This window comes from Trachemys scripta, chromosome 6, assembly GCF_013100865.1.
Source record: "Trachemys scripta elegans isolate TJP31775 chromosome 6, CAS_Tse_1.0, whole genome shotgun sequence".
Lineage (NCBI taxonomy): Eukaryota > Metazoa > Chordata > Testudines > Emydidae > Trachemys > Trachemys scripta.
Window position 1 is genome coordinate 97,657,275 of NC_048303.1, and position 134,010 is coordinate 97,791,284.

At 40.8% G+C, this 134,010-nt stretch overlaps 1 protein-coding gene across 4 annotated transcripts; it reads right to left on the reverse strand.

Moving 5' to 3' along the window:
• Positions 1-14,486: 14,486 nt before the first annotated feature.
• TLE1 (TLE family member 1, transcriptional corepressor) lies at positions 14,487-120,774 on the reverse strand. Of its 4 annotated transcripts, none has more exons than XM_034773100.1 (20): positions 120,025-120,774; positions 118,953-119,053; positions 116,991-117,054; positions 116,841-116,885; positions 99,038-99,100; positions 98,003-98,077; positions 75,848-76,049; positions 75,044-75,060; positions 63,982-64,098; positions 58,044-58,097; positions 56,127-56,279; positions 55,089-55,233; positions 54,179-54,369; positions 52,842-52,918; positions 26,667-26,916; positions 24,651-24,898; positions 22,141-22,288; positions 21,599-21,749; positions 21,048-21,124; positions 14,487-15,116 (listed from the first exon to the last, which is right to left on the reverse strand). In XM_034773100.1, the coding sequence occupies exons 1-20, from the start codon at positions 120,046-120,048 to the stop codon at positions 15,009-15,011; spliced, it is 2,310 nt and encodes a 769-aa protein (XP_034628991.1). In that variant the 5' UTR covers positions 120,049-120,774; the 3' UTR covers positions 14,487-15,008. The 4 variants fall into 4 exon arrangements, with proteins under 4 accessions (XP_034628991.1, XP_034628990.1, XP_034628989.1 ...); XM_034773099.1 differs by having other exon boundaries at positions 75,848-76,052; XM_034773098.1 differs by having other exon boundaries at positions 97,973-98,077.
• Positions 120,775-134,010: the final 13,236 nt, after the last annotated feature.

Consider the following 134,010-nt stretch of genomic DNA (forward strand, 5'->3'; position numbering starts at 1 on the left):
TTAACTTCTATAGGACTTTTCCATAGGGGAGAGTTCTCGGGGGTGAAAGAAGGAAATAGGCACCTGTTTTTCTCATCTCGCGAGAGAGACAGTATGCGAGAGTAACTAATAAAGGACAGTTTGGCAGAGTACAGAAACAGTCTGACCAAGTATTTCATAAAATTAAAGACACATTGGGACTCATTTATAGTGAGTGTGGCAAGTCCTCAATTGTTTCAATGGATTACAATATGCACAATTATGAATACAATGCATTTCTCCATATAGTTAAAATTTTGCTGTGGGGATAAAGCAATTACACTGGCATAGAGCTGGGTGACATGTTCACGGTATACTGGCGCAAATGAAATCAGTTTTATGAAACGTGGCATACCGGAAACTTGGGCAAACCTTGGTTTTCTGATAGGATGACCCAAAATTCTGCAGCAAACATCCGTATTACTTGTTAACATTTTTCAGACTCATGGGTTACATAAGTCACATGGTATCTCTTCTGGTTCCCTTATTGGCTGAGCTTTCCCAATGTGGTCAGGAGCCCTTACTCAGAGCAAGGATCTGTATTTGCACTGAAATCCTTCTGAACCAATTATAGAAAAAAAAAATCACCACTTATAGTTCATGCCTTTTCCCCAGAAGCATGTATGCTACTCCCTGCTTCACTAAGGACCCAAAGGTTAGTTCAGCCCTTTCCTCACACCCTGCCAAAGACTCTGGGCTGGAGCCTATGAAGGGAAAGTAACAGGTCTTCAGGCCTGCCACAAAATGCACTTCAGGATTGTCTTATCTCCTCATGTTAGGTGGAATAATAAAGCTTGACCTCATTAAAGACAATACAATTGTGCAGGTAGAAGTTCTCACAATCTCATCAGCCAGGAGAATCCAATTTCTGGACGTACCAATTGTACAGCAAAGGGCAATCAGATTGATCAAAGGTGTATCATCATCTGGGGAGCAGGCAAAAAAACATTCACCCATTTGATGATTCAGCAGCAATCCCTTACGGTTCAGTGGAACTATTAACATCTGCAATAAGGTTTATAAACTCACTTCTGCACCCTTTCCTACTACTAACTCTTGGTGCCATGTTTTCCTGCCACAGGATAGAAGTATTAGTTACAAAGTGTTGCTATGCAGGTCTGCCAGACTCAGGGGTAACCGCTTTTCTTTTCTGATGATTGTTTCCTTAATGCTTAGGACAAAGAAGCCTGATTCATCCCTCCACTTTATTGTGCCTCATAATGTAAAAACAAAGCATCACTCAATGAAATTAATGCCTCGCAAATAAAAGAAAATACATCAGATGGGATGGTGATCTCAAACTTTATAACAACAACACTGGTTTACAATTTTTGAAAAGTCGTCTGCTTCAGAGATAAAATGTGCTATTTATTATGTATTTTGATGTGCTGAATTCAAATATGACAATTAAAACAAGTGATTGGCTACTGTTTCTAAGATATTTAAGTTTACACATTTTATGTCTATGTATATTGTCTAGATAGTGGAGTTTTAATCATAAATTGTAAACCTAGGTCTTTTCATGTGTTTATGGTTGCTTTACATGATAATATTTCACCTGTCCTGTTTATGTAACACTTTAAAAATCAGCAAAAGGGTTATATAAATAAAATGTATTATGAAACAAAAGGCAAAAAAGTATTATGTACATAGTTTAGTCCTATTCAGTGTCTACTCAGCGCTTCTTGGCTTGTCTCTTGTATTCATTAAATGGAGCATCTCTTGTCACTGTCCAGCAACAGTCTGCAAGCATGGGGCTCCATTTGCCCTGATAGCGTTTCTCCATTGTTGCAATGTCCTGGTGAAATCGCTCGCCGTGCTCGTCGCTCACTGCTCCGCAGTTCGGTGGAAAAAAATCTAGATGAGAGTGCAAAAAATGTATCTTTATTGACATGTTGCAACCAAGGCTTTTGTATGCCTTGAGGAGGTTTTCCACCACCAACAACCTGTAGTTGTCTGCCTTGTTGTTTCCGAGAAAATTTATTGCCACTAACTGGAAGGCTTTCCATGCCGTCTTTTCCTTGCCACGCAGTGCATGGTCAAATGCATCATCTCGAAGAAGTTGATGAATCTGAGGACCAACAAAGACACCTTCCTTTATCTTAGCTTCACTTAACCTTGGAAATTTTCCACGGAGGTACTTGAAACCTGCTTGTGTTTTGTCAATGGCCTTGACCAAGTTCTTCATCAGACCCAGCTTGATGTGTAAGTGTGGTAACAAACTCTTCCTTGATTCAACATGTGGTGGATGCTGAACACTTTTCCTCCCAGGCTCCAATGACTGTTGAAGTGGCCAATCTTTCTTGATGTAGTGGGAATTTCTTGCACGACTATCCCATTCGCAGAGAAAACAGCAGTACTTTGTGTATCCAGTCTGCAGACCAAGCAAGAGAGCAACAACCTTCAAATCGCCACAAAGCTGCCACTGATGTTGGTCATAGTTTACGCACCTCAAAAGTTGTTTCATGTTGTCATAGGTTTCCTTCATATGGACTGCATGACCAACTGGAATTGATGGCAAAACATTGCCATTATTCCGTTAAAACAGCTTTAAGACTCGTCTTGGATGAATCAATGAACAGTCTCCACTCATCTGGATCATGAACGATGTTGAGGGCTGCCATCACACCATGGATGTTGTTGCAGGCTACAAGATCACCTTCCATGAAGAAGAATGGGACAAGATCCTTTTGACGGTCACGGAACATGGAAACCCTAACATCACCTCCAGGAGATTCCACCGATGTAGTCTGGAGCCCAACAGCTCTGCCTTACTCTTGGGTAGTTCCAAATCCCTGACAAGGTCATTCAGTTCCCCTTGTGTTATGAGCTGTGTTTCAGAGGAGAAGGATGGGAGAAAATGTGGGTCCTGTGACATTGATGGTTCAGGACCAGAAGTTTCATCCTCTTCTTCTTCTGACTCAAGTGAGAATGATTCTGGTGCATCAGGAACCGGCAGTCCTTCTCCTTGGGGTACTGGGCATATAGCTGATGGAATGTTTGGATAATGCACAGTCCACTTTTTCTTCTTTGACACACCTTTCCCAACTGGAGGCACCATGCAGAAGTAACAATTGCTGGTATGATCTGTTGGCTCTCTCCAAATCATTGGCACTGCAAAAGGCATAGATTTCCTTTTCCTGTTCAACCACTGGCGAAGATTTGTTGCACAAGTGTTGCAGTATATGTGTGGGGCCCACCTCTTGTCCTGATCTCCAATTTTGCAGCCAAAATAAAGGTGATAGGCTTTCTTAACCATAGTAGTTATACTGCGCTTTTGTGATGCAAAAGTCACTTCACCACAAACATAGCAGAAGTTATCTGCACTGTTCACACAAGTACAAGGCATCTCTGCTCACTCTGGCTAAACAGAAATGTGTCCCTTTGCAAAATCAAACACTGACAAATAAGAGAGCACGACACTGTATGATTTCTAGAGCTGATATAGGGCAATTTGTTCAGCAGAGTGATGTAAGCTTCATTACGATTGCATCATCCATGACTTCTAGGAATAACATGATGCCATTCATATCATGTATGACGCAATACCAGCTTCAGATTGCATCATTCATTGTTTTGCCTAAGAAGCAAGTACTGTCCAAACCCAGTCATAGATTTATTCATAGATCCAGTCAAAGATGTATTTTAGTCATTTCTGGTTTAAATTGAGATCCCTTCCCTTTATAACTCACTTATCCTCCGCCATTCCCAAGTCAAGGGTCGTATATACCGACCCAATAGTATATCTTGAAAACTAGAGCCAATCAACAGTTTTAAGCATCATTTTCGTTCTCAGTGACCCAGAATTAGTAAAGTTTGACTACATTTATTTCAGAAGCATTTTGGCTGTAGAACAGCGTAATAAATGGAGATATACCTATCTCCTAGAACTGGAAGGGACCGTAAAAGATCATCAAGTCCAGCTCCCTGCCTTCACTAGCAGGACCAAGTACTGATTTTTGCTCCAGATCCCTAAGTGGCCCCCTCAAGGTTTGAACTCACAACCTGGTTTAGCAGGCCAATGCTCAAACCACTGAGCTATCCCTCCCCCACTTTACTAGGGATCAGAGTCAGATACTCTGGATTTTTCAAAAGTCTTGATAATGTGGTGTATGTAAGGAGAACGGTTAGAAGTGAATGTCTTTTAGGTGAGGCATTAAAAAGAGAGAGCAGATGTGCTGTATATAGTCATTAAAGATATCATGCTATCTTATATGCTTAGGCAGTTTGCAGCAGGAATATTATGTTTAATGTTCAGGAAACACAGACATCAACTTGATTTGTAAAAATCTCATCTGAAAGTCCTCTCTTCACCCCCTCACATACCCACTACCTTGTGTGGAACTTCCCCGCGACCTCTTAACACCCTTTGGGATTTGGAGCTGTGGTGGTAGTCTTGATACGCTATACCTGGAGTCAGGCATATTAAAACAAACGTAATAAGATCTCATATTGTTGGCTAGGTACATTATAGGAACTGTCACCCATTGGCCACAACTGAAGGCAGGATTGTAGACTTGGACCCATGGTCTGATTATGCATGGCAGATCTTTTGTTCCTACTCTGGTATTTTAAAGGGAAAAAACGCACAATGTCTGATCGCTGCCCTGCATAGCTCCTGTTAAAGTCACTTACTCATAGATGAAATCTCTGCTATCTTTAATGCAGAAAGAAAACTCCTCAGCAAGAGTTTAGCACTTCTGATCACTATACATGTGCATGCATTTGTATGATCATTTAGAGCCTATAAAAGGTGTCCAACTGACAGCCCTTCAGTGTGAAATCCTATTTAGCCTCCCAATAGCAATATTATACACTAGCAGCAGTGCATGCTTCCCCACACTGCTCTGTCACCATGCCTCAACCCTGACCTCAAAGAATTACCTATAAGGGGATAATTTGGTTTCCATGGCCCAGTCAATTCTGTGACTGTCAGTAAAGGTGCCAATTGTGGTGGTTTGTGTGAGGTGGACACTTCTCCAATGGGGAATGAAACACATTTATTTCACACGGGTCACTGGACAGCCATCAGATAACAATGGAGCTCATCTGTGTTTGAGCCAGCAGCTGACATAGATGTGAAAGACTTTATATCCCCTACTACTTACCCTTGAACCTTCCAGCTCCCCCGTTCAATAGGGCATTGCAGGTTTACATTATTATCCTAACAAAACAAAGCTTCTTCAGCAGCAAGTTTTGAAGTGGCTTTGTATAAAAGCAAGGCCATGAAGTCAACACAACAGCTGGATTTATTTATTTAAGTACTCAAAATTAATGCTAAAATGTGCACAATACACAGTCCCTGGGGTATGGTCTATCTACTAGGCAGTTACAGCTGTGCTGTGAAAATGGCCTAAACACAAGTTAGCACGTCTAGAAATAGGCTGTGGGGAAAGGGTTCATTGCATGTTGCGTTGTAAGAGAATGTGAAATGAATTTTAAAATTATCACCTAGATTCTGGTTGTAAATGTCTGGTGGAGGATTTCCTGGCAGAGATGAACTCCGCACTAATTAAAGCTGGCAGTGTTGGCTCCTGTGCCAGCCACCTCCACCCCCAATATAGGGGGAAGAGTGTGGGCTTTATTCTGCTACAGTGATCCTCCACTAGCGTATGTCCCATTAAAAATCTAATGCCAGTAGTGTAAAGCAAAGCATCAACGAGGCTGATTTTACTCTTGCCAAGGCTGGGCTAGTGCAGGGGATTATCAAATTCTGCTGGTTTGAGATTAGCTTGAGAAATTTCTTTTGAACATTTTCTTTAAGACATTTTGCATTTGATTTTTTAAAAATGCTGCTGAAATGCTGAAAGGTTGCTTCTGGACATTCCTACATATAGTTTTATCTACAAGTGCCCCAACAACTCCTTTCTATCCTCCAAAGGTAAAAGAAAAAACTATCAGTAATATTTAAGCTTCCTCAGGCAGGTTGGCTACAAGCCTGGCTAGGATAATAATTTGTTCCCTCCTTCAACCACACATAATACAGTCTTTATTCAGAAAATAGCAAAGTCGTTTCACACCAAGCCAAAGGTCAGTTTTTGCTGTATTAATAGCTGCTCTGGGAGGGTCAGTGTCGTGCTATCCTACATTTTTTCCAGGGCCTGGAGATGCAATTTCCTACAATCTGCAGGCAATTTCCCACCAATTTTCTTGGGGAGCTAATAGGCTGTGACAGGAGATGGAGCTAGCAAGCAGCAGGCGGCTACAGAAAAGACAAATTGCATCTCTGCCACCTAACTGGGCAATCTAAATCGACAGAGTTTATAGCTTTGTAGTGTTATTGGGCCCCATGCTAACAGCAAATCATTCAAGCTGCTATCTGAATTTCATATTCTTTTCCTTCTGAATTTGTTATCACCACATATCACTTTGTAGCACTTTTGCTGGAAACCACAGTTAAAAATGGATCACGTATGATTAGTAGTTTAACTGACTTAAATAGCTTACTCGAGATTGTTCGCTTTTAAAAGAGGAATGTACAGTTTCATTGCTAAATGTGCAGTGATGTTTTCTCTTTATTTTCATACTGTCGGGGGTCTTTGCCCAAGGCATGTCTACAAAAAGGGATTAATTTGTTGGCTAAATTCAAATGTATTGCATTAACAAACTAAGGACACAAAACAACAAAGCCCTTGAGGGCCTCACATTTTGGGTGTTTAAAAAACACCTCATTTGAATATACATTTTCATGAAACAAGACTCTAAAATAATAATCAAATGTTGCCAACACAATCTCTGAAGACCAAAAGTACTTGAGAACTCTAATGTGAAACTGACCACTGTAGTTTCACTTCATCAATTTACTGACACACAACTAAAAACAAACTGAACTAAACCAAAAGTAAATATTTTAAATCACCACATTAACATGATCTTTAAAAATATTATCTTAATATCTTTTTGATTACAGATAGGGATATTGGTAGCTTTAAGCAGCTCAACCCAGACAAAACCAATTTACACTGAAGGAGCCATTAAAAATTATCCTCAGCTACTTTTACTACTGTTTTTCCCATTTCAAGAATAGTGAAAATTGTGGGACCAGGATAAATATTGTAAACATTTTTTTAATGGCACTTTAAAAAGTTTCTAAATGATATTTAGAAAAAGAGTGAAAAAGTTTCTAAATGATATTTTTGTCATTTAAAATAACTTTAATACTCAGGAAATTATAGTCATTAGAAGTTGCAAGGTTAAAAAAAAATTCCTCAACATGAATAAACTAGGTAGAATAAAAAAACAAAATCCCATTTAAGTTGCAGCTGTCTGTTGGCAGAGAAAATTAGTTTGTACTTAGTACTGGGATTTATAAACTTTTACTATAATTCAGCCTTAAGGATTTTTTGAATTATCTCAGTAATGAAAAATATAAAGTGACTGAACAAATGTTGAAATATTCTAACATCCATTCTGAAATCCTCAATTTTAAACCACTTGCCATTTCATATTTGAGTTTTTAATGAGCTATTTAAAAACACTGCAGGAGTAGGGAAATTATAAATACAGTATCAAGACAATGACATGCACGTAACAAAAAATAGCAGATAAATGATAATGTTAATCAAAACTATTTGAAAGCAAGCTGATCATTGCTAAATTAGCTGGACTGGCAACATGCACTGGTATTGTAGCTACTATGATTGAGTTGAGTTTAACAAATCAAAAATAATGCTGGATAAATGTATATGGACTTATATAGAGTGAAGTACATATTTCAAAACTCAATCATCTTCCAGATCACTCAACTGATGTCAGCAGCACACATATTCCACACTGTATTAAATTATTACACTCTTCTTTGATTAGGTTTACTTCACAGGAAGCGCTTTGTATAATGGATTAGAACATCTCAGGAGAATTGATACGAACTCAAATGGACGCAGAGTGAGGCATGGTACTGCACTGGGTCATTGCATGGAAAGTGAAAGCACTCTGTCCCAGGAAGAAACAAGTGTCATTTTAATTTCATATGAGCTTGAAATAAGGAATTTGAATAATTCGAGCCCAAAGTCCTAGAAATGTATGCTGTGTGCTAGGATACTAACATTATGAACAGAAGTACATAGCTGAATCATCATCCGCATTGAAAACATTTTATTAAATGCCAGTGTTCTTTTAGAATTCGCCAACAATAAAATGGTGCATTTATTTTAAACCCAATTAAAAAAAATTCTTGGGTTGGACTGTAAAAAAAAAAAAAAAAAAAAAAAAAAAAAAAAAAAATTATTGGGATCGTTCAGAAGAACAAAGGGAAGCTTGGGCATTTTCCAAAATATCCTGACGCAGTTAACCACGAAATAAGAATTATTAGTTTATCATAATTTCATCCAATTTTTAAAGTAATGGAGTAATCCACTGTGGATTGCTGCAAGGAAGTGGAACAAAGAGTGTGAAACGAACAGATGGATTTTATTTTAAACAAATTAGGCCCACTACCAAGGATGTAACAAATGATTTCTTAGTTTTCCATGATATATGTTAACTTCCCTTTGTGACCTTTTCAGTCTGCTTGCTAATTTTATCCTGCCATTAAATGTTGTTCTTGAAGAAACATGAATGTTTATTTTCAGTTGCAAGCTACCATCTCCATTTTTTATGCTCATAACAGAGTGCATCAAAAGGCTAAGCATAGCAGTATGTGTGATTACTTAATCTCCCAACTATTTGTGATCTTAGGGTACGTCTTCACTACCTGCCGTATCGGCGGGTAGCAATCGATTTATCCGGGATCGATATATTGCGTCGATCCCCGAACGCGCTCACCGTCAACTCTGGAACTCCACCAGAGCGAGCGGCGGTAGCGCAGTCGACAGGGGAGCCGCGGCCATCGATCCCGCGCCGTCTGGATCCCAGGTAATTCGATCCAAGATACTTCGACTTCAGCTATGCTATTCACGTAGCTGAAGTTGCGTATCTTGGATCGATCCCGCCCCTTAGTGTAGACCAGCCCTTAATCTCCTACTCATTCCTGGAAGAATTCACAGATATAAAAGTTGTTCAGGAAATATAATGCCTTTGTTCTGGGGACACAGCAAAAAGGCAGCCCTCGACAAGCTATGTACAGTATCAATTTCATAGTACTGATTCCAGCATTTTGATATGAATTAGTGTGGCCTTAAAACGGGCAAAATTTGCATGGAAAATTACAAAAAAGGATGAGTGTCTCTATCCAAAACTTATAAGGGGTGAATATAGGTAGCAGACCCTATCACCCACAAACTTAGTAGATAGCCCAAAACGAAACAGATTGCCAGAATGCACAGACTAGTTCAAGAGATGACTGCACCTGCATTTGTGCTCCTTGCTTTCAGAAGAGATGAGAGATGCACCACACCTACAAAGTTTATAATATTCTGTATAATGTTGAGAACTAACTCCCCCCCCCCCCCCCCCCCCCCCCCCCCCCAAAAAAATGAAAGTAATGACTAAGTTACTGTTACAGACCATCAAACACGTCTCACCATTTCTGGTTGGAAGAGTTCATTGCAGATTATTATTTTACATTTACCCCATAGAAACCACCAAACAATTTTACAAGGCATGATTTAACTGTACTGATTACCTGGGATTTGAAAAATACATTTTAAAAGTGTGGTTGTTCTTATATGTATGAAACAGTGACACTTATTACTCCAGGCTTTTCCCTGAGCAGTTTTCAAATCCTTTCTGCTTACTTCAATGAGAAAAGTAAGATACTATAGTTTATTCCTGTTAGTGCTGCAGAGCCAACACACAAGTGGGAGAATAAAGCAGATTCTTTTTTGGCCCACGCATCACCAACAGATCTGCTAACTAAGGTGCAATGCCAGAATCTGTATTGCTGCTGATCCATGAACCTGAAAGAACAGCTTGTTTTTCTTATTTTAGGAGGAACCTGTGGTGCTGACAATTAGAAATATAAGAAAGCCGCCATCTTATTTGTAAACTCTTTGATGAGGATGTCACTGAAATAACAAACATGGAACCCCACAAAGTCAATTTTACAGTCACTTTTCAAAGCAGAATTGCACTTTTAACCCCAACCCAAGGAAATATAAATCCAGCTTTGTGAAGAACTAGTGTCACACACACACACACACACACACACACACAGTGTCTCAAGGAAAATGTCTCTAGCAATACTGGGTCCTCTGAACACAAACTGCTTCTCATTAATTTTTCTCATATCCTTTGTGTGTTTTCATTATTTGTTATGTTCATAATTTATAAAGTGGGCTTTTTAAAAGTATTTTTATTTTACATATGTATTTGGTTATACATTTGCAAAACCGAATTTGCCAACACAATAAATACAAACATATGAAAGCAAAACACAGAACAAAATGTTGTATTCAATATTTTTCTAGTCCTATTACTGGACTAGATCTTGAAGATATTTAGATATTTGAATAACTTTACCCATGTGAGTAGTCTCATGGAGTTCAGTAGGACAACTGGGTAAAATTTGCAAGAGCATCTAAGTGACTTAGGTGCTTTTGAAAATTTTACCCACTTACACAAATGTTGCTGCTAACCTAGTGAAGTGATTTCAATGACGGCCCATATTTTGTATATAAATGTGTTTGTTAGATTGCATGATAGACAGAGAATCAGTTTTGACATTTATACTATGGCAAAATGTAATTTTACCATTTTAAATGTCTATGCACTTAATATTCCATTTGCTACACATACTTCTTTAAAATAAGAGTTCTTGAAATATTAAAGCCTCTTAAAAGAATCCATCACAAGTATTCAGACATATTCCGGGTCTTTTATTGAGGGCTGGAGGCTTTTGGGTTGATGTGGGGAAAGTTCTTTGCTTTGAATGATATAAATAGGATTTTATATAAATAGGATACATTACTGGGAAATATATCAATGTCATATTGTAATTCATAATGTAAACAGACAAAATAGATGTGTGAATTAGTACGATAACTGTTCAGATGACTTGATATTTCCACATATCTTTTCTCCATCAGTCTTTGTTTGCATTGACAACCAATATATAATTTATAAGGCTTCCCTGCTTCTGTCTGACATTAAAGTGCTCTTGTGTGCTGTTTAGGCAATACAAAGTACTGAAGGCCACACAGCAAGTCAAGGTAGATATTTCCAGAAAGGGGCTAAAAAGGAGACTCCTTTATAACTGAAGGGCAAGAAGAAAAATAGAGACACAAGGTGAATGAGGTAATTATCTGTTGGTGCAAGAGAAGCTTTTGAGCTCCACAGAGCTCTTCTTTAGGTCTGGAAAAGGTAATCAGTGTCACAGCTAAATACAAGAAAGAACAGATTGCTAAGCATAAGGCGTTAACACATGTTGGAAGAAACCTAGCTGTGACACTCCAATTACTTTCTCAGACCTGAAGAAGAGCTCTGTGGAGTTCAAAGGCTTGTTTCTTTCAGCAACAGACGTTTGTCCAATAAAAGATATTATGTCACCCACTTTGCCTCTCATATCCTGGGACTAACATAAGAACATAAGAATGGCCATACTGGGTCAGACCAAAGGTCCATCTAGCCCAGTATCCTGTCTTCCGACAGTGGCCAATGCCAGGTGCCCCAGAGGGAATTAACAGAACAGGTAATCATCAAGTGATCCATCCTCTGTCATCCATTCCCAGCGTCTGGCAAACAGAGGCTAGCGACACCATCCTTGCCCAACATAGCTACAACAACACTGCAAACAAGATAAATATTTTAAATCACTTTGCAGTTATTGCTAGAATATCCAGAATGCTCATGTCTCTGTGTGCATCTTTCAGTGCCATTTCTGCTACTGCAGGAGCACACAACAGAGGAAAAGAATTTTGGCCTGTTTCTCTCCCAACGCACATCCCTACTCCACCCATTATTTTACAAAAAGTTACAGGTTCTACAGCTGCTGGCTCTTGTTGAGAAGTTTGCAGAAGTGTTCCAAGATTTTACTGAGTGAGGGAGCATCTCTTTATGAAAAGAAAAAAAAAAATTGGAAACATTTAGAAAGTTGATGTGTCCTTTGCAGTGTTTCGTGGGAAAAGCTTGACAGCTTGATAGTCATGTTGAAATATAGCTGCAAAACTTACAAAAATGTGCAGAAAAGTGAAATGACTGAGACCAAAGGGCAAGAATACAGATTCAATATTAAGGCCCTGATCCATCAACTTATGTGTGAGAGGCCTGTTGCACCCACAATGAACCCCACTGGACTTCAGTGGGGATAGTTGTAGATACAGCAGTCTCCCAAAACGCACCAAAAAATTGCTGGGTCAGAACCTGAAATAGATGTGATCAGGGATCTATTAGTTCTCATTCAGAAACTGGATTTAAAAGTTCCCCAAATCACCTATATAACATAAGCTTATCTTCACAAATAACATTCCAACTCTGTGGGTGCACAGCCTAACCACACAAATCAGGGGTTGTTAGTGAATTGCCATTGGATTAAATATTATTCATAAAAGATGGTGGTGGGGGACCATCTTAGGTGTAGTTATGTTTTTCTATCACTCTTGGGTTTTTTTTATGCAAAGTGGCATTTGAAAAGATTACAAAGAGCATCCCAGACTATCGAAAGCAAGCATTCCAGTACCCTTTCCTGGAAAATATGCATGAAATAAAAAATATAAAAGGAAACTTTTTAAATAAAGTAAACGTATTAAAACTTTAGCCCTATTTGTCCATCTAGCATTAGTCTCCCTGGAAACAATAAAAAGAGCACCTGTCAGCTAAGATCAAGATCCCTCATGTGTAAAACTTCAGCTGATGAGCTGTGTTTTGGGATCTGCAATTACTGGTTAGCAAAGTGAGATACAGAGAATAGGCTCCCAATAACTAAAATTTTTGAATTTTAAAATAGTAGAGATATTTTTAAAAGAGTAATTTTTAGTAAGCTTGTACATTTTTTAAACTTTTTTTTTAAATGATTTAATATTTTTAAAAATCGATTGTGCAGTTATACCAAACACCATGCTCCTGGATGGTCAAAACCAGAGTGCTTTAGCCTCACACCTCACAATGCACCAAAGGAGCATGAAAATTCGTAACCAAACCTGGTCGGTCTAATTTTCATACAGATGTACAGCACTAGGCACATGTATGGATATGTACAGATAAAGCATCAATTTTAAACGGCAACAAAACTAGACCATCAAGAATGGTTAACATTTTACATTCGAAATGCAAAAGTTATATATTACAGCCATTACAATTCCACAGTGCTATGAAATGGTTTCAGTAGAATGGTCACATAAATTGAAAAGAAAACTAATGTCTCTGCAGGCACTGGAAACCAGAGAGGAAATTTTCTCCCACATGGGACACTCTGCAGCCAGCTAATGAATCTCTCAACCACAGCCTTTTCTTCCTGGTTTCTTTTTTTGTAAGAGCAGAGATGTGGGCCACTTCATGAAACATCAAGAAGAAAATCAGAGAGGGCAGTTCTTTGCAAATAAACCTTAGTTTGTCTGCCATTTATATAACTTCCCACCTGTTCCTCTGTACGCTCCATATATAACTTGCTTATTCAGCTTATTATCTAGGACCAAGGTACATATGTGACCCTCTTTAGCATAGTATCTGAGCTTATCATGCAAACTGTTAGACAAAATCCTATTAATTAGGACTATCATAACCGAATAGCAGATGTAGTTTTCCAACATATACACAATTTAAGTGCATCAGAAGTAGTCGTTCTCACAAACTCTCTTCCCAGCTCTATTTTTAAAGTACATAATGCCTAGTCAGATAATTTAGGGGCTTCTAGCTTTGGTAATTGGCATCAAAGCATGGTTCTTCAAAACTGCCATAACAGTGGCCCAGTCAATGGCAGGAGTACGATCCAATTTAACTCAAGGAGCCCTCACTAAGATTTCACAGAGCCTTAGGGCACGTCTTCGCGTAGCTGAAGTTGCGTATCTTAGGTCGACCTCCCTGTAGTGTAGACCTAGCCAAAGAGAAACTAGAATCTGAAGTGGTATAATTTGTCCAACAACATTTATTCACTTTAATCTCCCTTTAATCCACCAGAGATTTGATGTAGTAATTTAAAATGTAGTTCTGGGTGAACTTGATTAATTAGGTTTGTGAGAAAAGTCACCTCTTACTGTATGTGTTTTGGAGCAAACTCAATGGGTTATAATTAGGCACAAATATGTATATTACATCTGCCAAATCAAATATATATTGGAGATTTGAGAAAAATTATAATTAAATGCACATCTTTATGAATTGTTCTTCAATTTTTATATTGGCACTAATTGATCAGTTACAAAAAAAAATTTCTTTTCAGTTTTCTGTAGCATAAAACAGTTCCTACTGAATTTTATAAACTGGTATGTGAAACTACAGTTTTCAGGTATGATAATGAACTTTAGGGATGGTTAGTAAAGGAAGTATAGGACATCGTTCTCAAACTTTACATAGTTTTTGTATTTTCCTACAAAAGGTACTCGTATCCCAAAAAGTCTTTAAACAGATTGCTTAATAAGTGAGAGCAAAAAACACTGTTGGTACTAAAGCCTTTACTGTAATAAACCAAATATATTTACAATTTATACAAACATTTGACCTTCAACAAAAATACAAAAACATATCACAAGATGCAAAACCAGAAAACAAGTTTGTCTCAGACACCACCGCTCTACACAGGACAGAATGCAAGTTGAACTGCAAGGAAAAGAAAGGTAATCCCACATATTCAGGCAATGAGAAAGATCTGCATGAGGTCACAAAGAAAGAAAGAAAAATAAAAGGCTTCAACATTCATCAGCAGACTCAGTTTTTTTAAATCCACAAAACCTAGGCGACATCTGTCCATCTTGCCTTTGTGTTTCATTTGGTTCAGGTAGCGGATACCTAGTTGCTGGACGTTGCCTTCTATTTTATTTTGTATACTTGGAGTTGTTTCACGTCAAGGTCTGGAAACTGATATTTTGTTCCTTTTTTAAAAAGGTAAAACCTCTCTACTTCTACAAATTAAGAACATTTGGCCCAGTTCAACTCTATAAGTTATGTCCCCATCACATTTTTCAGTAGATGACTTCATAGACTGTAGCTTTCTTGTCTCCAGAGCCAGTGACTATATATTTATCATCCACAGAGATGTCACAACTAAGCACTGATGAGGACTCTTTGGACTAGAAGGGGGGGGAAAAAAAAAACAAAAAACACAAAAATTGTTATTAATTTGTTCAGTAACTGCTGTTCAAGAGGTATTGCACTTGTCCATACACTTCAGGTACGTGTGTGTGCCCAGTGAACGAGAGATTTTTCCTTTAGCGGTACCCTTTGGGGAGGCGAATGCACCATCAGCCACCTGGTGCTGCTGCATGATGGTATAAAAAACAGAGCCACCCCAGACCCTCTATTCCTTCCAGCCAGATGAACTCTGATAGAGGGTGCATCATGGAATGGACATGTGCAACATATCTCAAAGAACAACAGTTACAGAACAAGTTAGTAACCGTTTTTAATTCTTCAAGCGACTGCACATGTCCATTCCACTTCAGGTGACGCACAAGAAGTACAATCCAAAGGTAGGTTTTGGAGTCTACCTGAACAAGGATTGAAGAACTATTTGTCCAAAAGCGGCATTATCTTTGGAATGCTGAGATATAGCACAGGGGTAGGCAACCTATGGCACGAGTGCCGAAGGCGGCGCGCAAGCTGATTTTCAGTGGCACTCACCCTGCCTGGGTCCTGGCCACCGCTCCAGGGGCTCTGCATTTTATTTTAATTTTCAATGAAGTTTCTTAAACATTTTTAAAAACCTTATTTACTTTACATACAACAATAGTTTAGTTATATATTATAGACTTATAGAAAGAGATCTTCTAAAAACGTTAAAATGTATTACTGGCACGCGAAACCTTAAATTAGAGTGAATAAATGAAGACTCGGCACACCGCTTCTGAAAGGTTGCCGATCCCTGATATAGCATAACTCGTAATAAAGGTACACTGATGACCAAGTTGCTCTATAAATGTCTGTTATAAGTATATGAGCCAAAAAAGCTGCTGAAGCTGCCTGAGATCTTGTAGAGTGTGCTACCACCCTGTTTGGAGCGGGGTACATAGGCAACATCATAGCACAGATGTATGCAAGATGAAATCCTCTGAGTTGAGACTGGAAGTCCTTTCATTTTGACTGTAACTGACACAAACAGCTGGGACAATGATCTATAAAACCTAATTCTGTCCAAGTACTCTTCTAACATCCAAGATATGGAACCTCTCCTCATCCTTAGGAGAACAGGGCTTAGGAAAGAAAGTCAGTAAATATATGGCCTGATTAAAGTATTGGAGTTCCACCTCAGTCAGGAATTTCAGATGTGGGCACAAGTATACCTTGTTCTCATAAAAAACTGAGTAAGGAGGGTCAGCTACCAGAACTCGTAACTCCACCACCCTTCTCATGAAGGTAATAGCCACCAAAAACACTGCTTTCATAGATAGATGAGGTAAAGAGCAGGTAGCCACTGGTTCAAAGGGCAGACCAATCAAACTTGTTATCACCAGATTTTGGTCCCAGGGAGGAATGGGATCCATGACATGGGGATATAGCCTGTCCAGACCTTTTAAGACTCTGACTGTTATAGGATTAGAAAACTCTGAGTGGCCTGCAATTGGTGGGTGGAGAATGGAGGTAGCTGTCAGGTGAACTCTGATGTAAGTAATCTATAGGCCTTCTTGTTCAGATGGAACAAACAGTCCAAAACATGTTGGATAATGGCCATGACTGCAAAAACACCTCTCTGCTTTGATCAGAAGGAGAACTGTTTCCTCTTCAACAGGGAAGCATATCTAGTAAATGGCTTCCTGCTATTCATGAGAACATAATACTCCTGCTCTAGAGATGTTAACTATGGAGCACCCAGGCAGTAAGATGGAGAGTGGCCATGTTGGGATGTAGCAGGCAACCGTGGTCCTGGGAAATAAAATTGGGTTCTGTAGATAGTGTCAAAGGAAACCTGGCAGAAAGGCTAAGCAGATTGGAGAACTAACGCTGGCTAGGCCAACTTGGTGCTATGTGGGCCATACAAACATGACCCTTCTTGGGCTTGAGAAATAGCGGAATAGGAGGGAAGGCATCCAGCAGTTTGTCTTTCCAAGAAAGTAGGAAAGCATCTGTCAGCAATCCCTGACTGTGACCAAAAGAGCTGACACTTTGTGAGTAGTTAACAGGTCTATGTGAGGGATCTGGTTTGAAAAATGATCCTCACAAGTTTTGGCCTGACAGACCACTCATGATCTATGCTGAACAAACTGCTCAGGCAATCTTCCAAGCTGCTCTGAAGACCAGGAAGGTGACAGGCTTTGAGATGAATTGCAAAACTCCCAAAGATGTATCGCCTCTTGACAGAGATTGTCTGACCTGGCCTCTGTCTTTTCATGTAGAACATCACTGCAGTGTTGTACATGAGGACTTGAGTGTTTCCCCTGATGTGAGGGAGAAAAGCCTGACAGACCAGATGAATAGCCCTGAACTCCCATATGTTCATGTGGCGAGCTAAATCTTGATGAGATCTCAGGTCCTGCGTTTGTAGGTTTCCTAGGTGAGCTCTCCAACCTAGAGAAGTAGTACCTGTAATCAAAAAGTCAGTGTGGGTAAAGGAGGGGCAATGGAAACTTCCACACACACATTGGCTGGATCCATCCACTAGACCAGTGCTTCTCAAAGTGGTGGTCTGTAGACCGTGCCAGTCCGCAAGCCATCGGCTACCGGTCCACGACGAGTTTCCTCATAAGAGCGTCAAATAGGATAATAATATGGCACCGGTCACTGGCACATTGGAAAAAAAAATTGCCGGTTCCCCACATCAGACAGCTTGAGAAGCACTGCACTAGACCAAGGAGGCTATCACTCATGCCCAAGTACTCAAATCAACATGTCCAATGGGTGATGAGCCAGGAAGTACATTGACCTTAACCAGCTCTGCAACATTTGGAGACAAATTCTGGCATGCCAAACCACATATGTGCAGGAGGCCATGTGCCCCAGTAATCTGAGGCAGTATCTTACTGTTGTAGGTGGATGGTCTTTGAGATCTATGGAAATGTTTAACACTGTCTGGAATCAGACTTGAGGTAGGAACACGGGCTACTGGAGCATTCAGGATCGTTTTATACATTGTGTTCTCTGAACTGGGAAGAAGATTGACTTGTGCTCATTGTTCAACATAACCAGAACACTGAAGACAGATTGGATCCAGGATAGACCGACTTCCACTTGTAGTTTGGATTGATCCCATACCAGCCAGTCATCCAGGTTAGGAAAGACTTGGACTCCTGCTCTCCTTAAGAATGCAACTACGCCTGCCATGCATTTTATAAATATACAGACTTAGGGCAACAGACAGGCAGAAGGGTCAGATTGCAAATTGATAATGGATATTGTTGACCAGAAATCTTAGGAATCTCCTGTAGTTTTATGGGGCAGCCACATGAAAATGTGCATCCTTCAAGCTGAGGGCAGCATACCAGTCGTTGGGATCCAGGGAGGGGGATGATGGAGACTAGGGTTATCATGCAAAACCTTACTTTCTTTAACATTTTACAAGTCCAGGATGAGTCTGAGACCTCCTTTTGACTCTGGAATCAGGAAATAACATGAATAGAAACCTCAATAAAGAGGGGAACCTCTTCTATAGCTCCCAAATGGAGATGAAACTGCACTTGTCAGGAGAACAACCTTATGAGAGTGTTCTCTGAAGAGAAAGTGGGGAAGGAAGTTGGGTGGGGAGAGTGGAAATAAACAGCAATTTCACAGTACCTAGGACCCCCTGATCTGTGGTAATATGGGACCAAGGATATAGGAACCGGGATAACAAGTCAGAAAAAATATGGGAGGGATATTGCAGATTCCATGGTGTTGGCTGCTCAATCTACCCCATCTAAGGATGCTTGCAGAGTGGTCTGAGAACTACAGAATATTGTCACAGAGGGAGAAGTCGTATCTGGCCAATTAGGCTTGTTGGCTAAAGATATGAAATTGCAGCCCAGATGTGGAATAAATTTTCCTATCAAAAAGGTCTAATTTCTTCATATCTTTGTCCTTTGGTGTAGAAGATGGTCAATCCTGACACAAGCTCATTCACCTCCAAGACAACTAAGGAACCTGGCAAAGTATGGGTATAAAAATGTTCATAGCCTTGAGAAGGGACATGGCACCCTCTGTCAGTTCTCTTAGCTGTGAAAGGCAGAGGATAGCATTTGCCACAAGGATTTTGTAGGTGTTGATGGGCAAAGCCACTCTAGAAGGCCCTGCTGAACCCATAATGTTGAACTCAAAAGCCTGTGGGAACTCTCCTGGAACCACTTCAGCAGGAATATCAAAAGAGGTAGCTACTCTCGATAAACCCTGATGTAAACCCTCCAGACAGGTGAGGAATCCTGGGGGACTATAGTCTCATCAGATGAGAGGAGGAAAAATACAGAGGAGGCCGAGGCTAATCCTCCTGTGGTGCAGTGGGTCAATGTTTGGAAGCATGAGTCTGGTCTTGAAAGTCTTCTTGGTACAGACCTTGTGATCTGTCATCTGCTAGAAGATCTATAAGGCTAGGAAACCAGGGAGGATCTGGAAGTGGGAGGCATGCCCCACAGGTTCCAGTAAGGAATAGATATGGCATAGGATCCCAGCCACAACGGCTCCGAAGATCCACATCTCTGCACATGTAATAGGTAAGAGGAACGGAATTCCTGCAATGAAGGTGAGTGTTGTCATCTAACCCAGGAGTGAGGGACATAGGAGCCTACCTCACAATCCGAGGAAGACCCTGATTCGCATGACCATGGTGGTATGGTGCCAAGCAGCGCCAGAGCCTGGGGGTCTCTCTCCAGAGATATCGGAACTGTGGACAGCATGCTGTTTACCTCTGGATGGAACTGAGCGAGAAAGCACTGGACACTCCAAAGAGCTAGCCCCAAACAGTATTGAGGGATGAACTTGTCTCTGAGGTAGGTCCATAGCCAGGGCCTTTCACTAGCACGTCTCCTGGACCATCAGAGAATCTGGCACCATGAAACAGAGTAGAATCTGTGCTGCCACATAGGTCTCCAGTGTCATCAGTACCAAGAGATTTTCCTGGTGCTATTATTTTTGCACTGAAGGAGTCAGCGCTGTAGTAGAGGTCCTTCTCAATGGCCCAGGCATGGGTGCTGAAGTTGATAACCCTTGATGAGAAGAGGTTGGTAACAGGGAGCATCTCTTCCCAGAGGATACCCTATCTTGTCCTCCAGATTGTTTACTGATGGATGTTCCCAGGGACCTTGATCTTTGAATGATCCAAGACTCGGCTCCTCTGATGAATGGTCTGGTCTTCCATGCTTCTTTCTCACCACTAGAAAAGGGGATTGGTGCTGACTTTCAGAAGCAGTGTCCCAAGGAACAGTCTTCACCAATGCTAAAGTACTTGATGCCCTCCTTGACAGGAAGGTATAGAAGGTGGATGCAGAGCAGCCTGCAGGAGGATATGGCAGTCTCACCTACCTGTCTTTTTTCGTCTGGGATTTGAAGTTCCTGCAATCTGGCAGGGATTTCGAACATGACCCACAACAAGGTACTTCGGGCAGGTGAAATAAGAATCATTCTTTGGCATAGATTTCTTGTAACCAGCACAAGACTTAAAACCTGAAGACCAACGCATACCTCAGTACTGGGTGTCAGTAACCCACGAATAAGAGGGAACCAATGCTCCAAGAAAAACAACCAATAAAACCTACAATCATCTACCACCAACGAATATCATTAACTTAACTATTTACATAAAGGAAGATAATTTCCGTGTAAAGGGAGAAACTTGCAACAGCATGCCCATGCACTCTGACTACTGATCCCAGGCGGTGCGAAGGAACTGAGGGAGGTCTGGGGCAGTGGCATGAGGGGGCTGAGGGCGCATATGACACCCCAATGGGTACCACTAAGGGTAAAATTTCCAACTTTGGTGCATTGGGCACAGACACACCTGAAATGGAATGGGCATGTGCAATCACTCAAAGAAAAATATAACATTAAAAAAAAATTATATATATTTTTTAAAGAAACTAGGGGTGGGGGGCTATTACTCTTACCTGGAATATACTGGCTCCATACGGGGTCCGCCAGGCATTAAGAAGGTTATCTTTTCCAGTACTCACAAACCATTTACCTAGAAGTGTAACAGAAAGGCAATGAGAACGTATAATAAAACATCCAACAACTGACAGATTTTACATTTTCAACTCACATTTATGAAGTTTAACTCAATAGGCATATTAACCTCAGGGGTTATTAGCTGGCTGATTAGCACTATTCAAAGCTCTTGGTACTAATCAACATGGTTTTTGCTTACATCTGTGTGGGGAGGGGAAGGGGGGATATGAAACGCATCACAGAGGAATGCTGTTGCTGCTTGTAATAGTAATACTTTTAAAAAAATAACCACTTAGTAAGTAGAAAGCGCTTTACAAACATGAACTAATTCTCACAACAGCCATAGGAGGAAGGTAGATGGGTATTACCATCATTTTACAGATGGTGAATAAGAGGCAGAAAGGTGAAGTGACTTCCCCAAGTCATACAGTAAGTAACTGGCAGAGCAAGGATTAGAACATAGGAACCCCTGGCTTCCAGGCCAACTTACCACAGTAAGCAAACTTAAGTGACAACACACAGCTCTCATGAAGATGTAATTGATACTTGTCTGGTTTATTTACATGTAGTACTTCCACATTGCTGCTCTCCATCCCCACAGCTAGCCATTCACCAGTAGGGCAATATCCAAGGGAAAAGATCTGGGGAAATTAAACAAGGAAAATCTTTATCTTTTTGCAAAGTTAATGAATGAAATATCACAGTGGAGGAAAGAGACTAAAACCAAAACCAAACTGTTCACCAGCAAGAATATCGTTCCAATTCTGACAAGAAAATAGAGGAATATTTAGTTATCTATTCATGTAATTCAAACTATGTTTTGGGGGGAACGGGAAGTGAGATGTCATTTAGGCTATCATTGCATTTTTGTGAGCCAATAATCTATAGGAATTCCAAAACATAATGCATGTTTTGGTTTCTAACAGCAAAATAAAAATTTCCCACTTGCACTGGGTTTAGTTCTTGAGTATCATCCTAAATAAACTGGCAAATTAAAAAAAAAAAAAAAAAAAAGTAGGAAAACCTAGTCACCTGTGATGTGAAGTCATGCTGTTGTAGCTGTCTCCCTTCTCTCAAGTCCCAGGATCTGACAGTATTGTCCAAACCTCCCGTCCAGAGCTTGGTACCATCATTAGAAATGTCAATACAGCTGGCTCCATCTGTGTGGCCCTGGAATTGCCTGATAAAACAAACCAGATTGAATAATGATTTCCTGCCAGAGCTCAAGGTAAACACTGTTGTGTTGTTAGTTTTGGATTCTGTATGTGTGTGTCATCTCTTCTGAGTCTGCTGATGTGCAAGAGCCAGCCCCTCCCACTGGCTGAACATGAAATGTACACATTACAAAAACCACTTTGCAGGTGTTAGGGAAATGATCTGTAATACAGCTAGCTAAACAAAAGCAGTCAAATATTTCCTATCAAATTTTGGGAGGAAGGAAAGCTATTTAAAACACAAAGTACAAGTATGTTAGCCATCACACCTGGAAAAAATGAATGAATCACCAAGATTAAAAAACAGACTATCCAGGGGACAAACTAGTTATTTCTGCATTTTTATTTATCTGTGAATCAAGAAGATAAATACATAGCAGATTTGGTTACATAAATATTAGTAGGAAGGAATCCAGAAAACTAAAAACAACACCGCCACCATGACTGAATCAGCAAAATTATGCCCTCAGTGGTAGTAGGTCATGAGATCCCATAGTCACTAAACAGTATGTTTTGTTTTAAAGCTTTGCCTTAGGAACTCCCAGCTCTCAGCAACACAGGGTCAACAAGTTTTCCTTGATCCTTAGACTGACATCCTCTGAGATGCTTGCATTTTTCACTAGCGATTGACTTTGGGGAAGTCCTCTGCCTTAGTGTCAAAGGTTGGGGCGGGCGGGGGGGGGGGGGGAAGACTCTTTTGGGAGTCAACTATAAATCATTTACAACTGCCACAATAAAGGTCATGTGGCACGTTTTGTTTTGAGTCACTGATCTGAAAACACAAGGAGTTATCAATTAGTAAAGTAGCAGGCAATGGAAGAATAGAAGCAAACATATAGAGGAAAAAAGTGCATCACAGCACTATGGCAGCTAGTCCTGGTCATTCATGAGAGTGTCATAAAATTTAGAAAGATTTTATTTGTATTCAGACATAATTTAAATACGTAGCAAGGGTCATCCACGTTTTAGGACATGCCAAAATCAAATTTGTGGATCTAAACACACAAAGGGCTTTATACTTGGTGCAAATATGTGGGCCTAAATCCTAAAGAGTGACTAGGATTTGGGTACCTCAGTTTTTTTGGTGCCCACTCAGAAACACTTTAAATAGGCCCAGAGTGTGTACTCAACACTTACTGAAAATCAGGGCCATTCCTAATTTAAGCTCCATTTCCTTACAGTACCATGAATATCTACAAATTTAGTAGCAATGGACCAAAAGTTAGCTTTTCAGTGAACCACAGCATGATTATACTATAAGCTATCCCAGGCAATTCCAGATCCAGCCTCTGCATAATGGCAGAAAGGGATAACATTACCATGCCAGGCACTCACATTTAGAAATGGATTCTGCCTCTAGCACATTTACTGTTTTGTCTTGAAGTCTTAAAGGAAAGTCAGTTACGGAAATGACTTATCTGGGCATTAAGTTAATCATACTGCCTGCCAACCAATCCTAAAAGAATTAGAGATTGGCTGCAAAGAGTATCACTTATTAGCCTCCAAAAAAACGGACCAACAACCAAAAATAGTATCTTAAAAATATGAGAGGCGAAAACTGGGGAGGAATGGCAGAAAAAAACCGAATGCATGAAATTGTTTCAACTTTAATTTAACATTATTTATACTATGGTTAAATTAAACAAAATTTAAGAGCTGCTCCAAGCCTCGTTTAACACCTTGGGTGCATCCCAAAGCCAGTATAATCAACTGTATGCTAAAAAAAATCTCAACAGAAAAGCCCAAGATGTTACAGCACAGGAAGTTTCCCAAAGAACACATGGTCAAAAGTATAATGTCTTGTCAACACCCATTTCTCATGCACAATGGACTATTGGTATTTCATGCCTTATTGATACAGTTGGCAGCATCCACACTCTTCTAAATCACTTTTGGATAGTCCAATTTTGTTGCCATTTATAAGCAGGTGATTTTCAATACTTATGTAACAAGGGTCAAGATAAGACAAAGAAATACACCTCAATACTACCCCAAAGTTTGCATTCATTCTTCATCAACCATGAAGATTAAAGTGATATATATCGGTCTGCGGTGATTTGGGGCTGATCCAAAATTCACTTAAGTCCATGGGAATTTTTATATTGACTTTAGTGGGCTTTGGATCAGGTCCTTTATGAACTGTGAGAATGTTTTCCAGGACTAGGCTGAGATCATCACTAAACTAGGATTCACTCTGTTCTCTAGACAACAGGGACTACCTACGTAACACTTTTATCATGAAACATTATGTAGGAACAATAAATATTTAGCTAATTATCTAAAGAGTAACTTTAGTAAAAATCCTTTTGTAAAGTAAGAATAACTCACCTGACCAACGTCTGATTGTGCAGATCCCACACTGCAATGTTCCCATCACTACAGCAGGAAAAGCAGACCTTGGAATCGGGGCTGATAGCCAGAGCGTAGCAGGCTGGAGCAGATGATGTCAGCTCTGCTTTTATACGAGGAGTTGGTGCTGCCAGGTCCCATATGGATAATGTGCTGGCTTCCCCACCAACTATGAGGGTGCATCCATCAGGCAGCAATTTACAGGAGCGGATGTAGTTATCTCTGTTCTGTATAATACAAGCCACCTCAGTTACATTAATAAATTCCTACTGATAATAACCAATGACATGATCCATGCTGCATCCAAGTTTTAAACAGTAGGCTGTATTTTCCTGCTGCCAAAGTACACAAAATTCACCAGCAGATTCTAAATGGCTTCCATCTCCTACCTCTCACCACTGAGCAGAGAGTACAGCTGTAGAAATTAAGCTACAATTTTCATATTGCAAGTACGGAAGCCTACTGTGTTTTGAATCTGATGGGTAGCAATTCTTACATCTCATTACAAACTGACAGAGCTAAGCTAACAGAGCCAAGAGCTTGCTTGCTGTACAAGTGCACTCCTTCTGCTATGACTGCCAACACTGCAGGAATATTTCTGAAAGAGCAAATGACCTCTTACTTTGGCAGTGTGAAGAAACCATCTATGAAAAACAGGTTGTAAGACCAATGCCATCCTAGAGTTTTTTTCCTTAATCTCTATTTTGTGCTTACTATTTATACACAAACGCTGCACCTTTTATGTCCTGACTGCTTTTAACCTGTTTCTTGGGACTTAAACTGGGTCTTCGTTTGTCAGCAGGGCTCTTACGCATAACTGGTTTCACATTTGTGATAATGTTGCTGACTAAAAAGTACTAAGGGGAAACAGTCCTGGCTTCAGCCATTACAAGTTTTACTCCATAAATTATTGGCTGTCATGATTTCCTCACTTTAAATAGCAAAATTATTGTGATGAGAACCAAAAGGATAAAGCCTACAACTCCAAACATATAAGAAAGCAATATTGCTATTTGTTTGCGTTACACTTTCCTTAGTACAGCAGGACAATCATTTTTTGTGGTAGCAGACCTTGTTGGCCCTGTTGTAAGCAGCAATAAGACTACATAACCTACACATAGATAACTATGAATACTGCTTCCAGGACTGCATCCTCCACATAGCACATCATATATATTCAGCAATGATATTTGATGGCTAACACTGGGATAGTAATGAAGGTCACAGCAAAGCCTGACTGTATACCTTCGCTTGTACCAACACCATTGAATATTGAAAGCAAACATGCTGTTTTAAATAGGTACTTTAGGGATTTATAGCTTATACCCTTAGTAGAGCACTTGCCTTCACAGTTCACATTTTACTGGTTGCCTTTCTTTCCAACCTTTTTCAGCTGATTTTATTGGTTGTGGAGCAGAGCATGGTGTATGAAGCTTCCTGAACTAGTTGAGCAGGCACACCCTGCCTGCTCCATGTTGAATACAGCACTGAAATCATTGTCAGCTCTCAACAGATGTACGTTTATGTTCCGAACAAGAGCAAATACATATTAACTTTGAGACCACGCCCTGTACTGTAATCAAGCACTGTAACTACCTTCTATTTAAATGAACTGTAGCAAAAGAGAAATATTTATGGAATGTTCTAGGCATCACAGAGCAAGAATGACTGCATTCACTTTCTGTCACTTTCATCTCAACTAACGGGGAAACCCCCATTATCTGCAAGAGGGAGAACTGGGGACAATTTCCATTTAAAAGTCATCTGTCTAGTGCAGCATTTGATTGTTACTGATCATATTTGTGATGAATAAACTACGATTCTTCCTCACCACTGCCACCATTTTATTTTAAAAAATAGTTATATACCTAATGCAGGAAACAGAACTGCCTGATATTTCCTTATAATATGAATAAAATCCAGGCCTGGAGAGCTATTTCCTTATTGAGTCTCCAAGGAGAAGTTAACCTTATGCACAAGTTACTGTTTGCTTACCAGGCAGTCCAGCTGAGAGACAGGGCTCTTGTTGCCAGGTTGGCTAATATCCCAGACTTTGACACATCCCTTTCCCCCAGTGTACACGTGTCTTGTGGGGTTGCTGATGGTAACTGCACACACTACTTCCCCATGATTCAGGGTATTGATCTGACGAGCATGGCGAGGGATTCCTGGTCCAATGAGGGCATCAGGAGGGAAAGGTACAGGCTGCATCTGACCATCTGCAGTAACGTGAAAGGAGTATGCTCTTTTTGGGAAAGAGGGAAGAGAAGAGAAAAAGACAGAGAATTAGGTCAACCATTACATTGCTGAGTTGTGAGAAATAAGAGCAACCTTTCAGCAGTTCCTTTGCTTGGCTAATTTTATTTTTCATATTATATCAATTTAAGCTGCAGTGCCAAATGCTATAGGCACAGAAAATTTGGGATGGGACGAGACCACTCACAACAGACAGTTCCATCTCCTCTTGCATGAGAAGTAATTAGAGCAAAAAATAAAAGTGCATTAAGTGGTACGATTAACAAATCCCCTTTAAAAAAAAAGTCTATGAGGTCATAGCAACTACTTAATCATCTTTTAGCCTCAGGGAATTTAACCAAACACCTAGACTGCAAGTATGAACTAAATATGAGTCAACAGTGTAACACTGTTGCAAAAAAAAGCGATCATAATTCTGGCATTAGCAGCAGTGTTGTAAGCAAGACACAACAAGTAATTCTTCTGCTCTACTCTGTGCTGATTAGGCCTCAGCTGGAGTACTGTGTCCAGTTGTGTGCGCCACATTTCAAGAAAGATGTGGACAAATTGGAGAAAGTCCAGAGAAGAGCAATAAAAATTATTAAAGGTCTAGAAAACATGACCTATGAGGGAAGATTGAAAAAATTGGGTTTGTTTAGTCTGGAAAAGAGAAGACAGAGGGGACATAACAGTTTTCAAGTACATAAAAGGTTGTTACAAGGAGGAGGGAAAAGAATTATTCTCCTTAACCTCTGAGGATAGGACAAGAAGCAATGGGCTTAAATTGCAGCAAGGGAGGTTTAGGTTGGACATTAGGAAAAACTTCCTAACTGTCCGGGTGGTTAAGCACTGGAATAAGTTGCCTAAGGAGGTTGTGGAATCTCCATCACTGGAGATTATTAAGAGCAGGTTAGACAAACATCTATCAGGGATGATCTAGATCAAGGGTCTCAAACACGCGGCCTGCGGGATTTTTTCATGCGGCCCACCAAGCTCCCCGTGCCCCCCCTGCCCATGGACCCCCCGCCCCTCTGCCTACCTCGTGGCACCACGAGCCCCGTGCAGCTCCCTGAAGCGGCTGGAACTATGGCCCTGCAGATCCGGGCAGGGCGGGGGGGAGGGGAGTAGAGGGCTCTGTGCTCTCAATTCCAGGCACTGCCCCCCGCAGCTCCCATTGGCCAGGAATAGGGAACCGCGGCCAATGGGAGCTTTGGGGGAGGTACCTGGAAGAGCAGCACATGGCGCCGTTTTTCCCTGCCCCCGAGACTCCGGCTGCATCCTGGAGCAGAGCACAGCGGGGCGAGGGCAGGCAAGGAGCCTGCCCTAGCCACGGTGCGCAGCGCTGCCACCCCGGATCCGCTCTAGGTAAGTGGCTCCGGGCCAGAAGCCACACCCCAACACCCTGTCCAGAGTGCCCCTGCCACATCCCTCACCCCAACTCCCTGCCCTGAGCCCCCGCCGCACCTTGCACCCCTCACCCTCCTGCACTCCACACCTCAACTCCCTGCCCTGAGCCCCTGCCGTACCCTGAACCTCAACTCCGTCCCCTGAGCCCCGCCATGCCCCGCACCCTCCTGCACACCATCTGAGAATGAGTGAATTGAAACTGATGGCTGTGATGTGGAGAACAGTAGCTAAATAAAGATTATACTTTTTTCAAGGAAAAACGTATATAGGCAGATGCCCCACATGTATTACTTTCACAATACTCCACTAATAGAAGTTAGGGCCTAGCGTTTCTGTTATAGCTCAAAACCATTATAGGACAAAACCTTTTCACTAACTTAACACATTTTATTGCCTTGGTGAGATCCCAAATTTTGTCCTAATGTTTTTAATATATATCTGATTCACATCACAAAGACCAATACTACCATCAATGCTGACGCCACATTTATGACAGTCTCAAAAAGGCCAAAAACTGAATGAACATGGAGAGGAGAATGAACTACCTGCTCACTAATACAAATTGGGCAGTTTGAGTCACATTGTTTGGTGCTCTCCCTTGTTATCCCTTTTATTTTTTCCTTAAAATATCCTTTTCATAAAAGGATGATCAAAGGGTCTACTCTATACTCCAAATGCAGCCTTCCTACAGATTCTCAGTCAGTATAAATCAGATGAAATTCAGTATTACATGCATTATTTAATTCGCATTCTATCCTAAAACTATTACTCTCGGATTTTTCCAATTTGTGTTTTCTGTAGTATGTGCTATAACCAGGAATTGAAAAACCTACTAAAATGGGGCGAGAACGCTGACTAGGGGTGGGGAGAGAATAGATAGAACAGCTGGCTCCTACCCTTGAAGGAAAGAATTAAGCCTGAGAGCAGAGCAGCCCAGATATCACTAATGATCTTTCAGTATGGAAGGAAGGAATGGAAGAAGAGCAGCCCACGTGCTATTATTGTTTTCTGAAAAGAGTAGAGGGAAGCAAGCTGCATTTATGTTAAGGCATGGATGTTTCTTATAGCTGACCACATGTGGTGGAATTCATACTTGAGTGAATGCACACAGGTGAATGGGTACGTACGGATGAGCGTGAGCAAGAAACAGAATGAGGGGGCTATACTAGCCAAGAAGTGAAGGAGAGAAAGATCTTCAGGAAGATGTGTGCAAGAGAAAAATGTAGAACTGGAGGTAAAGAACAGAAGATAACATTAGGAAAGAATAAGAAAAGGTTACAAGGGCATGGAGAGAAAAAGAATGGAAGGATACTCACTCCACAACACAATGTATATAATAGGATGGAAAATTTGAGTAAAGGGGAAACAAGATACAAGAAAAAGCACAAGAGACAAAGTTATATTGTTGCAAGACTTATTAAATGGGAAGTAGATTGATAATGCAAAACATAATCACAGTATTCTTTTAAATTGTCTAGGGCCTGGCTTTTGGGGCTGTGACAGCACAAGTGTTTGTCACATGCTAACAGTAGATGTTGAGAAAACTTCTGAAGCCCCCTAGTAAAATAATTTGAATATAAAATGTTCAAGTTTTATCACGGTACATTCCTTGCATAGAACTGAATATACCATTTATCTTCATGATGCTGATAGACAATAAAAAAGAGAGAGGGCAATATGAGTCTGGCTGTCTCAGGTTTGTAGCACTTCCTTTTAGTTCATTTCCTCCTTCAGGGCACAGGAACAAAGTGAACACTAGCCCTCAACAGTTAATATCGTGTAGGTGACTTCACTGGTTATAACTCCTTTCATCCAATGAGTAGTTTCCATTTATAAATACCATTAGTATTTGATTTAGAGGGCAGTTCTTTACTCACTCAAAAAGCCCACTGTTCTAAATACCATAATTACTGCCAACGTTGTTACCCTAAAAAACAAACAAAAACAAAGGGATGAACAAAATGAGGTCCTGTGATAAAAATACTATGTGATTATGTAATTAATGACTGTCCCATAATGCATGTGCATGGGAGCAAAATTAAGGTTGCACAGCTAACCATAATTCTGGCATTTCCTAACTTTTGACTTTGCAAGCCTAATAGTGGTTTTTTTTTTTTTTGTTTTTTTTTTTTACACATTGCTTTTTTAGATGTAATTTCCCAGGTTTTTTAAAGTAATAAACTGAAAAGGTTGAAATTCCACATCAGGCTGACACCACCAGGTGTCATCAGCAGGTTTGGAATCTTTATATCTACCACACTCCACATCACTGTGCCACTTGAGCTCAGGGAGAAACGGATAGAAGGCTGTCATCCTCTATGTGGACCATCCCTTCAGTGGATTTCACAGACATTTATTGAGAGCAGAAGAATTGGAATCTTGAGTTCCATTCCAGGCTCTTGAGGGGAGTGTGATCTAGTGGATACAGACACTTCTGTCTGTTTCCCCCAAGACTGACCCCTTCTGCTGTTCCCCCCAGCCCATCCCCGTCCTCTTTTCCCCACCTCAGCTCCTCATTCAGTCCCATTCTTCTCAGCTAGCCAGTCCCCACTCATCAGGCTTCTCATCCCAATCCTTGTGCCCTTGCCCAGCAAATCCTAGTCTCAACTCCTTCAGACTCCCCATTCCAGCCTCAGTCTCTATCCCTTTTCCAGTCCCAGTCTGCTTATCCAGCCAGTCCAAGCCCCCATCACGCACTGGCTCCTTATCTGATTTGTCTCCCTGGTCTTCATGCATACCCATGATCCCTTCCCCAGTGGCTCCAGTCCAATGCTTCTCCCCAGGCTCCTTATCCAATCTCACTGTCCCCCTACCACCTGACTCCTTGTCTCAAGCTCTTTGCCGAGCCAGTCCCTGCAATTTAGTTGCTAATATCAAGCAAGTCTTTATTGACCGGGTGTGATTTTTCAAAGGTTTGTAATCCCAATTTGGGCAGATTTTCCCAAGGGTGGCAAAAGGCATAGTCCTGACATAAAGGTCACCCCTTGTCAAATTTCATGTCACCACTCCAAAGCATGGAGGTCCTTGTGTTTTTCAAAGAAAATGTCACCAGAATTTTTCCACATGTGCAAAACAATAAATTTTTCCCTACCCTCATTCTCGGAAGTGACTTAATAGTTTTTCCCGAAACTTCTTTTTTTTTAAATTCAGCCTGAGGCAGACATCAGGCATGGTAAATTTCAGCCCAATCGTCTGAAGTTTGACAAAGTTAGAAGCAATTGAAACCAGGGTCTTATAAGCAGACATGTCAGGCAATCTTAATAATAGACAGTGCTACCAGTCCCAGCTATAATAAAAGCACATACAAACTAAACGAACACCACTGAAAAAGGCATTTCTCTAGGAAGAGATGCATTCCCCACACATTTCCCTTTTTGGTTAATTTTTACTCTTCAAGTCTCCTCATACACAAGAGCAAAGATTAACCCACAAGGATGCTGGAAACTTCTATTTGTGTTTAATGGACAAGTAACAGATAGTCTGTAAGTAATTACATTAAAACGTATGACAAACAACCCCTTCCTGCCCTGAAAAAAACCCTAAACATTATTCAGGTTACAAAGTCAAGCTCTTTAAAGTTAGGAAATGCCAAAACTGAGGTTGCCTATGAACTATGATAAAGTCTTTAATTACATGATCACATATTTCCTGCCTCATTAAACACACAGGATTGTATTACAGTAGTGGTTAGAGACTCCAACAGAGATCAAGGCCTCATTGTGCAAGGTACAAACACATAAGAAAGACATTGCCTGTCCCAAAAAATGTATAAGCTACATAGACCAGGCAGACAAAGGGTGGGAGAAGAAACAAAGGCATAGAGCAGTGAAGTGACTTGCCCAAGGTCACAACAGGTCAGATCTAGGAAGAGAATCCAGGTATAGAATCATGACAGCTGTGAGAGGCTGCAGTTGGGCTTATATTTTCTCTCTCTCTCTCTCTCTCTCTCTCTCTCTCTCACACACACACACACACACACACGTTTAAGTTCCAGTTGCAAAATTTTTATTACTGGTGAAAATACACAGGCATAAAGATACACAAGTAAAACACAACTTGACATTTAGATCTCATGCTGGTTTTGCAGGGCTGGCAGTTATGAAGACATTTTTTTTTAACTTGTAAATTGACCAGATTTGTTCTGGCTGTGACAGAGATAAGAAACATGAAGTTCCCCACCCAAGCCATTTTTCCCCAGTCACCTTTCAGAGTAATAATCATACTTGTGCACATTATTTTTTTCCCCCAATATATGAAATCTTGCTTTTGAAGATTACTGCTTAACTCCCAATATTTCCAAAACATCAGATTTTCTAATATTTCAGTTTATTTATAAATTAATATGCACAAAGTTTGTTAGTCCTGGGGAAGAGGAGGGGCAGAGACAATATCTTCCTGTATGTGTAAAGTGCTGGACACATCATCATCATCATTCAATGTATCACAATGATTATTCCTAGAATGCAAAATCTTGAACCTAATTTAAGGCTTGTACATTCATACCTGTGTATGTTCATTCTCTTTTAATGCAAGTAATTCAATTAATAAGTAATATCAAACCAACAATATGCAGTGTTGTTGTAGCCATGTTGGCCCAGCATACTAGAGAGACGTAGGTGAGGTAATATCTTTAATTTTAACATTTCCCAGACCTGAGGAAGAGCTCTGTGTAAATTTGAAAACTTGTCTCTCTCACCCACAGAAACTGGACCAATAAAAGATATGACCTCACTCATGTTGTCTCTTTAAACCAACAACATCTTATTGCTTCTTCCTTTTTCTTTGAAATTTTTTTAACGCTTGTGAAAATGAAGTGATCCTTCCTCAGAACAAGTATGGCACTGCCAATGGAGGGGCAAATGGCTTGATTTATTCCTCAAACACTCCTTGCAGATTTCCAAGCTACCGCTTATCTTAGTCACTGTATAAATAAAGATGACCTCTTCTGCTGCTTCTACAGAAGAACTGTATTTCCAACCTCAGGCCTACAGCCCTGGTGTGTGTACACACACAAAAGCAAAACAAAGATGATATGAAAACAAAAACACACAAACATACAGCATTAGGAGTTCAGGCTCATCTTCCCAAAACATCTTTTCTAAATAAACCAGACACTTTGTCACTTATGACTATACACTATCTCTGCCTGAATAAGTGGTAGAAGGAGAACATATTTCTTTCAATGAAGCCCAGCTTAGATAAAAATTAGGGCTGTAGTTAACTCACGTGATTAACTCAAAAAAATAATTGAGATTAATCGCACTGTTAAACAATTAAATACCAATTTAAATTTATTAAATATTTTGGATGTTTTTCTACATTTTCATATATATTTGATTTCAATTATAACAGAGAATACAAGTGTATATTATTTTTATTACAAATATTTGCACTGCAAAAAGGATAAACAAAAGAAATAGTATTTTTCAATTTACCTGACAAAAAATACTGTAGTGCAATCTCGGTCATGAAAGTGCGTCTTACAAATGTAGATTTTTTTGGCTACATAACTGTACTCAAAAACAAAACAATGCAAAATTTCAGAGCCTCAGAGTCCACTCAGTCCTACTTTTTGTTCAGCCAGTCGCTAAGACAACAAGTTTGTTTACATTTACAGGAGATAATGCTGCCCTCTTCTTATTTACGTCACCAGAAAGTGAGAACAGGCATTTATACAGCACTTTTGTAGCTGGCATTGCAAGGTATTTACATGCCAGATATGCTAAACATTTTTATGCCCCTTCATGCCCTGGCCACCATTCTCGAGGACATGCTTCCATGCTGATGACGCTTGTTAAAAAAATATTGTGTTAATTAAATTTGTGACTGAACTCCTTGGGGGAGAATTGTTATGTCCCCTGCTCTGTTTTACCCACGTTCTGCCACACATTTCATGTTATAGTAGTCTCAGATGATGACCCAGCACATGTTCATTTTAAGAACACTTTCACTGCAGATTTGACAAAACGCAATGAAGGAACCAATGTGAGATTTCTAAAGATAGCCACACCACTCGATCCAAGGTTTAAGAATCTGAAGTGCCTTCCAAAATCTGAGAGGGACGAGGTGTGGAGCATGCTTTCAGAAGTCTTAAAAGAGCAATACTCCAATACGGAAACTACAGAACCCGAACCACCAAAAAAGAAAATCAACCTTCTGATGGTGGCATCTGACTTAGATAATGAAAATGAGCACGCGTGAGTTCGGACTGCTTTGGATTGTTATAAAGCAGAACCTGTCATCAGCATGGACGCATGTCCCCTGGAATGGTGGTTCAAGCATGAAGGGACATATGAATCTTTAGCACATCTGACACGTAAAAATCTTGCGATGCCAGCTACAACCATGCCACAAAAAACACCTTCTCACTTTCAGAGGACGTAAACAAAAAGCGGGCAGCATTATCTCCTGCAAATGTAAACAAACTTGTTTGTCTGAGTGACTGACTGAACAAGAAGTAGGACTGAGTGGACTTGCAGGCTCTAAAATTTTACATTGTTTTATTTTTAAATGAACTTGTATTAGGTTAATTGAAAACTACTATTTATTTTGCTTTTTTACAGTGCAAATACTTGTAATCAAAAATAAATATAAAGTAAGCACTGTACACTTGTGTTGTATTTGAAATCAATATATTTAAAAATGTAGAAAACATCCAAAAAAATTTAAATAAATGGTAGTCTATTGTTTAACAGTGTGATTAATTGCGATTAATTTTTTTTAATTGCTTGACAGCCCTACTAAAAATGGATGATTAAAACAAAAGAAAAACCATCAGATATTGTTATTTAAATCAAATACATGTAAAAATTAAGTATCTGAATAAACGTATGTTAAGCTACGCAAATGTTTAAATAAATGTGTATTTTATATAATTTAGAGATTAAATAAATTTTATATATTATATATAATAAATATTAAATAATTCTTCCAGATTAGCAAAAAGATGCATCAAATTTAGTGTAAAGGCTATATTTCGTTGCAAATAAACGTGTTTTAATGGTTTCCAACCAATAAGAATCAACCTCTCTTTAGGAAAATAAAGTACAAACGCGAAACAAGATTAAAATCAATTATCTGAAAAAACGGTTACTCAGCTTCTCGTAACTGTTCTTCGAGATGTGTTGTTCATCTCCATTCCAATCAGGTGTGTGCGTGCGCATGTGCATGGTGGCTGGAAAATTTTTCCCATAGCAGCATCTGTTGGGTCGGTCTGGGCACCCCCTGGAGTCGTGCCTTCATGGCGCTCAATATAGAGCCCTGCTGACTCGCCACCCCTTCAGTTCCTTCTTGCCGGCTACTCTGACAGAGGGGAAGGAAGGTGGGTATTGGAATGGACATGAACATCATATCTCAAAGAACAACAGTTATGAGAAGGTTAGTAACCATTTTTTTCTTCTTTGAGTGCTTGTTCATGTCCATTCCAATCAGGTGACTCAAGCCCAAATTCAGGAGGCGAGGTCGGAGTTGTCCACTGATTGGAGTACTGCTCGTCCGAAGGCCACATCATTTCTGGCCTGCTGGGTAATCGCATAGTGCGTGGTGAAAATGTGTATGGAGGTCCACGTCACTGCTCTGCAGATTTCTTGAGTGGGAACCTGAGCCAGGAATGCTGTTGATGAAGCCTGCGCCCTGGTGGAGTGATCGGAGGTGCAGGAACACCTGCCAGGTTATAGCACTCATGAATACAGGACGCCCTGAGCTCAGACACCCTCCTGGCCAAGGTTATCGCTACCAGGAACACCACCTTCTAAGAGAGGTAGAGCACGGAGCATGTTGCTAATGGTTCAAAGGGGGGCTCCCATGAGCCTAGAAAGGACCAAGTTGAGGTCCCAGGCAAGGATAGGCTGATAGATGTTAGGGTATAGCCTGTCGAGGCCTTTTAGGCATTGTCTGACCCTGGGGTTAGCAAACACAGAGCGGCCCTGCACACCCAGGTGGAAGGCCGAGATGGCGGCTAAGTGCACCCCTAACAAAGACAACGAGAGTCCCTCCTGCTTCAGATGGAGGAGGTAGCCCAGAATGAGCGGCACTGAGGCTAACGTCGGGGGCAAGTGGCACTGTGCCAACCAGACTGAAAATCTCTTCCACTTGGCAAGGTATGTGGCTCTTGTACAGTGTTTCCTACTGCCAAGGAGGACCGGTCTAACTTGGTCTGAACAAGAAAGCGCCAATGATTTAACCATGGAGCTTCCACACCATGAGATGAAATAACTGGAGGTTTGGGTGTTGGAGACGCCTGTCATATTGTGTGAGAAGGTCCAAGAAGAGCGGCAGGGTAATCGGGGTTCCCATGGACATGTCTAGGAAAGACGTGTACCAGTGCTGATGGGGCCAGGCCAGTGCTATCAGTATGATCTGAGCTCGATCTCTGCAGGTCTTGAGGAGCACCTTGTGAACGAGCGGTAGGGGTGGAAAGGTGTATAGGAGAGAACCTCCCCAGTGGAGGAGGAACGCATCTGTGCTGGAGCCCGGGCTGTGATTCCGGTAGGAGCAGAACTGCTGGGACTTCCTGTTGCGTTGCGTGGCAAATAGGTCTACCTGGGGAAAACCCTACCTCTGGAAGATTGAAATTGCGATGTCCGGGCGAAGGGAAAACTCATGGCTGTGAAACAACCTGCTGAGGTGGTCCACCAGCCCATTCTGTACCCTGTGGAGGTATGACGCCTGCAGGTGTATTGAATGTTCTACACAAGTCCCAAAGCACGAGGGCTTCCTGGCACAGGGGAGAGGAGTGTGCACCCCCGTTTGTTGCTATAGAACATTGCTGTTGTATTGTCCATCATGACTGATGCACATTGTCCGGTTAGGTAAGGAGAGAAGGTTTAGCATGCTAGGTGCACTGCTCTGAGCTCTCTGATATTGATATGAAGACCCTGATCTGCTTGAGACCAGAGGCCTTGAGTCCTGCGGTGTCTCAGATGAGCTCCCCAGCCCAAGACTGATGTGTCCATCACCAGTGACAGAGACGGTTCTGGGGCAGCAAAGGGAACCCCTGAGCGTCGATCCACCACAGGAGGGAGTTGGGGACCAGGCAAGGCAGGGTCACGATCCTGTCCAAGCTGTCCTGGGCTAAGTGATACACTGACGCAAGCCATGACTGAAGCGGTCGAAGCCTGAGTCTGGCATGCTGCACCACATAGGTACAGGCAGCGATGTGTCCGAGAAGTTTCAGGCAGTTTCTCGCTGTAGTGGTGGGGAACTGTCTGAAGCCTTGAATCACATCGTTCAGGGCCTGAAACTTTGCCTCCGGCAGGTATGCCCTTGCTTGGGTAAAGTCCAGTACTGCCCCGATGAACTCTATCCTCTGGATGGAGGACAGATTCGATTTTGCTTCATTTAGAAGTAGACCCAGGCTGTCGAAGGTGGCTCTGATGAATCTGACCTGAGCTTCCACTTGGGTCCTGGAGTGGCCTCTGATCAGCCAGTTGTCGAGGTACAGAAACACCTGTACCTGGTGCCTTTGCAAGAATGCGGCGACGACTGCCATGCACTTGGTGAAGACTCAAGGTGCTGCTGACAGGCTGAACGGGAGGACTGTAAATTGGTAGTGGGTACTGTTGACCACAAACTTGAGGTACTTCCTGTGGGGCTGAGTGATTGCGATATGAAAATATGCATCCTTCAAGTCAAGAGCGGCATACCAGTCTGCTAGATCCAGCGAGGAGATGATGGAGGCCAAGACGACCATGTGGAACCTGAGTTTCTTCACAAACTTGTTGAATTCTCACGAGTCCAGGATAGGCCTGAGGCCGCCTTTGGCTTTCGGTATTAGGAAATACCGTGAATAAAAGCTCTCGCCCCTGTGTTCCTGAGGAACTTCCTCCACTGCCCCGAGCGATAGAAGCAACTGCATCTCTTGGATAAGGAGCTGCTTATGAGAAGGGTCCTTGAAGAGGGACAGGGAAGGAGGGTGAAAGGGCACAGAATTGGATGAAATATCCCCTCTCTACCATGCGGAGCACCCAGCGGTCTGACGTGATATAGGACCATGCACAGTAGAAAGGAGACAGGAGGAAAAGGTACACTGGGGTAGATCCAGTCTCTGATCCTGTGCGTCATCCTCAACCACACCTTCAAAAGACCAGTTTAGGGCCAGAAGCCAGTTTGGGTTGGCCAGAGCCCTGGCCTGAAGACAGGTGTTGTCTCCTCCTGCCACTCCTGTTCCTCCTCTGACAGCCGTCCTGTCGGTTCTGCTGATGGAATCTCAGAGGAGGTTGCGGCTGGAAGTGTCTCCGCTCTGTGGCTGGAGTATGCAGACCCAATGACTTGAGGCTGGCTCATGAGTCTTTCAGGCTGTGCAGCCTCTTGTCTGTCTTTTCAGAAAAGAGAGTCTCACCCTCAAACTGGAGGTCCTGAATACTCTGCTGGACTTCATAAGGGAGCCCTGAGACTTGGAGCCAGTAGCCATGAGCCTAGAGGCAACATCTGCACCGTCCAACATGGCCGGGAGGGAAGCCCAGGAGACTAGCTTCCCTTCTTCCACGAAGGCTGAGAACTCTGCTCGGGAGTCTGAAGGGAGGAGCTCCGTAAATTTGACCATCCCTGCAGAGGTGTTATAAGAGTACCTGCTGGTGATGGCCTGCTGGTTCAAAATACGGAGCTGCAGACACCTTATAGAACAGGACTTTCGCCCAACAAGGTCTAGTTGCTTAGCCTCCCTGTTTTTTGGAGAGGGCCCTTGGAAACTCTGCCTCTCACGCTGGTTAGCAGTGTCCACAACAAGAGAGTCAGGAGGTGGGTGGGAATACAAATGTTGTACCCTTTGGAGGACACGAAAAAACGCCTCTCATTGCGCTTGGCAGTGGGCGGCAAGGAAGATGGGGTCTGCCACAGGGTCTTGATGGGGTCCACAATAGTATTAGTAAGTGGCAGGGCAATACGAGAAGATCCGGAGGGTGCTAGGATGTCCGCCATGGGATCCTCCTCCTCCTGCTCCTTCGCAACGATGGAAGCTGTAGCACCTTGTTGTCCTCAGGCGCTAGGGTTATGGCTGTGCCTGCCAATTCCATGTCTGGCGACGATGAGGAGGAAGCACCTATAAGAAGAGGATGCTCCCTGCCATCTGCTCCCAAGGGGTCCCACAACTCTCGGTGCTGATGCAGCGCTCGCCGGTGCCGGAGTTGTCGACACTGAACCTGGTGTTGGCTCAGTCATCCGCAATACTGGTGGAACCATCGATGGAGCCGGTGCCAACCGCCCTGTCTGCGCTGATGAAGGTGGCGGGCCCATCACTGGCATCGTTGTCAGGGTCGTCGGTGCCCGTGCCGTAGTCGGCATCGAGATCGGTGCTGGTGCCAAAGTCAGACGAGTCACTGGTGCAGAGGTCAGTGCCGAGGCTTTTGGTGTTGGCGTGTGGGCAGGAGCCAAGGCAAGCTGCGCGGTTGATGGAGGGACGAAGGTGGCTGAGGCCACAGAAGCGGAGCAGTGCCTTTGAATCCCTCCCTGGCTTTGGTGAAAGGCCCAGTGGTGGATTCTGCCACTGCAGTGGCCATGCTTGGGGCTCTCTCCTGTCTCTCCCTGACCTCGATCTTCTGCTCCTACTCCTCCTAGACTGGTAGGAATCAGACTCTTACTCCAAGGTCTCTGAGACTGAAGACCACAGAGGAGCTGAGCTTCGATGCCTCAAGCATCAAGAGCTCGGGGAGCGAGTAGGTTCTCTATCTGAGTGGGCCAGTGAAGAAGGACATGGAGAGGGGAGTGCCTGGACATCATTGTTGGCTTTCCTCTTGACTGCACCTGGAGGCAGGGTAGGACCGCCAGTGCTGGTGGCTCCCTCCTTGGGAGCGAGAATGGTGCCATAAGGTGCAGCAGGTCTCAAGCAGCTTTGAAAGCTCCTGTGTTGAAGGGAGCTGTAGCTACTGGCCCGTAGGGACGGGTGACTGGGGGGGTTCCAGACTCAACTGCCTCGTCTGGGCAGGAGTTGACGCAGCCCCAGTAGGGGATCCGGAACTGTGGCCCGACTGGGGTCTCACTTCTCTGGATTTAGCCGGAGGTGACGAACTGTCTGGCTTCTTTTTCTTCTGAGGCACCGGTGAGTGGGACTGGTGCCTGCTCTCCGCCAGGCCTTGGGAGGTGCCGTACCGAGTGTCTTGGGACGGATCTTTTCTTGGTGCCAAGCTTGATGACAATGCCAGGGTGCTCTTTGTCGAGGACGATGTGTTAGGAGCCAGGTCCCGAGCCCAGGTCCGAATGGGGGTGTAGAGCTGCCTCCAGGAGGATTACTTTAAGCTGCTGTTCTCTTTCTTTAAGATTTCTAGGGTGGAACTCATGGCAGATCTTACAGCGATCCTTTTGGTGATCCTCCCCTAGACACTGTAAGCACGAGGAGCATGGATCACTCTTTGGCATGCACCCCGGACCGCGACATACCACGGCTCCAAGGAATCGAAATGGGGAGCGACCCCCAACAATTCTAATTACAAATTAGTCCAATACTAATAACTAAGGTAAATTAGATATAAAGAACTGTAGAATGCGCTTGCTAAGCAAAGGCTACGGAAAATTCCAGTCAACCGTCACTAGCGGTAAGAAGGAACTGAAGGCGTGGCGAGTCGGCGGGGCTCTATATTGAGCGCCATGAAGACATGACTCTAGGGTGCGCCCAGGCCAACCTGACAGATGCTGCTATGGGAAAAATCTTCCAGCCTCCATGCACATGTGCGCGCACACACACCTGATTGGAATGGACATGAACACATCATCTCGAAGAAGAATCAAGGTTTCCTGCTTGCTGGTTTAAATCCTGAATACATTTTAATTCATTTTAATTTAAATCAATCCACCCTGAAGCAGTCTCTCTGATCTTGGTTTACTGAGTCAGTAAGTTGCTTTTCAATTTGTACCCAGGACTTTGGATTGGTACCAGGAACACACTGTTGCTCCTATGCACTACCACAATACAAATAATAGTAATGTATTCATTTGTCTCACATTAATTTGGTACAAATTTAAATTTGGCACTTTTAGCTCTCCATTTTCCAAATAGGATAATTTTGTTTTATGTTTATCACCCTCCCAGGAGAGGTCCAGAATTGTTCTTTCCATTTCAGAGAAATATCCAGAAATAGCGTTTTCATAATAAAATTGAACTACAGAACTTTAATCATATTTATCATGCTAATTCTTCCTTGAAGTCAAGAAACTGATTTGACCAGCTATCCAACTCTAGATGTTCAATATAATTGCTAAAATGCAGCAGTTTTGGGTTCTGCAGAAAGTGTCCCAGACAGCTTATAACTAGGACTTGCATGGTAAACATTTAAACAAATAAAATGCCACTTCCTTATTAAAATTAATGACATTATTTTAAAAAGTAGTTATATTTTGCCTCCATCTCAATCTGGTCTATAACATTTATATGCTCCGAACTAGAATTGAAAAGTACAAATGGAGCACCGATAAAAAACACACATCCTTAATACAATTATTCAGGGTGGATAAAAATCAATGATTTTAAAAAAAAAAAATCAGATTTTTTTATTTCAATTGGATTTTTTTAATAAAATGGTTTTTGAGGAAAAAACCTATCTAAAGATAGTTTTAATTAAGATACATTAGAGCTCAAAAATAACTCATCATGGAATAGGGATTATAAATTCTAATTCCATAGTAAGCGACAATATAGTCATGTAATGTTTAAGAAAAGTTTTGTAAATTATGAGTTCCAATAGTTCATGGATTAGGGTCCCAATCTTATGCAGTTCCAGAGGCTTCTGTATAGATTATTTAGATTAATCTTTTTATCTACCCAATGGGACTCAGTGCTCAGTCTAGAAGATACCATCAGGGATGCTTAGTTTTGCAGTTCTCAAACTGTGGATTTGTCTCTTCAGAGAACATGCTTGTTAAGAGCAAAATGTTTTTAAATAAATAAATAATATAGAGAGGTGAGAAATAACAGCCCTCAACCCTAGGGTTACCATACGTCCGTATTTTCCCAGACATGTCCAGCTTTTTAGTTGTTAAATTGCCGTCCGGGAGGAATTCTTAAATATCTAAAAACATCCGGGAAAATACGGACGGATGGTAACTACTGTGAAAGTGATGCGGGGATGAACGGAGGCCGCTGAGGGGAGCTGGGCAGGGGCAGCAGGGGGCACTGGCCAGGGGCTGGGTTCGCTCTTGCCTGGCGTTGCAGTGATGAGCAGGAAGCCGCAGCCCAGCTCTTATCAGCAGGCGGGGCTGTGCCCCAGGCCCTGCGCTCCAGTTCCAAGGGCGGTGGGGGGCCAGCAGCTGTAGTCGCCTCCTTCTCCTGCGCCGTGTGGCAGGGCTCGGAAACAGCAACAGCAGCGCAGCCTCTCCTGCCCCATGTCAGGCTACGCTCCCAGCCTGCCCCTGCTGCTGTGGAGGCTGCCGCCGCCCTGGGCTTGGGCTGCCCGGATCCCCCCGAGTGGCGTCCGGTTCCTGCTGCTCTCGGCCAGCAGGTGTGGGGCCCCAGCCGAGCCCGGCCCCTTGCATCTCCTCCGCGGTGGCGCCCCCAACTGCGTGTCCTCCCGGGCAGCCGTGGTAGTAGCGGCCGGGGAGCCCAAGAGGAGCAGCTGCCCCCAGGCAAGCAGGGGAGACTCCGCGGTGAAGAGGCTGCTGGCCCTGGCACGGCACAAGCGCTAGAGACTGACCGGTACCTGCCCTTGCCCCATCCGGGCACCATCTGACCCCCAGCTGAGTGAGTTTTACCTGCCCCACCAGCCTCAGCGCCCTGCCCCATACGGTCAGCCACCCCAATTTCACTGGGACACCAGCACCGCTTGGCAACGGGCTCCCTGATCTTCACAAACAGATGTCACCGCAGGCCTGACAAACTCACTGCACCCTACACGTGTCTTACTGGGCACTTACCCACAAAGAGGAATGCGGAAGGGATCTACACAAGGCTGGTAACTTGTTAAGAGTGAGAATCTTTGTGAGATGTGTGCATGGGTAATATTGAAGGAATAATGTATTTACCTTAAAAGTCTGTGTTATAGACTTGGAGTAGAAATTAGTCACCAGGGGATAATGGCCCTTTGGGGCAAGGGGGATTTGTCACCCTGCCTAACCTGGCTGGTGATGCAATGCAAGGCTCAATTGTTTAGCTTTGCACAATAGTAAGACTTTGAATGGGACACCATCAGAGGCAATGGCAAACAACTGGAACGTCTTAAAGGTAAAAAAGAAACATTACAACAGGATTGGGGTTTGCCCTGTGTGCAAATAGAAACAAAGGCTGTTTTCAGTATAACACATAGGAGAGAGTAGCACTCTGTATCCTTTCACAGAGGAAACCCCTTGTAAAACAGGGCTGCTTTCATGAACGTTTGGATCCTGGTGTTTGGGAAACCAGCCAACTCTGCAAACAGACTGACCTTCATGGGAAGAGGAGGAACCTACTTTGAGATAAGAAAGATCACTCTTGATAAGTGTAGGCCCAGGTTCGTGTTTTATGATTTTGTTTTATATTGCAATCATTTGTTTCTATCACTCTTGTTTCTAGTTAAATCCTCATTCTTAAATAAACTGTCTTTTGTTCGGGTGGTGAGACAGTGGCATGCGGGGGGGGGGGGGGGGGTTGAAAAGGCGAGCGGGAGGCAGCGGGGGTTGAAGAGGCAAGTGGCGAGGGAGCCAGCGGCAGGTGGGTGGGCGGGGGTGAGGAAGCAAGAAGCGACAAGCCAGCAGCAGGAGGGGGTTCTCGGGGCGGGCATGGGGGTTTCTGGCAGTGGAGTGAGGAAGTGAATGGCAGGTGGAAGGAGGTGAGCAATGGGTGTGGGACTGCGGAGGGAGGCAGCAAGCCAGCGGCGGGCCAGGGGGTGAGGAGGGGTGCGGTGGCAGGGCCGAGCGGGGAGGGGATGGGACCTGAGGCAGAGTGGGGGTGGAGCGGGGTTGGACTGTGGGCGGGGCCGACACCCCCGTGGAGTGTCCTCTGTTTTTGCATGTTCAAATATGGTAACCCTACTCAACCCTATTGTCCCTCTGCAAATTTGTGTACACAGAGTCAATCCCTTACACCTCTCTCTAAAAGTGTAATGTTTCAAAAAATTCAATGAATAGAAGATTGTTGGAGGTGGAATAGATCTGGACAAGGAGAAGTCTGGAGATAAATGTGAAAAGGGAGGAACAGGCAGTAGAAACAAAAGTGAAACTGTTTGAGCAGCATATTCCAGAAGTCTTTCTGAGAGTAGCCTTCATTGATTTGAGATCTACCATACCATTCTCTCACTAAAAGGGAAAAAACTTTTATGGCCTACTGCCATTATAGGACAGCCAGTTTGGGAATATTTTAATGAAGTTCCTCTACCTGTGGGTAAGACAGGCATGCGTGCAAAATGCAAACAGCGCAACAAAGAAATGCAAGGCCTGGTTGCCCGAATGAAACAACATCATGAGAAGTGTTCCTTCTCAGGATGAAGCTGTGTTGAAGAGGATGAAAGGAACATGTCTGAACATGCAGGATCTTCAGATTGGTAAACTTTTTTATTTCATACTTCTTTCTTAAGGACTGCCTGTCTTCCTTCTGGACTATTCTTGAATTCTCATGTTTGAGAAAAAAATATAGCTGTTACTCTATGGTACTATCATTTTAGATGCAGTTGTGGTAAAAAAAATAAGTAGCTGAAATAGGCAGATCATCTTTTTACAATTTCACCTTTAAAGTAGTACTGAGTGTCAGTGAATGCAATGAGTAATACTAAATGAGCAGTATGGTGGTAATAATTAAATAACTGCATTGACTTATTTTGTTTAGTAGAATCCATACTAAACATACAGGATTCTGAAGACTATCCACCTTCACCATCATTTTCTATAGTTTCAGAGTTATCTGCCAGTGATAGTGTTCCAGTCACATCATGTATGTCACAGCCACAGTATATCATGTGTAGCAAAAAGAAAAAAAAAAAAAATCTCCATCATCCAGAAACAACCATAGATAAGTTTGTGGTAAGAACCAGCAGATTGCAAAAAGAGGTAATTGATGAAAAAACTGCCCGGTTTGTTTATGTAACAAACTCTCCTTTCTGTATGATTGAGAACCCACACTTCATTAACATGGTTCAGTCATTAAGACCAGGATACAGTCCACCCAATAGAGCAACTGTCGCAGGCAAATTGCTGGATAAAGTGTATGAAAGAGAAATTGAGCAGTGTGCAAAAGGTCTAGAGGGTAAAATTGTTAACCTGAGTCTTGATGGGTGGAGCAATGTCCACAATGATCCTGTTGTATGTGCTTGTGTGACAACAGAAGAAGGGAACGTCTTCCTTACAGAAACAATGGATACATCAGGAAATGCACACACAGCAGAATACTTACAAGTAGTAGCAGTAAAAGCTATAACAAACTAAAAAAAAATTCAAATGTCTAGTATGCAGCTTGGTCACAGACAGTGCTGCAAATGTTTCCAAGATGAGAAGAAATTATTTAGAAGAGAGTCCCAAGCGAATAACATACAGTTGCAGTGCTCATTTGATGCACCTCCTAGCCAAAGACTTCAGTGTTCCAGAAATAAAAGCTAATGATGTTGAAATTGCAAAATACTTCCATAACAACCACTTTGCAGCAGCTGCTCTGAAAAAAAGTGGGAGGAACCAAGCTAACTCTCCCACAAGACGTACCATGGAATTCAGTAGTGGACTGTTTCAAGCACTATATCAAGAACTGGCCTAATCTGACAACAGTTTGTGAACAAAATCGTGAAAAAATAGATGGTACTGTCATAGCCAAAGTTCTCAACATTGGGCTTAAGAGAAATGTTGAACACATGCTGAGTACCCTGAAGCCTATTTCTGTAGCCTTGAACAAAATGCAGGGAAATAGCTGTTTTATTGCTGATGCTGTTGAAATTTGGAAGGAACAGAGTGAGATCTTCAAAAGAGAAATATGCAATGAGAGTTAAATTACAAGCATTAAAAAAAAAATAAAAACCCGAATGGGATAAGCACTATCTCCAGCTCATTTTCTTGCAAATATTCTCAATACTCGGTACCACGGTGAAACCTTAACTGCTGAAGAAGAGGAGTTGGCTATGACATGGACATCCAGCAATCATCCCTCCATAATGCCCACTATAATAAACTTCAGTGCTAAGGGTGAACCATTCAAGAAATATATGTTTGCTGATGTTTTAAAAAAAGTCACACCAGTGAACAGGTGGAAGTCACTTAAGCACTTGGATTCAGAGACTGTTGAAGTGATCATCTCATTTCTAACAGCAGTAGCTTCTTCTGCCAGTGCAGATAGAATATTTTCTTCCTTTAGACCAGGGGTCGGCAACCTTTCAGAAGTGGTGTGCCGAGTCTTCATTTATACACTCTAATTTAAGGTTTCACATTTTAACGTTTTTAGAAAGTCTCTTTCTATAAGTCTATTATATATAACTAAACTATTGTTGTATGTAAAGTAAATAAGGTTTTTAAAATGTTTAAGAAGCTTCATTTAAAATTAAATTAAAATGCAGAGCCCCCGGACCAGTGGCCAGGACCCAGGCAGTGAGAGTGCCACTGAAAATCAGCTCGCATTCCGCCTTCAGCATGTGTACCATAGGTTGCCTACCCCTGCTTTAGACTAATTCATTACCAATTGAGAAATCGTTTGGGACCTGAAAAATCAGGAAAGCTTGTTTTTCTTTTCCAGATTATGAACAAACTGGAAAATGAAGGAGAAGATGACTGAGTTAGCTGCAGAAGCCAATATTTTAAGTTTCTCATGTTGATCTGGCTGACATAGTTGATTTAATTTTTGTGGTTTTTAAAAATATATATATATTTCATTTAAACTATTTTAGTTAAAAACAATTTTAACAAAAACAAACCTGATTAAAAAAACTTGAAGGTTTAACTAAATTCAAAAATTCATATGCTTGTTTTGTTAAAGTATTATATGTTTGCTTTGGAGAAAAAAATCCAGAATACACAACGTTGTTGTTTTAGTTAAATAAAACAAAAATGTCTGTCTGGTGATGTTCTCTTCCTAATACAGCATGGCAAGAAAATCCTCCAAATATTAATGATTAACCTATCAAATTGGAGATATTTATGGAGATATTTATGGAAGGTGAACTATCTGCTTCAATTACCTTTGGTAAATGAAATCACCAATCCTTCATTTTCTGATATAGCTGTAAAACTCATCTGAAAAGTTTTCAAAATAAATCACTTTAAAAATGTAGTGTGTACGTTCTAAAAATGAAACCTACATCTCTGATTTGTGAAGAATATGTATTAAGGTTATAACAACCAACAAGAATGCACTTTTATGTAGAAATCCATGATTAAATCAAGTCTTCCTGACTAGTGATTTAAATCAATTTGATTTAAATCAAATCCACCCTACAATCATTTCAATTCTATTTTAAGACAGCATGTTCTTTAATTGTCAGGTTTGTGACCACGATGTTGCTATCATTTAACTCTAGTATCAATGCTGAGTGCAGCAATGTAGTGCTAGAAGAAGTCAGAACTCATACCCTGGGAAAACCTGTCAGAATGTTAACACAATAGCCATAGGGGAGGACTGTAAAGAAAACTAAAAACTCCACTGGAATGACTAATCAAATGAGCAAATATGAATACAGCACTAAGCCAAAGAGAGTATAAAATACTGCGTGTTGCTCACTGTACAGTAGGGAGAGAAAGGACAAGGTGCACGATTTGTCACACACCAGATGGTCATCTCTGAAAATAGTACTGATTTGGAGACCACACCAGAAGAAAAAGAAAAAACAACAGAACAAGTGCTGCCAGGAAAATCTAAAGAAATTCACTCTTGTGCAACATGATGAATATACCACAAGATAAATTAATAATTGGCCAATAGCTAAAGAAACTGAAGTAGTTTTAGATCATCTGACCTCTTCCAAACATTACTGAGCATGAGATTTTAAAGTATGAGCTTGAATCATTCGTTATGAGGATGGAAGCGTAAAACTGAACAACAAGAAGTAAAAAGTAGCAAGTCATAACAGCAGTTAAAGGCAGACAAAAGAAAAATATAGAGAAATATTAGTTCCACAGTAATGGAAAAAATTAGCAGTGGGCTTCAGCAATGGAGGGAATATAGAAAGATAATACAGGAGAAAAGGAAAACACCACAAAACTACAGAAAGAAGGCAGGAAAACTGAAGAATAAATACTAAATACAGCTTGACAGCAGGATGAAGAGAAAATGGAAGGAATGGTTCTCAGGGAGAAACACAGGAAAATAAAATAAAAGAGTGTCTAAGGGGCACTGTTATCAACTGCCAAGACCACCTAATTTGTGGCGATGGGAACTGAGAGTTGAAACACCCTACAGCTTTCTAGGTCAGCATGCAATGGCCCAGAGTCACTAGCATCACTGGTAACAGGATTAGGCTCTGAAGAGAACAAACTTGCCAGTGGCAGATTAAAAAAAACAAAATCAGAAAAGGTTGGGAGTAAGGGACTTAAACTTAGTGACACAGCAGAAGGTGAAGCAGTAGAAAATAAGGTGTTTTCTAGAGGGAATTCTTGCAACAGCAGGCAACTGGAAAACAAGAGCAGGTTCCTAAGAGGCAGCTTATTTTTCTAACAGCAATCTATTCTATTAATAAGATCTCACTGTGTACAGTGGTCAAAGAAGAACAAGTGCTCACAGAAATGCTGGTCCTTTGGAAAGAGAGAGAACTGAGTCAATGGTACTTAGAACAACAACAAAAAAACAAAAGCCCAGAGTATCTACAGATAGTTATAGTAGCCAGCAGACACAGATGGCAGGGGATTCAGTATTTCTAACTGAAAAACTTCCTCCCCCCTCCCACCTGCAACAGGATACACAACTAAAATGTCATATCTCATTTACTACACAAACACAATGTGGCATCTCAATTTGTGTGTCTGGAAGAAAGTAGGTTTCAAATATAAACTGAGAATTCCCCTGCAGTCTGTGAAATTCTGTGACAGATGCCACATTACACCCATATTTTGTACCAGAAAATTTCAATAGACTTATCTAACACAGATAAAAGATGCTATCATAAAGTTACTCTGGACAATGGAAGACATCCTACTAGTTGTGGATGGACGGGGCTAAAATAAGTCTAAATCCTAACGCAGTCAATTGAAGACTACTGGGATTTTAAAAGTTTATCATGTTTATTTATAGTAAGAACAGGCAAAGGAGGCAGCAATTATCAGCAAAGGAGGCAAGACAGTATCCAAGTAGTATGACCAGGAGTATGACTGAGTATGTAACCTTTAAACTGCAAGTGAGGGTTCTCAGAAGCAGTTTCAATAACTAAGCTTTAAACTCTCGGTCAAAATCTAAGTGACCAGAAGGAAAACACCATAAAGAACACAATATTTTTCTTTCAAATAATACTTTTTAAGCAATAGGAAACAGACATGGCTGATGTGCCTTGAACATTGCAACAATGATATCTAGATTTGAGCCCCCTTCCCCAGTACACTTTTGATTAAATATTTCTGGAAGTCATGAAATGGAAATAGTGAAATGATTTAATAAATGAAGTCCAAGAATTAAAATCACCCATATCTATTGGCCTATGAATGATCCCACAATATTTTATTTATAAAACTGTGGGCCACATTTCACTGAAGTCACTAGGAATGTATTTGGCCCCTTAAAACAGAAAAATCAATTTTAGGAACTAGTATGCTCTTCAATATTTAACTTAACAGCCAATGTTTGATGCATAATACCATCCTTAGACCCCTCTTAGTAATGCAGTACATTCACTATCTCTTCTCTAATCTTTTCCTCAGGTGAGGATGTCATACATGAAATTCGGTCCAAGAAGGAGCTTGAGTGTGCCAATCTATTCGTGGAGTCTGCATGTAAAAGTGCAGTAAGTAGCAAAGAAAACACATTTAGGAGGAGCAGTTCGCATTAAAGCCTATGAAAGAGGAAAAGTAGGAGAAGAAACATGCACTACACAAAGCACTATATTCACTGCACAATTTAATCAGTCAGGATGACAGGTACAGCGGTACATAAGGCTGAAAAGCATGGTGGAAGCAAATCAAGGTGTGTTTGTAAAGGTTCAGCTTGTAAGGTTCAACACAGTAAATGTTTCTTATAACTTACAATTCAGACTAAAAATTAAGTGACTGCATGCTTTTGAAAGCTGTGCAGGACAAGTGAATCTAGGGTTACCATCCGTCCGGGTTTCCCCAGACATGTCCGAGTTTTTCAGCTTTAAATGGCTGTCCGGGGGGAGATTTCTAATCAAGAAGAAATGTCCGGGATTTCCCCCTTCCCCTCACGCAGAGTGCGGCGCGGCTGATTGGACGCCTGGCCTGATTGAAAGCCGCTTGCAGCCACTGGGGCCTCTAGCAGCCAGAGTCCCTCCCCCTCCCCCACAGAGCAGCGCGGCAGTGTTTGAGTCCACGTGGAGCCCGCAGTTCTCCCTCTGCCGGGTGAGTGGGGGGAGCAGGGCAGGCGGCGGGGGGGGGGTGTAGAGGCTGCAGGGTGAGTGGGGAGCAGGGGGCACAGAGGCTGCAAGGGCAGGGCAGGCGGGGGGTGCAGAGGCTGCAGGGTGAGTGGGGAGCAGGGGGCACAGAGGCTGCAGGGGCTGGGGGGCGCAGAGGCTGCAGGGGCAGGGCAGGCAGGGGGCACAGAGGCTGCAGGGCGAGGAGGAGCAGGGCAGGCAGGGGGCGCAGAGGCTGCAGGGCGAGTGGGGAGCAGGGAGCACAGGCGGGAGGACGCAGAGGCTGCAGGGGCAGGGCAGGCAGGGGGCGCAGAGGCTGCAGGGGTGGGGGGGTGCAGAGGCCGCAGGGTGAGGAGGAACAGGGCAGGCAGGGGCATAGAGGCTGCAGGGCGAGTGGGGAGCAGGGAAGCACTTAGCAATGCCCAACCAAGATCAGAGCGGGAGAGAGGAGGGGGAATGCGGGGTGCTCAGAGGAGGGGGCAGAGTTGGGGCAGGGACTTTGGGGAAGGGATTGGAATGGGGGCGGAGAAGGGGTGGGGTGGGGGGGGGGGCGGAGAAGGGGCCCCGTGGAGTGTCCTCTTTTTTAAATGTTTGAATATGGTAACCCTAATGAATCTGCATATGAACCTGTGTAAGCACAAAGCTTCATAATAAAGTCATGAAGCAATCGGGAGGCATATGATGCATCTGTGAGGAAGACGTGAGTGAAGAGGGGAAAATTTAAATCAGTTTCACTACTAAATCAGGCAGATAGTTTAATGGAAACTAGAACCATATTGCAGAATATTTGTAATCAACAGGAAGGATTTCCCATATGCAAATTAGGCAGGCATTTTAGATAAACACTGCCAGGAGACAGAGCAGGTTGAGAGGGAAACTATATACCTGTTACAAAGGAAATACCACCAGAAAATTCAGTTTTATCAATATATTCTTTGGAAATTATGCTCCGTTTAAAACTGTATAAAATTATTTTCTAAAAATCTTTAAGAAAACTGTTAAAATAAGAAGTTTTTAGAGGGTTGGTTTTTTTTGTTTTGTTTTTTTAAAAAAGAGGCTGTATGTGTCCATGATTCTACCCTAAATGTGGAACCTAACCAGGTTTAATTAAGGCTACTTAAACCTTTACAACCTACTTAAAATCAAACTGCTGCAAATGCTGAAGGTTCAACAAAATGCTCACCCACCAAACTGAAACACAGATTTTAGTGGCATAATTTAAAAATGTTGCTTAATATGCCAACAAAGCACTACACTGTGAAAATACAGAAAGCCAGACATCTTTAAGAGAATTTCAAAATTCATCTGACAGAATAGAATACTAGCTAACTACAAGACTGCTTTAATTTTATTACCTTTACTTCCTCAGTAAAAAATAAAATTACTCTAAAAATCCAAAATACACTTATCTGTGAATCCAAAACGGCATGGTCACCATTAACAAACTAAAAAACTTTAAGTGCTCTTTTCTTTACATAGTGAGTTCAGTATTAATACAAGGATCTAATTTCAAGCACTGCTGTGAAAATAAACCCTCCTACTTTTATATGTCGACTGTACATCTTTGTCTGTCTAACCTGCTGCTCTACAGCTGCATATCTCTGAGGTAGTTTTCAGAAGCGCCTGCTTCATTATGCACCTTTTGCCAAAGTAAGTACTTATGATCCCCATTAAGTGGCACCTAAATTTCTGAAGCTTGAGACACAGTGATTTCATCAGACCTTCACTCCTGCTATAATATCTACTAATATAAGGGGGATGTGATTTGCACCAACTATTTGTAGCAGCTGAAAGGCAGCTTCACATGTTTCAATATAAAGGTGAAAACATCTTATTTCTTCTGCTGAGCACTACTAATTTCCAACTCCCCTAGCTACCTCTAGTTCAATAGCAAAGCTTGAGAGAAAGGAAACTCAGGGATGTATCCCACCATCAGCTTCTCTCCAGAAATAACTAAATGTTCACAAATGTGATTAAGAAGACAGCTGCCAGTTGAGAATTTATAAGATATACTCCTTATCAGGAGAGGACAACAGCAATCTCTTTCAAAACACCCAAGATATCATTCCATTTGGAAGTCTTGTTTGCTGACATAAGACAACTAAGTGCTCTCACTGTTTCAGATGTTACTAAGGTGTTAAAAGTTACTTACGGTTTCCCCCCAGGGATTCCTGCTAGATTTGGAGGGATTCCAGGTACTCTCATGTGAGGAGGAGGATCAAATCCAACCTGATAGTGAAAAATGAATAAATCTCAAGCCTGTTGAATGAGAAAACAACTCCCCTTTCTTCACCCCCAACTCATTTTATGTATTAAAAAAGTGGTGTAGAGCATTTTAGAAATGCAAATGTTTCTTATTGGAATGCATTAAAGGGACGTTCTTAAGAGATTTATTTTTATGTTTTCCAGTGTTCACATTCAAAAACTGAACCAATAGATGTACACGATCGTAACAGCTTAAATATGACAGTAATTATATGCTTAATACATTATGTGCTACTTTAGGATTTCCTAGCATTTTAAATCTTATTATATTAATTCATCTAGCATAAATACATACTTCAAGCAATCCCTACAACAAATAAGGACCAAAGTACATTCAAGTTCATCCTTTGAAACGGTATCCATAACTTGAAACCATAATGCATGTAGTTTTAAAGACATGTATATGCCACTTACAATTTCCATCCTTCCTGCTCAAGAAAACTGTTTTCCAGTTAAAAAGATTAGCCTCATTCTAGAATTTAGAGAATACAGAACCAAGCTTCACATATCCTGCAAATACTCTCGCACATAACTTTACTTAGAAATAATCCCAATTAATTCACTGGGACTACTTGTGTGCTTAAAGTTACACATATGCTTAAATGTTTGCAAAACTGGGCCCCTGCTTAGTTCTACGTTATGGTAGTGGTGACTAAAGAGCACCTTATTTGCACTGTTGCTAGGCATAAGGAATTTTCTAACTTTCCAGGCCACAGAGCAATAAAAAAAAAAAAAAAAAAAAAAAAAAGGACATCAACCAACTTCAAATTTTTATTTTCATAAAAAATAAAAACTACAAGCACAGAAAAGTGGATAAAAAGCCTTCTATGTGCTGCAGGATTAATTTAGGATGTCTATAAAATGTACAAATCTGCTCCAGTAGGAGAAAAACAGATGTCCAGAGAACCAATGAAGTGCTTTGTAGCTTCCAACACTACCTTTTTATTCACAAAAAAATAAATAAATAGTTTGGCATTTCTTAATGAACCAAAGAACTAATGAAGGCAAACAAAAACTGAAACATACATAAATACACTGTGATTCTTTGTTTTCAAGGAACAAGATTGTTTCTGTAGCCACAGAGCAAAGTGAAACATACAGTGAAGTAGTCAAACCTCTGGCGTTGTGATGGCCTGGAAGTTAGACAATGTTAAATGATGCATATAGCCTTTCCCAGTGAACCAAAACTCATCCTATTGAGATGGCAAGCAATGTGTTTCCTACCATAGGAGATCGTCCATAGGCAACCACGGCGGCTGCAGCTGCAGCAGCACTCATCTGCGGGGACATATTGTGCAGACTGGCATAAGCTGCCCCTGGACTGGTCAACTCTCCATTCATGCCAGCATGAGGTACCATTCCAAATGGAGTAGGGTATGGTCCTGATACTGCCAAGGGTGTCCTCAAACCAGCAGCTGCAGTTTAATGAAATAATGCGCTCATTTTGAATTCAATTAATTTTCTATTTCTCTGCACACAGGGAAGAAAACACTGTCATTCCAGATGGATACTTCTTTTGCAACACCCCGTCTTTCCCTCTGTCCACAGTCCCTTTTAATGTTGCTAGGTACATTCTGAACTAAGTTCATCACCACCACACATCCTGGCTCTGTGTAAATGAGAGCTCATATATGCCTAGCTATTCTGATTACTTTTAATAATCCCTTCACATACTGCCCATTCCTTCCTTCATATTTTCCTTCTCTCCACTGTTCATGTTATTTGGTGTCTCTCTATTTACTGCAATAAGGCCGAGAGGTATAGTTTAGAAAACTGATGTCTGAAGACTGAATAGCAAAGCAAAGCATTGCTCTGAATTTGTCATGATTTACATTTCAGTAAATATTAGCTGCTTCAAATACAGGATAATGGCTAGGAAGGAGCTTGCATTCAGAATAATTATCAGAAACTTTAAAGAAGTCATTACATAGTTTAGATTATTTGGAAAGAAGATAAATGTAAACAGTCAGTCTGAAAGAGGTACAAGCTGCTGAAAACTAAGTTTGAACATCTGTTTCTTATCAAACCTCTTCAATATAAAGAATGAAGCAATACATTTATTTAGTATTCACAAATTACATAAATAAAAGATTAATGAAAGACTTAGAAAAGCACATGAAAAGCAATGCATTACCAGCTTGGTTAACTAGAGGGTCCATTGTTGGAGGTTTGCCAAGGCCTGGACGAAGTCCTGGAGTAGCACTAGTGCCCGGAGTTGGCACATCACTTCGAGGAGTCGGTGTGCTGGATTTCAGAACAGGCGTGCTGGCTTTTTCATGCTGGTATCATTAAACAAATTAAATGAGTATTATTTTTAATCCAGGCCATATTACACAATTTATCACAACAGCAGCTGGGACACTGGGCACCTACTACCTACTCCCTCAGCCAATTTTCATAAATCCACACAATGTTGATAGCATTGACTTGTGAGCGAGAAATGTTGACCTTTCCTATTCCTGCCAAAATCAAACAAGCAAAAAATGCAGGTCATTTTTTCCTTCCTACACAGGCATTAAAATGTCTGAGATAATTTTAATTCAGGACAATATTCTACGTATCACCAAATTCTTTCAGTCTAAAATTGGCATCTCAAATATTACAGATAAAATTTGTCTAATGTCCCCAATTAAAGTCCAAAAAAAGAGTGATGCCTAATTGATAATACCCTAAAATAAAACAATTTAACAAAATGTGCCAGTATAACAGCCAAAGATCTTATGATCAAATAATTTAATGACATTTTACCAAAAGAGAGAATAAAACAGCCTATTTAGAAGAAGGCAATCGTGATTCTGTAGGACTTTTAAAAGATCTGTGTGTGTGTGTATGTTTTGTCTGCAGTGAAGAATAAGCGTAAGCTATTTCCAACTCCAAAAAGAAAACACTGTTTAAAGTGAACCGTTTGCATTATACAGTAAACTTGGAAATCATTAGTTATAAGTGCATAGGAAAGATCAGTGTGAAGTAGAAGTTTTTATCAGCAAAGAAGAGGGTTGTATAGTATTATAAAGGTCTAGGGGAACAAGAACATGCTTCAACTTCAAGTGTATAAAATCAGACATCCGCTGCCAACAAGCAAGCCACTATGAACAGTAATTAGTAGTTAGACCATACATGTGAGAAATAGATAGGTATTTCCTCTGGGCTACAGACTGCTTTTAATACTCACCAAACTCATTTCTTTGGATTTCAAGGAAGTGGAACTTCCTGAGGAGGCTGTGGATGCTGGACTGCTAGAGGCATCTTTTTTCAGCAGGCGGTTTTTATCTATGCCATTCTCACGTGGTGAGTGTGCCGGACTTGCCCGTGGCGATGAAGGATCCTAAAATAATAATACTACTAATAAAACAAAAAACAAATACAAATGGGGGGAATGGACAGCAGAAAACTACTTTATGGCCACGGGCTTGTACAAAGCACTGCCACGGAATTATCACCATGGAAAAACTGGAAGGTTTTAAAGAGATAAGTTTAAATACATAATTTTTTTTAAAATACTAGTTTTTGTTTGTTTCTCTGTGACAATGTCTCCTCATCATCTGGTCAGTGGGGGCAGTTAGCCCACTGATTAAAACAAACCCAGTTAGTTTTGCATGTGAGTTTTAAATAATAACATGGTAATTTTTTCTTAAATATATAAAGAGGAGATTACAATCTACGATAACCCACTTTGTTTAACCCCACCCTCAAAGAAAATGACCCTGAGCTCCTGGCCCATAGAGTATGTATTATCTATTGTTTTCTTTCCTCTATACAGACTGTCCATATTACCCCTCTATGTAGCAAACCTCCCCCCCACTCCTCCTCTCGCCCCCTGCTCCCACCCCCGCCAAGTGCCTGCCTTGGGCAGAGGTTGCAAAGCCACCAGGACTCCAATGGCTCCTCTACACACTCTGCTGCTTGCCCAGGGGTCGGGTGGACCCCTGCAGGTGGTATCAGGTGCAGGAGAGCAGAAAGTCTATTAATCAATTCTGTATCATTTGCTCAGATATTGCTGTGGTCTGGGCTTCTGAGGATGTTGCTAGTTACCTAGCTCCCTGCTCCGACACCCACTTTCCACCATCCAATGCTACGAAACTGACGGCTGACAGAGCGGACCTCCTCTGTACACCATGGCTTGGTAAAGGCCCTGCCTCCCAGTGCTGCTAGAAGGCAGATCGGAGTAAGAGAAGAGGACTGATGGCATCCTATGCTCCCAAAGTCTTGTATCTGCAGGACATAAGAGGGGGAGGAGGGAGTTGGACTAGCCCCCTTCACCTTGGTGCTGCTGGCAGGAACTGTAGCTACCATAGACTGTCTTTCCTGAAGAATGGTAGGGTCTTCTTAAAGGGCCACTTGCCCTAGGAAATTCTGTGGACATCTCTAGTTGCTTCTCAACTCTCAGTTCGCTTTAACTTTGTGTTCCAACCCCACCCCTGCCAAAGACACTTTGATTTAAAAACACTGCCTCATCAACCCCAGTCCTGTACATACATCCCCATCTTAACTCTTCCCCACCACACAGAGGCAGTCATGACAGCAGCTGTGAAATGTTGAAATACAACTTATGGGAAAGCTGAAATGTATATGAACCAGTGCAAGAGGGAGCAGATAAGACAGCCCAATTTGCTCTGTCCTGTTATATGGCAGCCAGCGGGCATTAAATTTTAAGGTTTTTCAGGTTAATTACTAATATTAGTAAAAAGAAAATACCCAAGCATTATTTTTATATACATTTAGACCAGGGGTCGGCAACCTATGGCATGCATGCCGAAGGCGGCACGTGAGCTGATTTTCAGTGGCACTCACGCTGCCCGGGTCCTGGCATTTTAATTTAATTTTAAATGAAGCTTCTTAAACATTTTTAAAACCTTATTTACTTTACATACAACAATAGTTTAGTTATATATTATAGACTTATAGAAAGAGATCTTCTAAAAATGTTAAAATGTATTACTGGCACGCAAAACCTTAAATTAGAGTGAATAAATGAAGACTTGGCAACACCACTGCTGAAAGGTTGCTGACCCCTGATTTAGACGATAGTGAATTTTTCCTTCAATGCTTGGGCAAATGTTAAAAATGCAAAAAATGAAAACTAAGTTACCTCATTGGATACATCCACAACCAAGTTATCGTCACTCTTGTCCCCATCGCTGTCCTAGAAAAAAATTGTTTATTCCATTTAATACACTTGAAAAGCATGGGAAAAGACTAAGCATCTGCTGTATTCACAACCTGAATATTCAAACATCACTGTCCTACCCGAATTAGACAGACAGAAAGAGGAGAGCCACACCATTAGCAGCAGAGAGCCCTTCACCACTTTTATAAATGATAGGGAAAATATACAAATTTGATGAAAATAGGAGCACAGCTTTTTTGCCTTTTAGCTTTACATTAGATTTGTGATAGTGGAAAGAATATTTGTATTTAACTATAAAATATAAATGATGTATGGCTAGTCCAGTGACTGTTTACACTCTGAGGAAAAAAAGACATCCTTAACTGCTCTCATTGTTAACCTGTATATTTCAGTCCTATCAACTGTAAAAGGAGAGTTGCAGAATTAGTTACAGTTTGCACAGTGCTTTGAACGTGAAAAGCACAATGGCGAGGATTTTGAAAGAAATATCCTATGTGTACTACTTTTTTCAGAAGATTCTCCTAAATCCAAGGTAATTTTCCTGGGTAAGTCCAGAGTCCAGTTTGAGACCATCCCAATTTCCATTTTAAAACGTCATATCATCAAAAGTTTTGAGCAGAAATTAAATGGAAAGATCTTGAATTTACTGTCCTATTTCCAATCCCACAATTCTCTTTAGCCAACTTATTTCTGCTTTCTAGACACAAATGCCTCCTTGTCATTAAAACTGCTGCTTTTAGGAAAGCAGTAAAACAGCAACCATGTGAGTGCAATTGGAAATCTAGTAAATCTTTAAATATTAAGCCTGTTCCAAGTGGAATTATTTTAAACTCTTTGTTTTAAGAATTAAGTATTTATCTTATCTACTTATAATCCAATTCCATTCCTACTGCTTCTACCAAAAAGAGAAGTTGTCTTATTTTCCATAAAATCAACAGTTTCACATTGTATATGATTCCCAAGGAAACAGACAATGGTTTAAAAGCATGCTCTCCTTTGAATAAATGAGGTTATTAATACTCCCAAATCTGCTAGCATCTGGACATAGTGAGTTGAAAGATTTTAGTACGTAGGAAAGTTTGTCGAAAGTTCCCAGCATTGATACAAGATGGTGGAAGAAATCACAGATCTTGGTTTCAAAGGGTACGTCTACACTTACCTCCGGGTCCGGGCGGCAGGCAATCGATGTTCTGGGATCGATTTATCACGTCTGGTTTAGACGCGATAAATCGATCCCGGAAGTGCTCGCCGTCGACGCCAGTACTCCAGCTCGGCGAGAGAAGTACGCGGCATCGACGGGGCAGCCTCCCTGCCGCGTCTGGACCCGCGGTAAGTTCGGACTAAGGTACTTCGAATTCAGCTACGTTATTACTGAGGTCGGTGCCAGTCAGGGTGCACCTCCTAAGGGATAAAAGGTAGTCTAAGATGAACTGGAGTGGTGCAGTGGAGGGGGAAACTCCCCGCTCGCTCGCCCACCTGGCAAACCTGGACCACTTCGCCATATACGTCCGACGCATGGACAGCTTCCTGCTTTCCAGGAGGACTCTCCTTACCTGCTCCGAACACATGTTCTCCTCCTCGTTTAGCCACGCTGTCAGGTGGAGCGCGGCCAGATTGGGATGGAGGAGGCATCACCCGGGTTGGGGGGGGGAGGCCAGGGGGGGGGGGGAGCCCCCGGGGGGGGGGGGGGGGGAGGGCCGCCAAGAGGCATAGGAGGGGCCCGCACCAGTGCTGGCGGGGCCACACCGGGGCTATAAGCATGTCCTACCTCGCCTTGTCCACTTTCACCTTCTGAAGGACCTTGGCGATGAGGAGGAATGGGGGGGGGGGGGGATAGAGGAGCTGGCCAGACCAGCTCAGGAGGAACGTGTCTGGAAAAGAATTGTGAGCAATGCAGGTTCTGGCAGGTTGCAAACAGGTCGATCTGGGGACCCCACTCTAGGAAGATTTGGTGGGCAACCACCAAGTGAGTGCCCACTCATACTGGGGGGAGAAGACACTGCTGAGGCGATCCGCTTGCATACTGCGGATGCCTGGGAGGTGAGCCGCTCTCAGCCGCTATACAGAACTCCCAGAAGGCCAGGGCTTCCCGGCAGAGGGCTAGGGAATGAGTCCCGCCTTTCTTGTTGATATAGTACATGACGGCGGTGTTGTCCATGAGGACTCTGACCCTGCCACGGAGGTGTGTGAGAAAAGCCACGCACGCCAGACGTATCGCCCCAAGTTCCTTGACATTTATGTGCAGGGACAAGTCCGGGGTCGACCTCGTACCCTGGGTCTGTACGTCTCCCACGTGAGCTCCCCAGCCCAGGTCCGAAGCATCGGACATCAGATCTATGGATGGGTTGGCCTACCTGAAGGGAACCCATTGCAACATATTGCTCGGGAGGGACCACCATTGAAGGGAAGTCAATACCAGGGACGGGATTGTGAGGACCTTGTCCAGGCCATCCCGGGCCTGGGAGAATTGGGAGGCCAACCAGAGTTGGAGGGGCCTCATCCGGAGTCTGACATGGCGGACCACGTACGTGCAAGCCACCATGTGCCCCAGGAGCCGAAGGCACGACCTGGCTGTGGTCACCAGGAACGAGGAGACCGAGGCAATGAGGTCCCTTAGGGTCTTGAACCTGTCCAGGGGAAGAGAGGCCGTGGCCTTGGAGGAGTCCAGGAGAGCGCCAATGAACTCTATGCGCTGGACGGGCACTAGAGTAGGTTTTGCCTCGTTCACGACTAGACCTAGTTTTTGCATGTGGCCAGGAGTAGCTGCATGTGGGACTCCACCTCTGGACGAGAATCACCCTTGAGGAGCCAGTCGTCCAGGTAGGGGAAGATTTGCACCCCCTTTTTCCTGAGGTATGCTGCCACCACTGCCATACATTTCGTGAAAACCTTGAGGGCTGTGGATAGGCCAAAGGGAAGGACTGTAAACTGGTAGTGCCCCATCCCCACCACGAATCTGAGGAAGTGTCTGTGCCCCTCGAAAATGTGGACATGAAAGTAAGCGTCCTGGAGGTCCAGGGCCACGTACCAGTCTCCCGAGTCTAGGGTGGGGATAATAGAAGTTAGGGATACCATGTGGAACTTAGAATGGGTTAGGAACCTGTTCAGGTAGCGCAGGTCCAGGATGGGTCTGAGACCCCCTTTCGCCTTGGGGATCAGGAAGTATCGGGAGTAAAAACCATTGCCCTGGAACTGTGCTGGGACGCGTTCCACCGCACTGAGGCTGAGCAGCCGATCCACCTCCTGATCCAGGATGCAGACCTGCTCAGAATCTCCCAGGGCCACATTGGGGGACGGGTGGCCTGGCAGGGTGGGGGGGTGAGAGGGGAAGTGAACTGCAAAACATATCCCTCAGCAATAGTGCTGAGGACCCACTGTGCGACGTTATGCGGGACCATGCCCTGAGGAAGGCAGACAATTGGTTGCAGAACACAAACTTTATTGGTCGGGGGGGGGGGGGGGGGGGGTCCCTCCCCGCCAACGGGCCCAGTGCCCCCCTGTAAATAGTCAAAACCTCCTCTTTCCCTGCCTCTTGCCCTTAGGGGGACCAGGCTGCTGGGCAGAGTGGGACTGACTCTGTGACCGGCGTTTCTGGTCTCGAGGCCTTCTGTATGGGGGCTCATATCTGCCCCTAGTCAGTTGAGCCGCCGGGAGCGATTTGGCCTTGTCCTTTGCCGGAGGGACGTAGAGACCCAGGGTCTGCAGGGTGGTGCGGGAGTCTTTCATCCCATGCAGCCTGACATCTATTTGGTCCGCAAAGAGCGCCTTGCAATCGAACGGGAAGGCCTGCATCAGGGATGGGGCCTCCGTCGATAGACCCGATAATAGGAGCCATGATGCCCGGCGCATGGAACTTGCAGATGCCATGGAGCGAGCCTCTGTGTCAGGCGCATCCGCCACTGCCTGTAGGGCTGCTTTAGCCGCCGCCGACCCCTCTCCCACAAGAGCCTTGATGTCCTTCCTATCCCGGTCCGGGAGAAGGGGCTCGAAATTAGGCAAAAGGACTCCCACAGGTTAAAGTCATACCTGCTGAGTAAGGCCTGGTGGCTGGCTACTCTCAGCTGAAAACTAGCTGACAAATAAATCCTTCTGCCAAAGGAATCGAGTCTCTTGGCATCTTTGTTCTTAAGGGTGGGCGCGGGTCGGCCTTGGCGCTCTGTGGTTCACCGACTCAACCACGAGCGAGTTAGGTGCCAGGTGGGAGTAAAGGTATTCATGACCCTTCGCCAGCACAAAATACTTCCTTTCAGCCTTCTTGGAGATAGGGGCCAAGGAGGCGGGAGCTTGCCACAAGGAACTGGTGATATTGGCAACACCTTGGTGTAATGGCAGGGCCACGCGGCCCGGTGCTGAGGGAGATAGAACGTTGAAGAGGGAATCAGTGGGAGCTGGAGCACAAACGACGACGTCTGTCGCGTTGAGATCGGCTCCGGTACCCACGCCTGACCGGGGAGTGTTCCCTGTGCTTCTCTCAGTGCCTGCGCTCACTGGCGGGCAGCGTAGAGGGGGCCCGTGATTCCTGTCTCAACAACGGGTCGGAGGGTCCGGCTGCTGTGTACAGTGGCTGGGAGTCCCCTGATAAGCGGTCGCTGCGTGTCAAGCAGTGCGGGGAGAGACCCCTGGAGCGAGAGCTGCAGCTCGCCGAAGAGGTCTGACGGGCACCTAATGGGGGCTTGCCTCGAGACCTGGGCCCATACGCGGTTGTGAGCTCGGCACAGGCAAAGACATAATGTCCTTTGCAGCCTGCACCACCTCCGGCGTCGATGGCACCAGGCTGCACCGCTCTACACAAGTTGGAGTTCTTAAGCCTGGGGGGGGGGGGGGACCGAGAGCTGCCCAGCGCGGGACCAGCCTCCCCCTTGTCCTTATTGCGGCGTCGCTGTGAGGCCGGGCCCTTCCCTTGCTTCCTGGAGGGAGAGCAGCGCCGAGTGGTCGAAGGGGCCTCGCTACGTACCGACGACGCAGCAGCGGGTGCCGAGTCCGATCTACGCACCGGCGTCAGTGTTATCGCCGACTCCATTAGGAGAGATCAAAGTCTGAAGTCCCTCTCCTTTTTAGTTCTTGGTTTGAACGACCTACAGATTTTGCAGCGGTCGCTAATATGAGTCTCACCCAGGCAGCGAAGACACTCAGCATGAGGGTCACTCCTGGGCATAGAGTGGCGACAGGAGTCACACGACTTGAAGCCTGGAGCGCGGGGCATGGCCCGAGCCCAAGCTAACACTGAAAACGATCCGACGAATGGTACCACTAGGGAAGAAAGGCTGCAGCAGAGCTGGAGCGCAAAGTTCCGACCACCTGCACTAGCGGCAAGAAGGAACTGAGGGTGGGGGGAGCCCGTGGCCCCCCTTATAGCGCAATATGCAGACACCACTCCAGGGGTCGCTGCAGTGCTCCCCCCAGTATGGGTGAAACTAAGGGAAAAACTTCCGGCACTGGTGCACGTGGCGAGCACGCACACCTACTGTGGAATACACAGGAGCAATCACCCGAAGAAGAATGCACCATTCACATTTTCTAACATAAAAAATTAAAAATAAATTAAGAAAAATTAAGAATCCAAATAAATGTAAATTATTCTATATAACTACTTAAAATAAATGTGGTGTATCCTCCTGATTAGCAAAATAAACACCAAATTTAATGTGAAGCTATATTTAGTCGCAAATCAACCTGAGAACTAACCTTCTTTAGTATACTAAAAAGTATAAATACAAAACCAGATTATAATAGATTATTTAAATGAGGTTGCCTGTTTGCTATTTTAAATAATTATTAAAATGGATGATTTAAATAACTGATTTAAATCAATCTGCCCTGCTTTTAGCAACTATTTCACTGCTCACACACAAAACTTCTGCAAATAAATGATTAATTTATTTGAAACAGATTTGCTTACATAGTGGCTGGAATCCTTATCATCCACCTTTCGTTTTTTGATGTCATTGGAATATTCAGGACCATTCCTGCGTTTATCCGTGTTTCGCAGGCTGTCCGGTACCAACAGAGAATTACTCTGTAAAGACAAAAAAAAAGTCAATCAAAAATTCCTTCCCGAATTCATTCATATACACCTGAAAACTAAAACTAGATGCAATAGATATTTTAGAAATGTAATACCTTCTCAATCTCTCATTCGATTTAATTCAACTCAAAGTCTTCAAAGGCAAATTATAATTATAGGGATTCATTCATTTTACATTTTGCTTATTCTTTGCTTAATCTTTGCATAAATCAACCTATCAGAAACTTAGTTCACTCATCAGCAACTATTTGTGAGGTTATCAATTTAACTAACTTCATTGTTTATTCGCGAACATACAGTATTTTATATGTATTCATATACACACAAACATACAATGGCATTTATACATTATAATTGTAAATTTAAAGTTATTACCCAAGGATGGATTTCTCATTTTTACAATGTCAAAAGCAAATAAAGCTTGGAGGATCTGCCCATTGCATGTACCATTATGAACACTACCTCTTAAAACAATAACTATTAAGTAAGTGTTAGCTACAGAGTAAGATTACCCAGTGCTCGTTTATTTATTAGCTGTGATAGTAACCTCAAAAGGATGCCCTCAACAAATTTACTGCAAACAGAAAGATTAAATATTTTCACTGCCAACATAAAATTCACCATTAGTGTGAAATTAAAGCTATCACATTGTTTAATCAGTCTTGGACTTAAAAACTGAGGCCAATACACACACAAAAGACAAGAGCAAAGACTAATCTTTTCTACAAATGACACAGGCTACTTTCATTCAGTTATGAAAAGTACAAACTGTTGACCCAAAGAAAAAAAGGCATTTTAAATATTTTTGGGTCACATGACACAATTTGACATGCCTCTGATTCCCATCTCCCCTCCAGCTAAAGCATTAAAACATGTTACAATGAGTTCTTTTAAGAACAGAATTAGCATATGCAAGAGGGCAATTTGTTCAGTGATGTGTTAATGCCATGAACAATGCTGAATGAGTTGTGCAAAAAACTCCTATCAAAAAGACCTGATAAGCCTGGTTTCTAAAAGCCATCTAAAAAAAGATTATCACAAGAAGGAAGCATGGTGCCAATATATATTTACATACTTAAAGGAAAACTTACTTTAGGCCAAATCAGATATAGTGGTGAGTCCAGAAGAAAATATTTGTGTATAATTAAAAGCCAGATATTTACTCTTAAAATATCATAAACATAACTTAATAGTCAGTTTGCTACTCATTGAATGACTCCGCATTTGAAACCAAAGCTTTGCAGTGCTCAAACATTAATGCTCAACCACATAGAGGAAGAAAACAAAACAGGGTACACAAGACAATTTGAATCCTCTTTTGCCTACTTCAGAGGCTATACTTTAAAGCTTGCTCTAAGCTCTTTTATTCATGACTATTCAAGCTACACAAATGCCAGAGGGCTTTACACAAAGCACATGGGAGGGTCCAATGAAATTCAGTATAAAGAAGCTCACAGTAATGTCTTTACCACAATGTTTTGTGGCTAAAAGGTGGGCTTGTTGGATGACTGAACTAATTACCTTGATAAGTATAGGTGGAATTTAACCCAGCTTCTCCTTCAAATACACACACAAGAGAATAAGGAAGCCAATGTTTTGGAAGCAATATATATTAAAATCCAATTCTGATGAAAAGTGGATTTGTATTTTAAAATGAACACCCAATGTCTGCAATAGAAGATACAACTTAAAGAGACACAGTCAACTCAAATTTGACCACAAATTAAAAAGTGGGGGGGGGGGGGGGAGAGCCTGCTTTTGCTAAACCCAAGACCAACAGAAATAGTTCTTTTTAAAAAATGCTAAGAAATAATTTTTTAAGCACACAAATATTGCAGGATTGAAAAGCTGAAAGGGAAACTAATAATAAAATGCAAAACTGACTTCATTTGTTTTCATTGTCCAAACTCACTCAGAAAATAACTGCAAAAAGGGAAAGAGCAATTTGTATTTTTAAGACCTGGATCCTGCAAATTATTCCACGTGGGTGTAGATTCCACTCATGCAAGCAGCTTGCAAGATCTGTGCCTAAAATATGTTGAGAATAATTTCAAGTATTAACAGAGATAAGAAATAGGTTTTATTTTATTTTTAAATTTAGTGTCCCTTTAATGCATAGTTCCTGCACATATGATTGTACCCTATGTTTACATGCACATGTCTATACCAAACAATGCGGACACACATCTGTGCAATTCAGTATTCTAAAAAACGATAAAGAAAAACTTAGTTATCAGTCCAAAAAGTATACATGGCACTATATAAACCCCAAAAGCATACTCATGCACACATACAAGCAGTTCCTAGGATATGTATTTAATTACTAGTTTACAGAATAATAATTAAGGGGCAAGGATCCACAGTTTCTGGGATGTAACTTCCCCATCTCAATAACCACTAGTAGTCCTTATCCATTATTTTTTGTACATGTGCCCCAATGGATACGCAGAGGTTACATCAACTCGTCTAGCTCAGTGGATCTCAACCTATTTAACATCGTGGGCTGCACATGCAGCTCTCCGTGTGTGATGTCGGCTGCAACCACACAATATATATACTACTTGTATGGCACTGAGCATGTCACATGGCCGCACATCGGTGCTGACTGGGCCGCAAGTGGCCCCAGGCTGTAGGTTCAGAACCACTGATCTAGATATTTGTCTAGTTTTACAACAGACTAAATAAGCAGCACTAGTGAAGTCAATACAAACAAAAAATTCATACACACAATAACTTGTTTATCCTGCTCTATATACTATACAATGAAATGTAAGGACAATATTTATATTCCAATTGATTTATATTTATATGGTAAAAATAAGAAAGTAAGCAATTTTTCAGTAATAATGTGCTGTGACACATTTGTGTTTTTATGTCTCATTTTGTAAGCAAGTAGTTTTTAAGTGAAGTGAAACCTGGGGTACGCAAGACAAATCAAACTCATGAAAGAGGTACAGTAGTCTGGAAAGGTTGAGGACCACTGCTCTGGGGCATTAACAATACAGCAAAACGTACCCCATTTATAAAGTGTTAATATCACCATTTTTAACTGTCACTTCAAATGCTACCTTGCCTTCTTTAGCTCAGCTATGCGCGACTTCCAACATATTTTTAAAAGCTAACCGTTTTGACTGGATATAGTTTGGGGTGTAGCAGACAAGATAATTATTTTAAAAGGTCTTGGAAAAAATAACTTATCTTATTGGGTATTAAATGCAGACTTGATCCATTGCAAACATCCCCACTTACTTTGGATCAGGCCTTAAATGCAGCAACTGTTTTCACCAAAATTTCTACAGGGGGTAAAGGAGTGTGGGAAGAGAGAGAGTCATTTGAAATTTGTGTGTGTGTGTAAATGGGGAGGGGCAAGGCCTGTGAGAGCTACCCCCAATACAGTTTCATTACCCTGCAGGGTCACAGTGGGGATGATTAATGGGTAGCAAGGACCTGAAAGACTAAACTTATTGGCAATCTTTTTCAAGGTTATGCTTAAATAAAAATTAAAAACAAAACAAAATGTTTTGCCATACCGACTTGCGACATCAGGAAATCTACTCATGATTTTTCAGCCCCTTCCATCCCTCTCCAATTTTCCAGACTGAGGAAAAAGGGAAAAGTGACTGAAATGGCTATTCCTCAATAGTTCCTCAAATGGAAACTCTTAACCCAGAACGAGAGAGAGTCTCTTCGCCCAGGTCTACACTATAAACTTACATCAGTATAACTATGTCACTTAGGAATGTGAAAAATCCAGATCCCCTAACCGACATAGTTAAACAACCTACCCCCTGTGTAGACAGCAGCATGTGGAGATGAAGTACCTACACTGAAAGGAGAAGCCCTCCCGTTGGCATAAGTAGTGCCTTCACTTCATGCTGCCACAACATTTAAGTGCAGACCAGCCCTTATTCTGGAATAAAAATATCCACGAGAAGCTACTGCAATAGGTATTCCAGTAATTTCCCTGACAAGCGCTGAAGCCTATGAGGTAGGAATGTGAGCAGGATCAATTAACATGACATGTCCAACATCCTAGAGTTTGAGATCTTGGATGGTTTGGGTGTTCATTCACAGATTATGCCAACACTGTTCTGGGTTGCATAAAATCATAGTAGACAATAAAGGGATTTATTTTAAAAATTAGATTTTGCTAACTATTCAAAAAAAATAGTTACATTAACAGCAGTCCTGAAAACAATCAATTTAGACTGGGTAAATGCAATGATTAGTCTGGGCAAGAAATGAAAATAGTACATTAAAATATTTAAAGGGTTAAGAGCAAGCTTCAAAACTTCTACCACAATTGAAAGTATTTTTTTATGTATGTGTGCTTGCTATTGCAAACTACTCCTTCTGAGTGTCAGTTGTATGGAATTTCATCAGATGGTATGAAAGGGTCTCCATTTTCCACTCATGTTACTAGCACTTTATGAAATACTGAAATGACACAAATGACAGTAAACAAAAAACTGGGACACAGATGACAATATAAATTTTTTTTACCCAGGGCTCAGCGTGCCTCCTGCCAACAGAAGTGACTTGAGGGTTCAGAGAACAGTTACCAATTAGAACAGCAAACTGAGAAGATTCTCCCATTATGTCAGGTCAAGTACTGTCTGTATTTCCCACATGATTAGTGCCCTAAATGGCATAATATAGGACTGATAGCATTAAAGAGCAGCAGCTTCACAACACCCTCATGCAGCTGATATTTCTATAGAGATCTAATCAGTTCTTGTCTCTCTTTTATGGCTAATTTAAATACAACAAATGAAATAAAAAAGGTAGCCTTACCATCTACAAATGACTAATTTTGAAATGTCAGAATTACTGTTTTCCCTATAGAAATAATACAGATTTTATAGATAATGGTAGACTTTTCATTTTGGATTGAAATCTACACTGTTAACTGATTTGTGTCAAAAAATATCTGGTTGACTCACTAAGAAGAAAAACAGCATGACACCAATTTTTGTTTTGTCTTAATTTCAGGAGACTAGACACTTAATTGAGGATAATCCTTCCTTTCATGCTAAGAACCCAATTTACCAGGGATTAAGAATGCGAAGTCTACATACAATGTATCCAGATTGGCATACATGATTAAATCAATTTTAAAACTAACATTTTATTTTTCTCCAATGGCTCAATGTTATTATTTATTTGGATAGATTCCCTTCTTCAAATAACTCTTGAAGAAAAAAAAAAAAAAGCTTAATGTGACATTACTTCCTGTCAGTGTTACCAGACAGCATAAAGGCAATCATGGATCTCAAAGCGACTTTGCTGCCAACAAAATTCAAACACTGAAAGCATCGGCAACAAATGTGAAAGGAAAACCCGCTCATGGATGCAGAGAGAGAAGGCAGGTTTCCTAATGTGAATATAATGCACATTATTCAAATGGATTTCCTTAGCTGCCATTCCGATTCCCCTTAGGAACTCTTTCCAAACCACAAGGAAAGTACGTGTCAGCAGGACAGACTGGGAGTCCAAAACACCTCATTTATCCTGTTATACTAGGGCATAGGGAAGTTAATTTGCTAGCACACATCACATTGACCATTAGCTTTACATTGAACATTATAACAATTAGGTAGCAGAGTTCCCATCACATCTGCGTGCATGTTTTAACTACACCTGGGACCAATTAAGACATTCTCTAGAGCTGTATCTTTTCCACTGTGCTTGGTCATTTTACAGATTCTTCTGTACGTCTAACCAACTGCAATGACTGACCTCAACCATTATAACAGATTGAACTCACACTTGCCTGTACTGTCAGCAGACAAAAAAAAAAAAAAAGGCTGATATGTTCATTTAGCTCCCACATTAGACCTGATCTGCTGCACTGCACACCAGCATTATCTGCCAACATCCCTATGTACCAGGAAAACAAACATTTATCCTTTGTCAGAAAGAAAAGCAGGAGCAAATCTAACATCTACAACCAAAATATCAGAGGGCCAAAGGAAGCTCTGATGCTCACTATCAAGAGAAAGAGGACTGTCATGCTCCACTAGTAAACAAGAACAAATAGCATGAGTTGAATAGGAGGGAAATCATTTCACAGGTCCTATGGGGTGTAATTTTTTAAAATATCTGCCCAAGAGTAAAGATTTGACTCTAGTCCTAACAACTTACAGTTAGTAACAACTCTACCAGTGTTCTCTACCCAACCCCCACCACCCTAAGATATGAGAACTTTCTTCCAGAAAAATAAGCTGTAGGAAATTAATGTTAAAAATAAGTGGATTTTTGTTTTAAATATGAAGCCTTATTGCTCTTTTGCCATCTTCCCTCATTTCTCTTTTTATCCCCCCTCCCCCCACATCCCTGTTTTCTTCCTCTACTTGAAATTAATTATAAATACTTTATATTTTTTACAGGATAGAGAAGCACCACAGCTACTATTAAAAAGCTACCAGTTATTTACGTGCTCAGTGGGGCGTGTTGCCTGAAAACAGGGGCAGTAATCAACAAAAGTTTCTATGGCATGGGTCAGAGAATCAGACTGAAGAGTACAATGGTTGGATTTTTGGGGGGAGGAAGGGTTAACTGAAATGAGTGTGCACACTAATTTAATAATTATTATTTTTAATTTACATATACAATATCACAATTGTCAGCACCAATCATAAGCTAGAGAAACTACTACTGTGCACTACTGTAGACTGGTAATGACCTGCACAGAATGAAGAAGGCTTCCTACATAAAAACTGAAGTGTATTTGAAAAAGTTTAATTACAACTGGAACTTAAATCTAATAATGGCAGCAACCACCATCATAAAAGCTAGTATCTTCACATTATTATATGAGCACAGTGAGAAATGCCAGATTGCTTTCCTCTGTGCTTCTGTTGAACTCAATATTTTCTAACTAATGTCTGTCAAAATGGGATCAGGAATTATCCATAAATACTGATCTCCACCGCCCATTCCTCTTCTCTTTTGTTTTGTAACTTTTGTTGCCAGCCATCAGCACTTGCTGCTTCAAGTTAGTTTCACACTAGACTGCAACACAATATTCCACAGCTCTTGCATGCAGGTAACTCTAGTTAGAGTTAATTGGTATTTTGCATGCATTTGGACACAGGATTGGCCTTACTTTTAACTTGACATGGCCCTTAAAAATAAATAAGAGAGGGATAACATATGGTTAAAGGAAGCATGGTAGCTTCTCTCTTATAAGCTCTAGGAAAGGTACTATCTTCTTGGTGCAGCTATGAAAGCATAGGTTCTTTAATATATAAATGCATACTAAGCTTTTCAAATTATTATTTATTCAAAATTTATGTAAACTATTTAAAATGAAATTATGTCCACCACAATCACCTCCCCAAAGAAAGAGAAGCATCCAAAGAAATATTTTAGGATGTTTGTCTCTGGGAGTTCTTTGTGCGTGGGGTGGGAGAGCGAGAAAGTTTTCTATTCACTGTACAAAGAACATGACTGCTTTATAAATATTGCTGTTTTCATAAACGGCAATCAAGGCAAAAATTAACTACTTTCAAACCTAAAGGTACTTTAGAAGAAGTCTTCTAAAAACATACTGTCAGAATTCTTGTCTTCAGACAATATGAATCACAAGTGCATAAAAAAAGATTAAAACTCTACTATCTATGAATTACTGTTGATACAATACAGTACTTGAAAACATTTGCATTTCTATGTTGTCCGAATAGACTGCTAGAACAGTGACAGCGCAAGCGATAAATGAATACCTGAAATGAGTGACAGATGTTGTCATTATACCCTTTAGAGAAAAATGTGGACAAAGCTTGCTTGCACTGGAGTCTCCTAAAACCCTTATTAAACTTCAGTTACAGAACTTAGTTAGCATAACTGAATGGTCAGCTTTATTAGCCATAGCCCAAAAGGATCACAACAGTTAAAATGTCTGCATTCCTGCACCAAACTCTGTTAAGCTAGCTCATTTTTGGACAGCTGGGATCTCATCAGTGGAAACTTGGCTGAGGTTATAAGTGCACACCTCTGCCTTCGAAACTGGCCAAGTTGAATTTTGAAGATTTAGTTTAAGTTATCATCATCAACCTCAGAAATTGTGCATTAAATAGCTTATTTTTCAAAAAGTTTGCAGACAAATTGCACTTATACCAATTTCAGGATTTTTAGGATAAGAAGAGTGACAAGGTAAGGGAGAAAAAAAAAGTTGTTGTAGTCCAGCCACTCAGATGCAGTGAGAGTATGTACAGTAGTAACTTCTAAAGGCATTGCTCACACACAGTCATCCAGAACTATAATAAATTTGCTTAATGCACCTCTCCACATGCGGAGTATTTTACTCCCAGTTTTCACTAGCTTATGCATCTGTTTCAAACCATACAGTTATAAACTCTGACTGCATGTATTAGTCTGGGTGCACTTTTTTTTTTTTTTCTCTTCTCCAGAAAGAGCCTCACAAAACTCTGAACAGCTGTAATCCATTAAATTACATTAATACCTCACAGATGAGCATTAAAAGCTTGCTTTGTATTTGAATACTTTTATCTTGCAACTTAGAGTAATCAACATCCATTGATTGCACTGGAAGCTCACACCAGTTATCTTCACTGGAAATTATAGGGAAGTACTGCAAAGCAATATTGAACAATATTGCAACTACTTTAGATTAACAACATGGTTTCTAGTGTCTTGGGTGATCAGAGCATATTTCTGTCAGCAGTTTTGGCAGCATCACCATATGCATTTAATATGCAAAGCCTCATTGAAATAAATATGTAGGTCACCAAGATGATGGATTTAAATAGTAATCTGCATGATAAGAATATATAGTACTAGATTAGGAAACACTATGATAAGATTTATAGTCATGTGAACATGACTTATGTAACTATGACCAGTTGAATATTAGCCTTAAAAAGGTATTTAAATATAAAAACCATTTCCAAGTGACATTAAAGATGTGACTAAAAAAGAAAATTCAAACCAACCAAAACTCACTGTCAAATAAATGTTAACCACAAATGTTAAATCTGAATTTGGATAACTTCCCATGGATTCTAAATATCTTTAAAAATAAATAAATAAAAACGCAAACTTCTGTTTGCCATGAAATGGATACAACGTGTTTTAAGTCACATGCTTAAGTTCATCTCTATTCAGCAAAACATGTAAACCCATTTAAGTGTTTTGCTGAACTTGGATCTAAAGAGTGGCAGACATCCAATTCTAGGTGGCATATCCAAACAGCAAGGACAATAAGCATGGAATTTTCTTTACATTTACTGTGCATTCTTCAGGGCCCTGAAGTCCCACATGACCCTATGTGATACCCCAGAATGCACTTATGCTGGTTACCTCACACCCACAGCAGAGAATCATGGATTTTACATATGGTGGCAGGTTGTGACTGGGGTGAAATTGTTTCAGTTGACTATGAGTTCAATTATAATTAAGAAAATGAAACTGCAAACCCACACAATGTACTAAAAAGGCTTTTCTGGCAGCCTGACACAGCAGATCACATTTATACTGTATCTAACTTTCTTTGCTGTGCATAATGAAGGGTTGCACAGAGTCTGCATTCTATAACACTGCTTTGTCATTCTGGGCACCTAAACTTTAAAGTCAACACATCTCAAGTGTCCTTTGCATATTTGCTGTTTAAGCATACTGCATATTTCTCAAATTGTCACATTTTTCTTTAAATTATTTGCAGAATATTTTTAGCAAAGTATTTTACACAGGGCCAAGAAAAAACGTGTGGTGAGATCCATCTTTTGACTCTGAGAAAATACTTAACTAAAGGTGGGATTCTCAAGAGCACCAAATAGATTTAGGAACACAAATCCCATTGTTATATAATGGGACTTGTACACCTTCAGTGCTTTTGAGAATTCTACCCTTTAACCATTTCCACAGCTGTACTGACATTAATTATGCCACTGCAATGAGCAAGGAAATAAATAAGAACTGTTAATTCCAACTTGGAAGCAAGAGAAAAAGATCAGTTTATCATATAAAAAGCATGCAGGAAATTTTTAATTAAAATATTTCCAAGCCCTGCCATTCAAACAACCGACATTTACAAGCAATATAAACAAAAACAGGTAAGTGTCTTAAGGCTATCAGACAATGAATAACCCTAGTGAAACTGCATCTTGCACTGCTGTCTAGTTGAGAGAAAGAGAATAATCACAACTCATTTTGCTGCATAAAGGTCTAAATTCACCCATGGCATTAGTGAATACAGTTTCATTTTATAAATCAAAATAAATACCTAACGCCTGAATTTGACATCATTACTCAGACACAAAAGTGTGAAGAAAAAACAAAGTAGCACCCTTTGGCGGACTTTTCTTGGGATGGGGACAAGGGTGGGGGCTAAGCCAGATCCTTATTTTATAATGAAATTTTTTTACAGTTTATGCCTGAAAGGAAATTATTCAAGGGAAATTGCAGCTGATGCATAAATCAAGTAATGAAGACATTTGTATGGGTAGAGAGATTCGGTGAGAGAAATTACAATGCCCAAGAGACTGAAAACAGCAGTAATGTGTGGATTTTGATTTCTCACCTGTTCTGCAACTTAAACTTCTGCAAATCTTTTTATTTTTTTTTAAAAAAACACCTTAACTGCCACTCAAAATGTGAGCAGCAATAAACATGACTTAAAAAAAAAAAGTAGCTCCAGAAGGCAAACAAATCAAGTCTGATTAAAGTTCAAATCTCCGCCATTGCCATGATTTTATCATGAACACAGAAATTTTGTAAACAAACAGTTTCTTTTAATTTTTCCAACTTAAACAATGTACTGAACAGGGTACATATATGCCTATCATATACAACTATGACTACACAGGAGGGAGAACAAGGAAACCTACAGAGAAAAAACAGGTGCGAGTAAATTTTGTTTATCTAATTTTTGTTGAAGCAGAAATATTTTAATGTTAACAGAAGTATTGGTACTTACTGTGCCCGGCTCTCTGTCTGCTCCCGTAGTAACCAAGAAATGCACAGACATGCCCGTTCAGACACAGAGGCAAGAACAGAAATAAAAAAAGGGGGGAAAAATTAGAACACAAGCCCCGAACAGTTTTAAAATGGCTTTTATTTATATAAGTCATTGCACATTCCTAATACAGTGATTTCCTGAAAATTACAGTATTTTGTAAACATGATAGATTTACAGTTTAAACATACACAAAGCCTAGTTTTTATTTCATGACAGAATAAATTATTTTTTTCAAAAATTAGTCAAGTGCAATTTTGCCCAATATTTATATGTGTACTAGAACTTAAGCCTATGAAACTAAAGTAACAGATACAGTTATCTAAACCTTTCATTTAACACATTCACTTCAAAATTTAACTTCTCATTCCCCTCTTCCCTTCTCCCCACCAATTTAACAACATTAGTTTCTTTGAAAAAAATTTACCCAATTATGCAGTTTAACAATTATCCACAATATTGTGCAGGCACTGGTGTTACACTAAGCATTCCCCAGGATGTCAAAATGCCCTGCAATCTATAAAGCAGGAGACACCTAATGGATCGCCTATTTCAAATACTGAAAACTTCCAAGCTTAATTTTGCTTCAGTGGTAGAAATGCAGACACACTTTTAAAAAAATTTTTTTTTTTTTTTTTTTTTTTTTTTTTACAACAGTTTGTTCTCATTTTCATTCTATATAATTCGATTTCTTTAGAGATGCACACAATTTGCAGCAATGTGCAAATTTGACAACGTCCTAATCAGGCTTGCCATGCCTCTCACCTCTGTGGTGTTCTGCATCATGATGCTTCTTGTCATCTTTTATTGCCAAGTGAGACTGCCCACCCAAAGCACTAGAGAGGGCAAGAAGGCCAGCACTGCTTCCAAGTGGAGGAATTCCCGGAGGCTGAAGTCCTGATGGGTGTGGTGTAAGAGGCACTGGAGGTCCATGGCCATGGGAAAGATGCTGAGCCTGCAACTGCTGCTGCTGTTATGGATGGTATTGTTATTCACAGGAGGAAGTATGCGAAGCACATAGTTGAGGAAGAAAAGAAGAAAAATGTTGGTTAACTATTCATAATCAATCCTATTTTTACCCTATCTTCCTCTCCACCCCACCACACTTTGTGTCACCTACTCCTGATATGAGTAAAGCTAAACAAAAGTAGTTAAAAACACATTAGTCCGGTCTACAACAGCACTCCCATCATCACTGAAATGGGCCATTTTTAAGAAAAAATGTCTACCAAAAAGCCTACAAGACTGCATTATTTCATGCTTAAACTGAGCTTTTACAGAACCTGTGTTCCTAAAATATTTGTGTCTACACTAAAAAAACCTAGCTAGCATCAACCAGTCCATGTATTCAAATACAGCACTCCCTACAAGCATTGTGGTGTTTATGGATTATGACACCTCTCTCGATTTCAGGTGCAGCTTCCTAGATCAGGTATATACCACTGTCTTTATTTAAGGTTGCCTAACACTTCCTATTATAAGGCTCTGTTTTAAGTTGCTTATAATTTTACCAAACTTTTACCATTCAAGATGAAATCTCCCATGCTGGGGGCATGCCTCAAGCTGAAATTTTTTGGGCAAGTTTCTGCAAAAAATGGTTCTGCCATTTCCAAGAACAAGATTAGGGGAAATAAGTTGTTTTGCCCAAGTTAAAAAATTCCTTCAATTAGTTCACTGAGAACTCCTGTTTTGAAGTTGAGATTTGAAATTTGGCAGGGGGTTTCCTTTGGGTGAGGGATGTGCCTTTTGCTGCCCCTGTGTAAATCCATCAAAGTTTCTAAATGTGCAGTTGTTAGAATTTGGCAGCTAATTTCCACAAGGATTTCACTTGCCATTCCAGTGATGCAGGGATTTTCCTGTAATTGCTGCTCTTGACTGTTGCGACCAGCTGTGGCCCTGGGCACAAGAACTAAGACCGGGGAGACTTGTCTCTCCTGTGCTCTCAGTTGACCCTGTACTTGCACCAAGGCAGTGTGGAAAAGAGAGTAGCTTGATCCGAGTGCAGAGGAAACAGCAACCAGACTATGGGGCAGGAGGTCATTGCAGAGGGTGCAGAATGGGACAAGGAGCCATTGGGTGAGGGAAAGAAATAGATAGGACTGGGAGAGGGATAAACTAGGACTGACTAGTCAAGGAGTGTGGGTCTAGGCTCAGCGTGTGGAGACTGGTACTGGCTAGCAGACTGGGACAAGAAGCCATGGGGACAGAGAGTCTGGGAGGCAGAGAGGAGGGGAGAGACAGGACTGGAACTGAGAAAGGCTGGAGGAACAGAAGGGAGTCAGGCTTGACAAATATCTGACCACTACAGACAACTCTCTCCAGTACCTGGAATGTAACCTAAGATTCCTATATCTCCCTGTTCCTCTGCAGTCTGCAAACATCTGTGAAATCTCACTGACAAAGTGTGCGTTTCATTCCCCTCTGGAATGTGCTGGGCCACACAGAAGATGACAACCTACTAGTGCTATTAGTTACTCCATAAGCTCAAGTGGCAGAGGATCTAAATGTTTCAAACTGTTGTTGAACCATATAAGTCTCACTATGACATCACAGGATGGAATTGCGGGGTGGTGGTGGTGGTGGTGGGGTGGGGGGTTAGTTTGCTTTTTTTAAAATCCAAGAAACTACACACACAACACAACACTACGTTTGCAAAGTCAAGCACTCAAAAGTTAGAAATGCCAAAATTAAGGATTCCTATGCAATTCAGCCCTCCCTGCACGTATGCATTATGAGAGTGTCTTTAATCACACTCTTTTTTTCCCCCAGAGGACCCAGGCTTCGTTCAGTACACAGGATGGACCTGCTCTAGCAGTGAAGCAGGGCTGGACCGTTGCCTAATTTGGTGCAGAAGTTTGAATGAGACAGGGGATTACAGGAAGACAAAGGATAGCCTCATGGTTACGGCAGGTGAATGCCACACTGAAGAACTAAATTCCATTCCTGCCCCTGCCACAGAGTTCTTATGTGATGCTAGTCAAGTCACTTAAACCAAATTTAACAGGTGTTCACTAATTGTGTATTCCTCGTTATATGTCTAACTTGAGACCATGGAGTCTGATTTACAACAGTGCAAAGGACTCAACTGCAACTGAAGTTAATAGGAACTATGCTTTGAACATATGAAGTGCCATATAATGCTGAATACTCTGAAAATTCAGATCCTATACATCCCAAATTGGGCACCCATAATCAGTAGACACGTTTGACCTTAATGTGTCTGTGCCTCAGTTCCCCACCTAAAACAGCCTCCTTGGGATGTTGTGAAAATAAAGTTAATGTTTGTGATGCACTTGAACAGAACGGCAATGAACGTCACAGAAAAGCCCAAGAGTAAATGTAATAATCCTGTCTTCAGAGCAGAGTTGGAATAGCATGCACTAAATGGGGCATGATCAATGACAACAAAACAAAATACTGAATAGCTGCTCATTAAGTGATCAATTATTTCTGTGTACTCTAAGGGAAGAGGCCTGTGGAAAAATCAGCATGTGATCACGTAATTAAAGATTGCATCATAATACACATGTACAAGGACACCAAATTAACGTCGCACAGACTACTGTAGTAACTTTGGAGTGCTTAACTTTGCAACTTTAATACATTTCTTTTTTCTTGTTTTATATTTTTTTGTGTTCACATATAAAGTATCTGTTACATTTCTCAGAGCTATGGAATATTACATATCTAATGTTAGCATAAGATACATATTTGCACCTGTTCATATCATTATTTGGTCCAATTATTGTTTCAAAAAGAACATCTTGCACAAGGATTGCACATGGTAGAAAGGGAAAAGTTATGCCTTACTACATCTCCACACAATCCATACAGACTGCAGAGGATCACTAGCCCCTACCCACAGTCTTTGGGCTTGTATATATGAGGGGGGAGGAGGTTACATTGAAATTGTGGTTTAAAGTAGCTGTTTCTTTCTTTCTTTAATGTCCTGGGGTTGGGGTGTCAAGTGAGAGGAAAGGGAGCAGAGCCAAGACCAGCCAAGTATCTTCTCAGCTGCCCTTGAGCCCACACACAGCCAGTAGGTGGGTAACCTTAACAAGCAGACTGATCCAATCCTCTGAGTGATCAGACCTAACACTCGGCACAGCATTGTGGAACACTACTTGACTGAAATGGTGCAGCTTCCAGGCCACAGCAGTATTCCAAGAGTTCAGACAGAACTGACATTAACAAAGCTGTTACTGGACTTACACAGAGCTACTGAAGCTGTAGCAATACTTGGAATGTTTATGGAATGTTATGAGCATTCCAGTCTGTTGTTGTAGAAACCTGCATTCTCTAGTGTACACCACCTAAAGTGCTTGGGTTAAACCTAGCTTTCTCCCACATCACCCCACCGGGCAGCTATTATACCGCACTCTCCTTTTAGCTAAGTTCAGTAGCTGTAAAGCTTTGGTGAAAGCATTTCAGAGTATATCAATATTAACAAAACTGAATTTGTTTGGTATCAGCCATCTGTTCCTGCATTTATTCATAATGGTGCCAGGCATGCATTTTATTTTGAAAAAAATCAAGAAGAGTAGGGTATTCCTCCTTAGACCACAATCACTCATTTCACCTGCTGTACACTCTGAAGTGCTTTCACCAAACCTTCAAAGCAGCAGCAATGGGGAAAACACTTTCTCCAGTACCACTGCGGAAGAATCCTACATGATCCTTTACAGAACTGATCTTGGTCAGTGTTGTGTCAACAACTAGGAGAGGGACAGACCTTGGCTTATTTGTAAGGACTCTCCGTTATATAACTACCTGCAGAATGATTAGAAATTGATAATTGCTATAAAATAAGGGACTAAATTTGGTCTCCTGCACCACTGGAGCTGTTGCACTTGAGTGTGTCTGATTTGAATCTAGCTTCAATTAAAAACTTTATTTATATTTCAGCCATGCATAGCACTGAGAGTGCTATATGAAACACAGATGAAGACAATCCCAGCCCCAAAGAGCTCATGTTCTGTGTCCATTAGAAAAAACTCAGTTACTTGGGTATGGCTACACTACGCATCTTTTAGAGACAGCTGTGCCGCTACAGCCGTGCCACTAAAAGCTGCGCGGTATAGCTGCTGTTTGTCGGCAGGAGAGAGCGTTTCTGCTGACAAAGCACTGTTCACACAGGCACTTTTCATCAGTAAAACTTTCATCATTCAGGTGTTTTTTTTGTTTGTGTTTTTTAAAAACACCCCTGAACGACAAAAATTTTGCTGACAAAGTGCCAGTGTAGACAAAGCCTAAGATATCTTAGTGCTCTTCCCCAAAACCCACTCCAAACAGAGAGTCTATGCTGTCTGCAATGGGGAAAATGGAAAGAGGGAGCAGGAGAATGGATAACAGCAATGATCAGAGGACATATTTACAAAGTAGGCATTCACCGCTTTAGATGATGGCAACAATTATATTATGCACATAATCACCTTCCTGTCACTTCAAAGATACTAATGCCTTCTCTGTCTCTTTTTAAGAGCTCAGCAATAGTGAGCCATAACACTGAAAAAGTCGGTCGAGTATCACAGTCTGCTAGGCATGCTCATTAGCACTTAATTAAAATCTAGACACCTGCCATAAGAAATGTGCTCAAAAGGATGAGTAACAGGTCTGTCTTACCACCAATTACTATCATTACTTGCAAAGCAAGAGCTGTGTCCGGTTTCGGGGGGAGAGGAGGGGAGAAGAGAGAGAGGGAGGAGAGAAGAGATTGCAATGATGCATGCACAAGCAATTGTATTGTGGTAATTAACCACAGTATTGATTTAAAAATAATCTCTAATTGAACCAGAACTGCTTTGTTACAACCACCTCTCCCCGCCTCCCAAAATCCTTTTAATATTGACAAAAGAACAATTCAGTTTATCATTTGAAAGCTGATTCAAACAGCATTTTATTTCCTCAAAACTTCTGTCCCAATTTCCCCTCACCATCAAAAACAGCCCAAAAGACCAAGCATTAAAAAACTCAGTTAACCTATTAGAGGGCAATATTTCACTGGTCCTCTGGTTTGGAATAAGGGTGTTGTCAAAGTTCAACTCTAGTCATTAAGAAAGATAGTTTTGTTTAAAGCATGGGACGGCGACCAAGTAAATCTAGGTCAAATCCCTAGCTCTGTCAGGGGTTTCCTGAGATATACTGGCCAAGCTTAATCTCTGTGCATTAGTTCCCCATCTGCAAAACGGTGATACTTCTTCCTTTCTTTGACTCCTCATCTATTCTATTTAAATTGTAAGCTTTTTATACATCTATATCAGGGATCGGCAACCTTTGGCACGCAGCTTGCTGGGGTAAGCACCCTGGCAGGCTGGGCCCGTTTGTTTATCTGCCGCGTCTGCAGATTCGGCCGATCGTGGCTCCCACTGGCTGCGGTTCGCCGTTCCAGGCCAATGGGGGCTGCGGGAAGCGGCGGCCAGCTTTTCCCTCAGCCCGCGCAGCTTCCCGCAGCCCCCGTTGGCCTGGGACGGCGAACCATGGCCAGTGGGAGCTGCGATCGACTGAACCTATGGATGCGGCAGATAAACAAACGGGCCCACCCCGCCAGGGTGCTTACCCCAGCAAGCTGTGTGCCAAAGGTTGCCGATCCCTGATCTATATAGTGTGATTTCTTAAGTGTCTAAATACCCATGGCCTACTTTAAATTCTCCTGTAGTTTTACATTTCCAATGTTCTTGCATTCTTCAACTGCTGTGTAGTACATGGTACGCTACCAAAACAGAGGCTATGTTTCAAATTCTGAGGCAATTGCATTTCTGTGGACGAGATGATTTTATATATAAATCAATCAAGGGCCACATTCCACCAAATTTACCAGAGAGTAACTTCACTGGGCCACATTACTAAAGGTTTCAGAGCAAGACTCCACATTTGTAACAAGATTTAGAATCCTTTGCTTTGAAAGGTGCTTTTTAAGTCTAGATTATTCATATCTATTAAACACAGAGGTTCTAATGATTCAAACCACTAATATTTCTCTTATGGTTAGCACGTCAAACTTCTTTATAAGTCTTCAGAGATGTGTCCCATTAGCATATGATTGTACTTACCCATACAGACTGATCTAGCCTGGAGTTCCTATGTCTATATCTTACGTACTTATTTGGCTCCCACCACAGTCGTACCTCATACTCTAATATATTTATCCTTACTACACCCTGTGAGGTAGGGAAGTACTGTTACCTCCTATTTTATAGACAGGAAGCTGAGGTAAGGCAAGACCTGGGCCAAGATTGACAAAGATCCTTAGACACTGACATTTTCAAAGCCACCACTGAGCTGCCACCTAATGCTGTAGGCACCTAAGTCCCCAAAGTTTCCACCAGTTGGCATTTGCAAAGCCACCTAAGCCCTGACACAATCCCACAGCTCCAAATAGCTTGTTAGCAATACCTCAGGTAAAAGCTACAGAGGCCCTGAAGCTTTGCAGGGGAAGCACTTCTCTCTTTAGCACAACCCAGTACTGTAGGCATGCCCTGAGTATGGACAGGAACCGTCAGACCCCGCAGAAGTAAGGCCAGATGCAGGCCATTGATAGCGGATGGGGGCCAGTACAGCACAGCCAGCACAAGACACATGGGGACAAAGTAGGATATATGCATGTGTGTCTTCCCTCTCTTTCCTGGGGATTAGGGCACTCACCCAGGATGTGGGAAACCAGGATTCAAGTCCCTGCTCCAAATCAGGCCTTGGTTTCCCACATGTGCAGTGAATGTCCTAATCCCTGGCCTACTAGCTATTGTGGGGACTCTCTTATTGTAAAAACTGTTAAATGTGTATTTTGTGCAAATGGTTTTGGCTGCTAGCTCATGGGCTACCTAAACAGTTGACCTGGGTCAGGCACCTAACTGCTGGACAGGGTTCATGACTGATCCCAAGCACAGGGAAGCATTTATCTCCAGCCTGTCAGCCAGGCACATAAGCCTCTCCCCACTCCCTTCCCCAGCATTTCACTGCTGACTAACTTAGGTGGCTTCCCATCAGCTGACTTCTGAGGATCTCTTTCTTAGGCATCTCTCTCTCCCCCCTCATGCACTGTATAGGGAGTGTGGGCACATAGCTTGGGGCATAGGGCACCTATCGGTTAGGTGTTGAGTGGAGGAACAGCCAAGTAACTTTGAGGATCTGGTCCTAAAGTAACTTGCCCGCGGTCACACAGGAAGCCTGTAGTGGAGTAGGGAATTTAATCCAGGGCTCCCAAGGCGAGCAATCTTTGCCAGGATCCCATTCTCCTCTCTACACAGTTATTACATTAGGTTTCTAAGGACTTATCTAAGCGAACACTTAGGGCTTGTCTACACTGGCAATTAACAGAGCTGAAACTTTCTTGCTCCAAGGTGTGAAAACACCCCCCTGAGCGCAGCAAGTTGCAGCACTGTAAAGTGCCAGTGTAAACAGTGCCCCAGAGCTGGGAGCTACACCCCTCATTGAGGTGGGTGGTTTTTTTGTTTTTTTTATAACTGTGCCACGAGCATACAAGGCATGTTAAAGTGCTACCGTGGCAGCACTGCCCCAGCAGCGCTTTAGCATTGCCAGTGTAGACTAGCCCTTACTGCACAGCACACTAGTGGGGGCAGATTTACGCCCCATCTTGCTGTTCACTTAGACAAGTCCTAAGCTATCAGTCATCCTCTTCCTGCCCAGACCCCACATTCCTCTACAACATTCTCCCCCCTACACCCACCTCCTAGCTTCTTCCATCACTCCCCTCTTTTCCCAGTTCCTGACAATGTAAAAAAAAATTGAGGTATTCCATGCCATTTGCTAGTAAAGTTCTTTGTTCTGCCTCCCTGCCAAGCAGAGGCAGAAGCAGAAGTTCCACCCCTCCTTTAGTACTGCAGTACTTGCAGAAGAGCTCCCAAACCGGTAATCTCTCTTCACTTGTGCATACATAACAAGGTGGAGATCTCCCCAGCAGTAGTCTCTCCTCACTTGTTCTTCCTCAGCTCCTCTATGCAATTTGATATAAGGTATGTACAAATCATCAATCACCTTAATATCTTGCCATTGGACCAAAAAAAAAAAAAAAGGGAACGAGATGCAGAAAGAGCAGTCGCTGCTTTCACCTTCTGGGGCTCAGTCACTTGTAACTGAAGCATATTTAGTTTCTAGGCAAATGGCTGAGCCCTAGAAGATCTATGTCTTGTGCCCCTTATTTATCAAGTGTAGTGCCTAGATATTAAGGTGACTAATGCTGTATACGTTCCTTATCTATGCTGCATCAAGGAGCTGAGGTAGAGCAAGTGGGGGGGGACGGGACACTACCATCTCGGGAGAGCTCCACCTTGTCGCATATGCACACATTATATAGAGACAGTAGAGTATACATGCCACTACTATACCTTTACACACTCCTCGTAGTTCCTAGGATTGCAAGTAAGCTTTTCAAAAACATGCATTTTGCACCAAGCTTTGAAAATGGTTATAGGTAGTACATACTCTGCTCTTCCTATAGGGTGATCCACAGCCCACCACTAAAAATGTCCTATACTACAGATCCTGCTAGTCTCATTAAGGGGAGATGTAGCTTCTGTGTCCCTGCTTTGATCAGCAGTCTAGAGTCAGGGTGTGGAGGGGAAAAACCAGCAGCCAGGGACTTAGAAATGAACAGGCACAGAGGTTACCTGATTGGGCGGAGACCAGGTTACAGACTCACAAAAGGTGAAGTATGCTCAGTCTGGACATGGGGTAGATGCAGACTTTTAAACTGGAATTTGTCCTCCTGCAGTCAGGCCCTGGTGCAAGTAGAATTTGCAGGGCTATCTCCCAAGCCACAGATCAACAGCTACCAAACAGCAAAGCTAGTGCAGACAGTTTCACCACCCAAGTAGAAGCCTGACCCATATTCTCAATGCCTATTATGTACAGAGTGGTAACCTCAGACTACCCTGGTGAAACTCAAGATGAGTAGAAGAGAGATAATTAGTGCTATTGCCAGATTTAACCTCAAAAACTAAAGCTCCCTCCTACACAGCCACAAGTCTTTCTGCCACCTTCTTTTGTGCTAGTTGAAGTTCTATGCCATCTCTACTGCAACCCTAGAAATCTGGACTATGAGCAAAAATATTAGATCCAGATGGTTTCTCCCAATAATAAGTACATCTAATCAAATCGGGGGACGGGGACGCACAACTATGAAGAACGTATATGAGCATATGAAATATTTATTCTATACAAGTTCTTATACTGTCCTCATCAGTATAGTGTCTGACCACTTTCCAGTGTCGTATTAAGTGATGTAACTAATATCTGTTACATGGTATTCATTCTCACATCGTTTCCCTAGGGGAGGAAATGCATCTGTATTGTAATGCTGTGTTTGGTTTTTGTGTTTTATGTACATGCTGCTGCGTGTTTCCATTAGAGAATGCAAGGTCAAAGATGTGCAACATGCACTCTGAGCAGAAAGTCATACTGTTTGTAAATACATTTGTAAATTGCAAATTAAAACAGGCACACCTACACTGAATTTGGAGGAAGTAATGACACTTTCCTAGTGAACAAACCTAGCTTATAGTTTGAGTGGTTATACAAGTTTTATCTAAATTTACCCCAATTCCCACCCTAATTCCTGTAACTCAACCTCTCTCAGGTCATAAGGACAGTTTACATTTTGCAATGTGTATTCTGTCTCAGACATATGTTTCTTCCAGCAGCCATTAATGTCTCTTACCATACAAAAGGCTACGAAAAAAGGCTGTCATTGCATCTCACATACTGAACTGGCCCCAGAATGAACAGGGTCATAACTAAGAAGGGTGGACTTTTCTGCACACTCTCCTGTTAGCAATTGGTGCCGAAATTAAAAGGGAAGGAAGAAGTGCATTCCCATACTTCAAAGCTGCACTGAGATAGATAGCTGAGTGAAAACACCCCCGCCTTTATAGTCCCAATTCCCACTTCCACCTTTACATCAATCCTAGTGAGCATGGAGTCCAAAGGACTTTTGGCCCTCCAGGATTCTGCTACCTATGGAGAATGATGAAAGCGGTTCTGAAAGTGTTTTAACACCTGTGATTACTTGCTTGTCTATGTAATCATTTTTCAGGAAGTCTCTGACTCTGCACTACTACTAGGGCAGCTCCATTGATGGTGGTAGGATTCTAGTACTAACACAGAAAAGACTTATTTCTACCACCATGTCACAGCCACTAGCTCTAAGCATGTCCATACAACACAGTGGTAAAGGCACTTATGCCCTTCCCGCATTAGCGCTATTTCCATTGTTACTACCATTGGAGCTGTCCCAGTGGTACTGAAAAGGTGGGAGATTTCCTGAAGCATGCTTGGGTAAGCACAGACACTGTTTAAAGCCTTGAAATACTGTTCTTGCTAGAAAGATTTTCCAAATTCAGCCAAAACAGAAAGTCTGTCCGGCTTTCTGAGGGGGCAGAAGGACAGAAGGCAAACATGTATTGCTACACTCAGCCTCACAGCCTCTTCATCCCCATGTGCGCTAGTGTTGCCTTGTTTAAATGTAAGCACCTAATTTAAAAAAAACCCACAGCTTTGGAAACTCATGATAGCTAAGGCAATCTCAGGGTTTTCTTGGACTCCTCAATATACCTGAATGGTAATAAAAGCAGCACTGGCTAGGAACACCTTTTCAGCTCCAGCTAGCTCAAAAATGGTCACCACTCTTCAAGGATACATAGCTAGTCACATAACATACACCTCTGTCGCCTCAAGGTTAAACCCACTGATTTTGGGGCTATTCTTGAAGGCCACTTTGGGTCTCCAGCTGGAGCTGTATACAGCCGCTTACCCTTTAGGAAGCACAGTCCAAAAGAAATCGAACTCTTAGAATCATAGAATATGATTGGGTTGGAAGGGGCCTCAGGAGGTCATCTAGTCCAACCCCCCTGCTCAAAGCAGGACCAATCCCCAACTCAATCCCCAGTTCCCTAAATGGTCCCCTCAAAGATTGAACTCACAACCTTGGGTTTAGCAGGCCAATGCTCAAACCACCTAGTTGCTCACTGAAAAGCATATTAGCAGCCAGGAAAGTTGTAGCTACCTCATAAGATACAGCAGGCCTAAGCACTATTGTCCCTTATCTGTACTTCCACAGCCACACTTAAAAGAAAAATGTTTCAGCTAGAGACCTAGAGTGCTTAAGGTAGTCTGGGGGAAAGTGTGTCCTGGAGTACAGTCTTGATTAGCATAAAGAACTTTGTCAATTACATTGTATACCAAAACAAAGCCCAATACTAGTATAAGTGTGTAAAAAGGCCCACATTAAGGACAATTATCCCAGGCTTTCCAATGACAGCAGATGCTGAATGTCCCTCAAATTTATCTTTGGGACACCATACACTTCCATCCTGGGTTATTCCAATGAGAGACAGTCAGCAGAGAAGAGTACGTTTTCCCAATCATTGTGATGTGTTCTTTTTTTGAACTATCTAACCACGGTATCCATGAGGCTGGGGTGTTTGTCCATGAAGCTGTCAAATTAGTTGTATTTCTATGTTCAATAATATCATCGCCCAATTGTTGGTTAGTTTCTCCCTATCGGAGTTCATTTATTAAAAGTGAAAAAAGTTAGCTGCTACCTTCATTGCTTAATTTTCATCTAATTTCTCTAGAACTAGGATGGATTAAAAATACTTCCTCCCTCCCCTCAATCTTACTTAAACCTGATTTTTTAAATATTTTTTGTTGTTTTTTTAAGATCTTTTTTCAACTAGCTTTGAAATTGACAACTTACGTTAAGGTCCAACCTTATTAAAATCATTTAATTTAAATACAAAAATAATATTAAGCAGTACATGTTTGCTGCTAAGTTTTAAAGGAAGTCAAACCACTGAACTGGTGGAAGTCAGTGGTTAAGCACCTGGAACTAAAGAGTTCACGGATGTGCAAAACCTGTTTTTGACAGCAGTAGCCTTTCCTGAAAATGGAGAGAGAATATTTTCTTAATTTCAGTTTATTCAACTAGCTCAGTTCAATGACTAGTTCATTCAAAGTTAAGAAAGCAACTGGAAGTTGAAGAAGTGGAAAATCTTGGTGTCCTCTTTCAATCTATAAATAAAAACTAAGTGTGAGGGTGAGATCTACTACTTTTAAAATCCTGAAGGACACAGGGACCAGAAAACCAGTTCAATTAATTAACTACAGATAATATTTCCTTTTTTAAATAAATCCATTAGTTTTAAATGCAAGACATGTTTTGAAAACAAAACAAAAAAAAATCAAGGCACTTTTAAGGTAGCTTTATTTAATAAAATTTGAAATGCTAGTTTTGTTCATTTAATTGCATTCCCATCTGAAGAGACTGACAAATCACAAATAAAAATTCATCCAGTGAATAAGACATGCATTATTCACCCTTTTTACTATAACAAAAAAATGTAAACATTAAGAATCTAAATAAATGCAAGTTAAGCTGTACAACTGCATAAATTTAGTGTAAAGGCTGTTATCTAATAGCAGATCAATGTATTTTAATGATCACGAACCAATGCAAATCAACCTTTGTTTATAAAACACTCTTTTGCATTTGTGCTTTTTAATTAAAATTATTTAAATCAAGTTTTCTTGTTTGCGGATTTAAATCATGATTAAAAATTAGTGACTTAAAATAACTGATTTAACTCAATCCACCGTTTTGAACTCTCTGTACTTATTTCAGTTCCTTTACTTCCTCTTTCTTTCTAGGCTCAGATTTTATTTGTTGGGATTTGAAGCTATAGTATGCCACAGGAAAACAAACAGGAAAGTGCCCATTGCTACATCTACAGCTGGATAGCTGAGAATGAAATCTTTGTAGCTCTGCACAAGTTATTTGAAAGATCTCCATTATGTGAACAAGTTATAGTGCCCTGTGTGGGGGAAAAGAATGTCTCTTCAAAACAAGGGAATAGTGTCTTCAGCAAACCTGTTCTATTTATAAACTACACAAAATGTGACCCTGCTAAGAGATTTAAGTCTACAGAGGGATAGTATTGGCAAAACTATCTAAACCTACAAATTTCATACATATAGCTCATGAGTGATAATGGGACTTAGCTATTATTTAAAAGCCTAAAATATCTCAGGGGTAAAATCTTATTTCTCTTTCCTGCTTTCTTATAGACAAATGCATGAAAACAGGATCTTTATTGCTCTTGCCACTTATTTTGCCTTCTCACAAAATCATAATCCTGTTTGGCACCATTTGTTTTTGTGGAGATGACTGATGTTAAAACAATGATGTCAAATTACAAAACCGAAAATTATTAGTAAGTTTACCTTGTTTTAAAGCAAACGCCTTTCGTATGGAGGCTAACCTTATACACCTCTACCCCGATATAATGCGGTCCTCGGAAGCCAAAAAAAATCTTACCGTGTTATATCGAATTTGCTTTGATCCATCGGAGTGCACAGCTCCGCCCTCCCCGGAGCACTGCTTTACCGCATTATATCCGAATTAGTGTTATATCAGGTCGCGTTATATCAGGGTAGAGGTGTATTAGCAGAATGGCTTACAACGGTTCTTCACATTTTCCCTATGAAATCAGCTAATGTTTCAGAGCTCCTGCATTGTTCTTCAGTCAACCCATACTTTAAACTAATACTCAACTGCTCATCTCAAAAACCACCACTTTGTTAGTGTCCTTAAATTATCTCAAACTTGTTTGTCTGGGATGGGGGAGGTTAAGTAGGAAAATGAAACACTAGCTAAAAGCAACTCCCTCCCAGCTCACCCCTCCAAATTAATTCCAATTCTAAAACTAGTTCAACTCAGGGTGAAACAAGGGTGTCAAACTCACTCTGCAGAAGTATATATACATACATTAATGAATTAAGACCCCTGCATAACACACACACACTGCCTTGATCTACAAAGTTAGGGACACGAGACCCTCAACAGAACATCTACATGATAGCAATCTTTACTACTCCATGAGAGGCCAAGAAGCAGAAGATTCAGAACTACTGCCATTTCTCTTCTTTTTCCATCCTCCTTTGTCGATCGTATCTTTCCTTATGTTCACGATTTCTTCCATTATCTTCTTTGCAATCTTCCCCACCCCACATTTCAAGAGAATCTCAAACTATTCCCACTCTTACCCCTACATCAAGGCCCCAAAGAGGCTGTGTGTTCACTGGGGTGTGTGTGTTTGTTGTAAAAAGTCCCTAGTGAAGGTGAGTGGACCAGATACAAGGTTGACCTCGACTAGCTACACTGAGGTAAAGTCTGCCTGTGCCTGGTCTTAACTAGAATTTTACACCAAAGGTACCAATCTGTGTAACACACACAGTTTTGGCAATGAAAACATAAGCCGCAAGAAAGATGCTTCTGGTCATCTTCAGTAGACTTTAACTTGAGTCAATTGTCTACAAATTTGTTCATTAATCTCACATTAACTGGCAAAGGTTAGTATGAACACTCCCCACACATTTGTTCCAGGAGGCAAACATTTGTTCTTCCCTTCAGTTCCCATGGATGAACGCCCTTGGGTAAAGAACAAACATGTGGGGGTGTCCACACCAGCTTCTACAAACAAATACCTCAGTTAAATCCAGGTTTAAAAATAAATAAATAAAGTCTAATGAAGACTCATCCGGTGGGAGCAGATGATTTGCTGCTTCCTCCCTAGGCTTCTTATCAGATGGACTGCTCTGCTTGCTCCTGAATGCTTTGGTATCTCCCTCTTATGGTATCTCTAGATCTTATTCTTTTCATGCACAGACTAGCATTACACTATTGTAACCCCTTATTTTATTTTAATACACTCTTCATTTTACTTTAAGGAAGTGGTTCTCAACCAGGGGTACACATACCTCTGGGGGTTTGCAGAGCTCTTCAGTGTGTACAGCAACTCATCTATATATTTGCCTAATTTTACAACAGGCTACATGAAAAGCACTAGCGAAGTCAGTACAAACTAAAATTTCATACGGACAATGACTTGTTTAACTGCTCTATACACTATAGGAGTGTTTCTCAAACTGGGAATTATATATTTTATAATTCTATGGTAAAAAATGAGAAAGTCAGCAATTTTTCAGTAATAGTGTGCTGTGACACTTCTGTATTTTTATGTCCGATTTTGCAAGTAGTTTAAGTGAGGTGAAACTTGGGAATACTGTACTGCTTTTTCTCTCTTTCCTGAGCAGTCAGTAGGAGAAGGTACAGCAGCTCTTCCTCTTTCTAAACCTCTGGGAAGAATGCCTAGAAATCCAGCAACACCTAGGTTCTCTCCTCCCTCCCTTCTGGCTCTCAAAGGACAAGCCCAGGCCCAATGTCAGGAAGATGAAAGATTTTACTGTAGGGCTCCACAGTGCAGAGTAAAACAGTGCACTTTTTGAAACAGTGGGGCTGAACGGCCCCACCCTCTGTATTTGTCACTCATCCAACTCTGAATAAGCACACTGGATGGGTTTTCCTGCTGAATATGATCAGCAGTTAAGCTTTCATTGAGTAATTATTTTAATTAAATGTTTAATACTTATAGTATATATAGTTATATAGCACTACAGGTGTGACAGACACTTGCACAAATAACACGTGGTCTTTGGCTCAAAGACCTTACAACAGTAGAAAAGAAAGGGAAATAAAATGAAGGAACACACAAGAGATTTTTTTTATTATTATTATTTTTTTTTAAGTGGCAGGAAGAATGGGGCTGAGGTCAGCATTGGTGGAACAAAAAACAAAAACAAACAAACAAACAAAAAACAGGAAGGATAGAGCCTGGACTATTGGACCAAGGAGAACAGTACAAAGGGGAGAGGGTGAAGTACCTTAAAGGGAAGTACACACGGCGGAGTGCAGGCTCTAGTTGGGAAAACATTTCTCTCTTATTTGCTAAGGGTGTCCCCAAACATTGAAGACAATACTACACTGGTTGACATGCAAAGAGCGTTCCTAACCATAAAGGTCTAGAAACTAATCAAGCGGGTATATTCTGTAGTATCTTACTCCATCATGGAACTAGATTGTTACATCTGGACTGAACCTACAGGCTGGGCATCTGAAACCAGTTACCTAATCCACTTTGGGAGTGGTTTTGGGGATACAGGAACAGCCTTTAAAACACTTAAAGCATGTTTTTCTATTTTAGACAAATATGTGCAATTTGCTCTGGAAATTGACAGGTCTAATGAATATTACTAGAATAAATCTGTCAGCACATGTGTTCTGCTCTCAAACTTCTGCAACTAAAAGCAAAGAATAAATTTTTGTTGAGTCAACCACATAATCCTTGTAATTCTGCCCATCTCCATTTATTTGCAGGTTCAGTCATTACACCTCTAAAATATAACCAATGCAAGCATGTCAATACTGTTTTGAGATGCAGAGATGATTAGCTCAATTACACACCAGTCTAAAGGTGATGAGTATTTTACCCTTTTTTGCTTTTTTAGATCGGTAGAGGGACTGAAAGTATTCTCCCTATACCTACTTGCTTTATAAAAAAGTCTTATCTAGGAGGAAGACTGATCAACAGAGAACTAGTGAAGTGGTGACAAGACAAAAGACAAAATAAAAGTTGTGCAATGGAGAGGGGAAGGGATTTTTAGTCGGTTTAAAACCAAACACACTGTTCAATTTCACTGACTAATGTTTCGGATACTGACCATGCTGTCACCTCTTGCATAGAAGCACCATACACATCTCAGAACCTTCAGCAAAATCATGATTTCCAAATACACACAGGCATATTTAAGCCCCCTTTCAGGTCTTTATACGTAAAAACCACATATACAATTATTAAAAGTCACCTTTAAATATTATTTGAAAGTGTTGCATTTATGTTGCTCATTGCTTGGGCTATAGCACAGAGAGTATACATAATTGTTGCCATCTTGCAAGAACGTGTATTTTGAGAACCGCAATTAGCTTTGTGGCATGATTTTCCAGAAATGGGTGCTCACAACTTCAGTGGGGGGGAGGAGAGGGGGCAGAAAAATCAGGTAATAAAATGTCGAAATGATGAATCTTGCCTCAGCTGTGATAACTAAAAGGAAACCGATTACTTGGTTTGTATCTAATGCAAATACACAGTAAGAAATCCCACGTAATTTAAGGCAAAACATCAAGTTTGTGTATGCACTTTTGTACGTACTTAAAAACTATAAATATCTGAACAGCAAGGTTTTAGCTTGCTTCTTATAGGCTAGTACACTATGAAGTGTACCAAAAAGATGCATAAGTATCTTGCACTCAGCTTTCTTTTTACAGAAAACTATTAAGTTATTGCTCTTAAACCGCCGCCCCCCAAATATCACTTGGCACAAAATACAGATCACTGCTGAGAAGGATCTAAAGTAATGCTACAGCTGCTTAGCTCTTCCCTTGCACAGAATTTTGCATTCATTTCTGTTCTAGTCTGTATTTCTATTTTATAACAAAACATACAGCCTAGTTATTTATAGGCTTTCCAAGGATTAACTACACACTCATAAGAATAAACCCTCAAGAGGTTAACCTCATCCTCTTAAGCTTCACACACTACCATCCCAGAGATAGCTGGCAACCACAGCCAAGGAGAGAAAAATAATTCAGCAGTTTGCTAATCCTTTAGCCAATCACCTCATGCAACAGTGGAGAGCTCTTTTGGAGGTCTACAACTCAATCTGTCTTGAAAAGTACTGTCAATCCAAAAAGATACATTTCACAGAACCATTAGCAACTAATGTCAAACTAAGTATTCACGTTTGTATGCTACATTCTCTATACTAAAATACCTTTCCAATTTACAGATCTGTAGTTCTAAATTAAGAATGTACACTTTATATAAATGACTGGATTTTATTAATGTTGCCCATATATAAATCTTGCAAAATTACGTTATTGCTGACAGTGGGATAGACTAATTATAACTGTCCCTTAGCTCCTCCTGGTGTGAGCTGATAGGCATCTTTGATTTTCCAGCTTGCTGCTTAATCATATCTAAAAAAAAAATCCCTTCAAGTTCTACCATGATAATCCACTTAATCCTTTCATGCCATGATCTGGATTCTCCCCAGCCCCCAAACAGACTTCAGGCAAAGCTCTGAAATCAGTGGTGCCAAGGAGTTAACAGGTGCACCTATCCTTTACAATCAAAACTTTTCATTTAATTATCTAGCAAATCTACTACTTCACTCAATCGACTTTAGTGAAAAATAGTAATACAATGAACACTGACTGGTGTAATTCAAAAAACAACAGACATGTACAATGGCTGAACATGTACAGACAGGTACAATGGCTGAAAAGTAAAATACTTAGCTCACCCAAACTAACATGTAGCGGCTTGACATAAGTAATTAGATAATCCCAATAACACATTTCAGTAACCATTAGTAAGGGGCTGTGAATGAGTGTGTTCATGAACACGCATCTCACAACTGATCTTCCAACATCTAATTAAAGAAGTTAACACTACCTGAATTTTTTTTTTACTCATTAAAGTTTCTGAATGCAACTCATTATTCCTCCAATCTAAATATACTTTCTTTATATACACTGACTAAAAATTGCCTTTACATTAGATAGATAATTCCCCTCCTCCCCCCACAATATCTTGCAGTCCTGCTCTACATTCAATTTTCTCAACTAACTAAAGTAGTAGTGTGTTTGTATTTTAAAAGCGGCCTATCAAGAAATAAGTCTTAAGGCTTCTCTACACTTAAAATACTACAGTGTCACAACTGTGATGCTGTAGTGCTTCAACTGTAGACACTACCTGGGCTGATGGGAGGGATTCTCCCTGAGAGGTGATATCTAGGTTAATGAAAGAATTCTTCTGTTGACCAAGTGCTGCCTACAAAGGGACTTAAGTCGGTTTAACCACGTTGCTCAACCGTGTGGATTTTTACACCCCCAAGTGACAAAGATCTAATTTTTTTTTAGTGTCCACTAAATTACAAGGTTTGGTTTTGCTTCCTCTCCTCCCCCAACCCAATATGTGCACCCAATGGAAACACAAACTCTTTAATAACTAAATTAATGAGGCAAGACTGAATTTGGAAACAGTTATTTTGAATCATTATACCATGTCAGGGAATCACAATCCTTTTTTTAAAGAAGGAAAGAAAATCAGTGCTCAGACAGAAATGCCAAGAATGCAGATTTTACCTAGTCAGGGAGAACACCTAACTGAACATCTGCTGAGAAAATGCTTAACTTTCTTCCCATCCCCAACATTTATGGTACAGAAATATCTTTAGCACTATGATGCCATAGGCTACTTGATTGTACCTTATACTGTTGGAGAATGCTTCAGCCTATTTGCATTTTAAAGAAGTCTTCCATGATCTTTCACACTCATAATAGATGTCTAAACCGTTAAATTACTATTTCTTTTCTTAGCCTGAAAGACACTGCAGTTTAAGAGTATGGCCCCTCTATTGTTCTTTACACTAAGTCGGGTCCCTGAACAATACTGACAGCTGCTATCAAACTGGGCTGTGTTTACTTTCAGTGCAGCTGCTGATTGTAGGAATAGCCAGCCTCCTGATGCCTCCTCCCCTCTGGGGAGACAGGTTGACACACTGCATGTTCAATGAAGGGGAGCAAAGGTCCACGGAATTGTCAACCCAATTTTATGCTACTCTGATTTTCCAGGATGCACACAATCCCTTTCAAACAAAATCAAGCATATGTCAGAGCATGAAACTTATTGTGCCGCATAGGATAATTATTGATCACCTAAAACTGTAAAAGATCACTTTGACATACATCTGATTTCTGGTATGCATAATACATAGATCTACGTTGAAAATTAAAATACATTTGTGCTAACTATGTGTTTATTCCCTCATTCACAACATCTGAACTACGACAGCATTGCTGAGTACTCTTTCATAAAACAAATGGAAATGCTTCTACTGAAGGATCATTGGTAGTTTAAAATTAAAAAACTGAGATTTCTATTCATAAGATTAACATACCTCTCCCTACCTCCAAAAAACCCCTGCCTATAAAAGTCATAATTGTACGCTGTAGTTGTAGACCTAAGAGCACAGAACTGAACAGTACACATTCAGCAAATGCCACTGGGGACAACACTTCCATAGCGAGTTTGGGAAGACAGGTTTTGCTATACAGTAAATCTTCACTGTCAGGATAGGTTTCAGAGTAACAGCCGTGTTAGTCTGTATCTGCAAAAAGAAGAACAGGAGTACTTGTGGCACCTTAGAGACTAACAAATTTATTAGAGCATAAGCTTTCGTGGACTACAGCCCACTTCTTCGGATATGCATCCGAAGAAGTGGGCTGTAGTCCACGAAAGCTTATGCTCTAATAAATTTGTTAGTCTCTAAGGTGCCACAAGTACTCCTGTTCTTCTTCTTACTGTCAGGATAATTTCTTGGTCCAATGAAAAAGATGTTTTAATGTTGTTGGGGTTTTTTGTTTTTGTTTTTTAAAACACTGTGCAAAGAAGTGTCCTACAAGTTTAGTCCACTATGAAAAGGACTTTTTATTCAGGATCTGCCCTCAGGGAAATTGTACACTTTTAAAATAACAAGAAAACACAATGCTATTAATCTTTGCTAATCAAATATTATTCATACAGTATGCTTGTATGTATATTTGATCTGATCTTCAAAATAAGGCAATTCATTATGCAAGCAAAGCACAGAGAAGACTGCAGACAAATACAGATGTAACTTTTATTAAACATGATTAGTGAATTAACTCAGTAACAGTCAAAATTTGAAAAAAAAGGGGAAAACAGGGTTCCGATTTGAAGGGGGGGGTATGTTTATGCAAAGCTAATCTGTCAAGTGTAATAAAGCAGCTTGAATAAAATTTAAGCTGAAAATCCACTGAACCTCCCCATTTGAGGGAGGAAAAAGCTATTAAAAGGAAATGAAGGTCACCCTCCCAGTTTATTTCACCTAATTGACTGCCAATAGCTTACCACAGGCAAACCGACTGCAGATCTGCAATTGAGAAACTGATGAAAGGAGAGTTTTCAAGCTGAGGCTCATTCTTTTAATCCTCCCTCGCTCTTATGGGTTTTTTTTTTTCCATCTCCAGTTGGGATGTAATTTTAAGCACAGATGGATTAACTGGTTCCATTGTCTGTAGACGTCATTGGACTATGGCACTGTTAATCCGTACAGCAGCATGTCTAATTATCATTACAAAGTGTCTGAGGGAACTATAAAGACCAGCAGGGCATCTTCTCACAAGCAATTAACATAAATTGATAAATGAGTAATTTGAATCTGCTCAAGGCGCTCACATATGAATAAAATCAGAAAGGACGGCTTCTTGTTTCGGCTACTTCTTTCACTTAGTCTGGAAGGGCAGAAAACATGAGATATATTCTAGACTTAGTGATGGGAGAAATAAACTCATGCAGTGGAAGGAATGCATGGTTCACAGAGTTCATTAATGCAAAACAAATGACTTGTGAATGACAACCAGTCACAAGAAAGTAGTATTAACTTATTTCAGCATAGTTAGAAGCACAAACTTGGTGAAAGGCTATTAGAACATTATGTCAGACAATTAATACTACTTCAAAAGCAAGAGAAGTTTCTTTTCATTAGCCTGCTACTTTAAAATTCATGAAAGATGCAGAAGAAAGGAAAAGGAAGAAGACTGAATAGTTGTACAGGTTCCAAAAACTCAAATGTCACAAAAAGCAGGAGGCAAAACAAAGGTAACTTAGATCAAGTAGCACACAATACCCATGATCAATAGATAATAAATCTTTCCCAAACTCCCTGGTCTTTCTTGCAGCAAAGGTTTTGATATAATATATGGGTGCAGGGAATGAAAAGACATTCTGTTACAAAGTAAGCTGCTGTTAATTCTACCTCCTCTAAAATCTGAGTGAGCCAAGTCAAATAAGTTTGAGCAATAATATTAGGTATCAAAACAGAATTAGATATCAAAAAATTATCAGGTTTATTTTAAAACTACCAAAGCAATAAGAAATGAAAGCTGGTTATACACACTGTAGGAGGTAGACCTGGAAGGCCACGTACCCCGATGATGGCATTTAGTTCAGCCATGGTCACTTGTTTGGCACGTTCTACTGCTTGGGCCACTTGCTGCTGATGCTATTAAAAAAAAAAAAAAAAAAAAAAAGTTAAAATTTGTGTTAAGCTGTTGAACACCTATGCCAACTTCTCCTCTTCCCACCTCATAAAAACACCAGTACATTAAAACCGAGACCAGTATGCACAGAAATAGTTTCTGTATAGAAATCTGCACAGTAAGACAGAAGCCGAGGTTATCTATTATAGGTCATCTTATGCCAGTTAAGATGTAAAGTACTTGATTTGTCATAAAGGTAACTTAAATGTTGGAAACTTTTAAAGAGAATATCTTCTAGTAACTAAATCATTAGTTTCCAACTGAGATGAGAAGGTTCTAACAACTTGAAACTAGTGTCCATTTTACAAGTCATTTATAATTCCTGCATCCAATATAATGAACATAGTGTAGGTATCAACAAAAAGACTAGGCAGCTACCTACATTTTTGCAACTATGAAGTATTTGAAAGTCTAATCCAAAGCTGGTTCCAATACTGAACAGAAGTAGTCTTTAATATTCTACAGTTGTAGTCAAGCAATGTTTTTATACCCTGGAACAACATTTTGTATTTGAGTTACCAACTGTGTGTTACCTACCTACCCAAAAATAATATCTGAATATTTTAGTATTGAAGGCCAACTTTCTTATTTACACAGAATTTAACACTTTACTATTAAGTAGAACTTAGTATTGTCATTAAAGATGAAAACAAAAAATTGTTTTATAGTCATTTTATAGTTTCCCCCCACCCCGAAGAGAATTAATTTGAGGTTGAGCTATTGTCACCAGTTCCTCAGTTTAAACTCAGATGTTAGACCAAATTAGCGGGGGTGGGGGGGGTTTAAGAGGAGTTACACACTTCAGCTATAACAGATGTTCCTCACACTTGAGCGTTGTGATAAAATTAACATCTTAAAACTAGCTAATTTGCAAACAGAGAAGCAACATAATTGCACTTTAACAGCTGAACAGTTTTACTTACTTCCTGAGACAAAAACGGGATAACTTGTGCACAAATAGTATTCAATCTCTTGGCGATTTCTGTCTATAAGAAAAAAAGGTAAATATTTTGGTTAAAACATGCATGAGATATGTTATCATATATCAGATACTTTACAGGGTCATATATTAAGTGCAAGCATTGTAAAAAATTCATAAAGATGTCTAGTGAAAGTATAAATGATTACTAATAGGCTCCTAATCAGGACATTGACCTAGTTCGTTACTCTAGGACATCTGCTATGTCTCAAGTACCTAATCTCTCTATATATATATTTAAGGAAAAATCTGGTCTTTCTAAGTAGCTCATTAACAAGTAAAGGATTTGTTCAAATCCAACGCAAGTTAAAGCCTTTTAAAAGGCAGATTTATTACTCAATTTACCAAGTTGCACAGAACAGTGTTCTACAAAAATGGCATGTGAAGCGAATATCCTTTCATGTGATTTTTATCAGGTTCGGTGTTTAGACAATCCTTTTAGAGAGCAAGATGTATTGCCTGCCATGAAGAATTTACAATTTAAAAGTCAAGATAAAAAAAGAACAGTTCAAATAATGGAGAGGATGGAAAAGGTACAGCAGAAAGGATTACTGAAGAGGTGCATATGAAAGAGGAGAGGGTGCTTGGCAGGTAAGTAGAGGCGGGGAGCATGACAGAAGGGCATGAAGAATGTGACATGGACAAAAGGAGCAGAAAGTAACCAAGGACACTGAGCTGAAAGAAATAGCAACAGACATGGAGGTGAGACAATTTTTTGCAGGACCTTGAAAATGAAAACTGAGAAGGTGGTAAAAGAAGCATCCAATGAAGAAACTGATCTAATAGAGAAGGGATAGTGAAGATAGATTAGGAGTTCTTGAGACAGCAAGATAGAATCAGAAGTGTACAAGAAATACCCAAGAGACAGGTGCAAAAGAGGGCAGAGACTTGGCAGAGAGATTGATTTGGGAAACATCTATTTAGAAACAATTGAAATAATGGAGCAGATGAAGGAAGGAACAGAACCCTGAGGGCAAACATATAGGGGGCATGGCAAGGATAAGGAATCACTGAAGCAGTGGATAACTTATCAGAACAAGACTACAGAATTGTAAAACCTAAAGAAACAGCAGAGGAGAAAATGATCAGCTTCACTGAAGACAGTAGAGAACAGAGCTTAACAGGCAAATCTCAAATATTTCATTATCAATTTTGCAAGACTTCCATTAAAATGGCAAAGGGAAAGGATGTTTTTACCTTCCTTCTCAGACACAGCAGTCTAGAGTTGAGCACGTGCCTGCTGAGGGACCAGGCATTCCCAAATTCTATTCCCAACTGTCACTGACATTCTTTTTTTTATTTACAGAATTTCAGACCTTTATTTATACCTCACTACACACCTATTAATTATATAATAAGTATCCTCCAACTTGCAGCATGTCCGTATCAAAACCAGGATTAGAAGAACCCATATCCCCTGACTCCAAGAATTGTACCCAATACACTCTACATCAGTGTTCCCAAACTTGGGACGCCGCTTGTGTGGGGAAAGCCTTCCAGCAGCTCCCATTGGCCTGGAGCAGCGAACCGCGGCCAGTGGGAGCCGCGATCGGCAGAACCTGCGGACGGGGCAGGTAAACAAACCGGCCCAGCCTGCCAGGGGCTTTCCCTACAGGAGCGGAGTCCCAAGTTTGGGAAACACTGCTCTGCATCGTCAACATGAATCTTCATCCCCCCGATAAGTCACTAAACCCTACATCTGTTTCCCCATCGATAAAATAAGAGCTAAGGTTAATAGAAGATAATGGTCTGTTGATAGCAAGGATTCCCCATCCATTTACCTGAAGTCAAATTCCAATATTATGGTGAATAGAGGAACTCTTACTCAAAGATCTTAGCTGCAGCCCACAGCTGAAGATTCTGATGTGAAGTCAACCACTGAACCTCCTCCTCGCCCCAACACCCTAATGATTCTAGGAGCAGATTTTCTGCCCCATTCTGCTCCCTTTGCACCACCCAGGAAGAACAAGAGACGTGGAAGCCACCTGCAAGTTCCCTGCTGCGGATTCCCTGGGTGTAGGGTAGTGCCCAGCAGGTGCAGAACTAGTAGAATTGTCTGAACGCTCCCCTCTCCACAACCCTTGGCAGGAAGGCGGGGGAAGGGGAATGCACTGAGCTTAGCATCTTAGGGAACTAAAGCCAATGGATGCAAGTTAAAGTAGTCCAAGGGCCCTGTAGCCTGCATCAGAGCTGGAGCAGAGAATCAGGGACCAGCAGCCAGTTACTTGATAGCTGTTCCACTGACCACTGGCACAACCAATAGTATTCCCCTTAATGTTAATTTTTTTTTTTTTTTTTAAAGGGGTGAGAGGATGGAAAGGAGGGAGGGGAACACAATTCACTTTCCTTAGAGGAGGAAGAGGTGGTTGCTTCTCTGACCTTTCCTTCCCATTCCACAGGATGACAAGTGCTCAGAAACAGCTTTTTTATTTAAATAAACGTTGGAGTGGAGATCATTTTATTTGAATTCTTAGTCCAGGGGGGCAGAGTCTGACTGGGGCCTTCAGTGCTAGTGCAATCCAAATAAAAAAAATTAATGAATAGCAACAGTAATATGGGAAAGCTGTTACGTGTTTGTAGCAGTTTTAAAAGTGATCAAGTATTGTTGGCCAGTTTGTGTATCATGTGCATTTTTCGTAAATTTCACGTACGCAACTAAAACTTACCTAGTTACCAAAACTCACTCTTTGCAGCATGTTCCCCACACACTAGCCCCTCCTGAGCTGGAGATCTGCCAGCAATTAGGATGCCAGTAGACTGCTGTGTAATGGGCTTGAATCCCCATGAGAGAGGAGCGGTAATATATAGTTCCTGAATGACCTAATTTTAATTAGGTCATAAGTCCTTTGTTTTCAGGATGGGAGGAGAGGAGTTCTAGTTTCAGGTGGAAAGCAGTTTTGGTCAGAAGAGCCTAAGTGAAGGTTCTCTGGCCTGTAATCCTCTACTATAACTGATTAGAGATTTCACTTTTGGGGGTCAGTTTTTTTTAAAGCAAGATTTCTAAAATATTTGGTGTTTCATGGAAGTCTCACACTTGGAGGTGTAGGCCCTCTGTTCATATACAGGGATTAAAGAAATTGAATGAAAAATGGTTCCAAGTCAGTAAAGCAAAACAGGACCACTGATAAATTTCATGGACAAAAAGTTAACATCCTTACGGAATTTTCTGATTTCTTTTCCCTAAAAAAACCACTAAATGGGTCAGACAAATGTGAATCTCTTGATACTTGTGGAAAATAATCAGTCTTTTGACCTTACATCACTGAAGTATTTGAGAATTAGTTTACATCTAATCTGCATTTCAGAATTTGTGGAGCATTAAGATATTTCCATAGTTCAATCAAAGAAGTTACCAGAGAGATTTGTGACATGAAAAAAAAAATGCATAAAAAAAAAAAAACAATAAAAGATTTTTAGGGGTTTTTTAAATGCACTGCCTCCACTGTTCCCTTAACTCCTAATTCTTGATAAATGTCACCTTTTACTGTACATTGAAAGGTCAGTTGTTAAAACATGAGACAAGGCGGATGAGATAGGATCTTTTATTGGACCAACTTCTTCTGTTGGTGAGAAAGATGTTTTCGAGATAACAGAGCTCTTCACGTTGTTAAATAGGCACTTACTACTTCAAAGGGGCACCATCAATTTAAAAAAGTCTCATTTTCATTTTATGACGCTGGCCCTAGTATTGTAAAAGTTAACATTTATTAATACAGCTGAAAAATAAATGTCTAATTTTCAACTTTATGTTGTTCATAGGATCAAACTATGGATAGAAAGCATGGATGCCTATCTCTTGCTAGCATAAGAGCAGCATTGAGGCACTGTTCTGGTGATGCACACGCATACTTACTTCCCAAGGCCCTGCAAAAGTGTTTACTAGAATAACCACAACAGCAAACCTGAAACCGAAGAGTCAGCATATGAGCATGTGCACTGAGAGGAAAGGGACTGAAGAGATATTGCTCTTGGTCTCAGATAAAAGTCCCTTCTGAACTTAAACAATGGGAAAGCAAACCCCTTAACATTGTCTGGGTGTGGTTTGGGGGGTTTTTTTGGTTGGTTTTAAGGTCACATCCCTACAAACCCCCTTGTTACTGAAGACCCTAGCAATCATGATTTAGAAGTCTTCTGCAAACCCATTAGCAGTCTTTTGAGCCCCCCATCTTCCCTCAACTCCCATGGACATGCCCCAAATATTAAGCGACGTAGGTATTTTGGTAGCAAAAAATGGAACAGTACGCTGATGATCCCATTTATTGGTCATGTCACCAAAATACCTGGAAATTGTTTTAGATCAGGGAACTAAAGGATGAATAGTTAATCCAGTGATGTAATATCATGCACAATGTAGCTTGCCTTCGCTGCCTACTGTATCACGTTTGCAACAAGGTTCATGAAAAAGTTGACTACATATGTATATAGAGTTAAATTCTCAAGGGTTGATAAATCAAAACAGATTTTCACCAGACTATGCCAAGTTTCAAGAGTTTACTAACATAGGAAAAAACAATCACTGCCCATCACAGCTTTCACCATCCTCTCAATCCAACAAAACTTTGTTTTTAAAACGTATCTTCAGGAACATATAAAGCTTGGAAAGTTTAAGCTTGAAAGATGAAAATTACGACTAAACCATGTAACAACACATATATTGATGAGAAATAGTCATGTTCATCTAGCTACACTCAATTCCTACAACACCCATAGATAATACCACAATATTTAACAGCTACATATGTTTTTCTACTTTGACATTATTGTAACAATAACCTTCTATTCAGACTCGTGTACCTAATTAGTAATTTTCCTTTGCACCTGCCTCTAGGGACCTTTTAAAACACTGAAAGTTAGAAATTTCAGTTCAAAGAAAGACATTCTTCGAGTATCCACCAAAAAACCATCAGCAGCTATTAAAGGAATTATTTAATACCCAAACTACATCAAGATTTAATACCCAAACTACATCAGTTTCCTCTCTCAAGCACTGGAAACACGACTAGTGACCACAGAACACTTAACTTTGCCCTGGCTCCTCTGAAGTCTTCCATCCCCAAGGGTTTAAAAAAAAAAAAAAAAGTTGTTTCCATAAACTTAGGCTACCTAGACGTATACAAGTAATGAGTTAGTTCAGTTTCTACATATTCACCTCCACCGTGTTATTACCTTGTAAAGAATATTAGTTGCTCATTTAGCAATCCAGGAAAGAACACAAGTGTATTCTGTGTTCCTACAGGATTGCTAATTGTGAAAGTTTCAAATGCAGATCCAGGGAGGATTACAGCCATCATTGCAAGAACAAACTCCCATCACAATTCTCCTAGAAAGAAATATGCTTGAAAAACAAAACTCAACTCCTTTAAGAGAGTTTGAATGGCTTAGTAATCATGACTTAAGTCATCAATTTTTGAGGCTTATAAAGATACATATTTATAGTTAGTCATCTGGCAGTTGCTAAAAGTGTTCTTTTAACAGTTACTTGGGGGCAGTCTCCAATTTGATGCAGCTATTCTCAGATTGTTTTAACTGCCCTATGTATGCCTGAAGACCAACAATGAGGGAAAGAAAATTCATGCAGAAAGCTACTTGTGCACAGACATGAACACTAATTGCCCATGTTCTCTTTGGCTCACTGGCAAAGCAGACTGCAGAGGCCTGCATTGCATGTAAAAGCTCTTGTATCTGTATGGCAGCTCTTAGCAGAACATCTCAAGTGCCCTTAATTGTTTATGTTCTTAATGCAGAGCCTCTTGAATACATTCATTTTTAATAGCAGGCTTGAGTGTGGGGCCTATCAAAGAATGACAAAGCAACTCCATTCATTGGTTCTTGCTGTTGCAATGATGGTCTTTTGATTTATTTGCAAATGACAAGCTTGTCAGACCCCTGATTCAAGTGCTGCCCTCCTTTTTGAAGCATCATTAAAATTAACATGAAGGAATTCAGCTGCATTTTGCAAAGTGAAGCTGAGCCTGCAGTGTTGTCTTCATGTAATTTTTTTGCCTTGGTTCCTTCTAATTAATGACAAATGTTTTGACCTAACCGTTGCTAAGCATAAGTGTTTGTATTTTTAATATGTCATTTTGCTATAGTTGCATTCTTGACATAAATGACAAAAAACAAAGCAGCCATGCTTTTTTCTAAATAAGATTCTGTCATACAGATCTTTTTAAGCACTTATGAAAGCAGTGTTTGTACCAACAATATTTATTTATTCCATAAAAGAACGATTAATACTAATAAAATTTTTCACAAATGTTTGATCCAGCAGATGACATTGTATTCTAAAATACAACCTGCAAACAACCTTTTTGTTTTTAAAATGCATAATATGGAAACCACGCTCAAACCAATCTTTTCTTTAGGACGCTGTTAGTTTTTGCTTTGGAAGTGAGAAAGGAAAAAAAGTGTAATGTAATCTTAAAAGACATCACCCCCATATTAGGCCTTAGCTACACAAGAAAAATACTTCAACAAGTTCTCACCATTACTACCACTAGCTCATCTTTGCTAGTAATGTTGGAAGAAGCTCTAGCACAGAGGGCACAACAGGCATTTTGACATAGTATTACACAAGTCTCCTCTGACTGGGGCAAGTCAACATATAATATAAGGCACGTGGCCTTTTTACACTAGGGCCCCCAACATAGGTAACACTGTAGGAACTAACCATATGTTAACAATGCAATAATTTTATTTATTAAGAGTATTCTACAAGTGTAGATAGGCGTAAGCGTCCTTAGCGACAAGGATCCATAAAAACCACCTCTAGCCCTGTAAATGATATCAGATCTCAACCAACTTTATCTTAAATCATATATTTGGAATATTTAATAAGACGTGTTAAATATTGTGGTTCAATACCATTATCTGTTTTCAAAAGGCACCTCAAAATTTAAGAGCCCAAATTGGGGAAAGAAAAAAAAAAATTAGCATCATATCATGTAGAAACTGTGTGGTTAGTGTACTTTGTTAAAAGAGAAGTCTGCCCCCACAGATCTGAAAATAGTACTTTGTAGGTCACAAAACTAGATCAAGATATGAAAGCATTCAGTCTGATTCTGGTGTATGTTAAGCTTGTGAGAGCAGGATTTTGCATGCCACATTTGTGGCCTTTTAACCTCCTTATAATTATTCAGTTTTGTATGCCACATTTCATATCCGTTTTAGAATGCTAGATAATGTGGAGAACAGTTTAAGAGGGAGTAAAGGAATAAAAATCCAAGTCTCAGTTATCTAGTCGTCTTATAATTTAAAAAGTAAATTTTGTCAATGGTGCAAATATAAAATATAAAAACCTGATGTTCAAAAAAAAAAAAAAAAACAAAACACATCTTTGCTTTAAAATGACCCTATAGTCTATGTTAAAACAAAAGCTCGCTACAACTACAGATGTTCTGCACCTTTTCCAGTGACATCTGTGTTTCTAACAAGTTTGTGTACTGTACATGAAGTCTCTCCAGACAAAGTTCAGATGGCAAAAAAATAAAGTACATTCTAGTTGGGTTAAATAATAAAGTTATTCATAGAAAGTGTTGGAAGATGACCATTCACAAGACTCCCCTTGACTTCAATGGGACCAGGACTTGACCCTTAGTGATAAACAGTGTGGCTTATCAAGATCATTTTCTTATGTATTCTTTGTAAATCATGAAATAGCAAAAATAATCTTTTACAGGAATTACTAGATTAAACCCGCTTTAGAGTAAGTAGTCAATGAAATATTTAAACTGTTACACCAAAATTCCATATATTATAGGACAAAAGCAGCTTTAAAAAAAGTAAAAACTAAGAAGCATGTGAAATGCAGGCATACAAGTGATAAAATCTAAAAGAAGAAAACTGGTCCTATTGTATCAAGTCTTTGCCAGTTAGACCAAAGCTAATTACCAAAATACACATATTACATTTAAAAGTGGCCTTAAAAAATATTTAGTGACTAATCAAGTTATCCAACTTCATCCTGTTAATAAAAGGCATCCTAGTGTGTGAAAAGGTTGGAACGAGTATCTTAAAAAAAGAAAGAAAAAAAAAAAAAAAAAAACACACACACAAGGACAAAAATTATAGACCGTCAATTCAAGTTTACAACAGCATTAGAAGCTAAATTTAAGTACTCTGACTTCATTTGCACTTCCCCACATGGAAGGCCAATCACAGCACTGAACTTCTTCTGGATGAAAGAAACTACTTCCAGCCATTTATACTGTGTAACACTAACCCACCAGGGAATAAAGGTCAATGTTGCACTCTTGGTCATTACTGAATCATTTGAGATGATCTGTGGAGAGGATGAGATGAAAATCGAAGGATGTGAGAATGTTGCAAATGGCTTGACCTCAGACCAATTTTCATCTCCATCTGTCTAAGAGACGTGGATAAAAGCTCTCTTTATGCGACTCACTTGACGACTGTTTTAAATCCATGCTGCAAGCCAGGAATCAGTTAAATGTTGCATTAATAATAATAATAAAAACATCCTTTCACACATCACAGTTCTGTTTACAAGTTTTCTTCATCATCAGTCGAAGTTTAAAGGTATGTATTTTCTCATATTCCTACAGCATTGCTGAAAAAAGCAACACAGAACAATAGTGAAGCTTTTATGCTTTTCAAAAAAATCAAGAACCTCAGAAACAAAAATGTGTTCATAACTCATAAGTCTCCCCACCACCACAAAGAGGGGCTTCCAAACTTCTTAGTTTCCACTATTCCTGCTAAAAATTTGTTGTATAAGACACTAAAAAATGTTAGTTGCAAATAATTTTTTTTTAAATATAAACAACCTGAAAACTTAAATATTAAAAAGTCTCAAATGATTTAAGTCTAACATTCTATGAACTCTGCTATTCATAAGCGTTATTGAATCCAGGTTGAGTATTGAGATAAGCATATATTATTAACAACCATTTATTTACAACTAATACATGCCTTGTTTTGGCAATGGCTGCAAAAAGAAAAAAACATGAAGACAACATGCCATTTAAAAGTTGAGGCCCCCACAGTATATCAATGTCAAACAACAGCGTGTCAAGCTAAGATTCAATTCAGGTAAGTGCCACTGCCAAATTTTCTTGTTCCCAGACGTGCTTTAAGATTATTTTATTGCTTAAAATTTAATTTGTTCCAACTCGCATCTCCATGACAACGTTGGCTAACCCTGCAAATCATTTGGGTAATTGGATATCTTATCTTTCTATTGCTCTCAAATCGAATGATTCTGCTAGAATTGTAACAGCCAATCAAATTTACAGGCCTCCTGAGTAATAGACTCAGAAAAGTAGCCACATTCATCTCCTCTTTACAGCCATATTAACCAGTATACGACAAACCGTAGAAGTCGGCTTTTAAACTATATTTTAAAGTTATAAACACTGTCATTACTAATATTCTCACCAACAGGAGGAGTGAGGTTTTTTCTCTATGAAAGGAAAACGATCTAATAAGCAGCAATGGGTACTCATTTAAAATAAAGGGAACAATTCCTGTATTTGGGGCAAAAGCCAACAGTTTAACATGAAATGCATCTCTCCCTCTGCCCAACGTTTGTATTTGTACTCACTTCAAAATCACAAAGTACGGCAGCCACAATAGTATGCGAGTAAACCCTAGGGGAGATGACTTCCTCACATTTTTTTTAATGTTTCCCCACTGAAAATGTAGGGTGCATGTAGTTTGTTTGGGAAATAAAAATATCAGGATCTCTATTAAAGTCTCAAAGCATACTATGTACGTTTCACAATGCGGAAATTTACATTTTTGATTCCAGACCCTAGGCTACATTTTTCTGAAGCCTCTCAGGTGTCAGTTTAAGCTATAGAAAGGCCACAATATTCCAACATAAGTATATATATGATACGCAAGTCAACTGTTACATTTATCAGATGTGGGTTTGGACTTCACTCAACTTTAAAGTACAGTCACTGGATACATTTCAGTTTTCCAATTCCAATTTTCTCTGTAATAGCACAGTGAGCTGCTCTGCAGCAGCTATTGACCAAGCATTGTAAACAACTGCCCATCCTACTTTCAGCTGTAAATGCTGTTGAACCCAGGCCAACTGGCAGGAATAAGGAACACTTTAGCATCTTGACAACAGCCTTTCACACATCTTTAGTATGTCAGGCCTCTTTTTAAATTAGTCTTAACAGAAGGACACTTATCACATCTCCCTGCTAATCCAAATTTTCATCATGTCCCACTTCATGAATTCTGACTTAACACTCATGACTTATACACATTCACAGAGGCCTGTAACTAGCTCCACCGTTTTGTTTCAACATCTAGCCTCGACTAAACAATGAAGTTGTCTTAGGCCTCATAACCGAATAAATGTAAAACTAAGCTTTACCTCTGGCCAACTGTTTACCACCCAATTCTCTTCTTGAAGCCCCAATTCCACCTAGTTGTCACTGTCCCCTCCAAGGAACAAGAGCATCTCCAAAGCCATCCAACATGCATCCAACTTAAAGCATGAAGAACCTCAACCACATAAATGGTTCCCCCAGGACAAAGGGATACAGTATCTCCTTCAGCTAGACGCTGGTGCTGCAGGTACAATCTCTACTTTCTATGCAGCATTTGACTCCCATTGATGCTGGGCCTCAACATTTAAGACTCTTCCTTTACAGGAACACAAAGGACCAAGAACTGGCATTTTACTCCCATCTGCCTTCTCCCCCTTGGACATCTCTTAACTACATCTCTACCCCGCTATAACGCGACCCGATATAACACGAATTCGGATATAACGCGGTAAAGCAGCGCTCCAGGGGGGCAGGGCGGCGCTGCACACTCTGGTGGATCAAATCAAGTTTGATATAACGCGGTTTCACCAATAATGCAGTAAGATTTTTTGGCTCCCGAAGACAGCGTTATATTGGGGTAGAGGTGTATTTTAAATCTTACCCATTTTTATACTGATTGTAGCCAGTTCTAAATATCCTGTCACCTTTAGTAACTCTTTCATGTCTACCCTATGCTTATCATAGGACGGGAAGGGGGAAAAAAATTCATGCAGAAAGCTACTTGTGCACAGACATGAACATTAATTGCCCACCTTGAGAGGTCATCTAGTCCAGTCCCCTGCACTCATGGCAGGATTAAGTATTATCTAGACCATCCCTGACAGGTGTTTGTCTTGACAAGTAGACTTGGCCCTTTATACCACTCTATATTGGTACGTGTGTGTGAGTATGACCTATGTGCAAGAATGCTCTCTGAAGCTTCTATCATATCGAACTTTCCTGTATCAGGAAGTAGCAATAAAAAAAACCCAGAAGTGTTGCACAGCTGGGGGGGCTCCAAGGTTTTTCAAGTTAGATAGTGAACTCTTTAAGCCAAATACGCACTTTTATAGTACCTAGAACAATAGGTTTTGGATCTCGATCGAGGCCCTTTGGGTGCTACCAAAATTCAAATAAAAGATTAGAATGTTGGTGCAATTTGGACTTCAGTGGAATGACTCAGACACAAAATCATCAGATTTGAGGCTCAAGAGAAGGAGCTGCTTGGAGTTAGTGTAACGTGGAAAAATTCACACATACCACAGAAACTGGCATAGCCATCCCCTAGTACATCAAAGTATAAAAATAATACGCAGGAAGTCTTTACTGAAAGGTATGTACACTAATTATGCAACTTTTATACATTTACACATCAGAATGACAATATATTACCAAGTGGTGTTGCAAATTTAATGACCAATTAAATTTAAAGAAATAAAGATTTTAGGGCATTATTAATGGTTCCAAGAAAGAAGTGAAATGTTTACATTGGCCATGTTCCTTTAACAAAAATTAAACTGAGAGATTTAGCATTGATTTTGAAGCTATTAAAATCCACTGGACATGTTTCTACACTGATACCAATAGGTCATGCATGTGAATGTTGTCTTAAGCTACTGCAGACATAAGACTCCACGAGCAAGAGCGGCAGTACTGCAAACAGTTTACTACACAGAGAATACCTGAAATCTTCAATATTCTATTATACAGAGCTACCCAAGCTAACTAGTTGCCATCATTTCTTTTAATTAAGCTAAAAATAAAACTTTAACTGGATCTACTACAGGGCAGAGTACAACGATTGGGTTTATCGGAAGATAAGCACTTCTAAAACAATTTTAGAACTAGGCAGACTTAAGCAGATTGTATAAAACCCAAAGCTTCAGCTATAGATGCCCTTTCCTTATCTTGACCTCACAATAGCTGTTTTTTTCCTCCCATCTCATGTGCTTAATACCTGATCAAGATGCAGCTAAACAAACAGACCCATTCTGCTCCCCTTCTCCTAAACTGAAAGCTACCTTTTTGTTTTCACTCACTAATCCATAGAAGCTTTTCAAATGGCAAAAATAGAGGCAGCAGCATTTTGTTCTCTAAATCAATTTTCTCCTCAGCCATCAACTAGATGTTCCGGCACAGAGAAAGAACAGTCCTTCCCTTCTAATTCAAAAATCCATACTTGCATTGCCCTTGCAAACTGCTAAACAAGCAGTATCGGCAATTCACTTGTGTTCTGTAATATATTTACTGCAAATCCCAATGGCTTGCCTCCTAATGCAGTTTTCTATTGTGTCTGTTCTTGTCAATACACTGACTGGTCACCTTACTTGTAAGTTACTTTGACCGACTGTTTATCCAAGACATCAAAAAGCTGCAAGAGGAACAAAAACATCAGTTGGGAAGAAACTCAGTTTGCTGCCCAATATCTTTAGCAGCTTAATTACTACTTTGCCAAAGATGTTTTGTTTTGAAACACCTACCAGAAAAGTATAGGCCACATTCCAGGATAACACACAGACATCTCTCTCATAACTAAATTGAGAAACAAAATTATCAACACCAGTTTCCTTGCAAACTTAAGGAAACTGATGAAGGCTTGCTGCATTTTCTTGAAGTTTGCTCATGTGTTCTTTTTAAAAAAAAATAAGTTTCCCTTTTACTAACAGATGGACTGCTGAATTCTTAAAATGTTGTCTAAATCAATTTTGCCCCTGAATTATCAACCATAAAAATTAAAGTTACAGCACACTTATGATTTAAAGGGACCCCAACTTGAAAACAAAACAATTTTCAGTTTCTTCTGCTTCCAAATGCACTGCTGATAAGGGAGACAAGCACCCTGGAAAGCTTGCCACCATCACATTGTCAACTCCGTGCATTATTCCAATTCCCCCAGGCTGTGCCTGTGTTGTCTATTTAAACTGTAACCTCTTGGAGACAGGGACCATCTGTTTGTTCTGTGTTTGTACAACGCCAAGTGCCATTGGGTCCTAGTCCATGGTTCCTTGGTGCTAAAATAATTTAAAGAATAATAAAGTACCCATTTGTTTAACTTGTGTTTAAATTAGGTCCAACTGCTAAGACTAGTTAAGAGGACTGCAGTAATGGTGTCTGACAAAGTGGCAAGCTACCTACTTAGAAATGGATGAAGACTACCAGCTCATTTAGCATAGTCCACTGAATAACTGACAGATAGTAACTACATCATTGACCTGGGCAAGCCAATGACCAAGAGGTGAAATCTTCTGTCTCATTACCAATCCTCTCAGCTTTCTCGTACCCAGAGCTCAGATTGGGTATAAAGTGAGATGACTGCGTCATTTAGAAATGCTGATGGTTCTTTTATATATTAATCACATTTGTAAAGTAAATATGACATTTTGAGGGGAAGAAAGTCATTATGATCCCATCTTTATGTTTCCTTTAAGACACAAACACATTCTATGTATCTTAAGTTTCCAAAAGTTAACAAAGCCACTTAATTACACAGCATCAGAATCTTTAGGGAAAAAAAATCATAAAATTCACTCCAATAACTAAAATGCAATTAAGGCAAAAAAAAAAAAAAAAAAATCATCTTTAAATCCCTTTCAACAATACCACCATCCTATTAAAGAGCTGCAGAGAGCAAAGAAAGCCTCTTAATTCCCCCCTATTTAACCGCTCCTGGAGATCGTGATAGTAAGAGACTTGGCTCTTGAATACTGTTTAAAGTGATTTCACATGACAGAGTGAACTAAGAGGACATTTAACTCTTGTACTACTATAAGCAGTTAAAGGTTATTATTTTGCAAGAAGAAAGGCGATAAGCCAAAAAAAGTGGAAAGACACATTTGCCTGAAGGCAGGTCAAAGATCATAACTATCCACGCAAAGACTCAGAGACCCACCTGTCAATTTTAGGACAGCAGAAACTCACCACACGCTGTAGTAGTTTATATAAACTTTGTCAGTGGGTTCAACAGTGATGGCTCTCTCTTTGGCTGCCTGCCACCGAACAAAAGCTAATCTTACACCTAAACAATTTGGACATTAAACACACAGGAAGCTTTATCTCCTGACTTACTCCAGAAGACGACAGACATGGCTGATGAAAATAAAGAGACATTGCTCTAATACCCGATGACAGCAACCCTTCGAGTATAATATGGCTATTAACACCCGACAGACAGTATGCCTCGGCGCCAGCAGCTGCAGTGTGTCCATTGCTGGCCATGGATATCACAGTAGGAAAGGATTGAGAATGAAAGTTAACATTTAAAAACCTATAAAATGCTCCCCAGTTATTAGAATGTAATGTCCTAATGCGTATAAGATCTACATGCAAGTCAAGTCAATATATCCTGAACATCATCTCACCTCTGCTACACACATCCAAACACTAGTTGAGAACAATTCTATAGGTTTTTTTTGTTTGGGTTTATTAAGTTTTGTTTTGTGTTTCATTTCTATTTATTTTAATGTGGATACCTGTAAAACACCATAAAAACCTATATTAAACAACATAAGGAGTCTGATTTAAGTATACCAAAGCTAGTTCATGACAAAAACAAGAAAGGAAGCTACAAACTGACCAGTAAGGATAAATATATTTAACAGACACTTTACTCACTAAGCACTGTCCATGTTCCTGGGTTAAAATAAGGCAGAAATCCTGGGAGAGGCATATGTAATTAAAAACTACTGTAATACATACGCACAAGGGGCAGAGTTAAGGTTGCCTCCACAGCCTTAACTTTGCCATTTCCTGACCTCAGTGCATCACTTTCTAAAAGAATGCTTAGGTTAATGCAGTACATTTTAGAATGGCATATTTACTTTTTTAAAGGGCTGTTTATAACATTTAAGCCTTTGTGAATTTATTCCACCCAATTTGTTATAAACTCCTGAATTAAAGGATAATGGAACTGTTGACACAACATTAACACATAATATCTGTGCAACAAACCAGCTTTGACATGAGAAGGCAAGCTATAATTACATCACTTTTTATTTGGGTGACACTTTTATTTTAACACTGCTGCAGCACTTCACTGTGTGAAGAGTCACTGAAGTAGTATAAAAAAAAAAATTCATCAGACCAACAACTCTGAAGGGCTTCACACAGAGCAAGGGTAACATCTACACAGGAGACAAGCCTTCAGAACATTAATGCTTGTTCAGTGGAAAGTTTCCCCATCACTGCATTTTTCTGTAACAAAGATGTTGTCAGAAATGACAATTTCTTGTGTCCCCTGATGATGCCTTGCTAGCATTTGGTTATAAGCCATAAAGCAGGAATAATTTCAGCCTGTCAGGAGTCTAGCTAATGCCCAGTTTCCCCCTAGAGAGAATTCCTGTCAAACGTAATGAGAGCTCCAAAGGCCCTCTCTACAACATAATGAGTACTTAGGCCATGCTGGTGATCGGCCAGCAAAAAGCATCAATTTGAGGCTGGCTACACCCTAAGGACTAGACGTCACCAGTTTTAATAAGAATTATGATTATTATCTACCAAATGCCTTCATAGGATTTGAAATTTAGAAGGATGTTTTTCAATTTAAAGACAATTTATACTGAACTGTAACAGTGCTATTTTGCACTTCTGTAGTTTAGATGTGAATTTGAGGTTTTAAAGACTCTGCACTCAAGTGGAAGATGTTACATGGAAGACATGAAAACCCACTAACACTAAAGCAGCTTATTTTCTTGTCAACTTTCATTTTTTGGATCGCCATACACTTCCCCAGAAGTTTGTTCTTTCATCCCTTAGGATTATGATTAAACAAAACACAGACATTAAAAATCACAATATTAGGCACACACAAACATACTGCCTTTCCCAGCTAGACCGTCGCAGGTTATAATACATTCTTTCATTTACTTTAAAAGTTTCTACACTATATCATCACAGCAAATAAATATTACACACCATTTATATATAATCATTAAAGCTTGGCAATACACAGAAGCTATGGTCAATGTGAAAATATGAGCTCTGAGGTTCCTTGATTTTTTTTAGTGCATTTATACACTAAATGCATTTTCTCATCAACTGTTCCATTATTTTAAACCCATCTACACTTTTGATCCTATTATAAGTTTATGTAATACTTATACCAGAAGAGGTTTGCATTTAGATATTAATTTTATCATAACTTATCACCAAGTCACAATACACCATTAAGTTATTTGAAGAAAAGAGTTTTTTCCACTGAGCCCAAAACAGTTGCCTGAAGTAAAAGCTGACAATGTTCCAAATTTAAGTTGCAAAAAAAAAAAAAAAAAAAAATTCAGCTCTATATCTAATCTGAGCGTCACAAATGGTAGCCCAAATCTTCTCCCTACAAAATTCATTGTTATCTCAAAACAAAGTTGTCATATTTCTGTATTAGTTAATACTTCAAATTTAAACAAATGCATCTCCAACGGAGCATGTAAAGCTACACATCTAACTCCACATTACCAAATTCGATATTTTTCACGGCACAATAAATTTTAAGAAAAAAATATCAAAGAGTTCAGAGTTACAAAAACAGAATTCAGCTCTGAAATATACTTGCTTAATGAAAGTCTTTGAATGTACTGAAGATCTGAAACCTGAACTAATCAATTTCTTCGCTGTGCCCTAGCCGGTCAGCCGTGCTCTTTAATTTAATGAAACAAGAGTTTTAGATGAAATAGCACATATACATCAAGAAAGAATTGTATTGTTGCACTTTGAAATGTGTCCAACTGTGCAACTTCATCTAATGATAATTTTTTTAAGAGGCCATCGATTTCTGAAAGACTTATTGTACCAGCATCTTGATGAAAAAGTGAATGTCAGCATATCTACAGAATACTTACACCCTGCCATTAATGCTTTCTTTGGCAGACAATGAGTACTCAATTGAGGGTCCTCTGGGCTGAGCAATCATTTAGCTTTTCTTCTCTTATGAGGTCCTTAGTGCCTTGTTCCAGTTCAATACCTCTTTTTATTCACCATTATAGTGGCCATAAGTGTGAATTTTATGGGAACTTGCAAACTCAGTCATAAGAATTTTCCAAGTCACTAATCTTTTCATACTTTGAAATTGCTAAGTTTTCAGCAACTATCAACATATTCTGCAGACGCATAAGAGACTGATTAGACAGATCTAGGGCTGTACCAACTAGGAATTTCCTCAAAGAAATCTATTTCCTTATAAACCATGTAACTCAAGTGTCTTTGTTTACAGAGGCAAGCCATTTCCTATATATTTGTGGACATCTTTCAGAACCAGCACCAACACCACCATTCTGTTCTGCAGATCTTATTTGTCCCATCATTTTATATTAGGTAGGTGAACAATGTTTACTAGTCACAACTATGAATCAATCCACTCTTTCTGACATACTGCACTAATTCAAATATAAATCCAAAAGCTGTGTTTTAGTACCCTAAACACATTATAAGTTGGACTATAAATTTAGTAGTTATGAACTTAGATGAACATCTTACCTGTTTATGCATTTCAATGTTTAATCCATAGGACATTTCATAATACTGCAAATAAAGGAAAGTACAATTTAAAACCAGCATACGATAGTAAAGTATTAGAAAATATTTTCTGTAATGAACAAAAGGGAAAAACAAATATTTTATACTTACCATCACATAGTGCCTCTGCATTTCTGTCTTTTCACTTGCCAGTTTCTCACATTCCAATTTAAGGCTACAAAAATAAAACAGACACTTTAATGTAAATGTTATGACACTTGTTTTGACATCTACCTTCCCTATTTGCACTCTGATAGCTTATTAGTCTTTTCCCTTCAATATAAATAACAAACTTTAGCCTGGTATAACAGAAAAACTGAAAATGAATATAAAGAGTACATAGAATCCATCAAATCAGATCAGACTCATTTTAAATACATACTAAATAAGGCTATATTATCAAAACACTACGCTTAGAGTGATTACCAAAAATTGTCACAACCCCCAGACTATGGTACTGCCTGAATTCACTACAGTTTAAATGTGAAGTAAAAAAAATCTGTCTAGGAATTAGTGTACTAGAGTTCAACAACGTAACCACAGTAGAAGACTCACCTGCCTTTCAGTTCTAAACCTTTACTCCAAAAAGTCTCCTGATTTTGTACTTAGCTATCTTGTTAAAGTCTTGAAGAGGTATAGCCTTTGAGCAGTATTTAAAATTTGATATGCCTTTTCTTTTTATATACTTATGAGAACAAAAATAAAAGTGAAGGAACTGTAGTGTCAATAAACCTATACCCTTACTACTCCAATATCTCCAATTAAAACAAAATATTAAATACCATTTCTTTGTCATGTGGAATGGTAACTGACTTTTTTTTATTAAAGAAGATAGTAAGCAATCAAAGTGTTTGGTGTGCATGCTCACCTTTTTTATATGTAACCGTATACAGTTTAAGTTTTGCAATTTTTAAATACAAGAGCTATCAAAAATAGGTCCCAGAGGCCTTGATAAACTTCTGTATAGATAAACGCTATATACATCATCATCATGAAGGCCTAATCCAAACTTCAAAAAGAAGAAAATTTGTACATAGAGCCTTCTATTCATCTCTGCTCAGTCATAGGCTACAGCTACACACCAAGGGACATGTTTCCTGTTAATGCCAAAAGTACTGTCTATGCAATGAGGGGAAAATATACCCTTGATATCCGCAGAGACCTCAGCAATAAGCACAAGAACTAGCAACACAGTTGCCAGCTTCGATGATGGCATAGCAACCATAACTCAAATCTACCAAAGCAATGAAATTCACTCATCTCTGGTAGCACACTAAAATCCTTGTATGCTTTTTTAAAATCCTTATTTGCTCTTTAAATACTGCTTATTTTCATTTTTATATTTTTGCATTAACATTGTAAACAAAAAAGTGCAAACATACACTACATGAGAACTAACCATAACATTTTCTACTATGGAGTTAGGGTGGATAGTCTCTCAGAATACTTTGCACTTATGGAGGTTTTTCATTTAAGGATCCTACCAAAGAGTTAAGTTTCACACTCCCACCCTGAATATTTTACAGATGGTCTCACAAACAGAATATTAAGTGACCAAGCTGGGCTTAGAATCTACTGGTCCCAAACTCAGTCACTCTTATTTTCACCACTAGACTCCACTGCTTCCTACTGAACTTCTAGCTCTTATTAAAAGCTTATTTCAACAGTGCCTTGGTACTGGAATGCGGGAACATGAGGACAAAGGCACCCATTGACCTGCTGTTCTGAACACAGCCAGTTACAAAATTCCCAAGAGCAAATATTGACACTTATTGTGAAGCTCTAAAAACACACAGAAAAAAGTTCATCTGAACAGCAGCAAAACAGGCTGTGAAAACAATGGCAAGGAAAGAAAAGGAGTGAATGACAGGGTTTAACTGTGACTCCCCACGCCACCATCTGGACGCTGATATAAAACACAGCTTCTCCCACCAGCGAAAGTGGAGACAAGAAAAAAGAAACACACCCCACTGAACAACATGTTGTGCACCAGCCTGAATCCTCAAAAGCAGTATGTGCCTGAGGCCTATGGTACAGGAAGAATTGGTTATGAACAGAGCATGCTACACCCACCTGTGATACTGAGCTTGGAGGAACTGAAACTCCTCTTTGATCCGATCCAGAGACTCTGGAATAGTGAATTTAAAAGGCTGACCTGCAGCCTGGTGCGGTGTCTAGAAAGGCCAGCAGAGGAAAGAGCAGGCACAAGAAAAGAAAAATGTTTAAATAAAAACAGTGAGCAAGGCCATAGGACAGGCATGAAAGATAAGCTACTTATTCCACTGTCTGCACAGCTAACTTCTTAGGGACCATCCCCCAGCAACATGCCACCCTACACTTCAACTGGGGCACCTCCAACAGCAATGGGTCATGAACAGCTCATGAACATCACACCCCAGGAAAGAGAGGGAGCTTAATTCCTGCACAGGGTACAATTGGAGAACGCTAGGGAAAGGGGGAAGAGACTTGGGGACCCAACTCACCCCCCCTTGCCACTATTACCCACCATCCCTCTCCAAAACAAACAAATAAAGGTGACTTTTACTCCACCCTGGGATATAACCGCACAGGGATGGGTGTCAGGATCTCTCCCCCCACCCCCTTTACACTTGTCACCACCATCCCAGGAAAACTAGTCGGTGCTAACTCCTCCCTGCGGTAAAATCACATGCGGGAGGGGGGGAGGAGGGAAGAGGCACACATCCTGTCTCTGCTCCAGCCAGCGTTTATTTGGCTGCAACTAAAGAAGGGGGAAGGAGCCAACCTGGCGGCGAGGCGAAGGAGAGTCCCAGCCCCGCCATTGTCATTTATATGCAAATAAGTTACACATTAAAACAAAGGGGCGAGAAGGAGCCCCTCCCGCAGTGCCCTCCAGTACACAGGCAGGGTCTGTGTTCCGGGAAAGGGACACGCGGGAAACCAAGAAGTTGCCTCGTGCCCTGTTGCGGGTCTGTCGCTCTTGGGGCAGGAAGCCCTGGGGCCCGCAGGACAGCGAGGGCTGAAGAGTGAAGCCCTCCAGGCAGCGAGAGAGGCTGGCTGGGCAGGCAGGGGCCACTCACTCACCCAGGGCAAAGGGCAGCGGGGATCCCCTCTGTCCTACAGGGAGGGGGTGCCGAGAGGGTAGCCCGGCCCGGGGGTTACTTACGGGATGCCGGCTTTGGGGGAACATGGCTCTGGCCGCCGCTTTGCTCCTTTGCAGCTCAATTCTCGACTCAGTCCCCAACTTTAGACCCCGAGCCCCGAGCAGCCCTCGCGGGCAGACGCCGCCGCCGCCGCTCAGCGGCCCGGCCGCGGCATCCTCCTCCCGCCGCCTTCTCCTTTGTTGTTGTTGGGCTGGGGGCTCGGCCAGCAACGCGCCCCCTCCGCTTTCTGAAAAGTCACCGGCAGGTGTCGGCTCCTTGGGCGCGTCGGCCCCAGCCGGTCCCCAGGCCACGCGGCTCCGCGGGGCGGGGGCGGTGCAAGGCGGGGGGTGGCTGCTCCCCTCACTGCCCGACCTTCTCCTCCTCCTCTGGCCGCGGCTTCTGTCTGCAGAGTAAATAATCCCCTTTCGCAGGCTCGTAACTTGTGCAATTGTAAGACCGGAAACTCCGAGCGCAGGCGACTCCTCTCCCCACAGCTCCTGCCCGCAGGGGAAATCCAGGCCGGGGCGCGGGCGGGCTGGCACCGGCGGGACACTCAGCAGATGGGGGCGCAAGAGAAAGTCCCCGGCGAGCGCCGCGCTGCTCCCGGGCGTTGGCGAAGGGGCCGGTCGCAGAGTAGCGGGGGCCGACTCCAGCGGCACGTGCACCGCGGGGAAGGGGAACCACGAACCGCGGAGACTCCTCGGGCCGATGCAAAGAGAGGCACCAACACCCACCCCCCTGGTCCCAGGCCACCCACCCCCCGGCGGGACTAATCAAAGGGAAGCTCCTCCGCGCACCAGCGCCACTATAACCTCCTCCGGCCGGGCGCGCACCGAGGAGCAGCGACTCTTATCGGCGCCCCGCAAGCGCCGCGCGCAGCAGCATCCTGGGCTCTCCCGGGCCGGCGCCTCGCCTCGCCCCGCTCCGCTCACGGCCGGGACAAAGTTCTCTCCAGCGCCCCAGGGTGACACATCCAGACAACAGCGACCGGGGGGGAAAAACAGCCTCCCAATTACAGCTGCCCCTCCATGGATAATAGCGCGCAGTATGCAAACTTCGCGGGGTATGGGCCGGGGTGCGCAGCGCCGCGGCAGTAGCAGGCTCTCAATAAACGGGACACAATGTATCCGCCCGCGCTGGTTACATTAACACGCGGTTTCACACTCCTCTAGCTAACCAGCAACCCGGCCCCGCCCACTCGAGGGGAGGAGGGGATCCGTGGCCAATCGCCTGCTCATGGGCCAACGTGGGGTGCTGATGTACTCCTCTCGACTGCCCAATGGGACAAGCCTTTGGTCCCTCCAGCTCTCCTGGCGGAGCGGCAGGACCCTTCCGAGCGGACCAATAGGAGGCCGTGGAACGCTCAACGAGGCCGGGAGAACGGGAAGGTCGGTGGGAAGGAGAAGGGAGAGGCTGAACTGTCAATCAAAGTAACGTGGGCGGGGGGGCAGAGAAAAAGGAGGAGGAGGAAAAGGGAATGAAGGGAGGCGTGTATTGCTGAGATCTGGTTTATTCCTCCATTTTGCCCTCCCCCCTTTCTCTAGTCTCAATCTGTGAAAGTAACACGGCGAGATAAATGCTGCATCCTACCATAGAGCAGGACAAGCTGCAGTTAGAGCCAGACATACAGTGGCTGGTGGGTGGAGTGTTATGCTCCAGGCATTGAGCTTGGTGTGCACATATCTATCTGTATTACATTTTTTAGAATAATTCACCTCTGGGACCAGACCCAGCATGGAAAACTGTAGCCCAAAAGAGAATTTTTCAGAAAATTATGAACATGACAAAATGTGGTTTGTAGGGAAAGACGATTTACCCATAACATCTACTAGTGGCCCACTAGTTTAATGGAGTATGTATGTACAGACTCAAATTTTATTTAAAGAATATAAATTACACACATACTCTTTATGTTGTTATAATACAGCTATATAGCCCATCCAAATCAAAACAAATAAAAATCATGTCCCATTCCACTCTGTTTTTCTCAGTTTTTATCCAAAAGAACTCAGCGCTGTTCATTGCTGTAAACTGAAAGCACATTTTGGCCTATGATTTTTTCATCCCAGTTTACTTTCTAATTCTGACAGACAAATATGGCACACATACATATTTAATTTATAGGTTACGTACACATAGGTGCATAAACTGTGGCACCTGCTTATAGTGTACTCCAATAGAGGGGAAGTAGGATGAACGTCACAACTTGATCTAATGCATTGCAATGCACAAACTGCAATTTTAGTTACAGTGACCCTCAGACAGAACTGAAGTTGTCCATTGAGTAAAACTGACTTTTTCTAAGAGAGTTCCACTGGAGTTAAGCAGTTAGAAACTTCCAATATTATAAACAGTTTATAGGTCTATTTGAAGTAGACTAGGGTCAAATAAATTCCACATGCTGCATGTTTAACTACTGCCCCGCCAAATACTGACACAGCCCACAATGGGATGTAAACATCTTCAGAACACATCCTCTAGTAACAACCATCTGATTCGTAACAGAATTTAATAATCAAGCATTAGGTTCTAGTAGCTTTAGAATAATGCTTTAATAAATCTTTTAAATTTAATGCTTTACAATAATGTTTTAATAAATGTTCCCGTACTTATTCAGGTAATATATTTTACCTAAAGGAGAAGTCCTAAAATATCAAAGGGAGTCATTGGAACATAAAGGGAGCAATTTTATAGTAAATATTTTCTTACCCTACAATTAAACTTCCCTTTAAACATGTATGTGATTTATTTATAATTGTATTAAATTTCAGTATGTAATTTAAATTAGAACTGACTATGACTAAAATTCAATAGGAGTGAAATTGTTACATCTCTAAACAAGAGCAATTTATGACTTTATTCAATTCTCAGTTATTTTAACTGCATTATTACCAGTTTTACCTACAATAAAAAATAACAAAAGGCGGAGGTGGGGAGGACAAAAAACAAAGCAAACTCTCATTACATGTGCATATTTTCCAAAACACTAGATGAATTTTGCACTCCTTAGGGTTTTTAAATTGAGTGCAATCTCATACATAAGAAGGTACATTTTCTTCTTTCACCATTTCCTAGCGGCAGTCAACAAAGGTTTGCTTTTCAGTACAAGGCAGTGATTGTGGCACCAGACTGTAAATTTGTCTAGTGGTCCATGCACAGGACTGGGAGTCAGAATTTCTGAGAGTTCTATGCCCAACTCTTCCAATGATTTGCTGTATTATCTTGGGCAAGTCAGTTCACCTCTCTGTGTACTGGTTTATCCATATAAAAATAGGTATTAGCATATTTAGCTACCTCACACAGGCATTAAGAAGCTTAATTAATTAATGCTTATAAAGCACTCTAGATTCCCCAGATGAAAAGTGCTATAAAATGCAAACCATTATTATATATGTTGTAGGTGCACCTGGTAGTTATGGAACCTGAGACAACATAACACTTTCTTATCCAGCTTTGGTTAATACTATGCTTAACCTGCTGGCACAAGTTGTTAATGAGATAAAAACAGATAAAGCATTAAAACAACAGTGTATTTTGGAACAAGAACAGAAGTGGATTTTTTTAATTGCTCGCCTACATGAAAGTTGAAATGTCTTGTGATCTTTATTTACCATATTTACATTTTTCAGGGCATGTTTTAACAAATACAGCTCTCTGTTTTCCTCATACCTTTTAACAAACGCTTTCTGACCTACTGAGATGCTAGGAGCAGAGACTTACGGGCATTTTGAGCCTCTTCCATCAAAATCAGTATGGAAGAGCAGTAAAAACCAATAGTAGAACTGTTTGGGGTTTGATATTTTTTTAAATGAAAGCTGCTACTGTATATGTATAAAATAAATAAGTAAATAAATAAATACATACATTCTTTCATATATATGGTTGATGGTAGGGGACCAAAATCTGCTCTTGGGTACACCTATGTAAATATAACCTGAATTTAATTCAATTGATGTTTCTTAATACTTAAACCAGTGCAACAAGAGCAAAATTTGGATAAGTGGGTAGGTGTGTAGAAAGCTGTATCCCATTCAAGGTAATATTTTCTCCCAGATTGTTATGCTGTAATAATTATACTACTAAATTCTCTAACTGCATTAAAATAATAGTGTTTAAACAATCAAGCTGCTTTAGTCTTATGTTTTAAATAAACATACAATTTTCAGGGGCTGCCTTCAATATTAAAATACCAGAAATCTAATTCATCATAATTTCTACTCTTCTGTTTGAAGTCTGTTAATTTTTTTCCCACTATGAGCATATTAATGTAATGTTCTTACTTCAAACAGCATAAGGGCCTAATCCTGTTTTGATTATGTACCAAAACTCATATTGAAATCAGTGGGAGTTTTGGGTGCACAAACCAATCAAGATTAGGCCCAAAATGTAGTTTTAGTATAATATTAGGTTTCAGATGTAGCATCTTACTCTGTTAGGGGAATGTAAAAAGCAACAGAGAGTCCTGTGGCACCTTTAAGACTAACGGATGTATTGGAGCATAAGCTTTCGTGGGTGAATGCCCACTTCGTCGGATGCATGTCCACGAAAGCTTATGGTCCAATACATCTGTTAGCCTTAAAGATGCCACAGGACTCTCTGTTGCTTTTTACAGATCCAGATTAACACGGCTACCCCTCTGATACCTGTTAGGGAAATGATATTCAGTTTACCTTAGATGTTTCTGGGTTGTTGTTTTTTTGTTTGGTTGGTTGTTTTTTTTCATTTCCAGTTAATATTATTGGTTACAAGTAATATGAATATATGTGTTCAGGTATTTTAAAATTTCCACAAAGTGGCAAAAACCCTATAATAAAATGCTGATGATGTCAATTATCAGGACTTTGCTAATGCAGAAGGAAACTCTTTCTAAAATTTGTAATTTATTTCACTCTTCTGCAACCCATAATGAAGTGAGAAAAAAATATGTAAAAAGGACAATTATAAAATTCAATAGATTTTATGCTTTTAAAATTCTGGATTCAAACGTTCATTGTATTTTCAGTCAGAAAAAGAAAGTGCAGGTGTTTAAATATTTGTTTGCAATGTACAAACAGTACAGCTAGGAGCCAAAAATAAATGAAACAGTGCCTGAGTCATACAGTACATGTAATACAGTAGTGCAATATTGTTGGGATTATAATTGTTATGATGAAATGCAAAAGGAGTACTTGTTTTTAAGATTCCACCTTATTTATAAAATCAAATGATGTGAGCAAGTTAAAAGAATTAAATTTCTCATAATTCATTATCTTACAGTTAATATGTGTTCTTTACATTTTTTATGATTTCAATTTTTTTTTCAAATTAATAATTTTCCTTATGCACAGGAATTTTTGAATAGTTCCAGCAGGACATCATCTCTATATTACCTTCCCTCAATCTCCTGCTGTTAAAAAAATTCTTCCAGACTAAGTAGGAAAAAAAAAATCAGTAGCAAATCATGCAGCAGTAAAACCTCAAATAAAATCAGATCCAAAGAATCTCTTGTGGTTTCGCACAATATGGTAAAATTAGAGATTGCAGGAAACCAACAACATTAAATTGGGAACATCTGAAGAGAAATGACCAGGCTTTATGAAAATGACACATTGAGTGGCCAGTATGCTTTTTTATCAACAATTTCTTTGTTGAAGCACAGATCAAAGGAACCTGCATATGTTTTCATTTTGTTCTAAGTCTAACTAGAAAATTACATCCAGATGTTTAATAAGCATTCTGTTGGTTTTTCTGCATTGATTAGATATGTTGGTACTGTTTGCTTACAAGTGTAGCCGGATCATTAGCTAATGCAAAGAAATGTTTGCAGTGAGTTGCTAATTAGGTCTTTTGGAAACTCTCCACACTCAGGAACAATTTGTACAGTGGCCAGAAGAACTTGTGGTACTTGAGGAGTTGCTTTCCCTTCTGTGTCTGGGAAAAAACAGTCAGTCCCTTTCCCTAATCTTCTTTTGCCTACAGGGATTGCAGTTTGATCCCAGTGGGTTGAAGTGCAAATAAATTAGGAAGAGACCACACACACACACACACAAATCTCTTCTATCAGTCAATGTGCAGAAATGATATTTGACAAAGTTAACCAGTATGCAGTGTTTAAGACTAAAATGTGTTAAATTTTCCACCTTAATGTTATCAAATACACAGCATTTTTGAGCATACTTTAGAGACAGATGGGGAAGCCCTTTATGATAAATGAGTGTACTTGAATCCATTACTGTAATACTTATAATTAACGTAGCTCCTTTACAACTTCAGTACTTTTGCAGAGTACTTAGAGACAAAGCTTAGGGGAAGTGAATACATGCTTGGTGAAGGAAAAGGAAAGGGTGATTAGAACCGCAGGGAGAGACTCAGCAAACTGTTTGCTTTCATAACTTTAATCTTTTATACTGTGTTAAAGCTAAAAAGGTGTCAGAGATATTACCCATTTACAATGTTGTCAGAGAAATTGTTTTAGACTTCATGGCTCTGGCCTGATAAGCTTCTAGGTGCAGTGTCACCTTTCAAAAGATGCTTGACAATGTCAATGACCTTTATAATGAAGACCACCTGTCAGTACATCATGCTTTTGCCTCTCTCTACAGAGACAAATCATATAAGAAAGAACAGTGTGTATTTTATAATAGTAAGCACACACATCTTGAAAACACACATATGCTTAACTTTATTCATGTGACTAATCCCATTAAAGTCACTGACACTGCTCACATGAGAACAGGTAAGTGTGTTTGTTAGACATTATGGGATCAGTGTTGTATATAAAACACATACACGCACTTTTATAGATGAGGCTGTATGTATCCAGGGATTGTATTTTCCTTTGTTTTAGAAAACACCTAGAACTATTAAGATTGCTACCACAAGCTAGGTGGTAATAATAAAAATAAATGGATAATATACCATTGGTACAAATGTTAATTTTTATAAGCTATGACACTTCTCTCCTCAGTCTACAGTACAGATAAAACTGGTATTTTGCAGCTATTATATACTATGGATGCATCAGTAGAAACTCCACAGTAGAGGTTCTGTTGAGATTGTATCTAAAGCAGGACTTAAAATTCTTCTGCTTCACCATGAAAATGAATGATTTAATTTAATCTCCAAATTTGGCATTCTAAGTCCTAATAGGACAACTGAATTTTCTATGTAATTTTTAAAGTAAGAGTTACTTTTGTAAATGAAACATTTATAATGCTCCCTTTTTTGAAATTTTACCCTATTTCTCACATTTCTTTGGGCTCCTCTAGCTGAGCAATCTCATTTCCCATGAACTCTAAACTTCAGAACCCACATGCATTATGCAAAAATCTCAGACACACGTCACTTTTCAAATTGTAAAATTAAACACATAAGGAGTTATTCCTCTTATTTATCATAATCTAATTGGCTTTCACCAAGACTAACCACAGGAACTGCACCGAAGGATCAGCTGTTTCTATTTGCCCTTATTGTCAGCCTGCTTTCCTTGACAAGAAGTAACATTTTGACGCACAAGTGACATTTTTCAAAAATTTTATTATTTATTCTCAAAAATGGTTTTTGTCAAAATCTTTTGACCTGTTCTATCCCTAACTAACCAGTGGTGCCTTGCACATTCTCTTGTATTCCTGGTGAATCAGGGAGACAGACTGGGCAGCAAGAGTGAGAGGAGAGGGTATGGGGAAAAGCTCTGTGAGGTCATGGGGAGGTAAATAGGAATGTGGGGGAGGTTTGGTGAGGATAAGGGGCTCAGAGCGAAAAGGATTATCTGCTGGGCAGTTGCAGGGGAACCTAGAGGAGGGTTGTGGCTGTGATGGGCACCTGGGATGAGAGGACCCCAATGTCTGTATTGACGTATTGGCACTCAAAGGGCTCCTTTGATGCTCTGACTCATCACCCTGAGCACTGTGGCAGCAACACCCTGAGGAGCCCTTGAAGCACTGATCAAGACACAATCTGGGAAAATCTTGGCCCCATTAAAATTGATGGGAATTTTAACATTGACTTCAATGGGAACAGGATTTCACCCTCTCTTTCCCCAGCAATGCTGCCCTGGCTGCCCAGCATATTGAGGCCCTGTCTACACTGGGTTTGTAACTATCAGTGCAAACCCCCAGCCTAGGCCCAAGTTTAAAACTGGGGAAATTTAGGCCACTGCTTTGATGTACTGGGGAACCAGGCAGAGGCATAGAGGGAGCCTTTCAAGCATCAATCCCTGAACACAGACACCAGGCTCCCCCATCTCTTCTACCTAAACTAGCCTCATATAGATGGCCCTACCAAATTCACAGCCATGAAAAACATGTCACGGACCGTGAAACCTGGTCTTTTGTGTGCTTTTACCCTATACTATACAGATTTCAAGGGGGAGACCAGTGTTTCTCAAATTGGGGGTCCTGACCCCAAAGGGAGCTGCAGGGGGTCATAAAGTTATTTTAGGGGAGTCGCGGTATTGCCACCCTTACTTCTGTGCTGCCTTCAGAGCTGGGCGGCCAGAGAGTGGCGGCTGCTGACTGACGGCCCAGCTCTGCAGGCAGCAGCGCAGATGTAAAGGTGGCAATACCATACCATGCCATCCTTATGTCTACACTGCTGCTGATGGTGGCTCTGCCTTCAGAGCTGGGCTCCCTGCCAGCTGCCACCGCTCTCCAGCTGCCCAGCTCTGAGGGTAGCAGCAGCACAGAAGTAAGTGTAGCAGTACTGCAACTCCCCACTACAATAACCTTGCAACCCCCACCCCCACAACTCCTTTTTGGGTCAGGATCCCTATAATTACAACACCATCATGAAATTTCAGATTTAAAAAGCTGAAATCATGACATTTACAATTTTTAAAAATCCTATGACCTTGAAATTGGTAGTGCCCTACTCATATCCCTGCCATGATACAAAGGCACTGGACTCCCATACAGCCCAGGCTACTCCCATTGCACCTTACAGTAGCTCTTTGGGGAGCCAAATTGAGATGGAGGGATTATGTGAGAGGAGTGCAGGTCTGCACGGGAGCCAGGAAGGGAAACAGGATTGGGGAGCATGGAAGACACTGGAACTATGCAAGGGAGTACATGGTGTTACCAGATGTGCCCATTACTTTGGGGTATGCTCATTTATTCGGGTTACTCCTCTGGGGAAGGGGATTCTGTAATCCTGTCAATGTACTGCTTGTGTCACTTGTGTTTTCATATGGAGCTTTACTTCTCCCTTCTGCAAGTCCCCTCCCAATAGAGCTATCCTGCAGGGTCCCTAGGGCTGGGTTACACCCGCCCCAGAACCGGATGAACACCCACACCCCCACACGTACATTAACAGAGCAAGTCTGAGAGGACCGGGTCAATCAGCACTGTCAAGCTGACCCCTTATATGTCTCTGGACTCACTGAGCTGGAGGAAGCAGTACTTTCAAGCTAAAAGAACAGGAGTACTTGTGGCACCTTAGAGACTAACAAATTTATTACAGCATAAGCTTTCATGGACTACAGCCCACTTCTTCAGATGCACTTTCAAGCTGTCTCTCCTTATATGCCCCTGGGCTCCATGGACTGGGTCAAGCAGCACTTTCAAGCTGTTACCCTTATGTGTCCCAAATTCAGCACGTCCCTATCCCCACTCCCCCAACACAATTGTACTGGCAGTAACCTACTCGATGAGCAAACCCCACAGTATTTTGGGCGTTGCAGGGATCTTTAGCTTAGGTAAAAGAAGCGTTGCTGTAGAGTGAATGGGGGAAGCTAAAAACACAAACGAGTAAAGTTCAGCAAGAGAGAAAGAAGCAACCAACTTAACCATAGAAGTTATTTATTGAATAATAGTGATAACTACACAAGGAGTACTAAACCAACCTAACATACATGATTAAAGGTTAATACCTAAGGTGGAGAGGAAAACAGAGACAGAGAAAGGGGGGGGGAGGATCTCACCCACTCCATGAGGCTTGAACTGGTCGGGGTTCCCAGGTGATGGTGGTAGCTGAGGGTCCTGAATGCTGGAGACAGGCAGAGCCCCCAGCACGATCAGTCAGGAGAAGATGGAGTTCCAGTGCAACTGATGCATAGTTTGGATCTAAATATCAGAACCCTGACTAGAGGGTGAGTAGGGATTTTTGTAGAGAAAATACAATGGTTCAAGGGAGAACACTAGATTTGTTTATAGGTAAACTGATGACTCAAGGGTTTTCTTTAGACTAGACAATAGGATCTGATCACTCTTGGCTATGGGTGGTGTTTTCTTCCAGGGAACTCACAATGCAACTAGGCTGCTTCAGTATTTGGATATCAGTTAAGGATTCATTACTAGAATTGGTCTGATAATTGCTGAGCTGGGTGTGTGCAGGCATAGGTTTATTAGCATCTGGAGCAGAGATTCCCAGGATGCAGTGCTTCCCTGCTTTTTCTGGTCCCAGAATTCAGTGTGGTTCTCTATTCTCCATTCTGTATGTAAATTGAGATGTCTTCCTGTCCCATCTTTCATGCAGATAAGGCTAGGGGAGTTGTCTCTGCTCTCCATTCTGTATGCTAATGGAGATGTCTTAATCTTGTCACCCTTGTAAGGAGGGGTCTAGGTGTCTCCCCCAACGCCCTTCACTGCTCTGTGCAAAAACAACAAAGAGTCTGGTGGCACCTTAAAGACTAACAGATTTATTTGGGCATAAGCTTTCGTGAGTAAAAACCTCACTTCTTCGGATGCATAGAGTGAAAGCTACAGATGCAGGCATTATATACAGACACATGGAGAGCAGGGAGTTACTTCACAAGTGGCGAACCAGTGTTGACAAGGCCAATTCAATCAGGGTGGATGTAGTCCACTCCCAATAATAGATGAGGAGGTGTCAATTCCAGGAGAGGAAAAGCTGCTTCTGTAGTGAGCCAGCCACTCCCAATCCCTATTCAAGCCCAGATTAATGGTGTTGAATTTGCAAATGAATTTTAGTTCTGCTGTTTCTCTTTGAAGTCTGTTTCTGAAGTTTTTTTGTTCAATGACAGTGACTTTTAAATCTGTGATAGAATGACCAGGGAGATTGAAGTGTTCACTTACTGGCTTGTGTATGTTACCATTCTCTCTGCATGTTTTCTTCTTCTGATGGGTTTTGGTTTAAGCAAAGGCTGGGGCGGGGGGGGAGGGTGTCTTTCATGAGTCCGGCTGGATACTGCACCCTGGTTCCCCAGGAACACAGAGGTGTCTGGTATCAATGGGGTTAGTGGATAACATATCCATGAGCTAACCATGTAAATAACTCTTAACTCTGATATCTATACTGAATAAAAAAAGCTGAGAAATCCCTCAGAAAAATGTTACTTTTGAATTGATTATTACATGCAAATCAATCACTACATGCTTAAAAAAAAGGCAAGGAAATAGCAGTTTAGATTCCCAACACTCCATTTACCCATTCCCCTTCTCAACCAGAACTACCACCCTTCTGCCACAGACAGTCCACGTAAGCCAGCCCTCATCCTAACCAACCACTATGTAGCCCTCAAATATGACCAGTCACATAGTACACCAGTGCACCCAGATATGCAGATTTAAATTTTTGTAATTTATTCATAACAAATTGAGAACAATCATTAATAAGACAGGTCAGACAAACACAACTTTTTTAAACATTACAGAAGAACATTTATTGCAGGCTGCTTCCTATTCTTGATTACATTATACTGATATTATACTACTAAGCAGTGGAGTTACGTTGGTGTAAAACTAGTGTAAAGGAGTGAAAAATCAGGTTTACCATTTGCAGTCAGATCTCCCCTGACTTGATACAAAAGCACGTTCTGTGTGATAAATGAAAGCCACAGCAACTCTGTACCACTCAGCAAAACACATGAATGTATAACTAATAAACATGGTGGGATATTGAACAAGTTGAATATTGGTGTACAGGCTAAGGGTGGCTTGAATCACGGGAAGGGAGACAGTTCAGGATGGAGAAGCAGAACTGATGAGTGGAATACAGATGGGATGTTGAATATTGAACTGGTGGATTCTTGCTTTTTGTGGTTTACATAAAAAGGGGTGAGGGCATCCTGTAGCTTAAAGTTAATGAATGATTTTGTATGGGAGATTTAACCTCTCTATATAATATATAATTTAGTATGGGAGATTATGGATACAAAATTCTTCATTAACTTTGAGTTAAGGTGGCTAGTAGGCAGATCCCACCAATGCAAACCACAAAAAGCAATGAAATAAGTAGTATGTTTGTGCACATACATATATATCTTTTGTAGTATAAATATACATTACGGTATATTGAATGGAATCTTTTTATATTATGCACATGGATTAGTAGTGACTAAGTGTTAATATTTTCCCATTAATTCCAGTTTTTCACACAAATGGAGTAGATATATTATTAGTCTTCTTGAACTAGTCCAACCTAAGTGTACTTGTGCCAGTGCTCTCCACATTCACAAGTAAGATATCCTTGAAGGACACAGACAGTATTTTGGGCTTTGTAGAAAGCTGCCAGTTACCTAGATAATTAATAATGAGATTCTATGAAGTTGGGCATGTTTTTGAACCCATTCTAATGACTCATAGTACAGACAGCACTTTTTTTTCCATTTTTGCTTTTAGGTCAAAGAGTAGGAAACATTTGACTAACAAAAGAAATAATTAGTTAAACATTTAGTGATATATTCTATAATCTATGAATCTATAATCTATGACTCTATACTCATTTCACATAGAATACTCTGCAGTTTTGCAGAACAATTGTAGAATGTGCCATGTCATTTTCAGTTAAGTGAACTACCTAGACTGAAGCCCAGTTACTTTCATGCAACTTCGTTTGGAAGCTCTGAATGATTTTTTTTTTCCATTTAAAACATCTTTTAAAGCTTATCTACATCATGTTACTTCCTTCACTTTCTTTTTTTAACAACTTGAACTTGCTTATATCCCTTATAAATTGGTTTTACTGATTACCATTTATTCAAACAAATACATATTTTTAATTTTGAAATGATACCAGTAAATCAAGCAAATATGATTAAAGTATCTTGGCCTTTAGTCTGAATTAATAGTATATACCTTCCTTTCCCTTGAATAGTGTTGAAATTACAGTTCAATTAAAAACATAATACCACACATTTTGAAGTAAAATAAACTTCAGGAAAAATTATGGTCATTATCATTGCTTAGCTTTAGCTTTGTGACAGGCCCGGTCTACCCTGAGAAAGGGAACATATTTGAAAACAGCTTTTAAAAATGATTCAAACACAGCTCCTGCTGAACCTTTTCCTGGCACAGTGGATTGGTGACTGTAGCTAAGGCCAAAACATGTTTTTAAATGGTTTTTGAATATGGTCCTAATGTGGTTTGGCCCTACTCATGTCAGCCAGTCAAACCATGAGCCAAATTATGTCATCCTTAATTGAGCAAAACTCCCATGGGAGAATTGCTCAAGGAAGGATGGATGAATTTGACCCTATATTTGAAAACAGTAGGGACATGGGTGATATCTTGGCCCCGTTGAAGTCAATGGCAAAACTCAGATTAATTTCAGTGGGTCCAGGATTTCATCCAATATGCCTGCTTCTTCTCCTGCAAAATGATGAGTGCTCTAGGAGGTGCTGAGCATCCTCTCAATGAAGATGTACAAGGAAAGTTCTGGGAATTACGCACCTGCCAGGATCAGGTTTTAATCTGGTTTTCAAACATAGCTCCCTTCTCAGCATAGACTGGGCATCAGTAAAGTTGTTTATGGAGGGTTTGTAAGGTTTCTGCTGTTGTATGCAAATGTGTGGCCATATTGTCCTGCAGCCTCTAATGCAATAGTCTCTAATAGTTTTGCTGCCTGTATAATAGAGCTGTCAAGTATCAGGGGGTAGCCGTGTTAGTCTGTATCTACAAAAACAACAAGGAGTCTGGTGGCACCTTAAAGACTAACAGATTTATTTGGGCATAAGCTTTCGTGAGTAAAAACCTCACTTCTTCGAAAGCTTATGCCCAAATAAATCTGTTAGTCTTTAAGGTGCCACCAGACTCCTTGTTGTTTTTGTAGATACAGACTAACACGGCTACCCCCTG

Bases quoted from the DNA above. Each gene is read 5' to 3' on its own strand.
- TLE1 (XM_034773097.1), bottom strand. From the start codon at position 120,048: ATGTTCCCCCAAAGCCGGCATCCC. The intron at 22,289-24,650 runs GTGAGTTATTCT...TTGTTTTATCAG, and splicing joins CACAATCAGACGTTGGTCAG to GCAATTCCAGGGCCACACAG. The intron at 21,125-21,598 runs GTAAGTTGGCCT...TTACACTTCTAG, and splicing joins ACTTAAGTTTGCTTACTGTG to GTAAATGGTTTGTGAGTACT.